The 132,472-nt window shown below is 41.7% G+C and overlaps 1 protein-coding gene across 1 annotated transcript; it reads right to left on the bottom strand.

The window, feature by feature from the left end:
- Positions 1-38,981: 38,981 nt before the first annotated feature.
- Positions 38,982-109,254, bottom strand: LOC126204129 (odorant receptor Or2-like). The gene is made up of 5 exons (XM_049938542.1): positions 108,452-109,254; positions 85,479-85,578; positions 60,485-60,586; positions 57,339-57,494; positions 38,982-39,047 (listed from the first exon to the last, which is right to left on the bottom strand). Exons 1-5 carry the CDS (start codon positions 109,252-109,254, stop codon positions 38,982-38,984), a joined length of 1,227 nt encoding a protein of 408 aa, XP_049794499.1.
- Positions 109,255-132,472: the final 23,218 nt, after the last annotated feature.

The raw sequence follows: 132,472 nt of genomic DNA, 5'->3' as shown, positions 1-132,472 counted from the left end.
GCACATATAATCATCTTACATCATCAGTTCCACGTACCATGTCTAGATACTGCAATTTCTAGGAGAAATAAAACATTCAACTACTTTCGGAAACCTGCAGGCTTCAATACGAACGAAAAGAGAAAATGTGGTAGAGCAATAATATTTATTTAGCTTAGAAGATCATATTATTTTCCAATATTTCCCCTCTCAGTTGAATCTATTTCTCCAACTTTTCTTGTGAGCACATTTCATCCCTCAAGTATGAATACGAAAGATCTACGAGATACTCATCTACGACTATCATAACATCGTGACAAGGTTCAAAGGATTTTTCAATTACAATTTTTTTAGATGCGGAGATAAATAAGTAATTAATCTACATCCAAATTTACTTGGAAACTCTGCAAATCACACTTAAGTGCCTGGCGGAGGGTTCACCGAACCACCTTCACAATAATTCTCCATTGTTCCGCTCGCGAACAGCGCGCGAAAGAAACAAACAACTATATCTTTCCGTGCGCGCTGTCATTTCCCTTGTTTTATTATGATGATAGTTTCTTCCTATGTAGGTAGGTGTCAACAAAATATTTTCACATTTGGAGGTGAAAGTTGGTGATTGAAAATTCGTGAGAAGATCCCGCCGCAATGAGAAATGCCTTTGTTTAAATGAAGTCCGCCCTACTTCCAGTATCATATCCGTGACTCCCCCCTACTTCTCGATAATGCAAAACGTGCTGCTATCCTATGAACTTTCTCAATGTACTCCCTTAATCCTATCTATTACGGATCGCATGCCGTGCAGCAGCACTCCAAAAGAGGACGGACAGGCGTAGTTAGACAGTCCCTTTAGTAGATCTGTTGCATCTTCTAAGCGTTCTGCCAATAAAAAACAGTCTTTGGTTCGCCTTCCCCATAACATTTTCTATGAGTGCCAATTTACGCACCATTTAGACATCTTTTCTAAGTCTATTTGCAATTTGTTTTAATCTCATGACGACTTTACTGAACGATAAACGACAGCATCACCTAGAAACCACCTAAGATGACTGCTCAGATGGTTTCCTAAATCGTTTAGATGGAGAAGGAACAGCTGAGGGCCTATAACACTAGGCCAGAAATAACTTCTGTTCTTCTCGATGACTTCACGTCAGCTGCTACGAACTGCCATCTCTCTTACAGGAAACGACGAATCTAGTCGCATAACTGACACGATATTCCACAAGCACGCAATCTAATTACAAGGTGAGGTACATTGTCAAAACCCTTTTGGAAATCTAGAAACACGGAAAAAATTGAAATTCCTTGTCAATATCACCGAAAACTTTGTTTGAGTAAAGACCTAGTTGTGTTTCATACGAACAATGTTTTCTAAATCCTTGTTGACTATGTGTCAATAGACCGTACTCATCGAGGTAATTCGTAATGTTCGAACACATAATATCTTCCAAAATCCTGGTGCATATCGACGGTAATGAGATGGATCTGTAATTTAGTGTATTACTCCTACTGCCTTTCTTGAATATTGGTGTGACCTGTGCAACTTCCCAGTCTTTGGGTACGGATCTTTCGTCGGGCGATTGGCGTATGAGATGGTTAAGTATGGAACTATTGCATCAGCACACTCTGAAAGACAGCTAATTGGTGTTCAGTGTCGGAAAACTTCCATTAATTGGTTTAAATTTCCTCGCTACCCCGAGGATATTTACTTTAAGTTACTCATGTTGGCAGCTGTTCTTGATTCGAAATGCGGAATATCACCGTCGTCTTCTTTGGTGAAGAGATTTCGGGAGGCGGTGTTAATAACTCTGCTTAATATCTTAAAATACCCCGCTTTTCATTTTGAAATGCCCTTTTTTGTACAGATGAATCATTTTATTTGTTTTTAGAAGTTAGTCCAGAAGCCGTGTAAATAGTTTGCTGGTTGTGGTTTACCCTTTCCAAGGAAATCATAAAAAGGAATCCATTTTGTTACTTTCGACATCACTGCCTATTACCGCCCACTCTGCTTAATGATTGATTTCTATTATTATATTGTGCACCCAGGCCTCATCCACAGCAACAAATCGCTGAATAAAACATGCCACAGTTTCGGAGAAATTAGTTTCTTCGTTTGTCCGCATTTAACAAAATATTGCTCACAGAGCTTTCTCATGGTCAGTTCTTAATGTAAAATGTGCCGTACCTCTCTTCTGGTATCCTGTACCGTCAACTATATCATACAACTTTAATCGTTCAGCATGCAGAAGCACAGTTTTAACGTTCTTTATGTTTTCACCTGTAGTTGCAGTTTTGGACATCCTTGCTGCTACATTTTAAATACATCATCCACGTTAGAATTGAGTCATGCATTAATTATTAGAATAAAGGACCGTACTTTTGTAAACTTTCACGAGTTTCACATTAATTGACGTTCACGATAAAGACTTTAAAAGAAAGGATTTTCGATTAATCACTCATATCAAAACCGCTTTAAAAAGCCATACAAATAAACCTGCTTCCTAGTTCAAGTTGGTACGTGACTTACATTATTTCACAACAACTACAAGAGAGAAACAGTAAAAAATTCGATATTTATCAACACCATCTATTCGTCAAGGGCACGAAATTACTTTCCAGCTCTCCTAACAGCCTACATCTCTGTTAGTTAGAAAGTGCCCGCAGCATAAACGTTCTATTTCTTTCGTTTGTTAACTTACTGGATCCTACTGATCTTTCGAAACTAACTGATGTTGCCAATAGCAAATCCCGCTAGCGAGTACTCGTAGATGTTTTCTTGCAGATTTTGTAGATAGCAGTGTACGGATGGGGCTTAATCAAACGATATTGCGTATGTGTTTCATTTATAGGTTCTGCCACATATTTTCTGCTATGTATTACATGTCGTCAGCCATGTGCACTGTTGCGACATGTTTGAGTGGATCTTTCATATTGACAATTTTCGCTTTAATAGTATTGTTGTCATGAGAAGCCTAGCATTGTGAAAGACGGTTGAAATGTGCCGCTACCGTTTTTGTGTTTCCAAGCTGCTCTGTAGATCAGTCACTAGTTCATCTCAGTTCTTTAAAGGCATTTTGAATAGAACTAAAAATAATGTTTTTCTCATTTCGCGAATTTTTATCCTACATTGTAATTTAAGTTTCCTTAGCTTACTTCTAACCAGTTTGCAATATGGTAAGGAAGTAAGAGAAAATAAAATTGCTGTATCTATTACGGCTAGCGATGTTTTCAAAAGCATCTGCTGACTAGTGGATGTAGTGTCTCAATTAAATGATGTTTAAAAAGGATGCATTAAGATAAAGTTAACAGGTTAACACTGCTGTGTACTACAGTAGACGCCCGGGGCAGATAATTTAAATCTTTGCCATTTCATACAGTTTTTCTCTCTCAATTTGACCTCACAGAGTAAGACGAATTGAATTGGCTTTGTATCTTGAGACATTCACCTGGCAAGACACTAATTGCTGTTTTGTGCAATCACGTCAGAATTTTGTGTACAAAGATTTAAGGCAATAGTTCTGGTGAGCATTACAAAAAGCACCGATCATATTATTTTACTGTCCCTGATATTGACAGTTATTTATTTGTGAACAGTTACGTTACCGTGTAGTATTTTGACTGTGTACAATGAAGACATGCAAAGATAGGATACACCGAGAAAAGTTCTCATTCTAGTATTCTGTCCCTTGCTGAACTGATCGTAACCGTTCGTAACTGACTAACAATAACATTCATTTCTACAAATGTCACAATCAATTTTTCCTTTCACTTTGTCAAAAAAGGAGCTATGATATTCAGAAATAAGAGCCATGAAGAAAAACGTATCAAAATAGGAGTGAACGTATTTCTTGGAATTTCAACAGCCGAGGACTTCCTCACTGCGCCACTGAGTACAAGCAAATACGAATAAGACAACGAGCGACGAACAAGGAACCAGATTATCACAACGCTGCTGATTAGGAGTGACATCGTCAACATTTCGGGATTGCTGAAGTCGCTTCAGACGTACGTGTAGTAGTAGTAGTAGTAGCAGTAGTAGTAGTCGTAGCAGTGAAAGTACTAATAACACTAATAGTAGACTATGACTATTACTACTAGTGCTCTGCTCTACCCGTAGACTACTGTCTATGTAATAGTAGTTGTATTAGAAGTACTAGTAGTAGCCTCCTTCCAATACTACTGTTACTACTTCTCCTAGAATGCAAAGGTAGTAGTACTAGTGACTGTAGCAGTAGTAACAGTAGAGGACTACTTCTGTCTCTAGTTCTACTGCTTCTACACTACTGATACTCTACTCCGCACTTGCACTCTGTCGATGTCAACAAACATTAGCGCAGTGTTTGCTCATTTGGGATGTTCTATAGGACAAGTTACGTTACATTCATTATGATTTTCTTCTAAATAATCAATCATGTACTAGGTCGGATCGTGTGCACACACATTCGTTGACCCAACAATGTTGTTGTTGTGGTCTTCAGTCGTAAGACTGGTTTGCTGCAGTTCTCTGCACTACTCTACCACCTGCAGACCGCTTCCGGTCGATTCCTGGGTTCGGTACTGAGTGGGCGAGAGGTTACAGATCGTGACTGCTGTTGTGGCCCTGCTCCTCCCTCCCATGCCGAATATAACTCGCTGTCACTCTCACTAACAGTAGTAATAGCTCTTATGAAACGAATGTTACTCTTTTTAGGAAAATCTGCTGGTGGCTCTACAAAAACTACCTGTCCTTCTCTTCTTAGGTCTTCTAACACATCTTCTTGTTGTCGGTTCGTAAGCAAAGACTAGTTTGGAAGTCGTTTACAGTTCATTCTTTGTACGTGTTCGTTACAGGTGTTGCGGTAAGTAGTTATTCCACTTTCAACTCGCTGACATTTATTAGTTCTTGCCCCACCTTTTCGTTTTTTATGTAATCTGTCCTTGAGTAGCCCTTTGTTCTTCTTAGAAATTCATTTCTGCTCTTCGTTCTTCTCCCAGAATTCTTTTTGTAGGTACCTAGCATTCACTCCAATGCAAAGGTGCTGGAGGACCCAAAATGTCATAAAATTTTACTCTCCTTTCTTGTCTTATCTCATTTTTAAACACATCATGAATGGTACCACCTGTCTTTCCAAATCAAACCAATTTTAGATCTAGATTTTTATTACTGTTTATATCAGTTAGATAACCCAAGGAAGTGAAGGACGACATTTGCTCTAAAATCACATTATTACCGATGATTTTGGATCGGAGCAGGTCTTTTCCCAAGAACTTTAATCTTGTACTTGGAAATCTTAGCATTCCATTGCTTACTTACTGTGAGATGACAGAAGGGATTAGTCGATCGCATATTACCACAAACTCGATCGTCTGATTTTATGATAAGATAAAAATATATTTACTCTCTAGAGATTTCTTCTTGTTCCGTTGCGTCTTACTTAACAATGAAACGAAACACAGGAAGGAATACACTGTTTTGTATTACGTTAAGCTCGTTTTTAGATTGCACCGCCTTCGTATTACGCTTCCATCAAGACACAGAGAAAGATAACATCGTTGATTGGTTTAAGGATATAGTTTTACTCTCACTGCGCCATGATACGCAATGTATTCGTAAGGCACATAAATTACTAGATTACCTATTCCCGTTATAACCTGCTAAGTTTTTATCCTAGTGAAATATTATTTCCTAGTCTTTGTTAAACGTATGTGAAGTTATCAAGCACGTCAGTCTAACAGAGATTCTACACGACAAGTGTCGATATAACCGTCAATAACATAGTTGACTTACCATATTTACCCATTTCTTTATTTACGATATTTTCCTTCTTTTGCTTTTTGTTATGAACTTTCCAGTTTGTTTTATTTACCGAAGATTGATTACTTTAACATAAGCTGAATAGTCACAGTTATCTTGCTTCACATATCTCATCATCAAATTAGTTGTGGCGGTTTTTGTGTATCGTCAACATCGACAAGTGCAATGAATATGGATGATATGATATTCTATGGTATTCTGCGGTTTGAATTCACTCTATTTTTTTAGCAGTTGCCTTGATTTGTTTTTGTAAATGATACTGACAATATTATACACATGTATAATGCATTATTCAAACTACAACTTCTCCCGGATAATTATTTTGTTCAAATTGCACAAGAATTCCACCTGACGTAGTGTAATAATGTTGACTGTAAGCTGTGTTCATATCACTAAAATTACATATCGTACATCAGAGCTTTTATAATTTTTGTCTTCGATTGATTTAATTATTCTTAGCAAATTGATCATGAAACGGAACCAGAGAATACCACCCGCACACAACACTGACGTATGCTACCAAAAATATTTTTCTCCGTGATTCGTGCATAGTTTAATTTTGGCCACATACATCAGCAATGAGATCTTGTTCAACAATAAATAACATCAGCACTGTTCTTAGAAAATGCAGTCTGATTCGATTAATTTTTTTCTTTTATAAATAGAGTTCAGTGCCACCGGTGCACATTTATTTCTTACACATCGGGATATTGAAAGTTTGCAGTTTCAAGTAATTTAAATTTGCCGCTGTGATAAAAGTTAAGACGGCAGCCAACAGAAGATAGAGGATTTCTTTTTTAATTAAGATTTTCCTCTTCCCAATAAATCATTTAAATTGATGCTACCAATAAGAAAAATGATTAAATTGTTTTTCAAATTAGTTTAACACAAACCCGTGCTATTTTCAACTAGAAGTACAGACGAAGTTGCTATATAATCGCAACTAACAATGGCTGCGCTTCTTGCAGTTATGATAAAATAATTAATACAAAATTATAATTAAAACAGGAAGTTAATTTTCAATAATTAATCATAAATAGTTTTAACGTATTTGGCACTATTTGTTTTTGTCAGCAAATGAACATAAAAGTACAATAATTTTACATTAAATGTTTTTCATTTAACAGACCTCAAATCGATTCGCGTCTTGCGATGTACATCAGAAGAAGACGACCTAAAGGGTACAAAGCAAAAGAAAAGAATGACATAGATTAACAAAGAATGTGAGACAAATATTGTCTCTGTTTTACATAATTATTATCTTTTTAAGAAATAATTACATAATTGAATGAATATTATCCACACGTTCATATTCCATTAGTAATTATATATATATATATATATATATATATATATATATATATATATATATCGTGGATGTTATATAGTGACGCACTTTTACCACTCTTTGGAATGTGTTTTCCCTAGCAAAGATAATTTGAACCTTCGAATGCTAGATTATTTGCATAATATTTAACGGTAAACTGATCATGAACAAAACGTTACAGTTTCTTCACTACAAATTTGTTTTCTTATATTTGTTTTTTATATTTTATATTTTATATTTATATTTATATATATTTTTATATTTGTTTTTTTCTTTAAAGCTTGACGATCTGTTTTTCTTTATCTGATTTTGTTTTTCTCTCCTTATTTAAGTTAACTAGAGTTGAAATTAGAAATCGGGTCTTACTGTAATTTCAAACAATATAAAAAATCTTTATTCATGAAACGCAAACTATAAATAATAAATAACTTTAGAAAATAACTACGTCAAAGGTTTGCGACGCCCAGTGTTTCCCAGCAAGTACTACTGACAATCTCACCTATTCGAAAATACAGAGTTACTACCATAGTCAGTATTTTGTCTCTGAAAACATTGCAAGCAAAACTTAACTTCTTTAAGCGTTGGCTCCATTTTAATTGAATCCTTCTAAGATTTCATAAAAGTTTGGCCCCTGAACACAGAATCTGCTTGAAGCAAAAGTTGACGCCATCATCTTTGTGTTGATGGTGCCCATCTTGGGCTCACTACTTTTGTCCCTTTCCTACAGAGTTCAGAATCTTTTTCACTAATTTGTAAGTGTCCAGTCTTCTTACCACTATCAGATTTCATAAAGGCTGTTAAACAAATAAGTCTGTTGAGTCGACTCAGTGTACTTATGGATACTTTCAAGCACATCAGAAAAAAAGGGACAGAAACCACTCAGCTCATCACAGGACTCTGCGCAGGTCTATCATTTCTTTCTTACGAAACAGTATCGGAACTCTGCCCGACTACCAAAATCCTCCACCAAAATGGGTATTCACAACGATTACAAACACAAAATATCCGTGGTCATTGACTACTCACTTCAGATATTCACTGGCGTTAAACCGCTCTGGACAAGATGTACTATCGTCGCAATATAGTGAGTTACAAACACTCAGATAACTGTCTGTAGATTCATAGGCACTCATTTCACAAGAAATAGGGCCTAACTGAATCCTCTCGCCTATAGTGCCAAATGTCAGATCAACCTTTTTACTTACCCAAGGTGAAGTAATTCGCCAGATTCTCCAAAGAGCAGTTAGCCCTCCCGGCCAGTTAACTGAAGTTATGTGATATTACTTGCGACCTATTAAAAACAGTACTCTCCCTGAAGTCATGATAATTATATTCAGAAACATTAAACTGAACAAAAGACAAGCGCCATCACCCTTTCAACAGTATTTGTATTGTTCATGTACGCCTTCGCGAAGCTCGATAGTGGCCAGTTGTGTACTCATTGCTGGGCATCAGTTGCCAGACCGCCTTCTCCTCACACACATGTCCGCTATGAAGTAACACAAACACGCCAGGAACTTTCCGAGCAGATGTTTTCTGCACGGTTATGCCTATCACTATAGACCAACTGTTTCGCTTCCACGCGTCCACGCTTCACAAACTGACCTCCTGCCAAAGGAAAAAAAAGCGTTAATTTCTTGCTCGTGCGCGACATGTACTTGGAGGTGCTAACGAACCTAAAGACCTAACACTCTTTACCACTATAGTTATTAGTCTGTCAATGAAGTTAATGTTAAAGTAATGTAGTGCAGTACGCTGTCCTAAGCCACCAATAAACATATCTTCACTTATATACGTTACACACCATATGTGTCGCCTTCTATTTAGGCAATACCACTAATACAGATGTTAAGAAGTTTGGGTGATATTTGGCACCACCGTGGCATTCCTATATTTATTAAAATTTCGTTTGTTCCCAGAACAAAGTTTCCATTGGCCAGTCCTGAGTCGTACTTGGGTAACTCAATTGGTAGAAGACCTTGGTCGGTAGAACACTTGCCCACGAAAGGCAAATTTCCTGAGTTCCAGTCTCGGTCCGGCACACACTTTTAATCTGCGCAGAAGAATCATTTCTTTTCTTCTTATTTTACTAGTACCACATTTATTAAAATTTTTAATTCTTTGTATACTATTCTTACAGTCTTTTGTAATTTGCTGGGATATCCACCACTTTCAATTAGATTCCTTATATTGTTTCTGCTCATACACTGAAGCGCAAAAGAAACTGGTGTGGACATGCGTAATCAAATGCAGAGATATGTAAACATCCAGAATAGGGCGCTGTGGTCGGCAACGCCCATATAAGAGAACAAGTGTCTGGCGCAGTTGTTAGATCGGTCACTACTGCTACACTGGCAGGTTATCAAGATTTAAGTGAGTTTGAATATGGCGTTATACTCGGCGCAAGAGAGATAGGACATAGCATCTCCGAGGTAACGATGAAGTAAGGACTATCCCGTACGATCATTTCACGAGTGTACAGTGAATATCAGGAATCTGGTAAAACATCAAATCTCCGAGATCGCTGCGGCCGGAAAAAGATCGTGCAAGAACGGAATCAACGACGATTGAAGAAGCAAACTGGTGCTTTTCATTTATTATTATCGTTCAACGTGACAGAAGTGCACCCTTTCTGCAAGATGCTGCAGATTTCAGTGCTGGGCCATAAACAAGTGTCAGCATGCGGACCGTTCAACAAGGCATCATCGATATGGGCTTTCGGAGCCAAAGGCCCACTCATGTGCCGTTGATGAGTGCACGACACAAAGCTAGGGACGCCTCGCCTGGGCCCGTCAGCACCGACATTGGACAGTTGATGACTCAAAACATGTTGCCTGGTCGGGCGAGTCTCGTATCAAATTGTATCGAGTGGATAGACATGTGCTGATATGGGGACTACCTCACGAATCCAGGGACGCTGCATATGAGCAGGGGACTGTTCAAGCTAGTGGAAGCTCTGTAATGTTGTGGGGCGTGAGTAGTTGCAGTGATACGGGATCCTTGATACGTCTAGATTACGACACCCGCATCCATTCATATCCATTGTGCATTCCGACGGACATGGGCAATTCAAGCTGAACAATGTGACGCTCCACAGGTCCAGAATTGCTACAGATGGCTCCATGAACAGTCTTTTGAGTTTAAAAACTTCCGCTCGCCATAAAACTCCCCAGACCTGAACATTATTGAGCATATGTTGGATGCCTCGCACCGTGCTGTTCAGATCTCTATCACCTCGTACTCTTACGGATTTATGGATAGCCCTATAGGATTCATGGTGTCAGTTCCCTCCAGCACTACGATGCCACGTCGTGTTGTGCGCTTCTGCGTGCTCGTGGGGTCCTGCACGAGTTTAGGCAGATACTCTTGCCACAAATGTAAAAGGTGTTTTTAGATTATATTCTCGCCTTTTCACTATTACTTGTTATATAGTAAACACTCTGTTTGTAAATGATCTTCCTATTTTAAACTTTGCCCGTTCTTCACTAATGACAGTTCCGGAAATTATTTAAGTCTGTTTTTTATTATTGTTGTATATACCGTGGCGACAAAAGTCATCGGATGTCTAGTAATATCGCGTAGGACCTCCTTTTTCCCGGCATAGTACAGCAAATCGACGTGCCATGGTCTCAACATATTGCATATTGAGTCAAGCAGCGTCTACAGGCGTCCATAATCGTGAAAGTGTTGCCGGTGCAAGATTTTGTGCATGAATTGATCTGTCTATTATTTCCCATAAATGTGCAACGATAGTCATGCCAGATGATCTGGGTGACCAAATCGTTCGCTCGAATTGTCCAGAACGTTCTTCAACCCAATGCTGAACAACTGTGGTGCTCTGACTTGGCGCATTGCCGTCCATAAAAATTCCGTCGTTGTTTGGGAACAAGAATTCCATGACAGGTAGAAAGTGGTGTCCAATTAGCTGAAAATAACAATATCCAGTCAATGGTCGTTTCAGTTGAATCAGAGAACCCAGAAATAAAGAACATCAGAAACACAAATGAACTCATAACACAAATAAAAGACTCACACATTCCACAAAACAGCATCACTCATCTCTTTCGACACAAGGGACATGTACACCTTCATTCCCGCTACAGATGCATTAAAACTAACTGAAGAACAGTTATTGACCTGCAGAGAGAAGTAATGAAATAATCAAGACCCTGTAAGCAATTGCATTATAAAATTACGTTAAGTTTCAAATGGAATTTTACTTAGAAGCAGATGGGTTCCCAATGAGATCCTCAATATCAGGAACATTGGCAAACATATTCATCAACCACACAGAAAACACAATATTCGTTACATTCATCACAAAGAAGGGATACAAAATCGGTTACTGCCACAGTTACGTGGATGACATAATCTGTATGGTAGACGAACCAACAACAAAAATAGATAATCCTCATACAGACATAAATAATATACATAAAAATACTCAATTCACCATGGAAAAAAGAAAAACAAAAGCTAATACATTTCATGGCCATAACAAAAAAGAGAGACAGCAATTACCACACATTTAACATCTTCAGAAAGCGAACAGCCAGAGACACAGTTATACATGTCTCCTCCCGTGACCCGCTACATCAAAAATTAGCGGCTCTACAACACAAGTTACGCTGGATAAATAACCTCTCACTCAGCAAAGAAAATTATGAAAACTAATTACAAGCAATGCAACTCATTGCCGCAAACAATGGTTACAACACTCATGTAGTACAAAGGTCCAACAAAAAAATTCAAACACAACCAAAGAAAAATGAAAACAAGCAGAGAACACAAACACCAAAGAACCCTACAGACACTACAGAACACATGGAAACACAACATTTAAGAGACGACTAACAGAAATATTGATACACTTCAACAAACGAACACACAGGATAGCAAATATGTTAAAGAAACAGGGATTACACACTGTTTACAGAAAAAGAAACACGCTCCAGTCACATGTACAAGAAAAAAAGAAGAGAAACCAGATAAATACCAAATAGCATGTATATTACAATTAGAATGCCAAGAATGTAAATCAGTATGTCTGGGATGACAGGAGGGAAATTCAAAAGTAGGTCAAAGAACATTTAAAACGCTCGAAGTAAGAAAATAGCCATTCTGCCTTTTCTGATTACTTAATAAAACACGGACATGAACCATCCAACATGGAACAAGTACGAAAATCGTTATAGTGCACAAACACGATAAAGAAACTCATTACATAATAAGAAAACTTTCATATACAAAGAGCACTTGCACTGAAAAGGGAAGTAATCAATGACCAAATCAATATAAGCAATAAGTCACTGATCATGTTAGCCACTCAAACAATAAGAAACACAAATCTGAAACATAACCAGAGTAAAGAATTACTGGATCTTCCTCCCCCCCCCCTTTCTCTCTCTCTCTCTCTCTCTCTCTCTCTCCCTCTCCCTCTCCCTCTCGCTCTCTCTCTCTCTCTCTCTCTCACACACACACACACACACACTCACACACACATACACACACACTAATCCACTTTAAAGAAACTTCTCTGGCAACAAACGACACATTTACACATATCAAAGTAAACACACAAAATGAAAAACATCAAATCACATACACTCAGCACAAATAAAAGACGAAAGATAAACAATCAGCGATAGTTGCCAATACGACACACTGTAAACACACACTTGTGATTACAGAATTAAAAGTACGTGAGATGTGTTGTGATAAATGAGGTTGAGAAAGCACCAGAAAACGGCCAGCTGGATCATGAGAATCGAATGAAAACATCTCCAGGACCACACACATCGACTAACAACACTGGAAATCGTGACACGAAACGATAATTTAAAGTCACGATATTTGTGCTATAAAAGCTCTTCCTGATGAGAAAAACAAGGGAAAAACATGACGAAATATAACATAGTAACATATTATAACTGCTACATAGAACGTGTATTCTATACATAAAAAGACATTGTCTTGTACACCATTGGAGATGCTTAATAAGTAAAAGAAGCGAAACGCATACGCCAAAAACCTTTCATTTAATTGTATAGACTGGACATACCTCCACGAAATTCTATAGTATCTATAACTTTCCTGGTCATTTTTTTCCAAGAGGGAGATTACTTCAAATGTTTCCCATGATGGATGTGTTTTACTTTCCTGCCAATACACGTTAAATATGTGTAACCAATTCCATATATCATCCTCGTCATCTACTTTTATCATATGATCCAGCTGTTTTTCTGTTTTTAATTTCTCTCAGCGGTTTTTCAACCTCCTCCATTGTAATGTAGTCAACTTCATCAGGTTCACCGTCTTCTTCTGACTGATCATTTTTGTTCTCACTGCTGGCATTAAACTTCTTTGTTGTGATGAAACCCTCGATCATTCCCTTGCACATCTGTTTCTGCTTTGTCCTGTTCGCACTTGTTCATGTGCTGAAACCTTTTTTGCGAAAGCCGGCCGCGGTGGCCAGGCGGTTCTACGCGCTTCAGTCTGGAACCGCGCGACTGCTACGGTCGCAGGTTTGAATCCTGCCTCGGGCATGGATGTGTGTGATGTCCTTAGGTTAGTTAGGTTTAGGTAGTTCTAAGTTCTAGGGGAATGATGACCTCAGATGTTAAGTCCCACAGTGCTCAGAGCCATTTGAACCATTTTTTTGCGATAAAATTCTGCCTACCGTGAATTTTATTTTCAATTTGTCTTATAAATATTGAAAGGTGGCTACACTGAGCCACAGCGCCAGAGATCGCTAGAGAGCATTGTTCCGCCGCCTCCACTGGCGGTGATTATTGAGATGTCGTAGTGTGAGTGCTTGTCGAGGACTCGTAGTAGTCAGTTCGTGTTCAGATGTGCTAGTAGGGAGTGCTTGCTGAGATGTGATACTGAAAAGTTCTTGTTGAGATGTGGTAATAGCCAGTCGGTGTGGAGATATATTGTAATGATTAGAGTGATTTTGGTCAATATATGAAGGTAACGAAACTTGATTTATTTTTCATTATTTCCATGTTTTAAATAATGCGTCATTACAGGTTCAGTCAACAAAGCATCTGGCTTGTGTTCTTGTATTAGAGTGTAATTCTGGTTTTCTTGAGTAATTATGGTATTTTTATTTTCTTTAATTAATTCAGTATAAATGATATTTAAAATTTCTTGTGTTATTGAAGAAGAACCGTGCCAGATGCGTACGTTGAGTCATACTTCCACACACAGAACAATTACACTTGTGCTTTGGTTTCGTAGGTTTTATAGTTGCTGGGGACTTAATTAATTAATATATAATGAAAATAATTTTAATTTTTGCTTTAGTAGCTGTCTGTCCGATTACGAGTCTCGTAAACGGTTGGCCCTGACTAGTATTATTACGCTATCTGACTGCATAGAACAACAACAAAGAATGAAATGGAAATTTTCATTAACACAATTAATTAATTAAGTCCCCAGCAACTATAAAACCTACGAAACCAAAGCACAAGTGTAATTGTTCTGTGTGTGGAAGTATGACTCAACGTACGCATCTGGCACGGTTCTTCTTCAATAACACAAGAAATTTTAAATATCATTTATACTGAATTAATTAAAGAAAATAAAAATACCATAATTACTCAAGAAAACCAGAATTACACTCTAATACAAGAACACAAGCCAGATGCTTTGTTGACTGAACCTGTAATGACGCATTATTTAAAACATGGAAATAATGAAAAATAAATCAAGTTTCGTTACCTTCATATATTGACCAAAATCACTCTAATCATTACAATATATCTCCACACCGACTGGCTATTACCACATCTCAACAAGAACTTTTCAGTATCACATCTCAGCAAGCACTCCCTACTAGCACATCTGAACACGAACTGACTACTACGAGTCCTCGACAAGCACTCACACTACGACATCTCAATAATCACCGCCAGTGGAGGCGGCAGAACAATGCTCTCTAGCGATCTCTGGCGCTGTGGCTCAGTGTAGCCACCTTTCAATATTTCCCAAACTTGTTCAAGATAAATAGGGGGTATCTGTTGTATTGAATACAAAATTATGAGATTATACTGCAGTAACCACCCACAATTTGGTACTAGTTCATTTTACTGAAAATACACCGTTATAGGTTTCGAATAGGCGGATTCAATTAATTACGTCGATTTACAGGTCAGTTGCTGAGATATTACCGCCTGGAACATGCAGAACTTTTCACGGTAACTTACCTGTGAATCAAGGACGCCACTACGATAATTTTCAGGGGAGGGGGCGGGGGGAGGGAGGGCTAGACAAGGGCGCCCATACGATAGTCTGCACGGGAGCCGATCCCTGAGAGTAGACAGTATTTTTAACATCTATGAAGACGAATTGTGAATTATAAGTAACTATAAATCAATTCCAGTTTCAACTTAGTTTATAACCTACATAACACCGACTTTTAAATCATTTTCTTGGAAGAAAAACACCTCGGTTCTTTCCTTGAGAGCCAGTATGGGTACCCTTGCTGTTAATCATTATACCACAAGTTATGATAAAAACATGTAATCCGTCTGACGACGAATGCATAATTCGAATCCTGTATCTATGTTTTCTTTACTCAGGAGAAAGAACCAAATCAAACTGCGGCGGGTTGTGGACCACACGGAAAGTTCGTCCAATATAGACTTTCCCACAATGGCAGGAAATCTTGTAGACTCCAGGCTTCCTCAAACTTAAATCATCCTTCACTGAGCCCAACAGGGCTCTGGTATTAGCTGGCGGACGGAATACACTTTTAATATTAAATTTCTTTAAAATTCTACCTACTTTTGGACATATGCTCCTCGCTAAAGGTAGGAATGCCACCGGTTTGCTTGATCATCTGTTGTCATCCGCGAAGGGATGTGATTGTCAGTATAAAAAACTTCGACCTTGTGCTGTAGTCCCGCCGAGATTATACGGTTTGCCTAAAGTACACAAGGAAGGAGTACCTCTTCAGCCTGTTGTTAGCAATTTTGGCACTCCTACTTACAATTCAAGTATTTAGCGTCCATTCTTAGTCCCCATGCTGGAAAATGTGAACACCATATTGCCAGTTCTCTGGTTCTTATTCAGCGTTTGAAGTCTTTGTGTCTCAGTTCCACAGATTTGCTCGTTAGTTTTGATGTTGTGTCTCTATTTACCAGGGTTCCTCTTGAAGATTTTTTGCAGTTAATTGGTAAAAAATTGGCAAATATTTTGAACAAATTTACGGAGTGGCTATGGGGAGTCCATCATCCCCTATAGTCGCCAATTTGTTTATGGAAGAGTTTGAGGACAAGGCGCTGAAGACGGCGTTTTTAAAACCAACTTGCTCCTGGAGATATGTAAACGATACGTTTATCGCGTGGCCACATGGGAGGGATGCTCTAGATCGTTTCCTAGATCATTTTAATTGCCTGCACCCCAATATTAATTTCACAATGGAAGTTGAAAAGGATGGGAAACTTCCATCTTTAGATGTCTTGGTCTACAAGAGGGATGGTGGCACATTAGGACATAGTGTTTATCGTAAGGCCACGCATACGTACCGGAATCTTCACGCATGAAGTTGTCATCAGTCGTACCAATGCAACGGAGTCCTATGTACATTGGTAAAAAGAGCTTACGCCATCTCACATGCAGATGGTTTAACACAAGAACTGGATCATCTAAAAGCTGTATTCAAGCAGTAAGGTTATACTGACAATCAGTTCCAACGGAAGATACAAGCAAATCCGTGGCATTTCCACCTTTTTCTGGGAGCATTTCTTCAAAACCAAGTAGAATTTAAGGAAATTTAATATTAAAAGTGTATTCTGTCTGACAGCTAAGACCAGAGCCCTGTTGGGCTCAGTGAAGGACAATTTAGGTTTGAGAGAGCTCGGAGTCTGTAAGATTCTCTGCCGTTGCGGGAAAGTCTATATTGGACAAACGATTCGTACGGTCCAGGATCATTGCATGGAGCATCATCGTCATACGCGTCTATTTCAGCCAGAAATGTCTGCAGTGGCGGAACATTGTGTTACGGAATTACATAAAATGTTTTACGATGAGACGCTAGTGGTTGCCGCTGTGTCGCGGTGTTGGGACCGTGTAGTGAAAGAAGACATTGAAAAATGGCTATGTGACAATATTATAAACAGAGATAAGGGGTATCCTTTAAGTAAGAGTTTGAACCCTGTTCTGTTTGACATTAAGAAATAAAGGTCCTTGTCTCGGTCTTCAAAAACTGTCAGTAGTGTTTGATATCGATTTATCGTTTCAGAGAGCTTTCACCACCTGTGCGCTGTTGTGCCTGTCGCTAAAGGGCGGATACGTTCGCGCATGTGTGGTGGACCCACGGTCGATGTATAAAGGAGCCACCGCGGCGTGTTAGGTTTCAGCTCTAGCGAGATAGTGCGACGGCCTACTCAAATGAAGATGGCGGCCAGGTGGAGCGCCGAAATATTGTGTCCAAATGACGAGATGTTCTGGCTGGAAACCCGATATGAATACAAACAGCGTCAAAATATGACTTATTAATAGCAAAAGGTGGATAAATAAAAAAAAAGAAGGAAGATACTGATTCAGTTATAAGGTTGTTCTGTCATGCTGTTATACTGATGTCCGGAGATCAATACAGACTAACATAATAGAACTGATGTGCCATGAGATTTCATCATTGTAACCGAATGAAGCTGACATGTTGCTTGGTATTTCTGTCATCAAAAAAGTAGCCATATTTAGATTAGTTCTAGAACTGGAGTTAAGTAGTGGTCAATGAGCGCAGTGGAGACCTCGCTTACCTATAGATCTATGCTGGAAGTGTTAAGTAATCCATAACGATAATGTGTACCAGAAAATCTCGTGTATGGGTATGATACCTTCTTACCTGGTGAGGCATGTAACCCTGTCGTATATCTGAATCACACTCAAAGAAAACGGTATTCGGTTAGTGCCACGTCCAAGTGCCCAGAGTAGTAAATTAGTTCAACTGCATAGTCGTAATTACAGAGGCATGCAATTCATTAGATGGTAAAATTTGCATGCGCTAGGGCGCCAGTATTCCTTATAAATATTGGAGCGTGTACGAGTATGCACCAACATAAAAAATACACAGCAGTGGACAAGAAGCCTACTAGACGGTCTGCAGGAACAAGGAGTAGATGCAGGCTGCAAAACACTTCTGAGTAAAGTAAAGCAGTGAGAAAACTCTTAGTAGAAATGTATACCACCCCACATGCTCCGTGACGAAATTGAAACGCATATATCCGATAGACTGTCCAATCTTCATAGGGAAGCCATTCAAAATACGAAGAAAGCAAACAAAACGGATTGACAGCAACCAAGTAAAAACAAAGAAGAGAGATGGTAACATCAGTCGGTCATAACAGCAAACACATCGAGAGACCACAAATCCTTTTCAGAAGATTCACAGGAGTGAGCTTCCGTCGCTGTACTCACCTGGAGATGATTGTTCCGTAGCCAGGTGAAATATTATGACAGAAATCGACGTCATCGAGCAGCAATCTCGAAGCGTGATGCAAAATTTATTACGCTGGATCAATTTCATGATACTGTACTGCTTGCACGTAGTCTACAATAACATTCACGTAACCCACAGCTGTCATGGTGCCTTCGATTACTACCACAGGTCCTGTGGAGGTCAAGACGAATACCTCTACAGCGTGGTACTGCCCCACCAGCCCGTGTCTGGGGTGTGGTGGATGTTTCGAGCAGCCATTCGCCTGAATGAAGACCATTGACCTGGTGTAACAAGAAGAGTGATTCATCTGCCCAGACGACACGTTTTCGTTGATCCACGATCCAATCTCGATGACCGCGTGTCCTCTACAACGGTAATTTGCGAACAAGGCGGTCAGAATCTATGGAAGTGCTCTAATGTCGAAAACGTGCAGGCAGAGGCTTATGGTTAGTGAAGGCCAAAACTCTGTGAGCAGCGTGTTTGTATTGTAGTGTTTTTTACCGAAATACAAACGTAAATATGTGTGAAACTGAATACTCATGTTGTCGACGAATGCACAAACTGAAGCTGAAAGCCTGCTGTCATTTCCTGCAGGTAAATATGAAATGGCAGGGCAGCAGTCGAGAGGAGTGGTAAGGTGCTGGAACAAACAAACAATTAACTGCACAACAACAAAAATTTTATTTAACCAATTTCCAAAAAAAATTAAATATTTTGCTTTATTATTATATTTTTGGTATAAAAATTTTTGTAAAACTATTAAAAGTCTCTTTAATCAAAACATTAATTATATCAGCACATATGAGTGGCCTAAATCCATCAAAGGTAACTATATACAAATATTCCAAACAGGTAAGTCCCTTAAAGAAAATGTGCATTTACTCTAACAGCATCAAAGTCCTTAACCAAAACGTGAGTTACTGTAACAGCATAAAAGTATCGTTTATCAAAACGTGATGTTTGTCACATTGTAGAAAGACAAGATTTTACTTACACTAAATCGAAGATACCAAATAATGAAACCTGAATGACATCACTGTTAAGAAACAGGAATTGCCTAAAATGAGCCAAGAGAGACAATGTGGCTAAGCGTGATGTATGTCACAGATATTTACTTAAACAGGCAAAATATATAACATAGTGACAACGTGACCTACGTCACCCCAGGGTTTAAAGAAATACTGTCCCTTTCGTTAAAACCATCTGAAATTATGCATTAACTGGCCATGAAGTGTGGCGCGTTCAAGAAAGTAAGTCTCCTCTCCTTAATCTTATCTCAACCATTTATACCCAGTAAGGTGTGGAAAATATAACACAAACTGTGCCTCAGTGGGATAGAACGAGAAACCTGTCTGTGAGACTCGTAACGCCAGATGTTAAATAGAAGCAAAATATTAAAGCAGTCTGTCAGCAGTTTGGAATAAACACCATTCCACACAGAAGCAGTAATATTAAGGGCTTACTGTCAATTACTTCAGTAACATAATCGAATATCAGAACAGTCTTTGATTAAGGAATTGGTTTTAACTGAAGTGGTATAAGACCTACTGCTGGAATGATATTAATTACCCTAAAAACAAGATATTAAATCCTCAAGATAATGCTTCTCGAGGAGTTAAATTATTCACCTGCTCAGTTGGACCCGAGCCTCAACAAGCCTGTACACAAGCACCTTAATTGCAGTTATCAGTACCAGTGATTAGATAACACGTTGCACTACAAGGCAAAATCGCGGGGGCGATACACAAGTCTGAAGTGAACCAATGATCAACTGTCACTTTGGCTCTACTGGCCCTTGTGAAGATAGAACTGTTCATTTTAACGTAAGTAGAAGTACTCAGTATATTACAGTAATTAAATAAAAGAAAAAGCACAGAATACAGTCACCTTAGCACGAAGTACTGACATCAGTTGACACAGTACTGCGCTAATACAGTCGCTGCTGGCGTGTCTGATCATCAACAAACCTCATAAAAAACAACAGGTCCATAAATCTAGTACTGATATGCGACTCTTGCGCCTTAGGATCATATTAAACAAATGTCCCTTCTAACTTACAAAGACAATTCTGCTGGATCACAAAATATTTTAACTCTAAAAATGCCAGGTGCTATGCACGAGGTAAGATTTCACTCATATATGTTAATGAGCACAACACTGTCTGCCCCCCCCCCCCCCAGTACTCACTCATTAGCCCAATTTACTCCAACAGCCACAGCGGCGCTGCCTGCCACCTTCCCTGCCTACACTCTCACTCCCTTCAGAACTTCTCTGGCCTCAGCCGGGCACCAAAGATCTTCGAAGCCTGTAACCACGAGTATACCGATACCCAAGAAACAATGCACGGCACAAAATGATTTAGCTCAAATAATAGTTGTGGTTTAAATATGAACTATTCGTTTCGATTGCTTTCACTGAGTGGCTTCTACCTTGCATGTTTACAATATGTAGGTTCACGAAGGACACAAGGCAGAATTTGTGAATCAGGGGATCGTGACAAAAGGAACCGCACCAGTGAAATGCAGCACAATGTGTTCAGAGCCCTTCTGTGAAGCTCAGTTTGAGGGTACTTCACCGTCATGCATTAGCAACAAAGTCTTAAAGTATTTCGTATTACCTGTGCCAAATACTGCACGTTAGTTGCGCTACATCTTTCACGAATGATTGTAACGTCTCAGTATATGATATTTATTCGACAGAATTTGATGTTAACCTTGTTTTTTTTTCCCTTGCTGTTGGTAGCTGGTGACACAACCTTTCTCCATACATTGTATACTCAGCTAGAATTTTTACGTTTCAGATAATCGAAATTTGAAAGTCTGACTAGGCAACAAATTATTCATTTAAATTTAACAACATAATAATTGTTGCTGGAAGATTTTTCTTTACTTTTGCTACTGGTAACTGGTAACAGAAGGTGGTAATAATTTCTGCTCATAAAAACCTGGCATCTCATGTTAATTTTGTTATGTTCTGCATCAATTTGTGTTCTAATGTTCCAAACAGACATTTGCCGCAATTCATACACTGTTGTTTATATCAAGTGCCAGTGGTACAGTGTGTGTGTGAAGTAAACGTGCGGTACAGAAAGGGAGAAATCTGGCCTCTTCAACAGCCAAGCTGTCGCCCCAAGTAGCGAAATAGCCATCTGCATTGCGAGAAAGGTATTGCAGAAGAGGAACTACAGAGATGATGGAGAATATTTCGGCTCTTAACGCTGTATGTGGTGGAAATAAGGAATGTACCTGGTTCGCCTATGAAAACAAAATTCTGATGTGGAATTAGTCGTCTGATGAAACTAATATGTTATTTCCAAACCATTATCATGCGATCACACAACCGTAATTTAACGGCTCAACTACCGGTCTAGGGTGGTAGTTGTTCACTGTTATATTGGGCCCTGAAGAATTCTTTCAAAACGTAAAACCCTGCCCCAGGGGACTGTCAATGAATAAATTGCAATATACAAATAAACGTGAAATATAACCAATATGTGACAGGAACAGTCTGTTAGGACAAGGATGTACCCTGACAGTGCTATAATCTTCAGTGTCAGTTTTATTTTTCACAATGAAACAAGTTATACTAAAGAGTGTCCTTGTAGAACCTAATATTTTTATAGTGAAAAAATTGTAACTTGAAATAGTAGCGCATTTATAGCAAACAGAACATTCATAGGCAACGTTTCACTCGCTCCAGTCGCATTGTGCAACGCACCACAAGGTTAATTTTGAAGAAATTCCCAAAATTTAGTAATTCACTCAAGTCTACATGAATACCTTCTTTCCAAAATCAACATTATGTAAAGTATGTATTAACTCACAATAAATACACATTATGAAGTTGCGAACTATTGCACTGAAATTACTGTGTCGGTCTAGCTGCACCGTTCCCCGCTAACATTTTACCACACACATAGCATATGGGCCACTCAAGCTCTTACTATCTTATCCAACGAAGAACAGGGACCTAAAGATGCCGATAAAAGCTCTGCCTTCTCTAACTTCAGCTATCTCCAGTGACTGACCGTAGTCAAAAAGTTACTGCAGTTCTGCCCATCATTCCGAATATAATAACGTACAGATTTCGAATTTTCTAAATATGCACAACACACAGGTTGCGGCGCTTGAATCCAAACAAGTGAAACTTTATTAAAAGCAAATTTAAGAAATCAACATACAAATGAAACTGAAAATACTTCTACATATAAGTAGTCGTATCGTTCAAGAGTAACATTACTCGATGTAACCCCCTTCAGCCGCAATCACCACCTCCAATGTTGCCCTGAATAAGTCGCACGGACTCCAGCGCTGTCCTTATTCGCGAATGATACTTCGATAGCGGTGGGTAGAGATGAGACATTTGGGTGCTTCGTTTTCTTGGGACTCTTTCGACTACATTCCAAACATAGTAGTCGAGGGCGTTCAGATCCGGGCTATTGTGAACGTTATCTGAGAGCCATTATACTAAATGGCTCGTATGAGGTCCTCTTCTGCCATCCAACTCATCGTTCACTCGCTTACATCCAATACTGACACCAATTTTCTCAGCGATTGCCCCGGGTCCTCCGAAATCAACGCATTCTCGATGACTGCCGCTGTTCGTGATACACGTTTCCTCGTCTGGTTAGCTGAACCTTCCCCAGACTTCTCCGAAGCATTATACTTGGCCACAATATCGTAAACTGTTGATTTTGGGTAACCGAAGAATGGAACTGTTTCAGTGGGCGAACGTCCAGCGCGAAGACTTTCATTAATCGCGGGTATTCTGTTGTACTCCGCATTTGTCCGTAACATCTCGGCTATTTTGAGCTTCTGACTGTTTATTAGATGCCTATGGCTATCAAGAACGCCAATCACGACCTCCGGCGGAAACGGTATGGCGGGAAATTCAAATTTGTCCGGATTTAAGCACTGTGCTATGTACATGTTTGAACACTAGTAACTGAATACCGTTTCCTTTTAGTCGCGCATTCTCTAATACTAAAGCCGGCCGCTGTGGGCGAGCGGCTCTAGGCGCTTCAGTCGGGAACCGCGCTGCTGCTACGGTCGCAGGTTCGAATCCTGCCTCGGGCCTGGTTGTGTGTGAGTTACTGCCTGCCATCCGTGTGGAGCACGTATTGGTCTCACCGCGGACTTCTAGTACTCAGCCACACACAATTAATATCATCAAAGTGTACGGGCCCGAAGATGGCGTTGACGCAACGTCGAAACTAGTAGCCAAATAAATATGAAATCTTAAGTGCAGCTAGAGCAGTTTCATTTTAAAAAAATACCAAAATATGTTTTAATAAAAATACAGAAACTGAATTTTCATGTTTCGGCTTATACTTTGTGCAATTTTCCTCCATTCGCCTTCAAAATTAAGCCATTTGTCATACTTTCTTCAGCCCATGTGGCCGCCTGGTTATTTAACCATGTCACGACAGCAACCTTCAGGCCTTCATCATTTGCGAAGCGTTTACCAGCAAGGTGCTCCTTGATTTCTGGAGAGGGTCCGACGGTTCCATGTCTGGGCTGTAGGGAGGATGCTCGAAGATGACCCACCGTAACTTCTCATGCAAAAATGACTGTCTGCCAGTCAGTATAGGGACGAGCACGATAGTGCAACAGAACAATTCCACGCGAAAGCTGACATTCTTGGCGGTTCCGGATGACCTGACGAAGACGTTCAACGGTAGCAAACTATGCATGAATACTGACTGCTATGTTGCGTGGCATGAAACCAACGAATAGTATCTCTTCACTGACACGGAATAGAAAACCATCAATTTTTGTGTTGATACAGTTTGTTTGAAATTGCATGATTTCCTTGGCGACTGAGAATGACGCCATTTCATAGACTGTCCCTTCATGTGGACGTGTTTTGAGAAAACCACGTTTCATCTTCTGTAATTTGGTCAATGAACGTCGCACCATACCTTTCGTAACGCTCCAAGAATGCTAATGAAGCATTCCTTTCGTGAGCATGTGTGGTAGCCAACGTTCAGAGATTATGTGGTGCAGTAAGTGCTGAATAAGTCCGCCCAGTTGGCCGTGCGGTCTAACGCACAGCTTTCCGGGCGGGAAGGAGCGCCTGGTCCCTGGCACGAATCCGCCCGGCGGATTTGTGTCGAGGTCCGGCGAACCGGCCAGTCTAAGGACGGTTTTTAGGCGGTTTTCCATCTGCCTCGGCGAATGCGGGCTGGTTCCCCTTATTCCGTCTCGGTTACACCATGTCGGCGATTCCTGCGCAAACAAGTTCTCCACGTACGCGTACACCACCATTACTCTACCACGCAAACATAGGGGTTACACTCGTCTGGTGTGAGACGTTCCCTGGGGGAGGGGGGGGGGGGCACCGGGGGCCGAACCGCGCAGTAACCCAGGGTTCGGTGTGGGGCGGCGAAGGGGTGAAATGGACTGCGGTAGTCGTCGCGGGGTTGTGGACCACTGCGGCTACGGCGGGGACGGAGTCTCTCCGTCGTTTCCAGGTCCCCGGTTAACATACAATACAATACATACAAGTGCTGAATAACAGTTTCGTGCGCAATTAAATGACACACTTACTGACATTGTTCATGCACTTCTGTAACCGTGGAACGTCGATTCTATCGCATGACGCGATCCACCTTTTTATTCAACACGTCTGTGCACATAGAGGATCGCTCTGATCTCTCTTCGTCACGAACATTCGTTTCTCTTTCTTAAGCATTATGCACCACTTTCATCCAATAGCTGCATTCTTTAAACCATTGCCATAAATGGAAAAAAGTCTTCCCTGATGTCACAAGGTCCAACATTGTCCGTCTGAAGAAAACGATTAACACCTCGCACCTCAAAGTCGACAGGATTCGCAATTGGCATAGCCATGACAAGGTCCGAATTACAACCGCATGCAGAGACTGTCTGCATCACAGTGAACACCAGAAACGAATGAGCGTCTGCCACGAGACAGGTGCGTGGACCGTATGCGCAAACGTTCTTTCGTTTACAGCCCTCGTATTACAGCTAATAGTTCGCCTTCAGTTAAAGCGTCCGGCATTTTTTTTCCGCGATGTAGTTCACATTTAAGAAATCAAATTTTCCACCAACGAATCAAGTTGTCAGCTGTTTGTTTACGAGTAACCCTCCATGAAAATATGTCGTGTCTGTGTACATGCTTAGCTGCGACGGTCAGTTCAGTGGCCTTAAGCAGAGAGGCCGAGTTTCACTCTGGGTCTTAATGGAGAAAAACTCAACTGGTCTCCACGAGATTCAGGTGTGCGACCAGCTATCAGTCTGTTGTGGGTCCAGAGCAGAGGGCGCCTAAGAACTGACTGCAAGCGCAGGAACTCCAGGTAAGGGTCCTGAACATTTCACATGTCAGCCAACAACTGGCTCCACGCTAGATGGCACCATTGCAGCTCCTAGCAGCGTAGGGACTAGTCGCAATTACAATGAAATGAATACCCTTAGATGCTTACAGGCGTTGACATACGTCAACGGGCACAGATGGGAATGTGTGCCCCGACCGGGACTCGAACCCTAGATTTCCTGCTTACATGGCAGACGCTCTATCCATCTGAGCCACCGAGGGCAAAGAGGATAATGCGTCTGCAGGGATTTATCTCTGGCACGCCTCCAGCGAAACCTACATTCTCAACGTATTGTCCCGCACTACATTCGCAGTGCTCCCGCCCATTATACTCATTACTCGCGCCGCGTTGCAGATTCCCGTAAGAGTTCGGGCACTGTTTGTGCATTCGCACAGAAGAAGAAGATGGTCAAGTGGCCGGTGAGCCTTAACTATATAAATACGAAGATGGTATCTGTTCTTTCGGACATAAAGAATAGATACTATCTTAGTATATAACTAGTCGCCACCCAGAGCTCTGCAGTTAATAGAAGAAATGTATACTTTTAGTTGAAGCTGTATGACCCCTATCAGGTCGACATGGGCTTGGAGTGTTTGTCAGTGCTCGTTTGCTGATTGCGGACGATGACAGATACTGCATAGCTGGAGCAGGCGATGTTTGTGGCAGTTCGACCAGGCCGTTTTGTGACAGGAAACTGTTTTTGATTACATAAGCCATGGAAGTCGAGCAGCACCAGACCTGGACACGGTATAATGGAATCCACTGCTGCTGTGGCCTGTCCATCATAAGGTGAGTCGACAGTGTTCCAGCCCCGGCAGCAGGTGTTACGTGTATGGCAACCAACCTAGCTGTAATGTCAGGATGGAGAACTCTTTCATGTCAGCATGGCCCATTTACAGCTGCTCTGAAAGGAAATCGGCGACAACCTACTGCTCGTTTGATCACAGGCTATGGACACCAGTTTCGCAAATAGTGGTGTAAGAGTTGCACATAAACTTCAAAATAATCCCATAACCTGTTTCTAACAGATGGAGCACCCACGTAGATGCTATTCAAATACAGTTCAGTTAACATACAATACACTTCTTAACCCCATGTTTCACAGTTCCGCAGACTATTTACGAGGCCTGTTCAGAAAGTAAGCTCCGATTGATTGCCAAATTGAAATCACAGTGAACATCAGAAATGTTTTACTTGTAACAATTAGCTACACCTTTCAGCTACTTCTCTACGTAGTCGCCGTTCTGACTTAGACTTTTGTCATAGCGTTGTACCAACTTTTCAATAGCCTCATCATAGAAGGCAGCCGCCAGTGCTTTCCCCCAATTCTCCACGCTGGCCTACACCTCGTTGTCTGTGTCAAAATGTTGTCTTCAAAGACAGCGGTTCATGTGACCAGAGATGAAACTCAGGGGGAGACAATTGCGGACTGTATTGTGGGTAATCTCACATTTCCATTTGAAAATGGGGGCAGAAATCCATTCCAGTACGATTATGCCATAGGTGGTAAATCATTGGAAGCGGTAACGACCGTAAAATACTTAGGAGTTACTATCCGGAGCGATCTGAAGTGGAATGATCACATAAAACAAATAGTGGGAAAAGCAGGCGCCAGGTTGAGATTCATAGGAAGAATTCTAAGAAAATGTGACTCATCGACGAAAGAAGTAGCTTACAAAACGCTTGTTCGTCCGATTCTTGAGTATTGCTCATCAGTATGGGACCCTTACCAGGTTGGATTAATAGAAGAGATAGACATGATCCAGCGAAAAGCAGCGCGATTCGTCATGGGGACATTTAGTCAGCGCGAGAGCGTTACGGAGATGCTGAACAAGCTCCAGTGGCGGACACTTCAAGAAAGGCGTTACGCAATACGGAGAGGTTTATTATCGAAATTACGAGAGAGCACATTCCGGGAAGAGATGGGCAACATATTACTACCGCCCACATATATCTCGCGTAATGATCACAACGAAAAGATCCGAGAAATTAGAGCAAATACGGAGACTTACAAGCAGTCGTTCTTCCCACGCACAATTCGTGAATGGAACAGGGAAGGGGGGATCAGATAGTGGTACAATAAGTACCCTCCGCCACACACCGTAAGGTGGCTCGCGGAGTATGGATGTAGATGTAGAAAACGATGCAGGAGCATCTTCATTGCCCCTGTAGAATGCGGCTGAGAATTGTCTTGAAGAAGAAACAGCACGACAGTTATGTAATGTTAGCTGCATAGCTTCAGGCGAAATTTCTCACCAGGCCCTCGTACTTGGCGGCAGACACTATTTTCTAGACATCTTTACGCACTCACTGCGAGCTCAGAAATGAGAAGAGCGACGTGATGCTAACTGGGGTTATACTAGAGACACTACCCAACACATCTGTGCACAGCTTTATCGGATTTTCATAGTCGTTTCCATTTCGCGACCGATCGGAGCTTACTTTCTGATCGCCCCTCGTATAACAGTGAAATTATACATAACACTGGCACAATAAAGTCAGTCACATTTGTGACGTATCTTTACATTTTGGATATGCTACTGTCTATATGATTTTACAGAGTTAATGTACGAGTATTCCTTTTTAACAAGTTCAGCAGTAGCAACAGTGATAAACAATACCCATCAATGATTTATTAGTAGAAACTGTAGAATCCAATTTATGACTTCAACATTTTAGAACTCTTTGGTATAGAGAATTTCCTGAAGCATCCATTTTGTCAACATCATGTTCGATTTCTCATTGTGTGATGATGTGTCGTAAAAACTTGATGTGATTCTTTTCAGATTTTGTCTTCTCCAAATTAATTGTTCTTCCCAAAAGTCTGACCGCTTGCAGAATTTTATAAATGGTCACCAAATGTTGTTCCCTAACTTCCCTAAACCGACTAATATATCATCATTGTAGACAACGACCATCTTTCATCATACGTCTTGAAAAACGTTATTCGGAATGCACAAGACGGCATCCGCAGACACGTTCAGTCCATATGCTATTACTTTAAACTGATAACTTCTTCCGTTATACGAAAAAGTGATAAATTTCCTGCTCTATTCATGAACCCCACTTGCCAGGTAGTGCTTGTAGGCAGTTCGTGTGTTACTTGCCACTTTTAAAACGCTGTAACAACTCCTCTAAAGTTTCTGTCGGTCCCTTCATGGTAAAATAATTCTGTTGATTGCCTTTGCCCCTAACTCCAATTTGACAGATACATCTTGTTTATTAAGCACATATTTTGAGTTAAATAATCATCTGCTCTTTCAATAATATTATGTAACAGCATTCTGTCGTGTTATGACAAAGACTATGGGAAGCGTATGAGAACTTAAGGGGGTTCGTCTGGATTTGCAAATTCCGAGGTCAGGAAGATAAACTTCCACTGACGGCAAGTGGTTGCTTGGTATATTGCTAAATGCTGCCAAACGGACACCTACTAGTAGTGTGTATCTTGGGTCTAGTTAAGACTACTTGTATGAGACTCAATGACGTCAAGGGTCTATTTATTGTATTGAGACTACACTGATACACTGAAAACTATTTCTAAATCTGAGAAAAATCAAAGGGTTCACCGTTGTTACGACAGAAGTAAGTGTCTGATTCCTAGGTATGAGAACTAACAGAAATAGCAATGACTGGCAGTATCTTAAAATGTTAACATGTGAGAACAGAATTCCAAGTGAGAAAATAGACTAAACAGAAGCTTACCAAAGGCTAGCATGGAGCGACTTGGCGTCCAAACGTTCTGTCTGACCACCCCTTTGACGACGGGAATCCACTGTTTCTTAAGGATCCCGACGGTAGAGCGCTTCTCACACTCTGCAGTCACCCCACCAATCCTACTGTCACTTTGCAGTCAACGGCTAATCTGACGTGGAGCTTTGCTGTCTCCAGCCAATCACGTTCGAGTCCTCCCCCGTCTGCTACTCTGTATGCGGGATGTTCCTGGCCTTTACGTTAACAAACTCCTTGTCTCGTACGAACACTTTCAGTTGAAAGCTATACGTCGCTGCCCTTCCAAGTATGGCTAGGAACAATAGTGTTTTACGAGACTTCTGTTTCAGCAGTTTTACTCATTACCTATCTAACTGTACCCTTTGTGAATGCACTGGTGTTGTGGTCTTCCACAGCAAGGAACATGTTTGTTACTTGTGCTAAGAAGTGACTGCTTGTGTCTGCCATATAATGTGGTCCCTTACAACAATGTCTAGACGGTGTGTGGAGGTACAGATAGTTCCCGAACTGAAGCTCATACCCTGGGACAGCTGCCCATTGTGTCAGCAGTTCATAAGCTTCCTCCTTTACTATGCTCTTCGTGTAACCTAACACTACCATCTACGTCACGACATGCGTTATGTTTCTCGGTTCCTTCCTTGGAGTGCCGTCGCTGATTATGAACAGCCTCGAGCTTAACAAAGAGTAAATCAGTAAGTCATCAATACATGAGAAGTCATTGATTTCAAGCTCTACAGAGTCGCCCTTTCAGATCGTACAGGATAATTTTTGCTGTGGAACGCGTCACATTCCTTGCTTTCAGTTTAATTTTACACCCTCTAATTAATCTTCCCCTCTTAGAAAGTGTCATATTGTAATGAAAAAGTGCTTTAATTTTCATTTCGTATCTTCCCAGAAATCAGACATTTCCTGATTTTTTTTTTACGGATTTGGCAGAGAAAAGCTTTTTCATTTTTTTCCTTCTTTGTGGTCACTTCGTCAGTAACATTATCAATAACTTTAGGTGGGACACAGCTGTCTCCTTAGCCACATTAATATACAGTAAATTAACGCATGTAGCGCACATACCCTCCTTACTGACGTATCCTCTAAATGCATCTTTTATTTCCTCATTGCTCTTTTGAGTGCAACTTATAATCCGTCCTCTCTGAATTTACCCTGCATCACCCATTCTGTGCCAAAAGTATACCCAACAGATAGCGACTGAACTACCAAGAAACTCTGCTCGTATTCCTTGCCTTGGGTTTAAGCTTTAGCAGTACATGACTCTCAACCAGCTTTCCTCTACTTTCCAAAGACATGATAATACGTACACTACCCAAAGGAACAAAGTGGATCTGTGCATTCTCACTTCACTGAAGATACACTTTATTCGATGGTACGCAGCCATGGTTACCGATGTCCAGTAACCCCTCAATATTAATCCTACAAACATAAATGCCGATAATGAGCATCAACATATCTTCAGTATTCACCACCTGCTGTCGCATAAAGTCACCTCTTACGCCTTGACAAATATCAAACTGACTATTATTCATTGTGAATGTTTACTTTTGATCTGAACGGCTTTGGAGCCCCATCGGAAACTTCATTTAATTTAACTGTGAAGGTCGTGCTGGCGTGCGTTGAACATTTCTTCTCTATGTACCAACCTGTCTTGAGTCCGGGCATCACTGTCCTGCCGATAAACCTCTTCATAACGATTAAAATCGTGCCTAGGCTGTTTGCAATCTATGTGTCTGTGCTGTTCGTCTTCCTCTCGATCAAAGCGATTTGGTGACCCGTAACTATGGGAAGCGTATCTTCATGTGGTGAAAAATGTGCCTCGCAATTGATTCCGTCAAAATTTTTTCGTCACATTTTCTCCTTTCTTGATCAATATTCAACATACGAACTAATGTGACATATATTTCTATTTCAAGGTGCAAAGACAAAACCATTTGTTTTCGCACCTCAAAAGATAACCTTTGAATGAAAATTTCAGTTAATTGATAATATTTTATTGGATCATACAAATATGCGTTTCTATACGACAGTTTTTGCAAATGTTCTCGCAAGATACCCTCATTCCATGTGTAATTTTTTGGTGGCAAGTATGACTAATATTTTTCGGAAAAGCTGTTTAAAATTCTTTAAAAGTTTCACCTTCCCACAAGTGAGCTTCATTTTTGACGTAGCTAACACATGTGTCAATTTTATGACTTTCTGGACGTATGTTAGGGAAAGCATTTCAAAACTGTCTTCTAAGAATCACTGGCTCTAAACGATGAACAGATTTGAATTTCTGAAGTCTTTTCAAATTTAATTTTGTCAACCAGAGTAAGTCCACGTGTGGTAATCGTAAGTCCGATACTCTGTTCATTGAATACTGTATTAAATTCATTCTTCAAAATTAAGTGATCAAATTTTTCTCTGTTGTCGACCCAATTGCTCACCAATTCGCTAATTTAATTACATTTTACATAATTGTTAAGGGTTTCATGGCTACTTGTTGACAAACTGGCTGTTGGTTTATTTGATGATTTATCTGACGTTTCGCCAGCACGTCTGTCTGTTATTGTCGAAGCTTCACACTCCACTGGTGGAATTTTGTTTCAAGAACCAGATTCTGAAACAGTTTAAAAATCATCAGAGTGCAACCGATAATAGATGATGATGACGTTTGGTTTGTGGGGCGCTCAACTGCGCGGTCATCAGCGCCCGTACATATTCCCAGTCTGTACACAGTCCAATCTAATCACTTTTATGAATGATGAGGACAACACAAACACCCAGTCCCCGGGCAGAGAAAATTTCCAACCCGGCTGGGAATCTAACCCAGGACCCCGTGATCCAGAGGTAGTAATGCTAACCACTAGGCCACGAGCTGTGGACCCGACAATAGAGGTCGTAGTTCCTGGTGAAAAAGTTAATTGTTTACTTGATAGTGGTTCAGATGTATGTGCAGTGTCAAAGAATTTTGTAGATGATATTCCAATCGGAAAGAAATAGTCATAATGCCAGTCTCAAGATTAAACATTGCAGTAGCCACAGGTAAAAGTAAGAAAGAAGTAACTCATGAGGTCATGTTAACTGTAAAGATTCATGGTGAACAATTGTACCAGAATTTTCTAATAATTTTCGCGTTAACTATGAAGATATTGGTTGGGTCAGATTTTCTGCAAAAAAATAAAAAGCGAATGTCGATTTTGGAATAACGAGGCTGTCATTATCGTAGATGGAAAGTGCTGCATAGTGCCCTTTACAGGAAGAAGGGCTTCCGGCAGGTGAGAAATGTGATGTACCTATACGTTGCTGCAAAAAGAAAAAGAGGATATCGTAGGTTACGACGAATATGGAGAAAGGAAGGAAATACGTCCCGATGAAACAGAAAACATGAGGATCAGAGGTGAAGAAAAAAATGGAGGAATTACCGGATTTGACAGAAATCCAGAAAAATGAGGTAAAATGGGTTTTAAATAAACACAGAACGTATTTTCGGACCAGCCAGGACTAGTCAAAGATTACGAATGTTATCTAACGGTAAAAGATGATGCACAATTAAAAAAAAACCGTTTGTGATTGCGGAGTTGCATAAAGAGCGGTAAACAAAATGACCAGCAAATGATTAAATGGAACATAATGCAAAAGGGCATTTGTGTATTTAATACTCCGTTAATTGTGGCCCGCAAGAAAGACGGATCGATTAGGCTCGTGTTGGATGTAAGGGCTTTGAACAAAATAATCTTGTCAGAAAGTTACAGGCCTGAAAATACAGAAGATTTTCTACAGAAATTTAAAGGCGTGGAATTTGTCACCTCTATGGGTGTTACTTGTGGTTACTGAGATCTTCCGTTAGCAAAAGAACCACGGAAGTACATAGCTTTCGTATTTGAGGGACGCTGTCATCAGTACAAAGTATTTCCTTTGGGTTTGACTACCAGTGTTTATGCTTTCGTCAGGCGATGTCCCAAGTATTAGGTTACAAATTGTTGAAGCAAATAACTGTGTATGTCGACGAGGTGTTAACAGCAACTCCCATTTAGTAAGAACATTGCATGTTACTGGACAGAGTTGGAGACGTCAAAAGAAGGGCGGAATGAAGTTGAAATTAGGTAAGACCCAGCTTGTGAAGAAAGAAATAAAATTCTTGGGATGTATTGTCGGAGGAGAGCGGATAATGCCAAGTAATGACAAGGTAAAAGGTGTTAAAGAATTGGCAGCGCCTACAAATTGGAAAGACTTGAAAGGAATGTTCGGATTATATTGGTTTTATCGAAAATTCGTGTGAGGATAGTTATTCAGTGCGCCTTGTTTAAGAGATTTATTGAAAAAACATGCACCGTATAGGTGGGCAGAAGAGTGCCAGAGGGTCTTTGAAGAAATTAAGGTAGCTTTGATAAACAGTACAATTTTGAATCATCCTGATTTCTCCAAACGTTTCTGCCAAGCATCAGATTCATGTAAATATGGTCTCGGGTGGAATTGTTTCAAATTAAAAACGAAGGAGAAGAGCAAATCTACAAAACAATAGCATTTCTTAGAATATATTGGCAACAGGCTGAGAATAACTATGGTATATCCGAATTAGAACCCCTCGCGGTTTTATTTGGGATACAGAAATTTCAACATTACCTACTAGGCCATAAAAAAATAGTCACACACAGTGTCTACTGTGCTTTGACCTTCTTGCAAACTTGTAAGTTAAAGCACCCAAGACTAACAAGGTGGGTGTTGTATTTACAGCAGTTTGATAACGAAATTAAATATATTGAGAGCTCTGAGAATGTGCTAGATGATGCATTGTCGTGCAGTCTAGAGGAATCCAATAGAAAATAGAACGAAGACGAGATCCAGAAGAAGTCAACATTTATAATATAAATGCCCACTCTGAAGAGAAGAGACCACTGAAAAGAATTTGTAAAGACATTAGGAGAGAGTAAAATCAAGAAGATAAGATGAAATTAGTTAAGAAGCATATTAGGCCATCCAAATATTCCAAAATTAGCGTCATATTATAGATTACATCATGGTGTACTGTTCAGACGAAGGAAGCTGGTTAGGTACGATGGGTGACTTTGCTTTACAGAGCCACATACGGATTTATTAATAGCCTATATGCATCGACAATATGGCCATCACGCTGCCAGAAAATGCATTCAGAAATTGAGTGAAAGTGTAATTTTTAACAACATGTGGAGAAGAGTTCAAAAGCATTTAGAGTTCTGTAATAGATGGCAAAAGAATAGAGCTAACAACAGAATAGTACAGGGGCAGATGTTTTCAGTAGAACCTAAGAAAAGACTAGATTTAGTGGCAGTCTACGTGTTTGGCCTGTTGCCTGCTTCAAGAAGGGTTGTGAGTCTGTATTTGTACCAGTCGATGGATTCACAAAGTATGTCCGATTTTACCCCATTGAAAAGGCAAATTACAGAGTAACAGTTAGTATGCTCGAAAAGGACTATTTTGTGACCACAGGTGTACCAAAGACAATACTGTCAAATAATGAGTAACAGTTTGTATCTAAGAGGTTTGAAGAGTGTCTGAGAAATAGAAATACTGAACATATAAAGATTTGTACGTAATACCCACAAAGCAATATGTGTGAACGAATAATGAAAGAACTGAATCGACTTTGGAGGACATATTGTCATAAGAAACACTCAGCTTGGGCCAATTATCTTGGATATTTTGAAGAAGTGATTAATCATTTAAAGCTTGAAGCTACTGAGTTTGGGCCTGTACAACTGATGTGTGCGATAAGGCCTAATAATTTATTATTCGAGGTAGTAGAATTCCCTAAACTAACAGGTTGGCTATATGCGAAAAAAGAAAGTAGTAAGGGCAAATATTAGGAGGATGGCCTTGGAAAGAAAGGGAAGACACGATGCTAAGGCCCCTCCCGCAAGTTTTCAGATTGGAGACTTGCTACACGTTAAAACTAAGGAAAAGTGAAACAAAAACTAAAAAACTGTTCGCAGAAACCAAGAAATTCATAGACGAATATGTGGGTCTCTTCAGAATAGTGGTCTAGAATCATGCGAATGCCTATACGATAGAGTATTATAACCCTACAAACTCTTAGGACTACCCAACATTATTGACCTAAATAAGTATGTACAGAAAGAGGATGGGGGCGGTAGTAACTAACTGGCCTCAGCGGACGCGCATGTTTGCGATGTCAGCTGTTTGACCAATATTAGGCATCCTGAGTTGTTGGCAATGTTAGTGCGTTTTTGTTTTCGTTTTGTGAATCCATCTATTCTTCATTCAGAACTTTTGCTATTGTCTGTTTTTTCCTCAATATCTTGTGTGTATAGTTTACACTGGGTTTTGTAGGAGACTGACATATTGTATAATGGATGAGGAATGAGTATGGGGAGAATATGTAAATATTTGGTACAATAAGATAATGTAAAATGTAAGTGTGATGAAATGTACCTGTACCTGTATATGTAAGAGCTCCACAACAGAGGCATTACTGTTATGATTAACAAAATACAAAGTCAAGAAATTTTGTACAGAATTGAAGGCGAACAAGTTTCTTGTGTGACAATAGCCAACTGAGGCACTTATTGTAATTTTCAATTCATGATGTTCTATATATATTATGTAAAGCTTATGAAACAGCGGGTGTTAGCATTTATATATATAGATTTTCTTAAAGTTATAAAATATGTGTACTAGTATTTGAGAACAAAGTTGGAAAAATTTCTGAACAGAAGCCAAGAACCTGCATAGAAAAGATATTATGTTTTTCAGTAGTAACTCGCTTGAGTGAATTGGAGTCTGAAGTGCCTTTTAAAAACCGCTTTTTTAGAATTTGAGTTGGGTAAGAATAGGGACAATTAGAGTACCATTTACTTTTGATCAGTAAAGTTCACTGCTAACTGAAAAAAGTTTTCTCTGAAGAAGAATGTATGTCAAATTATACTTTAGTAAAGTAATATTATTACTGGATATATCAAGTCAGGGAAATCCTGAAAATTCACTTTGTGAATGACTAGAAACAAATTGTGTACATAAGTGGAAAAAATATCAATAATATTCATCTTTGCAGGAATCAAAGTAATGATTGTTTCGCTTAGAAGTATTGTGTTTTGCAGGCAAGCTCATTGTGGAAACTGGGTACGAGACTCACTTATACCCGAAAGAATAGTGGACGTTGATGTTTGTGTAGTACCCATGTGTGGAACTGATGTAAGAATAAATGTGAAAAACAGTCCCTGTGGTATTTCATTAGAAAGTTGGTGCTGGAAATGTATAATTTTTTTAGACACTAAGCACTGTAACAAAAAAAAATTAAAGATAGGAAACTGCTCCCTCTTCACACTATTGGCAAAGAGGACAAGGACGCCAACAATAGCGATTTTTGTGAGAAGTTTCTGAAAAAGTGTACTTAATTAAAAGAGAGGCGACCTCCACACCACCCATACATAGTGAAGATTACGTAATGTTCTAAAAGTCTTCTCATGGTTACAGTGAAGTAAGTTTATTTCATTACTAAAATTTCGTTTTTCTATGATATGGAATTTTGTAGGAAAAACTTTTTTTGTAACAAGTGTTGCAATAATTTTATTGTATTGCTATCAAGTCCAAGCCATAAAAATGTGATTAGACTTAAATGTTTCATAAATTTTCATTTTTCCAATAAGCTTTTTGGCAATAAAAATTATATAAGGAAGCCGTGGATAATTACTTTTGGTTTGTTTAGTCAAAATTACGTCTAGTTATAATTCTGCCGTTATATGAACCTCAAATGCACTTGAAAATAGTTTTCGGCTCATATGGAGTGTGTAACGTAGCAAATTGTTATCATCCTCACAAATCAACTTAAAAATTTCAACATTTTGGCAGCAGACCACAGTGTATTTCCATTATTCATTACCAGAGACATGCGAAAATTGTGTTAAAGAGCAAAATACAAAAATATCTCCATGTATATGTCTGTTCCCTGATTTTAATATTTTGTAACAAGCATACATGTATCCTGTCATGCATGTATCCTGCTACACAGGAACTAAGGACGTTACTGAATACAGTAGGACTGAAGTACCCATAGATGCAAACGAAGAAAAGTCTGCATTAAACAGACGACAAAGGGTCAGCTTAACATTTATGCAAATATGTATTTGCTGTTTCATAGACTCATACTGATATCATTTGTATTTTGAAAGATACTAGCTACTTTGACCAGAACAGTATCCCAAATTATTCACAGCAATCTATGTAGTCACTGCCTTTCTTTTCTGATCATTCATCGATATTTGACAATATTGAACAGATACAATGCTCTTAGAGCTTTCGTTTCTGAAAATTATTACATATCTACAAAGACCTGAAAACAATTTTTCCAGGAAATATCAGTTCCACAGCAACATTTTATTTACATATTTTATATCTGTATATTCGCTCATAGTTTCAGCTTACAGAGCCAGACTCAATCAATCTCAATATGGCACATTTTTCATGAGTTTTCCATTATCATAGGAAAATAATTTTAAATGTGGGTTCAAAGCAAATTAAGTATTTTCTAGAAATAACAGTTCCATGGTTACACTTTATTTTTTATTTTGTATATGTTGAAGGAAACAAAAATAAATAAAAATGTAAAGTTTAATTGTGGAACTATTATTTACAGGCAAATACTTTATTTTCTACAGAGAAGCAGCACTGACATGATTGAGTACAAAGTCTGTGATCAGCACAGCACTTAAACCTCGACTCAACAATAAAATTTAAGTGTAACATTGAGAGCATTTTATTGAAAATAACAAAATAAAGCTAGTGAAATCATCAATATGCTACTCAGTTTGAAATATACTGATTCACATGATGCTGTCTAAGTCCGAACATGTTAGAAAGTAATGCTAACAGAGCCAGTACTAAAAAGGTAAGAAATATAAAAGATACTCAGAAGAAGGAACTTGAGTTTTTCTCCAGGCTGCAAAATACACATTCGTTTCTGATGTACAATAACCTCATAAAATATCAGTATTGATTTCTAAATGCATTTAATTCTCCATCTTAAACCTATGGAAACATGTAAGTACAAAATTATTTGAAAATTAACCTTTAATGTATCATAACTAACGTTTATCATCAAAAAAAGTTTAGCGTATGTATCTGTAGTATCACAGCAGTTTGATACTTCAGAATACATTATGAACACTACATATACAGACCAATTCTTTTGTTACATTATACTAGCTAAAATTATTTTGTGTTTATCTTACATTACATACAGGTTTTCCACATTTATTAATTACAGTAATGTAAGCGTATTATTGTGTCACTGCATTTTTTGTAAATACCCTGTATCAAAAAACCGGTCCATAATACTTGTAACAGTGCTAATAAACTTCATATTAATGCCTGATACTCTTCAGTTTTCAGAGCGGTTGTTTATTTGACCCAGTAGCGCATAATATGTGTAGGAGGCATTCACCAGCTGCAAGGAAAGAGGCAAGAAATGAGAAAATTTTCAAAGATAATCAATAACAATCTTAAAATGATTCTCATATAGTTAACGTGCTTTATATACATACATCATTAATTTCACAAAATCAGAGAACACAAGGAAACTACTGTTATTACTACACAATATATACAGGGTGTTACAAAAAGGTACAGCCAAACTTTCAGGAAACATTCCTCACACACAAAGAAAGAAAATATGTTATGTGGACATGTGTCCGGAAACGCTTACTTTCCATGTTAGAGATCATTTTATTACTTCTCTTCAAATCACATTAATCATGGAATGGAAACACACAGCAACAGAACGTACCAGCGTGACTTCAAACACTTTGTTACAGGAAATGTTCAAAATGTCCTCCGTTAGCGAGGATACATGCATCCACTCTACGTCGCATGGAATCCCTGATGCTCTGATGCAGCCCTGGAGAATGGCGTGTTGTATCACAGCCGTCCACAATACGAGCACAAAGAGTCTCTACATTTGGTACCGGGTTTTCGTAGACAAGAGCTTTCAAATGCCCCCATATATGAAAGAGGGTTGTGGTCAGGAGAGCGTGTAAGGCCATGGAATTGATCCGCCTGTACCAATCCATCGGTCACCGAATCTGTTGTTGAGAAGCGTACGAACGCTTCGACTGAAATGTGCAGGAGCTCAATCGTGCATGAACCACATGTTGTGTCGTACTTGTAAAGGCACATGTTCTAGCAGCACAGGTAGAGTATCCCGTATGAAATCATGATAACGTGCCCCATTGATCGTAGGTGGAAGAAGATGGGGGGCCAATCAAGATATCACCAACAATGCCTGCCCAAACGTTCACAGAAAATCTGTGTTGATGACGTGATTGCACAATTGGGTGCGAATTCTCGTCAGCCCACACATGTTGATTGTGAAAATTTACAATTTGATCACGTTGGAATGAAGCCTCATCTGTATAGTGCCTGCACACGCTGTACATGGTACGGAAACAACTGTTTCTCAAGTAGCACTCTCCGTACAGCGACGTTCCACGTTACCTTGTACAGTAGCAACTTCTCTGACGCTGGCAGTAGGGTTATCGTCAACTGCACGAAGAATTGCCTCGTCCATTGCAGGTGTCCTCGTCGTTCTAGGTCTTCCCCAGTCGCGAGTCTTAGGCTGGAATGTTCCGTGCTCCCTAAGACGCCGATCAATTGCTTCGAACGTCTTCCAGTCGGGACGCCTTCGTTCTGGAAATCTGTCTCGATACAAACGTACCGCGCCACGGCTATTGCCCAGTGCTAATCCATACATCAAATGGGCATTTGCCAACTCCGCATTTGTAAACATTGCACTGACTGCAAAACCACGTTCGTGATGAACATTAACCTTTTGATGCTACGTACTGATGTGCTTGATGCTAGTACTGTAGAGCAATGAGTCGCATGTCAACACAAGCATCGAAGTCAACATTACCTTCCTTCAATTGGGCCAACTGGCGGTGAATCGAGGAAGTACAGTACATACTGACGAAACTAAAATGAGCTCTAACATTGAAATTAAGCGTTTCCGGACACATGTCCACATAACATCTTTTCTTTATTTGTGTGTGAGGAATGTTTCCTGAAAGTTTGGCCGTACCTTTTTGTAACACCCTGTATAAATGAAGAGTTTGTAAAACGTGTACAAACTGTAGAAAACAATCGCACAGAGGATAAGGAGCAAAAAAAGGTCACTGGAAGTATGACCAGAAATGCTTTCCGAGGGTGGTTAATCCACTTGAAGGCGGAGATAAAAGATATTTGACAGTGTACACCAATCAACCAAAACATTATGATCACCTACATATTAATCGGAAAGCCGACCTTTGGCGTGGACAGCAGTAGTGACGCAACGTGACATGAAAGCAATGAGGCCTTGGTAGGTCCCTGGCAGGAATTGGCACCACACCAGCAAATACAAGTCACCTAATTCCTGTAAATTCTGGGGAGAGGGTGTATGAGCTCAGACACCAAGTTCAATCACATCACAGATTTGTTTGATTGGGGTCAAATATGGCAACCTGGGGGGGGGGGGGGGGAGAGCACATCAATTGGAATTCGCCACTACGTTCCTCGAACCACTCCATCACACTCCAGGCCTTGTGACATGAGGCATTATCTTCCTGAAAAATACCACTGCCATCAGGAAACATGGTCACCATGCCAGCCAGCTTGTCTCTATACTGCAGTGCAAGTGTTAAACAGCTGTTTCCTGGAAGACGACGGATTAGAGTCCTCCCATCGGTATGATGAAGAAAGTATCGGTATTCATCAGGCCATGCAACGCTCGGCCACTGCGCCAATATCCAGTGCCAATGGCCATGTGCCCGTTAAAGTCTTAGTTGTCGATGTTGTGCTGTTAGCATTAGCACATGCGTGGGTCGTCAGCTGCAGAGGCCCATCATTAGGAGTGTTTGGAGCACTGTGTGTTGAGACCCACTTTTACTCTGCGTAACATTAAAGTCTCATGTTAGTTACGCCACACTTAGCTGTCTTTCCTGTTACATCTGACATCTGCAATGAGGGGTGACTGCCCAACACCTGAACTCTGGACATGGTTTCATCTTGCATTTGCGCATATTGAAGACACTCACCACAGTACTCCTTGAACTGTCAACAAGTCGTGAAGTCTCAGAAATGATCGTGCCAAGCCTCCAGTCCATCTTAATCTGCCATCGATCAAACTCAGATAGATCATGTTCCTTTCCCATTCTACACACGGACAGCACACTCACTGGTACTACATTCACCATGCCTGTGTATCTGACTAGCAGTCATTTCCTGCCAGATGACACTGTTATTGACCAGATTTGTTTATGTCGGTAGTAGCTCGGTGGTCATAATATTCTGGCTTATCAGTGCAGATTTCAATGAGGACACACCAGGCAAGTGGTAATTTACTGTCCATACTAGTATTTTAGCTCCCATTGGGTCCATCGGTACTGACGTACAACCAATGGTATCACAGGACGCATTGTGAAGGACAGTGGAGTCAGTATACTGTTCGTCCAGCTGTTGTCAGTTTTCGTGACCTGGAGCCGCTGCTCTTCGGTCAAATAGCTCCGTAAGTGACATCATGAGGTCAAGTGCATATCATTTGAGACCTCCAACTAACGAAAACTCCCTGCAAGTACTGGGACTCGAGCCTGTGTCCTTCACATGTCAGTCCACCACGCTGACCACGCAGCTAAGAGGACGGTAATGTCCATGACAGACGTGCAATCATTCATAAATACTAGGGGGCATCTGCTTCAGTGCTGCTGTGGACTCGCTCTTGGTCGACTCATGGTGTGTAGTGCAGTGCTGGGAGATGATAGCTTCATATGCTAACTGGAAGGAGGCAAATAGAAATGGGCAAATGGCAGCTAGACTGTACCTCAAAAAGTATCCTTGCCGACAGCAGCCACACTATACTCTCCTATCGTTAGTGTTCCATCATTTTTGTGAGACAGGCTAGTCTACAAGAAAGGGTAGCCATAAAAGGCTGATGTTGCAGTATATCTACTGGCCTTGGAGGAATAGGTGTTGAACAGTGTAGTATATGGTCCCAATCTCAGCAAAAGGCAGGTGGTTCATGAGTGTGGGCTACTTTCTCCAGGACAGCTGCTACTATCCATATCAATTACAACCTACAGACTTGCCTCTACAGCAACTATTTTATCGCTGGACTGTTGTGATATCTGTCATCCGTCCTGTTTACAGGAGAGGCTACCTCCACAAGGCATCGTAACATCACTCTTCATAACACCCCCTGTGGGCTGGAGAGAATTACTGTGGTATCGTGGTAGCAATTCATCATCATCATTTCCATCCAAAACTGTGTATGGGGGTTATAGAAAACTGCCTGGCATACCCAGACTTCCTTCCACAACGTCTCACAGCAAGGCATATCTGTACTTTGTGAAGTTGACCCTCCCTCCTCTGTTGGTTGATGTGACATAGTTGGTGAGAACGGTAAAGTAGCTACAGTATGATGGTACTACAGCTCAGTCTGCATTTCTGTGCAGGAAGCTCTCAACCACATCTATCCCAGCCAATGGATTAGATGAGCTGGCCCACTTGCATGGTCCATCTGGTCACCAGGCCTTTTCTTTTAGATATGTACTTGTTGAGTCACTTCAGAGAAGTCGTGTACGCAGAGGCCATTCCGGATGTGCAGACACTGGAAGCAGGGAATCATGCTGCCAATGTCGCCTTTCAATTACACATTGCAATATTTGAACATGTGTATTAGTCACTTCATCCATAGAAGTCTTTGGAGGCCACATGGAATACTTTTCTAAGAGTTGTATCATCGCTGTATGTCACAACATACAGCGATGATACAACTCTTAGACATACAAGGATGATAACTGTCATATTGCAAGGGCAGCAGTGGCAGATTGTACAGCAACCACAACACAGATAAGAGTGCTTGTGAGCCCAGACGTGTCAATACGAACTGCTTGCAAACATTTTATTACCAGTGGGACTATGGACACACACTCCTCTAACCTTTCTTTCACACACGCCACAGGATCGATGTGCACGGCTCGACTTGTGCCTTCAGATGATCACTTGGACGGTTGAATTGTGCACTGTGGCGTTCAGTGATGGAAGCAGATTCTGTCTGCGTGCAACTGGTCGTCATCTGCCAATATGATGTACACTTGGCGAGTGCAGTCTCATAGCATGCGTGCATTTATGCAAAAAACACTGGCCCCACACTAGACCTTGTGATCTGGGATGTGATAAGCTACAACTCTTGTACGCCTTTGGTCTTTCAGGAGCGGATGCTAACCAGTGCTCGGTACATGCACAAAGTTGTTAGAGACGTTCTTTTGCCATTTTTGCAACAGAAAACTGATGTGTTGTTGCAGCAGGATAACGCTCGCCCACACACTGCCTGTGAAACTCAACATGCTCTGCAAGACGTTCAAAAATGTACCTGGCCAGCAGAATCTCCAGACTTGTCTCCAGTTGAGCACATGTGGGGTATAATGGGATCAGAAAATACTCATGCGACTTGTCAATCAACTACTGTTGCAGAAGTACATGAATAGGTCGAGGAGGCGCAGTCATTTCATGTATTTCATACGCACTGTGGCAACTATAAATCTTGAGAGGACTCGAAACCTCTAAAAGGATATACTAATTTTTAAAATTTTTCGACTATATATAAAATTTATGAAAATCATTGTTAGAGTTTAAGAAATTCTTGTGATCATTAATAAGATTACCATACAAGTATTAAAAAATCGCTTACAGAACATTAACCCTGATCTGCGGTGCAGTTTGTAATATATCAGTGGTATTTTGATGTATATGGAACTCATGTTTTGCACTTGCTGTATAATAAGCAGTACTACATGCATGCTTTTGCGCCCATGAATGTTTATCATCACTATGATAATGAATAACGGCTGAAGAAATAACTAAAGTTTGTACCAAAGCTGCGATTGGAACTAAAGTCTCCTGCTCACAAGGCCCAATGATATGAATTAACAAAGGAAACATTAAGACGGGTTGAGGCATGACTTGGTGTTTGTGTTAGGGAGGGAGATTTAGTAGGGGAATCTACACAGCTGTGTTGCTGTGTTAGGCGCTGTGTCAGAGCAGTGCGGTGATTAGCATATCTGTCTGACGAGAACGAGACCTGGGTTCAAATTCCAGCAATTATACTAATTTTAATTCGTTTTTTTGCCTATATTCTTTACCATAGATAAAGTTGAGCCATAATGTGTCCCCAGAACATAGAATTTAATATGATTAGCTTATCATAGCATTGTAAATGTTTTAACTTATCAGTCAGCATCTGTACTAATATATTCTAAAAAACCCGTGGATGGAAAACTGGTTCATGTAGCGTCCATATCTGGATATCATACATACAAGAAAATATTATGGATCAACTATCCATTGTGACCATAAACGAAATGACAACACAAAACAATTATAGAATATGCAGACGCCAGATTGACATTCATAGGAAGAATCTTAAGGAAATTTAATTCATCGACGAAATAAATCGTTTACAAGGCGCTTGCCTCATAGATTCTTCTATATTGTCCGTCACTCTGGAAACATTAGGAGGTAGGAGTTCGAGAAAATTCAGCGTAGAGTGGTGCGTTTCGTAACGGTGCCAGAGCGTCACAGAGATTGCCAACAACCTCTAGTTACGTACCCTCCAAGAGATTCGTTGCGCATCACAGAGTGTTTTACTACTGAAATTTCGAGAGAGTGCGTTCTGGGAAAATTCGGACAGCATATTACTTCCTTCACACATACATCTCGTAAAGCGACCCCAATGAAAAAATTCGTGTAACTGACGTTAAAACAGATGCTTATCGACAATCATACTTCCCACGGGTCGTTCGTGAATGGAACAGGGTAGGCGAGATTAATTAGCGCTACCAGATGTACCGTCAGACACATACCGTGAGATGGATTGCGGAGTGTGGATGTGGATGAAGATGTAATGGGCACTTCACTCCTATACATGTTGTCTTGAAAATATTCGACGGTGCCATCTGGCGGCATAATCACCTTCTAAAATGTTGTTTTTTCACACGAAATTGTTTGTACTCGCAAATCAAATACCGCATTGTTTGGTAAACTGCAGATGTAGCTATAAATATTGTGAATTTTTACATAAGTAATGCATAGTGAACTTGAGTTGCATGGTAGACAATTTTCTGTTAACCTTATATTATGCAGACTGATTGTTTACATGAGTACAATCTTTATTGATCTATAGATTTCGTTTTATAAATGCAGCACACATGTTGAAAAGACTCTGACAGAATAGTGGGAAACCAGCTGCCTCAAATCTCATTCTGCCTTACTCGCCAAAAATTTAGGCATGCGAACATATTAGCACTTTTTGTAGTGAAACAGATTAGCAGAGAGACAGTGACAGTAGAAAAGACAGGAGAGAGTGCCAGTGGGAGAGAAAGAGAGAGGGGACAGTGATGGTGGGAGAGAGGGAGTGGCAATGAAAGAGAAAGACAGGTGGATGAAGATGATAGCAGTGAGAGCTAAAGAGAGAGGAGATAGCGACGATCAGTGACAGACAGTGGCAGTAAAAACAATAAGGGATGGACGGAATTAGTAGCAATGGGAGAAAAACAGAGAGGAAATTGTGGAAAGGAGAAAGGGTGATGATCGTAAACCCTACATAGGCTTCAGTGTTCGGGTGTTAGAGGTCCCCTCAATACCAGTGATATTTAAAACCGGAAAGTTTGCTCTCTTTTCCCCATCCCCAATTATCATGTGTTAACGCTTCCTCTTCTAGGAGTCAGAACGTTGAGCAAATCAATCTCAAGGATATATGTGGAGACGAGCTTCAAAATACGTATTATTCATGTGGTTCATGAATGTCACCGGATCTGTTGTGCAATGAAAATACATGCGATGCGTCTCACTGTCATTTTAGTGCAAGCCCTCCGATTTTATGCCACTTTAGTGTCTCAGGATTCAAAGTCAGCGTTTATTTTATTTGAAAGACTTCTGACCTCACGAGGCTGAATGAACTCCGTTTTAGAAATTTCCAACAACTTCCACTGATCTCGAGTGTAGGACCTTGGTCATAACATTCGTGTGTCACAGTTCCCAGTCTGTTGTTTTATAATGTTTAGCTATTTGAACATTGTTCCTTTTTAGGAGCTAATATATGCATAAACCATAGAGTTTCGACATGTGGGTATGCATCCTTTGTAACGAGAGCTTCTGGTGCGTTGAGATGGACAATCGATAGCGGGAAGTTGAAGTTTACCCGGCTGGCGTGACGGTAGGTGTGTAGCTTCTCATGTTTTATGAGTGGTTAGTTTCGGAGAAAATATAGTATCTGCCTGTGTCAATTGGACCAATACGATCAGCAGGTTGACAAGGACTAACGATAAATAGTCGGTGATCTGTGAAATTAAAAAAAAAGGGAAAAAAACAAAGATTCGTGAGTGCTTTAGACAAAAACTGCTCACTTGCAGTAGAAACAAAGCGTCAATGACATTAATATGAATAGCACGTAGACAGCAGCAATAAATCATGTAATACAGATTCCAAAACTTTCAGATTGTAGTTTTCCATGTAGTATTATTGTAAATTTAAAGTGACGGAACATGGTTATAGTTTTTACTGAACATACGGTGACATACCGAAATCTTAAGTTGACCTTCAGTGACTAAGAACTGAAGTATTGAGCGTTCACAACTAGTGAGCTGTGTTTTGTTTTTCAGATTTAAGTTTTTTACATCCTGATTATTTTTCCACAGCCTTTTTCTTCTCGTAATCTAATGAACTTGTAGGTGCATGAAGACGTTTTATTTATCAGTAATGGGGCAAAAAGTCGTTGAGTAACCAAATTTACTGCCACAGAAAAATAATTTCATATATCTTGGTTTCTAAGTTTTCTTGGTTTTCAGGTGTTTCAAAAAGAATATGTGGTCAGCTAGTTAACTTAATTTTTTCGTTTTGTTTCTAGTAGGATTTACTTCTCTTATGGTTAACAGTTTTAAAAGGTGAAGACTTACTAAATTTGAGCTGTTAAGAGTAAGCAAAGACTCAAGTATCCTGATTCCATTTAGTCCAATGTCGTATTAAATCGTTAAAAAAATTGACCCCTTAAATTGTATCAAGTGCGTGACGGAATTTTATATCTTGATTTCAACACAACAGTAACGTGATCAGAATATTTCAGAACTTCAGTAATCAACTGATAAGCTGGGAGTGTTATTGCCAATGATGCAACGTGATACGAAGGATGTGGACATGGGGGCAAAGGAAAATCGATTACGTTCCGTGAAATAAACATTTATTAGTTTGTAAACTATCCTTCAAAGACTACTCTGCGTCCGTACAGGTCTCGGAAAGCTGAACGGTACCGACCGCCGCATCATCCTCAGCCGACAGGCGCCACTGAATACCGATGTGGAGGGACGGGTGGTCAGCAGACCGCTCTTCCGGCCGTTGTCAGTTTCCGTGATCAGAGCCGCTGCATCTCAGTCAAGCAGCTCGCCCAATGCCTTACAAGCGCTGAGGCTCCCCCCTCCCCCTCCCGTTTCTCCCCCCCCCTTGCCAACAGCGCTCAGCAGGCGTGGTCTGTCACTCATCTAAGTGCTAGTCAAGCCTGACAGCGCTTAACAACGGTGACGTGATGGCAGCCTGTGTTACTACTGTGCCAAAGCCGTTGGCACTCATAAACAGAGGGACGCAAACAGCCAATGGCAACCTCTGGTCTCAAACCAGGCTTTGAAGAAAGATTCAAGTAAGTAAAGCAGTCTCTGCAAAGAGACAATTAGACAAAAGTAACTTGATCAATCAGTTACAAGAGCTTTCCAAGTACTCGCACATCCACACATTATAGAAAATATCCTTGGTGGGGACTAGGAATGGAGGATAACATAGTTTGTTGATGTGAAATACAGAAAAATGAAATCAGTAAACGATGATTCCCTGCACAATCCTTCTCCGAGCTATTATTTACTCGTATACAACATAAATCTCCTAGACAAATTGAATGCGAACTGAGTACTCCTGACCACAGTTACATGAAAGGGTCCGATACCGGACCATTTCAGATGCAGGTAACAAAATTACAAGTACAATGAGTGTAGGTCTCTTTTAGCACAAAATATACTATTGAAAATTAAGTCAACGAGCGGTTTTCTTTAGAGTATGATACATGTACACGAAATATTATCTCATCATCTTCTAGTATTACAAATCGATTACAGCACAAAACATCAGCCTCCGCAAATGTGCCATCAGCTCGTCAGAACCTATGAGCACTATATGCTACGTAATGTGTAAAGATATACTAAAGTCTTGTTTACGGGCATTCGCAAACAATCAAGGCAATGAGAATGGTCTGTGCATGAAGTGGCCCTTCTAGGTATGTTGACAGATGGAATAGTGTCAGCAAGACTCGCTGATGCATTAACGATAGGACACACAGTCCTGCCTATTGAACATATCAGAATGCAGGTTTACTTATAATTCCATTACACAGGTTTTGAAAAGTGTGTTGGGGGATAAGGAAGGTTGTGAAACTTATGATGGTGAGAGAACATTTCGTATCAATATTACTGTGACGAATCAACGAGAAGCTATCACTAAAACGATTCTTGTGAAACTGTGTATAGGTTTCATACAAGTAAAAATAATATTTGATACTCTTGTGTTGATCCCGTGTTAGACAGCACTTATAGTGGAGTGCAAGTAAGAAGGCGGCTGCGTCACGCAGTCTGCGCATAGAGGACTTTGCGACCTCGCCAATGTGCTGCCTGTCTCTGCCCGACCACACGTCCCTTCGGTTTCCTTCACTGGTGCATCTACATCTACATCTACATGGATATTCTGCAAATTACATTTATGTGTCTGGAAGAGGGTTCACCGAACCAACTTCACAATTCTCTGTTATTCTAATTTCATATAGCGCGCGGAAAGAACGAACAACTATATGTTTCCGTTCAAGCTCTGATTTCCCTTATTTTATCGTGATGATCCTTTCTCCCTGCGTAGGTCGGTGTCAACAAAATATTTTGGCATTTGGAGGAGGAAGATGGTGAATGGAATTTCGTGAGAAGACTCCGTCGCAACGAAAAACGCCTTTCTTCTAATGATGTCCAGCCCAAATCCTGTATCATTTCAGTGACTCTCTCTTCCATATTTCGCGATAGTACAAAACGTGCTGCACCTCTCTGAACTTCTACAGGTCGGCGATCCGATGGTGTTCACTACAGGCCTTAAAGGCGTATTCCTTACGTACCTATTCTTATGTACCTTTGACAGACCGCAGACCGTATGTGGTCTGTGTGCCTGGCGGAGGAGGTTCTTAATAACACCCTCTTCTAGCGACGACCGGTTGTAGAAGCTCAGAGGTCTTCCTAACTACTCTGGTTGTTGGATGCCAAGGCAGGTTCTGGTACGTATCTTCCTCCAGCATCCGTCGGATTTTCGCGCCATAGTCGGCTCGTTACATTGGGACCACAGCTTGCGCTTGTCAACTGACAGGACGATGGTATGAAGATCGTTGCGGAGAGCATGGAGACCATCGCGCTCAGCTCTAGACGTGTTTGTTGCTGGCAACTTGGACTGTCAAGGAATACTGTTAGTTCCTCTAAGAATTTCCTCTGCCATATCACAGCTAAACTTATGAACTGCTTGTTCAGCACCTTTAATACGTCAGCGAACGGGATACTTCGTGGCGAAGGAGCATGTTCCCACTAAAGTGCAGAGATGGCAGCCGATAAAAGTTTCTTGCTGTCATGTTGATCACGGCACGAGCCGCAGTTTTTCCTTCTACCCCATTTGTTGGGTGAAAGACGACTGGATTTCCCTTACTGCTTGCCGGGGTGTCCGAGCGGTTCTGGGCACTACAGTCTGGAACCGCGCGACCGCTACGGTCGCAGGTTCGACTCCTGCCTCGGGCTTGGATGTGTGTGATGTCCTTAGGTTAGTTAGGTTTAAGTAGTTCTAAGTTCTAGGGGACTGATGACCTCAGAAGTTAAGTCCCATAGTGCTCAGAACCATTTGAACCATTTGAACCTTACTGCTTCTAATTGCCTCTCCGCCTTGATGATGTTACTTGTTCCACCATTTCTTGGTCGATCTAGTCCCAATCTCAGTGCAAAAGTGACCACTTCGTCAGCAGCTGAACGGCCAAAAGGTCACGGCCGTCTGCGTCCACCTGTTTTCGGGTGACATGTATCGCGTCCTCCATCAGGGCAAACCTGATACGGCTAAATACCACTCTCGTTGTTGTAGTGTCCATGTGACTTTTAATAACGGCAAATCGTGGCATCGTCACAGCAACGTAATAGGAAAGCTAGCGAACTTAATAAATTGGCCTTCTTCAGACGCAACTTTCCCAGCTGTTCGTTGCTGTGCCACATCTGCTCCCTGTGGAGGTACGCTATGTACGAATGCATTCTCCAGTGACAGAATTCGTTAATAGTGTATTCTCGGGTTTCAAGCCGCGTCAAGTGATTAACTGCCCACGAGCTTTCGACAGAGGTACCCTCTTTCATCGCCAAGTGGGTGACAGTCGTGTAGACGCCACTGCCGTGCTTACATAGCCGCACCGTCGCCACTGACGGTGCTCAGTCACACACCATATACTGCATAGAATGTTTTGGTGGCGCAGTGTATTGCAGCTGAGCACGGCCGGGTATCCTGAGGAACGGGACTCGAACCTGTGGCGGCGGTCGCCTTGTATGGACTCTGCCACAGCCACAGATAGCTACGAATTTTCGACCACTACCATCGGTTACCATTGGCTCAGCTGCTGGTTGTATTGTTACAGCTGTTAATGGGAAATGCTGTTTGATAATTTTGCTGTGCTGCTATTCAAATGAGTTAAGCCAATGGGTAAATTACGGTTTCCTCCAGCTTTAATTTACACAGTTACGCAATCTAAAATGAAATTCCGAGTAATTAGGTGAGGATTTTACTTGTGACATTCGATTTTTAATACAATTCTCAAGCCGTCTGACAATCTCAAACCGTTGTGTGAGAAGTCATAATGGTCTACTTTACGATTATCAAGCAAAATTACACAAAAAGTCTCTGGAAAGAGCCGAAGGAAACATCACTGACACGGATTTGGATTCTTCTCAGCGTTAAGAACCAAACAAGAAGGGAACATTACGAAAGCAATGAACAGGATATTAAGTATACATTATGTATAGATCACACGGTCAAAAACAAACGAGGGTGTAGAATTGCACAGCGCCCACTATTACAGCTAAGTTTCTGTGTTAAGGAACATAATTTTCAGTTTCTTCTCTTCTGAATCCTTAAATGATTTCATTACTGCTTGGCGTCAAATAATTTGGTAACGGCGTTTAGTTTTTCTTCCATCCTGACCAAAATACTACTGCATTCTCGTGATAGTCGGGAAATTCTATTTGCATGTAGCTCGACAGCATGCAGCCACAGTATATTTCGAGTTGGAAAGTGTTTGATATTTAACTGTTTCCTGACATTTGAGGAAAGGCAAGTTTTCAAGGAACAAAGGAATAAATGACATTTAGCTGCTACTGGGCATTGATCTACATCAATGGGGAGAGTTGACGACTTGCGCCAGATCGGGATTCGAACCCGGCTCACCTACCCATTATGCAGATGCTATAACGGCTAATCCATCCGGAGACACAGTGGTCATCGCAACTACACAGATTGCGCTAGCACGACTCCGTTCAGAGTCAAATTCTAAACTTATTCACACACTACAAACAAAGTTCTTCCCCTGTCCATTACCCTCATTACTCGCGGCGTTTCGCCGATTCCTGTAAGAGTTCGAGTGTGGTATGCATCGGCACTGAAGGGATCATTGGCCAACTTCCCTTTAATTTACATATACAACTAGGTAGAATTTCAGTTACTTTTTATTCCACAGAGATAAGTTTTCGTTGAAAATTATCAAAGTAAATGTTTCATGCGTTTGAACTTTGGGTACATTGTAATTGCAATGCAACATTATATATCTCAGTATTTCACATACCTTACGCTGCGTGAGTGGAAAGTGGTATTACTAACTTTGCTCAAATAAAATGGCTCTGAGCACTATGGGACTTAACAGCTATGGTCATCAGTCCCCTAGAACTTAGAACTACTTAAACCTAACTAACCTAAGGACAGCACACAACACCCAGCCATCACGAGGCAGAGAAAATCCCTGACCCCGCCGGGAATCGAACCCGGGAACCCGGGTGTGGGAAGCGAGAACGCTACCGCACGACCACGAGATGCGGGCTACTAACTTTGCTATGCCTGCTTTCAAATTATACAGGGCGTTACAAAAAGGTACGGCCAAACTTTCAGGAAACATTCCTCACACACAAAGAAAGAAAATATGTTATGTAGACATGTGTCCGGAAACGCTTACTTTCCATGTTAGAGCTCATTTTATTGCTTCTCTTCAAATCACATTAATCATGGAATGGAAACACACAGCAACAGAACGTACCAGCGCGACTTCAAACACTGTGTTACAGGAAATGTTCAAAATGTCCTCCGTTAGCGAGGATACATGCAACCACCCTACGTCGCATGGAATCCCTGATGCGCTGATGCAGCCCTGGAGAATGGCGTATTGTATCACAGCCGTTCACAATACGAAAACGAAGAGTTTCTACATTTAGTACCGGGGTTGCGTAGACAAGAGCTTTCAAATGCCCACATTAATGGAAGTCAAGAGGGCTGAGGACAGGAGAGCGTGGAGGCCATGGAATTGGTCCGCCTCTACCAATCCATCGGTCACCGAATCTGTTGTTGAGAAGTGTACGAACACTTCTACTGAAATGTGCAGGAGCTCCATCGTGCATGAACCACATGTTGTGTCGTACTTGTAAAGGCACATGTTCTAGCAGCACAGGTAGAGTATCCCGTATGAAATCATGATAACGTGCTCCATTGAGCGTAGGTGAAAGAACATGGGGCAGAATCAAGACATCACCAACAATGCCTGCCCAAACGTTCACAGAAAATCTGTGTTGATGACGTGATTGCACAATTGCGTGCAGATTCTCGTCAGCCCACACATGTTGATTGTGAAAATTTACAATTTGATCACGTAGGAAAGAAGCCTCATCCGTAAAAAGAACATTTACACCGTAATGAGGATTGACACATTGTTGGATGAACCATTCGCAGAAGTATACCCGTGGACACCAATCAGCTGCTGATAGTGCCTGCACACGCTGTACATGGTACGGAAACAACTGGTTCTCAAGTAGCACTCTCCGTACAGTGACGTTCCACGTTACCTTGTACAGTAGCAACTTCTCTGACGCTGACATTAGGGTTATCGTCAACTGCACGAAGAATCGCCTCGTCCATTGCAGGTGTCCTCGTCGTTCTAGGTCTTCCCCATTCGCGAGTCATGGGCTGGAATGTTCCGTGCTCCCTAAGACGCCGATCAATTGCTTCGAACGTCTTCCTGTCGGGACACCTTCGTTCTGGAAATCTGTCTCGATACAAACGTACCGCGCCACGGCTATTGCCCCGTGCTAATCCATACATCAAATGGGCATCTGCCAACTCCGCATCTGTAAACATTGCAGCCGGCCGGAGTGGCCGTGCGATTCTAGGCGCTACAGTCTGGAGCCGAGCGACCGCTCCGGTCGCAGGTTCGAATCCTGCCTCGGGCATGGATGTGTGTGGTGTCCTTAGGTTAGTTAGGTTTAATTAGTTCTAAGTTCTAGGCGACTGATGACCTCAGACATTAAGTCGCATAGTGCTCAGAGCAATTTGAACCATTTTTTGTAAACATTGCACTGACTGCAAAACCACGTTCGTGATGAACACTAACCTGTTGATGCTATGTACTGATGTGCTTGATGCTAGTACTGTAGAGCAATGAGTCGCATGTCAACGCAAGCACCGAAGTCAACATTACCTTCCTGCAATTGGGCTAACTGGCGGTGAATCGAGGAAGTACAGTTGGTTCAAATGGCTCTGAGCACTATGGGACTCAACATCTATGGTTATCAGTCCCCTAGAACTTAGAACTACTTAAACCTAACTAACCTAAGGACATTACACAAAACCCAGTCATCACGAGGCAGAGAAAATTCCTGAGCCCGCCGGGAATCGAACCCGGGAACCCGGGTGTGGGAAGCGAGAACGCTACCGCACGACCACGAGCTGCGGACAGGAAGTACAGTACATACTGACGAAACTAAAATGAGCTCTAACATGGAAATTAAGCGTTTCCGGACACATGTCCACATAACATCTTTTATTTATTTGTGTGTGAGGAATGTTTCCTGAAAGTCTGGCCGTACCTTTTTGTAATACCCTGTATAATGGACAGCCTTACTAAGTAGGAAAGCTTAAAAAATGGGGAAGTCTAGATTATTTAATTAAATGCCAGAAATATGCACCCAGCAGTTGTGAAACTCTTAGTGTTGAATGAATCTAATTTTTTCGAAACTGTGATGTACATGCACATCATATTTACCGATTTCCGTTCCATTTGGATGACTCTTCGCAGTATGCTGTTTCTTTTTTTTTTATTAGTTTTAGAGTGTATGTGTGTATTGGACCGTTTATCACCAAAAGAAGTGTCTGCCAGCTGCTGAACGTTGATGACTCTGGCTCTTCATATCCAATGTTAGGTAATGGATGCTGCAGTTCAAACGCGTTTGTGCTCTAGAAGAAGATAAACATCGAACTCCTCCCGAAACTAGAACTATGCATCGGTAAATTGTACAGCATTTTATTGTGTGCAAAGTGATTGAAGGTTGAAAATTTTGAGGCTGTTGGCATATAGTAGTTAAGTGTAAGATACATTTTACGTGTAGAACTGGCCGTGATAGTTACCACATTTTTGTATATGCGGGAAAATATTTGTTGGGTCATTGTAATAGGAATCCAGCTGAACTTATTAATTGATTTCTTGTTGTGGATTAGACATTGATCCACCACTTCACGCAAAATACTCAGTGTCAAATGGTAACCTTGTCCAATCCAGCTGCCGTTGAGGCATCGACCATTCTTTTCAAATTTGCAAAATGGCTTTTTTATATTAGCGAATTTACGCAAGATAAAATATTATCTGGATAATACTATGATCATTTTCTAGTACAGCGGGATGAAAAATAAAATCACAGAAACAAACTTGACAGGAAAAAGAAGTACGTTTTTTTAGCAAGAATGTACACCTTTTCACTATATATATTACGGTGTGCACCACGAATTCGTGTTAGTTATACTGTGTTGTACTGTGACCGTGCTGATCGAGCAATACTCCCGTACAGTTCTTGAACCGTAATACACCACGAAAGAGTTATTTACTCAGTCTACTCAAATCACTAGACTGGAGTTCTTGTTGACAAATTACTTGATGCCCAGACTTGGTTATACACAGTATGATACAGAAAGCGCTATCGTTAAGAGATCTGTCCAGAGGCTTCAGATAAGAGACTGCCTATAATTAACAGCAGCGTCTGGTATTCTCTTCTTCTCGGTTGTTCATTTTGTGTTCATGAAATCCGTCTGGCGTATTCCTTGTATCTACGGCTGGCGATGAGGCCTCCCTGCTGCACCTGCTCTGAACCTTAACGTCTGTTGCTGCGCCCCAAAGGCGCCAGTAGCCCAACGAATACCTCAGACAGAAGTCGTTCAAAACCAAGACGAAAAAATGCCGTCTTAAGCATAGGTTTACAAAGCCGCATCTTACCTAACATTATCACATCCGGCATCAAGAGAGCAGAAGTTTCAGCATTGGTAACAGCCACATATATTTTAAAGTGTATGTGTTTTCAAAATGTCTGTGCATTTTCAGTACGTATACAATAGCGAAACTGAGTTTTTTAAATAGGACTTACGGGTTATCAACCATATTTCTTAGGTTTCTCAACCTCGCCGTAATACAATCAGTTACTTACAAATCTAAACAAATTTATGTCTGGGTAACTTTTCTATCCACCGAATATGTTATGAAGACCGCAGTCGTGCATTTTACATACATTTTACAATAGCACATCGACGATAAAACATATCTACTGAAATAAAATGACCGCCAAAATCCATTCATCTAAAAAGGAATAATGTTGAAAAATAAATGGTTTCGAAATAAAGACGTAGTCACTCACCAGTAAGCTGAAACATTTTTACTTTGTCCTCGTATCCAGTCATGGAAATGGAAAGACACACACACACACACACACACACACACACACACACACACACACACACACACTCACACACACACAACCGAAAACTGTAGTAAATATTATCGGTATGTCGAGAGTAAAACAATGATGAAATTTATTTTTAAATTGCCAGTAAGTTATATTTCCAATTCTTTGATAAGGGTTCCAAAATTATGAAGAGAAGTCAATTTTCCTTTATTTGGCTAGATTAATAGACAACTCTCTAAATGTTTTATGCAAACTACATAAGTACAAAATGTAGCAGCTCTATTCTGAAACTGATTTAAGTGCGAACAATGCATTGCCATACTCAAATATACAGATATTGTTAATGCAGTGCTATTGAGTATCAGAACGTACTGTTAACTACCAAGTGAATGTCAGGATATGTATGGTGCATTTGTGTACAGATACAGACAGAATTTGGACATTACTTGCAATATCCAGAGTTATTGGGTTATACCGATAACTTGAAATTGGCAATTAGACAGAAGTCTGCCAATTGTATGACATGTATAGACTTTTGGCCAATAATAATAACCAAATAAACGGAAACTCATGGAGGTAAACTCAGTTGTTACAAGAGGCAGTTGTGCAAGGGAGCGGATGCGTGTATAGGTACTGACCGAAAGAAAGGATCCCCTGTTGATCGGGTAGATGTATCCCGCTGTGAGAATGAGCGGTTTCTGGGCGCGGCAGATGAGGATCCTTAGGGCACGCTTGAAGCGAGCACTCGCGTCCACCCAAGAACAGCAGTACGCTGCAGTCGAGACCGCCTCCGCCTGTCGACATCGGAAAACTGAAAATTTTATGTTCCACGCTAGTTACACTGTTAGGAAAAGTTTCTTTCATCGTGCGATAGACGGCGCCCAGCAGTGAACTTTATCAACTCTGGAGACACGGAGTGTACTTCTCTTCAGGTTAAATAGCCATATCTTGAGTGAGTCTTGTTTAGGAAAGCTCACTATTCGTCTGTGTGTAGGAGAGAGCCGAGTATGTTGGCCTTAGAGATTCTTTGGGTATAAGGTGCTCGCATGGTGCGGGAAATGATTAAACTGATTCTCCCTTGAGGGCCCAGTCACCCCATGAAGTCTAACTTGTTTGCTGTACCTCTCATCAAAGCTATAACTTCTTTTTTTTATTTTAGTTATCCGGATCGAAGGTAAACGGTTACTTTGTGTATTTACTGTGGAGAGGGAAACTGACTTACGTCGTTTTAATGAAGTTGTCTGGAAAGTGTGATATCTGGATTCCAGAATCCTGCTTTAGATATTGAAATATGTAATTGCAGTTGCAGGGTATGTAGCTTTTATGTCATGCGTCAGTGCTGGAAAGTAGCCACCTCGGTGGTGGCTTCTGGCCACTTTGTGTATAGGAGAAACGTAACAGCAGCTGCGGAAAGAAGAGCGATACTTACAGTCACTACTTATAACAGTGACCTAGAAGCAACAAATAAAGGAAGAGGAGATAAGGAAAGTAAGAATATGAAGAAACTCAAACCAGTCTTAAAAAGAAGTATGCGAAGAGCAGGGAACCAAACCCCAGCAAGGGCTCGTCATGACGACAACGATGCAGACAGTAAGTGCAAGTACTGAAAAGAAAAATTTTGAAATCCGGGGCCAGAAGAGCAGTGAATTTTGTAGCCAGTTCTGTTCCCACTGTACCTACGAACTCTGTACAGGAGTTGAAGAAAATTTAACATTTAATTGTGTAAATCTAAATAATTTAATTCGAATCATGTTTTATAACGAAATATATTTACTTTCTTGTTTTAACAGGTTTTCAATGCCTATTTTTGAATTTAAATCTGCACGCTCTTGTCGGGCTATCTTGCCACTTTATGAAAATGGAATTGTTTGAAGTACTTAATTTGGCCCTGATATAATTAAATTGTTCGATATTAAACTTCAGTAACAGCAGAATGTTATAACTCATTTTTATGCGTTTCCGAGTGTGGCTGCTGAACATAAAAAGTAGGAATATCTTTGTCTGGCAACTTTTTCCAGCTCTCCCCTACTTGAACAGAAGATTTGTTCTAAAGATTGTGCTTTGAGAAAGCATAAATTCTCTTTTTCTCTCGACACTCATACACGTTTCGCTTCCCTCACACAATTGTCAGACGATTTCTCTTCATTTTGCCATCAAACATACACTAAGTGATCAAAAGTATCTGGACACCCCCAAAAACAAACGTTTTTCATATTAGGTGCATTGTGCTGCCATCTACTGTCAGGTACTCCGTATCAGCGACTTCAGTAGTCTTTAGACATCGTGAGAGAGCAGAATGGGGCACTCTGCGGAACTCACGGACTGCGATTGTTGTCAGGTGATTGGGTGTCACTTGTGTCATACATCTGTACGCGAAATTTCCACACTGCTAAACGTCGTTAGGTCCACCGCTCCCGATGTGATAGTAAAGTGAAACGTGAAGGGTCACATACAGCACAAAAGCGTACAGGCCGACCTCGTCTGTTGATTGACAGAGACCGCCGATAGTTGAAGAGGGTCGTAATGCTTAATAGGCAGACATCTATTCAGACCATCGCACAGGAATTCCAAACTGCAAGTACTATGACAGTTAGCCGGCAGGTGAGAAAACGTGGCTTTCATGGTCGAGCGGCTGCTCATAAGCCACACATCACGTCTGTAAATGCCACACGACACCTCGCTTAGTGTAAGAATCGTAAACGTTGGATGATTGAACGCTGGAAAAATGTTGTGCAGCGATCCGATGGCAGGGTGTGGGTGTGGTGAATGCCCGGTGAACGTCATCTGCCATCGTGTACAGTGCCAACAGTAAAATTCGGTGGCGGTGGTGTTACGGTGTGGTCGTGTTTCTCGTGGAGGGGGCTTGCACCCCTTGTTGTTTTGCGTGACACTATCACAGCAGGTGCCTACGTTGATGTCTTAAGCACGTTTTTGCTTCTCACTGTTGACGAGTAATTCGGGGATGGCGATTGCATCTTTCAACACGATAGAGCACCTATTCATAAAGCACGGCATGTGGCGGAGTGATTACGCGACAATAACTTCCTGTAATGGACTGGCCTGCACACAGTCCTGCTATAGAATGCTATAGAACACGTTTGGGATGTTTTGGAACGCCGACTTCGTGCCAGGCCTCACAGACCGACATTGATACCTGTCTTCATTGCAGCACTCCGTGAAGTATGGCCAACCATTCCCCGAGAAACCTTCCAGTACCTGACTGAATGTATTATTGCGAGAGTGGAAGCTGCCATCAAGGCTAACGGCGGGCCAACACCATACTGAATTCTAGCATGACCGGTAGAGGGCGCCACGAATTTGTAAGTCATTTTCAGCCAGGTGTACGGATAATTTTGATCACATGTGGTAAGAAAATACTGATGATAACTTGTATGTATACTTATCCATTTTATCCTTTTGTTGAATGTTTACAAAAAGAAAATCATTTGTTTAGCTTGTTGGCTTGTGGAAACGCTTCCTGACAATGCGTGACGTAATTGTAGCTCCAAACTCTCTGTATGATTTTATTGACCCAAATATACCTGTGAGAAATGCAGTAGTATTTATTCAGGCCATACGATTACTATTGTGTTATAAATGTAGATATTTAACCCAGGGATACGTGAGCGGGGTCCCAGTAAATAAAACTACTTATGCATCAGCCTAATCGCATCTCTCATACTATGCCTTTCTTAGCAGTATGTTTCTTGGGCTAGTAGGTGAGTTACGAAATTACTACATTTTGGCATTTGTGAAATTTATCAATAAAATGCGTAATACTCACCTGTTCTGTTACATGGTGAGCAGCCCAACAATAGAGATACACCTGGCCTCCGGGAATGGGGAGAAACGCGACACATTTAATAACTGCAGTGACATCAGTGCTCTGTGAAAAGAAATCACGAGAATTTCGAATCAGAAAAAAAAATCCATAGTTTTGCCAGCTACTAGACCCAGATGCGGTTCAGTCAAAAACGTGACTCCGTGGTAAGAGTACTTACACACGAAAGAGTCCAAGATGTTGGAGAAAGCGATCTCGAGGTGCCAACAGTTAGCATGGGAATTCTTTTAGGGCTATTAAAGCAGAAACTTTCAGCATACACAAGATCCCAAGTAAGGTGAATACCATTAACATAACGTGTTTGTAGCACTATATCAAAAAGAAATCTTCTGAAAGTGGCAATAAGAAGGGAAGTTATCGGCCATAACTTTTATTTTCTAGGAACAAGCGATTGTTTTTATTTTTTGAAAGTTTAACGAGATACAGTTCTGTAAACTTCAATGACTTTTCGTAACTCCTGAAAGGAAGAAAGGAAAATTTCACCTTTGAATGTCTGGAGAAAATAGAAAATATTATCGTTGAAATAACTTAGTGATGTGCACTAAGTGAATGGCAGTGGTGGTAGCAGAAAAGTTCAACTTCCGTACGCCATGCGTATTGAGAGACGAGGTAACAAAATGCTGCGCTTAATTTCTCTGGTCCATTTATTACAGTAACTTCACAAAATTAATATTGTGTTAGTACGTAACTATAGGCATTCTAATGCACAGTTCAGTTTTCCACTCCCTGTCAGTGCTGCAGTCACGAACATTCAGTACCGTGTTGGCAGGAAATTCTAAAATCAGAGATGGAGGACGGTGGGAAACATAAAATTTGTTGTTTGGGGATGGATGGAAATTGAAAAATTAAAGGTGGCAGACGGTGGGAAATTTTTGCCTCCTAATATTTTATGTGACAACTAAGAAAAGCTTTTTAAATAAAACAGACGTTATTAACATTCTACACCTTCATCCTACATGTCAACATATTTGCAGTCGTCCGCCCCGAATTCAACTGTGTAACATGGCGGCATGTAATGTAACTATGTCGGTGCGTGAGATACAGTGGGCTATAATGGAGTTTAGAATTCGAAGCGTTTGTCCACACATGGTGCACTCCCTTCTACGGTCTAACAATGCCAGAACACACATGAGCGCTACAACATCTGCAACAAATGGTTCAAATTGCTCTGAGCACTATGGGACTTAACGTCTGAGGTCATCAGTCCCCTAGAACTTAGAACTACTTAAACCTAACTAACCTAAGGACGTCACACACATCCATGCCCGAGGCAGGATTCAAACCTGCGACCGTAACGGTCCGGCGGTTCCAGACTGAAGCGCCTAGAACCGCTCGGCCACACCGGCCGGCCAACATCTGCAACAATCCGACGCCATGGGTTCGCTGTCATCGATCATACTCCATACACTCCCTACGTGGTCCCATCCAATTGTCATCTGTTTGCAAACATTAAAGAACATTTTCTAGGATTTCATTTTGATAGTAGAGAAGTAGTGCAAACAGAGGTGAGTTTTTGGCACCGCCGACGAAACCAAACGTTCAAAAATATGTGTATGCTCTGAATTTTTTAATGTGCCCCAAAAAATCTGTACTTTAGGATACTTTTGATCATGTTAAAAAATACTGGCCGGTACACCCTTCATTAAAGTTGGGATAAATACTTTTGAACATATAGAAATGGTTCAAATGGCTCTGAGCACTATGGGACTCAACTGCTGAGGTCATTAGTCCCCTAGAACTTAGAACTAGTTAAACCTAACTAACCTAAGGACATCACACACATCCATGCCCGAGGCTGGATTCGAACCTGCGACCGTAGCGGTCTCGCGGTTCCAGACTGCAGCGCCAGAACCGCGCGGCCACTTCGGCCGGCGAACATATAGAAAATCGGAGCATTCAGATAGTTTTGAGCTTAGAAAAAAATACTGCAAGGTACAACGTTTGTGTACGTTTTTGGATAAATACTTTTGTAATTGGCTCAAATAATAAATTTTGAGTATCCAGATACTTTTAACTTCTGAAGTTTAGGTGGCGAAGATTGCATATCTTTTCTGTGTGTATGTGTTCCTACGATTTTTTTTCGACAAATAGCAATTTGAGAAATTCGTGTAATAAATTCGATACTTTTGCAACACCCTGAAGGAAGCATCCGAATCAAGTGATATTTACACCCTGAGTTTTGCAGCGATGAGATATGCAACTGATTAGAATTTCAGCGCAGACGCACTACACGCGCGCCTGTGGCGCCACCTCATAGCGCCATTTAAGGCTTGGCGATTTCGACGAGTGTACGTTCGGCACGTGTGTTTACCTTGTGGTTGTTTCACAAGACGATCAGTTATGCCTCGTAGACAACAGCGAACATCTTTTGATCAAGTATCCGAGTTCGACAGAGGAAGAATAGTGGCTTACCGAGATTGTGGATTATCATACAGAGAAATCGCTAGTCGTGTTGGACGAAACCAAACAACTGTAATGCGGATATGTGACCGTTGGATGCAGGAGGGTACGACGGACCGACGTGGTCGATCGCATTCACCTCGGTGCACCACTGCACGTGCTGATAGGCAAATTGTGCGCATGGCAGTGACGGATCGCTCAGTGACATCCCGAACCATAGCACAGCACATTGCGTCTGTAACGCATCATCCAGTGTCTGCGCGTACCATTCGACGCCGTTTACAGCAGAGTGGTCTGTCCGCAAGACGTCCATTGCTTCGTCTACCATTGACGCAGAACCACAGACGTCTCCGTCGCCAATGGTGTGATGACAGACGGATGTGGACGGCAGAATGGAATGACGTTGTCTTTACTGACGAGGCACGCTTCTGTCTGCAGCACCACGATGGTCGGATTCGAGTGTGGAGACACCGTGGAGAGAGGATGCTGGACAGCTGCATTATGCACCGCCACACTGGTCTTGTACCGGGTATTATGGTATGGGGCGGTATTGGATATTACTCTAGCACGCCTCTGGTACGCATTGCCGGTACTTTAAATAGCCGGCGCTACATATCCGAGGTGCTGGAGCCAGTTGTCCTTCCTTACCTTCAGGGCTCGGCCACAGCCATATTTCAACAGGATAATGCGCGACCACACGTGGCACGCATTGTCCAAAGGTTCTTCGTCAATAACCAGATTGAATTGCTTCCCTGGCCGGCTCGCTCTCCGGATCTTTCGCCGATAGAAAACATGTGGTCCATGGTTGCTCAACGAGTGACCCAGATTACATCCCCAGCTGCCACACCAGATGATCTTTGGCAACGTGTGGAAGCTGCTTGGGCTGCTGTACCCCAGGAACACATCAAACGTCTCTTTGACTCAATGCCGAGACGTGTGGCAGCGGTGATCTCCAACAATGGCGGCTACTCTGGCTACTGATTCTGGCAGGAACCACATGTCACAGACGTCTGTAAACGTAATCATTTGATACTTGGTCAACATGTTATCAACAAAATAAATCTTGTTGTGCTACCTCTTGTCGTTCTTGGTGTTGCATTTACGGTGGCCAGCAGTGTATATATACTACTGGCCATTAAAATTGCTACACCACGAAGATGTGCTACAGACGCGAAATTTAACCGACAGGAAGAAGATGCTGTTATTTCCAAATACACTCCTGGACATTGAAATAAGAACACCGTGAATTCATTGTCCCAGGAAGGGGAAACTTTATTGACACATTCCTGGGGTCAGATACATCACATGATCACACTGACAGAACCACAGGCACATAGACACAGGCAACAGAGCATGCACAATGTCGGCACTAGTACAGTGTATATGTAGTCCTGTGGAACGGCTTGCCATGCCATTTCCACCTGGCGCCTCAGTTGGACCAGCGTTCGTGCTGGACGTGCAGACCGCGTGAGACGACGCTTCATCCAGTCCCAAACATGCTCAATGGGGGACAGATCCGGAGATCTTGCTGGCCAGGGTAGTTGACTTACACCTTCTAGAGCACGTTGGGTGGCACGGGATACATGCGGACGTGCATTGTCCTGTTGGAACAGCAAGTTCCCTTGCCGGTCTAGGAATGGTAGAACGATGGGTTCGATGACGGTTTGGATGTACCGTGCACTATTCAGTGTCCCCTCGACGATCACCAGTGGTGTACGGCCAGTGCAGGAGATCGCTCCCCACACCATGATGCCGGGTGTTGGCCCTGTGTGCCTCGGTCGTATGCAGTCCTGATTGTGGCGCTCACCTGCACGGCGCCAAACACGCATACGACCATCATTGGCACCAAGGCAGAAGCGACTCTCATCGCTGAAGACGACACGTCTCCATTCGTCCCTCCATTCACGCCTGTCGCGACACCACTGGAGGCGGGCTGCACGATGTTGGGGCGTGAGCGGAAGACGGCCTAACGGTGTGCGGGACCGTAGCCCAGCTTCATGGAGACGGTTGCGAATGGTCCTCGCCGATACCCCAGGAGCAACAGTGTCCCTAATTTGCTGGGAAGTGGCGGTGCGGTCCCCTACGGCACTGCGTAGGATCCTACGGTCTTGGCGTGCATCCGTGCGTCGCTGCGGTCCGGTCCCAGGTCGACGGGCACGTGCACCTTCCGCCGACCACTGGCGACAACATCGATGTACTCTGGAGACCTCACGCCCCACGTGTTGAGCAATTCGGTGGTACGTCCACCCGGCCTCCCGCATGCCCACTATATGCCCTCGCTCAAAGTCCGTCAACTGCACATACGGTTCACGTCCACGCTGTCGCGGCATGCTACCAGTGTTAAAGACTGCGATGGAGCTCCGTATGCCACGGCAAACTGGCTGACACTGACGGCGGCGGTGCACAAATGCTGCGCAGCTAGCGCCATTCGACGGCCAACACCGCGGTTCCTGGTGTGTCCGCTGTGCCGTGCGTGTGATCATTGCTTGTACAGCCCTCTCGCAGTGTCCGGAGCAAGTATGGTGGGTCTGACACACCGGTGTCAATGTGTTCTTTTTTCCATTTCCAGGAGTGTATTAGCTTTTCAGGCCATTCACACAAGGTGGTCTAGCGGTTCTGGCGCTGCAGTCCGGAACCGCGGGACTGCTACGGTCGCAGGTTCGAATCCTGCCTGGGGGATGGGTGTGTGTGATGTCCTTAGGTTAGTTAGGTTTAAGTAGTTCTAAGTTCTACGGGACTTATGACCTGAGATGTTGAGTCCCATAGTGCTCAGAGCCATTTGAAAACACAAGGTTGGCGCCGGTGGCGACACCTACAACGTGCTGACATGAGGAAAGTTTCCAACCGATTTGTCATACACAAACAGCAGTTGACTGGCGTTGCCTGGTGAAACGTTGTTGTGATGCTTCGTGTAAGGAGGAGAAATGCGTACCATCACGTTTCCAACTTGGATAAAGGTCGGATTGTCGCCTATCGCAATTGCCGTTTATCGTATCGCGACATTGCTGCAGGCGTTGGTCGAGATCCAATGACTGTTAGCAGAATATGGAATCGGTCGGTTCAGGAGGGTAATACGGAACGCTGTGCTGGATCCCAACGGCCTCGTATCACAAGCAGTCGAGATGACAGGCATCTTATCCGCATGGCTGTAACGGATCGTGCAGCCACATCTCGATCCCTGAATCAACAGATGAGGACGTTTGAAAGACAACAACCATCTGCACGAACAGTTCGACGACGTTTGCAGCAGCATGGACTATCAGCTCGGAGACCACGGCTGCAGTTACCCTTGACGCTGCATCACAAACAGGAGCGCCTGCGATGGTGTACTCATCGACGAACCTGGGTGCATTAATGGCAAAACGTCATTATTTCAGATGAATCCAGGTTCTGTTTATAGGATCATGACGGTCGCATCCGTGTTTGGCGACATCACGGTGAACTCACATTGGAAGCGTGTATTCATATCGCCATACTGGCGTATCACCCTGCGTGATGGTATGGGGTGCCATTGGTTACACGTCTCAGGTAACCTCTTGTTCGCAATGACGACACTTTGAACAGTGGACGTTACATTTCAGATGCACGACCACATGTTGCAGGTCCTGATCGGGCCTCTCTGGATACAGAAAATGTTCGACTGCTGCCAAGGCCAGCACATTCTCCAGGTCTCTCACCAACTGAAAACGTCTGGTCAATGGGGCCGAGCAACTGGCTCGTCAAAATACGCCAGTCACTACTCTTGATTAACTGTAGTATCGTGTTGAAGCTGCATGGGCAGCTGTACCTGTACACGCCATCCAAGCTCTTTTTGACTCAATGCCCAGGCGTTACAAGGCCGTTATTACGGCCAGAGGAGGTTGTTCTGGGAACTGATTTCTCAGGATCTATGCACCCAAATGGCGTGAAAATGTAATCACATGTCAGTTCTAGTATAATGTATTTGTCCAATCAATATCCGTTTATCATCTGCATTTATTCTTGGTGTAGCAATTTTAATGGCCAGTAGTGCCGTCTGGCACTTTTTAAATATTTTGCTATCCACCACTTTTAATTGGTAACGGTCCTGGAGTTTGCCTTCTTGGATTTCTGATTTTCCCACGAGCGACATTTCGATGAAGTCACATGACGGCCGCTCTGAACAGCGATTTAAACTCTGTTCTCTGCAATGCCCATAGCCATACTCCTTTTTTGTAATTAAAAGAATTGTTTGAAAGAAGTACACCACTCCATTAAAAATCAGATTTATTTTCGGCATAGCAAAATATCCGTCCCACACTATCAATAGTCGAAAACTTGAGTTCATACACTCAGAGGTCTTTTCATATCTCGTATGTGAAGAGAATTCTAAAGGGAACTTTACCTAACATTTTGAATAAAAATAGCTTGCGTTGCACTATTGATTTCAGCCTCCATCACGTCAGCCTTTAGGCTCCTGAAGTAATGATAATCTTAAGGGGGGTAGGACGTCGAGCGGCCTGACTTGGAGCAAGACAGGCACCACAGGACATTTTAATTCCCATTGTCTGTACCTTTACAAATAAATTCGTAAAACTTTGTCAGCAGGACCAGCAGTGATTCAGGATTGACACTCATAGTAGTGGAAGTTCAAAAACATAACAAAATAATTTTTTTACATGTGAAATTTCATAGTTTTTTTCAATTACTACTGGCTGCATTTGTTGCTATAGGTACACATTTCTTCGTAAGTAAGAGAGATTCTTCGATGAATTTTGCACAGCACACTTACAGGTACATGAAGCTCTAGAATTTATTTAATTTATGGAAAAATGAATGAGCTGTTGCATTTTAAACTTCATGTTTAGAAAAAAAGACTCAACTCTTATAGTTAATTACCTCAATTTGTACCACAGTTTTTAATACATTTGGAAAATTCTAGAGTTTCATACACCTGTAAGTATGGTTTGTATGCTGTGCAAAATTCATCGAACAATCTCCCTTATTTATGAAGAAAAGTGTACCTATAGCAACAAATGCAGCCAATAGTAAGCGAAAAAGTGCTGAAATTTCACAAGCAAAAAAAAAAAAAATAATATACACTCCTGGAAATTGAAATAAGAACACCGTGAATTCATTGTCCCAGGAAGGGGAAACTTTATTGACACATTCCTGGGGTCAGATACATCACATGATCACACTGACAGAACCACAGGCACATAGACACAGGCAACAGAGCATGCACAATGTCGGCACTACTACAGTGTATATCCACCTTTTGCAACAATGCAGGCTGCTATTCTCCAATGGAGACGATCGTAGAGATGCTGGATGTAGTCCTGTGGAACGGCTTGCCATGCCATTTCCACCTGGCGCCTCAGTTGGACCAGCGTTCGTGCTGGACGTGCAGACCGCGTGAGACGACGCTTCATCCAGTCCCAAACATGCTCAATGGGGGACAGATCCGGAGATCTTGCTGGCCAAGGTAGTTGACTTACACCTTCTAGAGCACGTTGGGTGGCACGGGATACATGCGGACGTGCATTGTCCTGTTGGAACAGCAAGTTCCCTTGCTGGTCTAGGAATGGTAGAACGATGGGTTCGATGACGGTTTGGATGTACCGTGCACTATTCAGTGTCCCCTCGACGATCACCAGTGGTGTACGGCCAGTGTAGGAGATCGCTCCCCACACCATGATGCCGGGTGTTGGCCCTGTGTGCCTCGGTCGCATGCAGTCCTGATTGTGGCGCTCACCTGCACGGCGCCAAACACGCATACGACCATCATTGGCACCAAGGCAGAAGCGACTCTCATCGCTGAAGACGACACGTCTCCATTCGTCCCTCCATTCACGCCTGTCGCGACACCACTGGAGGCGGGCTGCACGATGTTGGGGCGTGAGCGGAAGACGGCCTAACGGTGTGCGGGACCGTAGCCCAGCTTCATGGAGACGGTTGCGAATGGTCCTCGCCGATACCCCAGGAGCAACAGTGTCCCTAATTTGCTGGGAAGTGGCGGTGCGGTCCCCTACGGCACTGCGTAGGATCCTACGGTCTTGGCGTGCATCCGTGCGTCGCTGTGGTCCGGTCCCAGGTCGACGGGCACGTTCACCTTCCGCCGACCACTGGCGACAACATCGATGTACTGTGGAGACCTCACGCCCCACGTGTTGAGCAATTCGGCGGTACGTCCAACCGGCCTCCCGCATGCCCACTATACGCCCTCGCTCAAAGTCCGTCAGCTGCACATACGGTTCACGTCCACGCTGTCGCGGCATGCTACCAGTGTTAAAGACTGCGATGGAGCTCCGTATGCCACGGCAAACTGGCTGACACTGACGGCGACGGTGCACAAATACTGCGCAGCTAGCGCCATTCGACGGCCAACACCGTGGTTCCTGGTGTGTCCGCTGTGCCGTGCGTGTGATCATTGCTTGTACCACCCTCTCGCAGTGTCCGGAGCAAGTATGGTGGGTCTGACACACCGGTGTCAATGTGTTCTTTTTTCCATTTCCAGGAGTGTATATATATATATATATATATATATATATATATATATATATATATATATATATATTCTGTTATGTGTTTGAACTTCCACTGTTATGAGTGTGAATCCTGAATCCTTCCTGGTCACGCTGACAAAGTTTTACGAATTTATTTGTAAAAGTATAGACAGTGGGTATTAAAATGTCCTGTGGTGCCTGTCTTGCTACAAGTCGGGGCCCCTTGACGTCCTACCCCCCTTAAACGGATTTGTAAGCCCATATTAACTGCATAATGGTGTTCACAGGTATTAAAATGTGGAGTCCTGGAGTAACAAACTGAAAATTCTGATCTGTAGTACACGTGCTGAATTACGTAACAGACCAGCTCTCGTTAAGGTCACATTTAGTGTGCGGCCATTTACATGAGAGAGCATACTGATAGACACCTTTAGTTGCCATTCAGCAGGATATAACTTTCACACTATGATTTTCATTTCTTGAATCACATGAAATAAATACTCAGATGATATGGCTCTGTGACAAACAGGACCCTGTGCGAATGGTTATGGTGATGGTTTGATAAGCGAAGTTTTAAAACACGCCTGGTATGACAGCAGTAGTTTTTTCATTAATTACACTTGGTAACCATAACTGTCATTAACATTTTGATCATAAGTTTGGGGTTGTTAGACAATTCTAGAATTTTAAGGCTACAAATGTATCTGCTATGTTTATCATGTAGATAATAATAACTGTTACCTATCTTTTGCAACTTGATTTTTTCCAGATATGTTTCACGTAATCAGATTAGGAGGGATAAAATAGATAACTGTTCAATTCCAAAAAAGCTGTTATTAGGTACAGAGTGTTTCCTGGCAGAAATTTTAGCTTATCTCAGTTTCTGAACAATATGCAATTGCAAGCTAGGGATTTGCGTCCTATTCTTTTTGTGTGCACATCTCTTTTATCTCTTAAAGATCCATTATAAGATTTTGTGAAACACGCTCGTAAAAACAATACACAATTTTAATTGCAAAACGTGGATAATATTTGGTTTTGAGTACATACTAAAAAGTGAAGCTTCCAACAGGATTGGTCGTATTCTACGTCAACACGGAGTAAAATGTGTTTTTCATACACCATCTAAGATTAGGGGTGAGTTAGAGTCTGTATGTCGTTTACGTAAGATGGGGATATGCCGTATCCCATGCAGTTGTGGCATGTCATTCGTGGGTTGGATGATCAGGATTATAAAGAGCGATTTATGGAGCACACGTGTCACACACGTTTACCACAATTGAGCAGATCTGTTATTGCAAAATACCACTTTTGTTTTATTTTATTTATCTATAATATGTCACATGAAAGCAGCACATGTATAGACATAAGTACAACACCAGACAAAAACACAAGTGTGCAACACAAATAACACAATATAAAGGACATAAATAGTGTCACAAAAGAACCAACCACACTTATGACGTTTAGCCTATAAGACTAGTTGCTGACTACACATCCATATAGAGATCTTATATCCACTTTGTGGCATGAGGTGTGACTTCTACAAAGAGCTCAGGCAATCCGTAATGTTTCCTTATAGGTCATATTTTATTACATGATGCAGAGCCTGCTTAGTCCCTCCACAATCACAAGTTGGGTTGCCCACAAATCCCCATTTAAGAAGCATGGCTTTGAACCTTGTGCGGCCACCTTGGACACGGCTGAATGTAGTCCATTCTTTTTTTAGGAAGTTGAACCCATGCAGTGATTTTGAGGGATCGGTTGTAATTTGGTGTTTGCTAACTGAATTCTCCCAGTCGTTTATCTACGTACGCAGCAGGATGAAGGTTTTCTATCCCTTACACTGCTGTCGTTCCATGTTGGCTTCCGTCATGTGTAGCATTTATTTGATAAGTTCTTTGCTGCCTATTGAATAGATAATTATTTTACATGCCCTGTCTGCCGTATTCTTTAACGGTTATTGTTTATCGTCTTAGCTTTGAAGGAGCTATGTTACTTACGATGGAGAGCACTGGCGGTTTTACTCAAGGTTTCGTGGAGCTGCACGTCCACCTTGTCAGTTGGTGACTTCCTTGCCAGACTGGGGCACAGCATTACGTAGTGGTGAAGACTATTGAAGTTACTGCTGTTCACAGTGTAGAGGCATCTGCTTCCCAAGAACAGAAAACCAGTTTTCTAGGAATATTATCCGTCTTTAGTTTCAGACCAACATTTTTAAGATATTTTTAAGAGGTCAAGGACTTATCCAGCGTAACACGCTGGAAGTTGTATTTCACCTTCTTCTGGTTAAGTGACATCTTCAGCTGTTTATTGGCGCCTTATTGTTGAGGTCACATGGATTTTGATGCAAACGCCACAATCTGTAGTATCTGTTAAGGGTTTCTTGCTCGTCACCCAGACTCCTTGCCCCTTTCTCAACACATTCAATATGGGCCACTATGGTCAGATAATCAGCGTATCCGAATTTTTTCTCACTTTTTAAGGTATACCCCTAATGTGTAGGTAGAATAATAATTCAAGAACTGAACCTTGGAGTGGTCCAATATTGATACTGAGTGAAACCCATTCCATTATCCACTTTAAAATTGCAGTTAAAGACATCTTCTGTAGGGATCGTAAGTTGAAGACGTAGAATCACTTTCTTCAGTTTTAGAAACCGTCCTTAGAACCAAACAGTACTGTAGGTGGCTGTTAGTTCTGCGAATGGCAATAATGTTTTCTGACGTCTTTGATGTTCTTGCGACGTTAATAAAATAAATAACCCGCTTCTATGTACAAACTCAAAGCGAATGTCTGCTTGGAACGATGGCGTCACGTTATCTATAGCCTTGTAGACGTGTTTGTATATGAATCGTTCCAGAAATTTGATGCTCAGTACTGCTATTTGGTGGTAACTCCATAGATCGTTGGGAGTATTATCACTATGACGCGTAGATAAACAGTAAGATGGTGCACCCTGGGCGATGTTATTCGGGAAAGGTGAAGAGTTTACAGCAGCAGTGACAACACTGTATGTGCGACACATCATTGGCAATTACTATTGGTTTCTCCGTCTTAAAAAAAAAAAAAAATGGTTCAAATGGCTCTGAGGACTATGCGACTTAACTTCTGAGGTCATCAGTCGCCTATAACTTAGAACTAATTAAACCTAACTAACCTAAGGAGATCACACACATCCATTCCCGAGGCAGGATTCGAACCTGCGACCGTAGCGGTCGCTCGGGTCCAGACTGTAGCGCCTAGAACCGCACGGCCACTCCGGCCGGCTCTCCGTCTTAAGCTCACTGCAATTAATGAAACAGGTGAAGCTTAGAAGGCCACATCTCAACCCACACAGAACTGTCTAACACATAAAGCTTCATAACATCTGAAGATCAAATAATGTTATCCGTAAATGTGTTAATGTACAGGCCGAAACGAGTTCCGCCAGTACACAGAAAACGAAACAAGTAGATCAAAAGAATCTAATACAGTCTGTTTACGTCAGAAGGCAATTCCTAAACGGCGAAATATTTAAAGCACATCTAAATCTTGCGAAAGTTCTGAAAAAAAACATTGTTTTCTCCGAGTTTACAAGCAAGATTGAAAATCGTACATGTACAGTGATACAAGAAATGAAAAAACGCACAGAAGAAAGATTTCAAATTTAAGAGCTAAACAAACACCTAACATCGCCGCAAACTGCATAAAGGCTAACGAAAAACATTACTTTTATCCGTGGATGGTAAATCTCACTGACACTATGTTGCATACAAAAGAAATCAAACTGCAATAAAAACGTCTGAAACATAACGTCAGTAAGTTGGTTGGTTGTTTTGGGGAAGGAGACCAGACAGCGTGGTCATCGGTCTCATCGGATTAGGGAAGGATGGGGAGGGAAGCCGGCCGTGCCCTTTCAGAGGAACCATCGCGGTATTTGCCTGGAGCGATTTAGGGAAATCACGGAAAACCGAAATCAGGATGGCTGGACGCGGGATTGAACCGTCGTCCTCCCGAATGCGAGTCCAGTGTCTACGTCAGTAAGTAAATAGACGAAAATACATTAAAAATCTCATAATTGTGTGAGAAAGCATTCTCTTACAGGAAAATACAAACGAAATAATTGAGGTAAACATTGGTCTCACGAGAGGATTAGTAAGTAGTGAACTGAAAAACTTAATAACACTAGTGAAAGAAAACATGGGAAACAAAAACAGTACAGACTCCATAGCACTAGTGAAACTTAAAAAAAAAGGCTATAGGAACGCAACATGACTATCACAAGAGCGGATGAAGAAAACATTGTGGTTCTCACGGATAAACATCAAACATCACAGCACCCGAAATCTCATAAGCAGCCATCACTGAGACACATCCTCCATAGACTAAACACAGTACCATTAAACACAGCCAACTACCAAAAAGTAATGAATACCGTAGTACAAGTAACCAACAACGAAGCATACGAAGAAAACTAAATAAAAAAAAAGCTGAGCAATAAAACTAGGAAACAGAAAAGAGCAAACATCTACCTGTCACCAACAGATGGACAGTATCTCATACAAGCAAATACACAAAACACGACAGGGACAATTCGAAGTGAGAAAGAAACAGGAAAAGAGATGCTACACAATGAAATACAACCACAAATACACGCATATGATATCCAATATTTTCAAGAAACAAGGCATAAAAATAGCCCTCCACATCAACAACTTAATTGAGAAGTGCTTTCCAAAAACCATAGGAAAAGCTGATCTCTACCAGAAATCAGGAATATACCCACTGGAATCTAACACATGTGATGGAAGATACATAGATTTAACCAGGAGAACATTTGACACCAAATACAAAGAATAAAAGTATAGAATGAATCACTCAACTATAGCAGAACACTTACACCAACAGCCCGCATCTCGTGGTCGTGCGGTAGCGTTCTCGCTTCCCACGCCCGGGTTCCCGGTTTCGATTCCCGGCGGGGTCAGGGATTTTCTCTGCCTCGTGATGGCTGGGTGTTGTGTGCTGTCCTTAGGTTAGTTAGGTTTAAGTAGTTCTAAGTTCTAGGGGACTTATGACCACAGCAGTTGAGTCCCATAGTGCTCAGAGCCATTTGATCCATTTGAACTTACACCAACACCAACAGAAGATCACCATCAGAGACGCAGACATGCGCTTCATAAGGATAAATAACAACAAAACATACCTTCACACTTTACAAGAAAGCTACGACTTTGAGAAACAGCACATACAACACATACAGGATCACACCAACCTGTCTAACCACACCTCCGTCAAATTAATTGACCACTTAAGGAAATATTAAATTTATAAATATGACCACAGATCCCATTCACGACAACTACATCTTCCCTGTTTCCTTCCTATAAGCACTTTCCCCCGAAAATTAAAAAAAATAACTCCCAACCTCCCCTCCACCACTTAAACTGTGCTGAACGTATAAGTCATCTTCACTAATTTGCATCAGGTCACACACCTCCATCCATACTCACAAACACACACACGCACACACAGACACACACACATTCTCCCTCTAGTCTCCCCACAGTCTAATCTTTCTGTCGCTTTCTTTCTTTCTCTTCCCTTACACACGGTCATATATGAATTATGTATTATTAAAAAATGTATATGACAAGTTGGAAACGCTCACAACCTACAAGAAAAACTGACAAATATAAACACCGTAAGACTGCACATATAACTGCAGTTCTACTTGCAAAAGTGATATTAAGTGGAAACAACGTCAGTGCAGCATAACAGAAAAAGCAAAAAGGCAAAAAAGAAAAAGAAAAAAGGAAAAAAAACTTCCAAGTGTACATGTAGAATAAAGTTTCTTTCGATTTCAACGTCCGCCACAAAAAAGGAAAAAGGCAGTTGTTTGCAGCACATGTCACCAAGAGGCAGAAACACTGTAAGAAAAATGAGCAAGAGTTTTATAAAGAAATCCCTTTCGTTTGCTCACCCACTGGTAAACAATATTGGCTAACTACAACTTATGACGTCGGTCATCGTTGGTTGCGCAGTGATAGTCATCTTTGGGTGTGCAGTGGCGTTAGATGCTTCTACCGTATGTATTGCCTTTATGCATACGCTGTATTATGGTTCTTAGTAGCCACCTACTGAGGGTTTAAATTTTCTTGCATGAGGCTCTCTCATTGTACTTCCGCACTGAAAATGAGGAGATGTTCACCTGTCGAATTACTGGCGATTGTTGAAGACTTCACCTGGCTGCATTCACCTAAGTTGTTTGAGGCCGAGGGGTATACATTCTAGCTTTAAGATTCTAGAAGCTGATTGTCGGCACCTGACTCATGGAACATTCCACTTCCCAGGTTACGTAAGAGCTGGGATTTAACAAAATGGTTCAAATGACTCTGAGCACTATGGGACTTAACATCTATGGTCATCAGTCCCCTAGAACTTAGAACTACTTAAACCTAACTAACCTATGGACATCACACAACACCCAGTCATCACGAGGCAGAGAAAATCCAAGACCCCGCCGGGAATCGAACCCGGAACCCGGGCGCGGGAAGCGAGAACGCTACGCACGACCACGAGCTGCGGACTGGGATCTAGCCTGCCACCCTACCTATGGTGTGAAGTGCCACAAGTACCTCGAATTGGGGAAAACTGACGCTGCATGAGTTAACTGCCGTGTGAAGTAACGTATTGGTGACGAGAAGGCACCGTCAACAGCTAACAAGTGTGTCAGTGGATAGACGAACCACAGCTCACAAATTATTCACGAGTCCAATGATGGACAACACCAAGGAGGACATAACAATTCAGTGATACATCTTTGCTGTGTGGGGCAGAACTCACTGCTCTACATGTCAATGAGCAACGAGTTACAGGGGTAATACACTGGACTCGTATTCGAGAGGAGAGCGGATCAAACACTGCCCAGAGATTCAGGTTTCGCACTTTTTTCACTAAATCACTAAAGGCGAATGCTGGGATGGTTCCTTGGCAAAGGGTCGGTCGATATTCTTCCCCATCCTTCCCAAAACAGAGTTTGTGCTGTGTCTGTAACCATCTTGTCATGCACGGGATGTCGAACAATAATCTTCCCTCCTTCACGATGGGCATGTGTACTTCTGTGCGCCACACCTAACGTGGCCCAGAGGTTTATATGACTGCAGGAACAGAGATATTGAAGGACGATGCACGGAAAAACTTTAGTTTCGAGTGGTGAGTCAGAATAGATGTTGATACACACTTTGAGCGTAGTACTACTCCATCAAAAATCACGCAGTGTGTTTCATCTCACATGCTGAATGTGGACCGTTCAAGAAGGTGATGGATGTGTGCTCGTGTGAAGGATGGTCACATGTAATAGAAACTGGGTCCCGGATACGTGTACCGTCGTCTCATCCCGGCGCATTCTGCTTTAACATACCGCAGAAATGTGTTGGTCTATTTGTTCACCTACAACAATACACAGTCAACCTGTACCTTCAATAAGAGTATCCATCACTCCATGCGCTCTGGAATTATACCAGAAGAGTTTGTAGAAAACTCCATAAACTTACAAGTGATTATTTGATCGTCCATGCCACTTCACTTCAATCATAGAAAGCGCATCAGAAACTGCACTGAGAGAGATGTGTTTGTTTTAGACCTAGCTCCGACTATTTCTCTATATGTCCCCACATGGGTGGTGTTGGGCTTTTAGTGGATACAATATCATCGCTCTTCTGACAAACCAATTTAAAAATTCCAAACTTACTAAAATATTGCAAGTGGCATTAAAAAGTGAGTGTTTTAACGAAGATGAAAGACGAATGACGCTGAATTGGTGAAGGATAAAAGGGTTATTTTTTTACTATAGGATGTATTTATATGGAGGAAAATAACAACTGATGTGTTTATCCAGCTGCGGTATTACGGGATTTGAAGGTTCTTGGGCCTTTTATGTGGGAGGATGTTTGTTTCAGGGAACTGGGAGTCTGATGTGGGACAGCAGCCATAAAAAGCTTAACAACCAATGAAATTCAGTTTAAGAGAAGCCTAAAGGATTTATTGGTGACCAACTCCTTCTACTCCATTGATGAATTTCTTAGTAAAACCAACTGATTTGTATATAAGTAAAACATAACTTCTGCACAATTTCAGTGCAGTAATGTGTTCATTGAAAATTTGTGTGTGTGTGTCTGTGTGTGTAAGTATAATCTAACTTCTGCACCATTTCAGTGCAGTAATGTGTTCATTGTAAATAAGTATTACAGTAGTTGTATTACATGTTTATTACCTTATAAATAATTAAAAAACTTTTTTATTTTAAATTCAGTGCACTAGTATCTGTAAAATGACTCTTAGTGTTCATTAAAAAATGACGATCATTCCACTTGGGACCTGTGGAATGGTAGATTAGCTTATTTGTTTTAGTTGTAAATATTTGTCATGTATTGTTGTTTTTCTGACATGTTCCACATCCTGGAGGACCTCCTCACTACGGATCAATTGGAATGAAGTAAATCTAATCTAAACAGATTCCGAACCAAGCCTTAGGATGTCGTTGATGGTGAGGACAGGAGCCCTGGCAACGGAAGGAAAGGCGGGTTCTCAGAAAATAGAAATGAGTGATAACACGATAACACAAGTCATGAACTCTCAGGCAAATCAGGACAAACTAATTGAAACAGTGGATCCCGGAATCCTTCAACTCCCACAAAAAGAGGAAAAAAAAACAAAACAAAAAGAACTCTGATAGGAGAGTTTGAGTAGGTCCAGAATATATCTCCACTATCCCAACTCTACGAAGAAGAATAAGAAGCACAGCAACGTCTTTTGCTGTTGAGGTAACAGGTAGTACTTACAAGAGGAACCTCACTGAAAAAGAATCTGATAAAAGCAAAAGTAGGCCTGACCAAACTAAAACTGATAAAATCAAAAGTGGCTATACCAAACGTGCTAATACGTCTTCAAACTGATACTGCAAGAACTGTGAAGTTTATCAGGACCAAAAAATGATTAAGTTCTCAAACGAGTATCGATCCATACCAGTTGTGCGATAATAAATGTAAAGAATAGCCGGCCAGTGTGGCCGAGCGGTTCTAGGCGCTTCAGTCTGGAACCGCGCGACCGCTACGGTCTCAGGTTCGAATCCTGCCTCGGGCATGGATGTGTGCGATTTCCTTAGATTAGTTAGGTTTAAGTAGTTCTAGGTTCTAGAGGACTGATGACCTCAGATGTTAAGTCTCATAGTGCTCAGAAGCATTTGAACCATTTTTCTTGTAAAGAATTAATTTATTGTGTAGTTGGACACCGGAACGAGTATCTAAAACTGTTTAGTGTAAGTACAAAAGTAGACTAATATTTTAAGTAACGAAAAAGTATTAACGGCTCAGATTAGTTTGCTAATGTCTTCGAAATTAAAATACATATTGGTCATACTCACGCAATTTCTTTCCTTCTTGCTATATTAAAAAAAAATTAGTCGTACACCTTATAATACCAATGACACTGTTTAGAAGACCTGCTTGTAAATTGTACCACTTTGTCCCTCTCATCTTAGACTGCGGTGGCACATGTTATGGGATAACGATAAGCACTTATAACAATGGGGGTGTTATTGCGTGCAGAATGTATAAAAGAGGGGTGCACTGATGGAGCTGCCATCTGCACTCCGATGATTCATATGAAAAGGTTTCCGACGTAATTATGATCGCACGAAGGAAATTAACAGGCTTTGAACGCATATGGTAGATGGAGCTAGACGCATGGGGTATTCCATTTCGGAAATCGTTTGGGACTTCAGTATGCCGTGGTCCACAGTGTCAAGAGTGAGCTGAGAATACCAAATTTCTGGCATTCCCTCTCACCAAGGACAACGCAGGGGCCGACACCTTCACTTAACGACCGTGATTTGCGGCGTTTGCGTAGAGTTGTCAGTGCTAACAGGCAAGCAACACTGCGTGAAATAAACGCGCCCGAAATCAATGTGAGACGTACGGCGAACGTATCCATTAGGACAATGCGTCGAAATTTTGGATTCATGGGCTATGGCAGCAGACGACAGTCGCGAGTGCCTTTGCCAACAGCAAGGCATCGCCTACAATGCCTCTCCTGGGCTCGTGACCATATGGATTGTACGCTAGACGACCGAAAAGCCAAGTCCTGGTCAGATGAGTCCCGATTTCAGTTGGTTCGAGTGTGGCGCGGATCCCACGAAGCCACAGACCCAAGTTATCAACAACGCTGGTTCAAAAATGGCTCTGAGCATTATGGGACCCTAGAACTTGTTGTTGTTGTTGTGGTCTTCAGTCCTGAGACTGGTTTGATGCAACTCTCCGTGCTACTCTATCCTGTGCAAGCTTCTTCATCTCCCAGTACCTACTACAACCTACATCCTTCTGAATCTGCTTAGTATATTCATCTCTTGGTCTCCCTCTACGATTTTTACCCTCCACGCTGCCCTCCAATGCTAAATTTGTGATCCCTTGATGCCTCAGAACATGTCCTACCAACCGGTCCCTTCTTCTCGTCAAGTTGTGCCACAAACACCTCTTCTCCCCAATTCTATTCAATACCTCCTCATTAGTTATGTGATCTACCCATCTAATCTTCAGCATTCTTCTGTAGCACCACATTTCGAAAGCTTCTATTCTCCTCCTGTCTGAACTATTTATCGTCCATGTTTCACTTCCATACATGGCTACACTCCATACAAATACTTTCAGAAACGACTTCCTGACACTTAAATCTATACTCGATGTTAACAAATTTTTCTTCTTCAGAAACGATTTCCTTGCAATTGCCAGTCTACATTTGATATCCTCTCTACTTCGACCATCATCAGTTATTTTACTCCCTAAATAGCAAAACTCCTTTACTACTTTAAGTGCCTCATTTCCTAATCTAATTCCCTCAGCATCACCCGATTTAATTTGACTACATTCCATTATCCTCGTTTTGCTTTTGTTGATGTTCATCTTATATCCTCCTTTCAAGACACTGTCCATTCCGTTCAACTGCTCTTCCAAGTCCTTTGCTGTCTCTGACCGAATTACAACCTCAAAGTTTTTACTTCTTCTCCATGAATTTTAATACCTACTCCGAATATTTCTTTTGTTTCCTTTACTGCTTGCTCAATATACAGATTGAATAACATCGGGGAGAGGCTACAACCCTGTCTCACTCCTTTCCCAACCACTGCTTCCCTTTCATGCCCCTGGACTCTTATAACTGCCATCTGATTTCTGTACAAATAGCCTTTCGCTCCTTGTATTTTACCCCTGCCACCTTCAGAATTTGAAAGAGAGTATTCCAGTTAACGTTGTCAAAAGCTTTCTCTAAGTCTACAAATGCTAGAAACGTAGGTTTGCCTTTTCTTAATCTTTCTTCTAAGATAAGTCGTAAGGTTAGTATTGCCTCACGTGTTCCAGTATTTCTACGGAATCCAAACTGATCTTCCCCGAGGTCCGCTTCTACCAGTTTTTCCATTCGTCTGTAAAGAATTCGCGTTAGTATTTTGCAGCTGTGACTTATTGAACTGATAGTTCGGTAATTTTCACATCTGTCAACACCTGCTTTCTTTGGGATTGGAATTATTATATTCTTCTTGAAGTCTGAGGGTATTTCGCCTGTCTCATACATCTTGCTCACCAGATGGTAGAGTTTTGTCATGACTGGCTCTCCCAAGGCCATCAGTAGTTCTAATGGAATGTTGTCTACTCCCGGGGCCTTGTTTCGACTCAGATCTTTCAGTGCTCTGTCAAACTCTTCACGCAGTATCTTATCTCCCATTTCGTCTGCATCTACATTCTCTTCCATTTCCATAATATTGTCCTCAAGTACATTGCCCTTGTATAAACCCTCTATATACTCCTTCCACCTTTCTGCCTTCCCTTCCTTGCTTAGAACTGGGTTGCCATCTGAGCTCTTGATATTCATACAAGTGGTTCTCTTCTCTCCAAAGGTCTCTTTAATTTTCCTGTAGGCAGTATCTATCTTACCCCTAGTGAGACAAGCCTCTACATCCTTACATTTGTCCTCTAGCCATCCCTGCTGAGCTATTTTGCACTTCCTGTCGATCTCATTTTTGAGACGTTTGTATTCCTTTCTGCCTGCTTCATTTACTGCACTTTTATACTTTCTCCTTTCATCAATTAAATTCAATATTTCTTCTGTCACCCAAGGATTTTTATTAGCCCTTGTCTTTTTACCTACTTGATCCTCTGCTGCCTTCACTACTTCATCCCTCAGAGCTACCCATTCTTCTTCTACTGCATTTCTTTCCCCCATTCCTGTCAATTGTTCCCTTATGCTCTCCCTGAAACTCCCTACAACCTCTGGTTCTTTCAGTTTATCCAGGTCCCATCTCCTTAAATTCCCACGTATTTGCAGTTTCTTCAGTTTCAATCTGCAGTTCATAACCAATAGATTGTGGTCAGAATCCACATCTGCCCCTGGAAATGTCTTACAATTTAAAACCTGGTTCCTAAATCTCTGCCTTACCATTATATAATCTATCTGATACCTTTTAGTATCTCCAGGATTCTTCCAGGTATACAACCTTCTTTTATGATTCTTGAACCAAGTGTTAGCTATGATTAAGTTATGCTCTGCGCAAAATTCTACAAGGCGGCTTCCTCTTTCATTTCTTCCCCCCAATCCATATTCACCTACTATGTTTCCTTCTCTCCCTTTTCCTACTGACGAATTCCAGTCACCCATGACTATTAAATTTTCGTCTCCCTTCACTACCTGAATAATTTCTTTTATCTCGTCATACATTTCATCTATTTCTTCATCATCTGAAGAGCTAGTTGGCATATAAAGTTGTACTACTGTAGTGGGCGTGGGCTTCGTGTCCAACTTGGCCACAATAATGCGTTCACTATGCTGTTCGTAGTAGCTAACCCGGACTCCTATTTTTTTATTCATTATTAAACCTACTCCTGTATTACCCCTATTTGATTTTGTATTTATAACCCTGTAATCACCAGACCAAAAGTCTTGTTCCTCCTGCCACCGAACTTCACTAATTCCCACTATATCTAACTTTAACCTATCCATTTCCCTTTTTAAATTTTCTAACCTACCTGCCCGATTAAGGGATCTGACATTCCACGCTCCGATCCGTAGAACGCCAGTTTTCTTTCTCCTGATAACGACGTCCTCCTGAGTAGTCCCCTCCCGGAGATCCGACTGGGGGACTATTTTACCTCCGGAATATTTTACCCAAGAGGACGCCATCATCATTTAATCATACAGTAAAGCTGCATGTCCTCTACTTAAACCTAACTAACCTAAGGACATCAAATACATCCATGCCCGAGGCAGGATTCGAACCTGCGACCGTAGCAGTTGCGCGGTTCCTGTCTGAGCGCCTAGAACCACTAGACCACCGCGGCCGGCTAACAACGCTGGTGGTGGCTCTATAATGGTATGGGCTGTGTTCACATAGATAGACTGGGTCCTCTGGTCTAACTGAACCGATCATTGTCTGAAAATAGTTATGTTCGGCTGCTTGGATTTCCAATTACAGCTATTCAATGAGTTCATATACCAAAACAACGATTGATCTTTTATGGATGAAAAGGTACCATGTTACTCGACCACAACTCTACGCGATTAGATTGAAGAAAGCTCTGGACAATTCGGGTGAATGATTCGTTCACCCGGATCGCCCAACATGAATCCAATCGAACATTTATGGGACATAAATGAGAGGTCAGTCCGTACACAAAATTTTGCACCGGCAACAGTTTCTTGTTTACGGACAGCTAAAGAGGCAACATGTTTCAATACTTTTGCCAGGAACTTATTGAGTCCATGTCAGCCTGACCTGTTGCACTAAGCCGAGCAGAAGGAGGTCCGAAGCGATACGGGAGGCATCCGATGACTTTTGTCACCTCAGTATACTGTGTTGCATCTTTCAAATCGTAGAAAATTTATTTACGAAACTTTGGACTTAAGTGTTTGGCATAATGAGCTGCACATTAATAGTATTACATTTAGATAACGTTTATTAAATTTCATTAAAATCAGAAAACATTTGAAAGTGGGACAATTTAAGAAGCTTTGCCCTACCTCAAAGGCGGTGGCTACGGCAATGTGTAGTAGGCATGAGCATTACCTCAGGTCTCCTATTAACGCTCCTACTACACACTGACAATGCCATCGCCTAAGACGTACACTACTGGCCATTAAAATTGCTACACAACGAAGGTGACGTGCTACAGACGCGAAATTTAACCGACGGGAAGAAGATGCTTTGATATGCAAATGATTAGCTTTTCAGAACAGTCACACAAGGTGGGCGCCGGTGGCGACGCCTACAACGTGCTGACATGAGGAAAGTTTCCAACCGATTTCACATACACAAACAGCAGTAGACTGGCGTTGCCTGGTGAAACGTTGTTGTGATGCTTCGTGTAAGGAGGAGAAATGCGTACCATCACGTTTCCGACTTGGATAAAGGTCGGATTGTAACCTATCACGATTGCGGTTTATCGTATCGTGACATTGCTGCTTCCGTTGGTCGAGATCCAATGACTATTAGCAGAATATGGAATCGGTGGGTTCAGGAGGGTAATACGGCACGCCGAGCTGGGTCCCAACGGCCTCGTATCACTAGCAGTCGAGATGACAGACATCTTATCCACATGGCTGTAACGGATCGTGCAGTCACGTCTCGATCCCTGAGTCAGCAGATGGGGACGTTTGCAAAACAACAACCATCTGCACGTACAGTTCGACGACGTTTGTAGCAGCATGGACTATCTTCTCGGAAACCATGGCTGCGATTACCCTTGACGCTGCATCACACACAGGAGCGCCTGCGATGGTGTACTCAACGACGAACTGGGTGCATTAATGGCAAAAATTGGCACAAATTGCAAAACGCCATTTTTTCGGAAGACTCCAGGTCTGTTTACAGCATCATGATGGTCGCATCCGTGTTTGGCGACATCGCGGTGAACGCACATTGGAAGCGTGTATCGTCATCGCCATACTGGCGTATCACCCGGAGTGATGGTATGGGAGGCCATTGGTTACACGTCTCGGCCACCTCTTGTTCTCAATGACGGCACTTTGAACAGTGGACGTTACATTTAAGATGTGTTACGAACCGTTGCTCTACCCTTCATTCGAACCCTGTGAAACCCTTCATTTCAGCAGGATAATGCACGACCACATGTTGCAGGTCCTGTACGGGCCTTTCTGGATACTGAAAATGGTCGACTGCTGCCCTGGCCAGCACATTCTACAGATCTCTCACCAACTGAAAACGTCTGGTCAATGGGGGCCGATCAACTGGCTCGTCACAATACGCCAGTCACTACTCTAGATGAACTGTGGTATCGTGTTGACGCTGCGTGGGCAACTATACCTGTAAACGCCATCCAAGCTCTGTCTGACTCAATGCCGAGGCGTATCAAGGCCGTTATTACGGTCAGAGGTTGTTGTTCTGGGTACTGATTTCTCAGGATCTATGCACCGAAATTGCGTGAAAACCTAATCACATGTCAGTTCTAGTATAATATATCTGTCCAATGAATACTCGTTTATCATCTGCATTTCTTCTTCGTGTAGCAATTTTAATGGCCAGTAGTGTATATTGGGCTATAGGAACTGACGTAAGCGTCGAAACACGCTCAGTCAATTAACAATATACGGAGATGGTTCAAATGGTTCAAATGGCTGTGAGCACTATGGGACTTAACTTCTGAGGTCATCAGTCCCCTAGAACTTAGAACTACCTAAACCTAACTAACCTAAGGACCTCACACACATCCATGCGCGAGGCAGGATTCGAACCTGCGACCGCAGCGGTCGCTCGGTTCCAGACTATAGCGCCTAGAACCGCTCGACCACTCCGGCTGGCAATATACGTAGATACCTCTGTAAATTGTACGCGTGTGTGGTGTGATGGGTTGGGCTGTCGTAGGTCAGAGTGACTCTCCAAGGATCACGGCGTCCCTTGGAGCACGTCGCACAACGTGCCACAGCCGTCATCAGGGTAAAGGGGGCGCTACTTGCTACAAATAACCCTGGGTCAGTTGCTCATGAATGTAGCTTTATATATAATATACAAATATCAAGTTCATGAAAAGCCTTACGTATGTTGCCTGGAACAACGACAGACAGGCGACGAGGACGCTGGAGACAAACTGCGTCATTACCATTGGGCTCATGGTAACATTTAAGTGCCTGACGAACCTGCAACATGAGAACAGTGAAACAGTGAGCTGCAATGGTAGCATCGTCATCAGATACAGACCATGTGGAACACTTGAACTTTTAAGCACGGAGACACTCTTAACCTGTCCGAAATAATGAGTTTCACAGTTTTAATAAGTCTAAAAAGCTATGTCAGTTCATCCAGAATAGACGTGCAAGCTTCAAATTAACTTTCATGAGCACTTTACCTAACAAATAACTTTCTTGCCACTATCAGTTAAAGCCACTTGAAGAGCACAACCCAAACATCAACCGTCGATACAGGGCGGGTTACGTACAAACATCCGCGAACACCGATATTTTCTGGCACTTACAATTAAGTTATGGGTACCCCTGGATGTCGCTAGCTGTTGTTGCAGCCCTTTCTGCGCATGATCAAACAAATTCTGCGTCTTATTATTAGCGCAGAGCCGTTTTATAAGGTGATGTGTGAAATGGTGCTTACAACTGTAGACTAACGTTTAAATAATGTAGACATATCGTTAAGAATTGTGAAGCACTCACTGCTATAGACTAAAAATTTACTGGGTGTGAAGAATCTATAGTTACATTTCTGAAGAATTTGTGAGTGGTATTGCCACATTTGATTAACGGTTATCTCCCAACTTAAGTCAGAAAGTAAAATTACTATATTAGACGAAATATAAAGTGGTTGGGTGTTAGATGAATTAAGGTGGTTGTTACAGATACAAAGAATAAGATCGCTGGTTTTAGTGAATTGTACATTGCAGAGCAGTGTAATGTTAAAAATGAATGAAAGCGTAAAACAACACTTTCACTCAAATGTTTAAAACATACAAACGGGACTTCGGGGACCACGTCTCCACCCACACATCCACAGAAAATAAAGCCAATGGTCGGTGACGGTAGTTCATTGCTGCCTATGTTATTTCTTTTTCTTCAAGAATCAAGTGGAAACTTCGGCACAAAATTTTACCTTCTACGCTTTTCTTCCATTTAGTAATAGCAAACGTCTTCTTTTTCCACGTTCTGGGATAAGTTATAAAACTTCTGAGTCGTTATCAGCTGTATTTCGATTTCACATTGATAAATATATACAAGTACTTCAGAAAGTAAACCATTCCGTAGACCGAAAATATTTTGCGTGAGTCGAATGCATTTTAGGGAACATTAACAGAGAAACTTTATTATGGACTGATTATTGCAGATTTAGGTCTGCCACTGTGACAGTATTCTTAAGTGTCAATCACTAGCACACTGTGGTGTTCCTCCCCCGCATTGAAAATCTGATTAAATAAGCGGAGGTGTCTTCAGAACATACCAATATTAGGAAGACCTCACCCCTAGCTGTGACTCAGTTTTCCGTAAAATCGTCTGAGTCTCTGTGCTACTTCCAGAATAGTCAGTTACCATACTTATGTTTATGATGCACAAAAAATGCAAATCTGGAGCATTGCATCAATATTTCTCGTTTTTCCAGTAGTTATAAGAAATAAGATAAGTGTAAACATGATGGAAATTTTGTATTTATGTCCATATTAATGAACCGGCCCAACTTCGGACGGGTAGCAGTATGTACGGCCATACGACTTGACTGGCGTAGAGTACTTTGCTTGCGGGTAGGGTTGCCATCCCTAGCTGGGACATAGTCGGGACCCTCTGAGGTGGGGGTGTAGAAACGATGTAAAATCTATATTTGATGTGATTACTTTTTATTTAGAACACAAATACATGGAACTTATTACGGCAGAAATAGTTGATACACCACATCTTTCGAACTAATTCGCATTTTCCAGCAAGTCTTTTTTCCTTTTTACGTATTTATGAAACTTCATGAAAGTCAGCTCGTAGTTAAAATGGCATTGTAAGACTGATTCCACAGTCACTGGCAGCTAATGATTTCTTTCATCAGTCTACTGGGCCGACGTCAGCGAAAATAGTCATTCTACATTGCCGTTGTGTGCGGAAATAGAAAACAAATACTAGCATATTTTGGCAGTCTGCGTTTGCGATCAGTATTTGCGGTTTCCTTAAGAATGTAAATCCACCTTTCCTCCACGGAAAGTTTAGACTACCACTCTTCCAAGTAACGCTTGCTTTGTAAATAGCTCTTCAGATACATGTACGTTCCTGAAAACAGTTGTTGCCGGTGTAACACTATATTACCTATAATGACCTTATCTAACTTCTTTGTCTGTTTTTACTTAATGTGACTTTTTTGATGTTGCAACCATACAAATGTTTCATTCACGTAATTTACGTAATTTTAATTAATCTACGGATGTAATTTCAAAAGTAGTATAATTTAAGAGAGTGAAAATGTTAAATTCTTACTTGTAATACTGGTTCATGCATAAGAAAAGTGAGTCTGTATCACGTAAAAGTTGGAGGTCAGTCCCTCCGCAACAGAAGTGGCTAGGCGGGAATAGTAGAAGTGGATCTGGCGGTCGAGCTGCAAGACTCGGTGGCTAGCAGGTAAACGTGGGCGCATCTTGTGGAGTGAAACAGGCGAGAATAATCGCAGGATCATGTAATGCAGCATCGAATATGACGTAATTTGGTTTATTATTCATGACATACTTTGACTGGCTCTGTGTAACTAAAGTCCGAGGCTAAGTAGAGAAGTTTCAGAGCTAGTTACACAGGAAGAGCCATGGATACTTTTGCCTCCTTTTTTGAATAGCACAGGAGATTTCCATCACCTTCATCTCAAATTAACATTTGAGTTCAAAAATGGTTTAAATGACTCTGAACACTGTGGGACAACATCTGAGGTCATCAGTCTCCTAGAACTTAGAACTACTTAAACCTAACCAACCTAAGGACATCACACACACATCCATGCCCGAGGCAGGATTCGAACCTGCGACCGTAGCGGTCGCGCGGTTCCAGACTGAAGCGCCTAGAACATTTGAGTACTGTGAAACTGCATGGACCAGTTATGCGGTTTCTTTTTCAGTAATAAGTTTGTGTTCTGTAAACTTTGTGTTGAGCATCCGTATTTCATTCTTTACCTAGGCAGGGTCATGTCCAAATTGCTACTGTACTAAAAACGTCATTTCAGTAAACTTTCGCTACAGTTAATAAACTTAGTGGAGTAACAAATTTCGTAATTATTCAGCGAGCATAAGGTTTGAACTACTCCACGCATTTTTCATAAAAGGATAGTTAAAAGTTTGATCAATGTACCACTACAAACAGAAGATATAAAGCATTCAGTTTAAAGATTCTTCTTATTGAGCTAATGACGTTCATAGTTTCATGTGTTAAGTAGTTAACAGTGTTTCTAATATTGTGTTGTGACTAAAATTTTCAGCTTCGATCCGTATCTACTGACGAACTAGTCTCTGGATGCCCATGCTAATAGTTGGGCCAGATTTAAGCTTCATAGTACAACAGCAGTACTCAAGAAGCGAATGTTTCATTTTTATAGCTTGTCTGTACCACAGCAAGCAAACAATTGCTAATATTCTGACTATAAGAGATTGCGGTATTACATATCCCATCTAAGTCGAATACTATAAAGAAGTGAGTGCTGCTTCAGAATACAAAGGAAAATCTATACAAAAAATACACTTACTTGGTAACTATTTCAACGGCAGTAATTTCTAACAATTAAACTGATAAATAACCTTGTCCAAGTTATTAATGCCCTTCCATTTACCTATAATGATAATTAGCTTCCAACTTTAAAGTACAGATAGTAAGTGTTACTGAGAGCGGTTTATTGCCTAAACGTATCAATATTCCTCCTGTGTAATTCATGCCAAACCACTGGCACAATTCTTACGAATCTGCGCTATTGACTTGTATCTTATCAGCAAAACAGAATTTCAGTATCGAGTAAAAGTGAGTCCCAGTAGTTAACTTTCTTCATGGACCATGCTAGTACTTGGCACAATTTTGCCGAATTAGGATGGCAACCGTTCCCTTTTACGTAATTACAGTTAGTTGATTACTAATAGGGCATTGCTTCGATTTCTGTTTGTTCTGATATTGGTTCATTCCTGTAGAAATCTTTCGAGAAACAAAAACAGTCCGACACCTCCCCATTACGAGCAATCTCGGTTAAATAAATACCCTTTCAGCCGATAGTCTTGTACCTGAAATCTTCACATCACTTTTAGTCAGCTGAATATTAGCGTTTTCTATCATCACCCAATCTGTGGTTTCAGATAGCGTCATCCAACCAAATACCTGATGTTTATTAACAAGAGTAGCCCAGTTCTCTAAGTAATCAAATGTTGTGGTACAGAAATCCATTGCCCCTTCTTCAAATTTAGAAATCAAATTAATTATGTCTTGGTTAGGATTCTCATTCTTTAATGTGTTCAAATCCACCTTCGTCTGCACACCAATAAAACTGGCTGTCTTCCTTTCACTCAGACATCTCTGAGTCTCGATTAATATATTTCTTATTACAATTATTGAGACTTTATTCTTCTACACGCTTTTCACATATCTTTCAAACAGAGCCAAGTTTGACTGAAGAAACATGAAGTAAATTTCAATGATCGGACTACTGAAAAATCTAAAATTAATTTAGGTCGCCCGTTTTCGGGGTCAAAAAGTTGTTTTAATCGAATCCAAAGCTTAAGAATTCTCTCAGCTGCAGGCATTGGCAACAGCCATCTTGTTTTTGAGTGAGAGAGAAGAGCCTGATGATTGACATAAACGTATAAGCACAGATCTTTCACCTTCTCTGTCCTTACCATGTATATGGAAAAATAATTAAATATGTTCATGTCGATTAAGACCCTAGCAATGCTTGATACCATATTATCGAGAACATGGGCAGGGCATTCAATTAGTTCTAAATTTTTTTCTAGTTCTTCTTCAGTTTGGTGAAACACATTCTGCTGGCCGCGTCGATGAAGCCCTCCGAAGTTGGTAATGGTACTGTCTTCACAAAAAGAGATTAATTCTTCCAATGTAATTTGCAGTTGTGGTTCTTCAACTTCTCCCAGCGTATTTCTTGCTCGAACAGTCCACGGGTGTACTGCCGGTCCATAGTGTCCAACGGGCACAATATTTGGGCTACCAGACATGTCGCAATCGTCACGTGCGCTTCCTCCTCGAAATACTCCATATAGAAATTCGCGACCACAGGCGAAAGTGGGCTCCTCATTGCGACTCATTCTGTTTGCTCAAAGTATTCTCCATTAAACAGAAAATACGTGGATGTCAGAAGGTGCCTGAGCTCATTGCACAGAAATTTGACGAGAAGACGAACGATCTTTTCAGGCACGTTCTGACCTCCACGTATTTTCTGTTTATTCGAGAATACTATGAGCAAACAGAAGGAATCGCAATGGGGAGCCCACTTTCGCCTGTGGTCGCGAATTTCTATATGAAGCTTTGGCGTCATCCAAATGGAAACCTACTTGTTTTCTACGTTATGTTGATGACACGTTCGTGATATGGCCCCATGGAAGGGACAAGCTCCTAGACTTCCTTACACACCTGAACTCCATACAACCGAACATCAAATTCACTATGGAGACCGAAGCAGAAGGAAGTTTACCATTCCTGGACGTCATGGCACCCTGGGCCATGGGGTATACAGGAAAAAAAACGCACACCGACCTGTATTTGCTATTGCTACCACCACCCTTCGAAGAGGAATAGGGTACTAAAAACACTGGTGCACAGGGCGCGCACCATCTCGGACGCAGTGAGTCTGTCCCATGAGCTGGAACACCTCAAGACTGTATTTAGGAAATGCGGGTACTCGGAATGTCAGATCAGACGCGCTCTCCGCCCCACCTCTACAGTAGAGCGTGTGGAGATGGACTAAATCACGGAGGAAGAGATAGCCACCGCCTATATACCGTATACTGACGCACTATCGGGGAAAATAGGACGAATATTGAGGAAACATCGAGTAGGAACTGTCTTTTGCCCACCCAATAAAACACGAGCATTATTGGGAAGTGCCAAAGACGATCTCGGTTTGCTGAAGGCCGGCGTATACCAGATTCCCTGTGAGTGTAGGAAGACTTACATTGGACAGACAGTGTGCACCATCGAAGATCGTTGCCGAGAACATCAGAGGCACACTCGACATATGAACCCCAACAAGTCGGCAGTCGCAGAGCACTGTTTGTCCGAAAATCACGAAATGGACTACCAACATACCTGGGTATTGGCACAGACATCTAAATACTGGGACAGCGTCGTTAGAGAGGCTATCGAAATTCGTACCAGGGACGGACTCATCAACAGAGATTGCGGCTATAACCTCAGCAAAGCATGGGAACCAGCACTGAGTCTAATTAAAAAGAGGCTCAGCTAAGAAAACGAACGAGCGACCAGGCGGACGAGGCAGTTACACCAACGCCACCACAGACGCCGACGCCAGCCTCTCAGCGACCGCCGACGCGCGGCCGAGGGCGCGGACCGCGGAGAGAACACCTCGCAGGGGAAGGGGATTTAGGACGACCGCCCGCCCTCAGGAGCTCAGTTCGTCAGCGCACCTGACGATGGCTACATGTCTGATCGCCGAAATATTGTGCCCGTTGGACACTATGGACCGGCAGTACACCCGTGGACTGTTCGAGTAATTTGCAGTTGTCTTAAAGTACCTAGACAAACTTTACAGTTTTCTCCGATGTTTCGTTATTTATCGAATCAAACTTCAACAGCTTTTGTTGCATTCCATCAATTTCAGTACAGTATTGAACAGCTAAAGAAAACACGTTTTCAGCCTTGAGGTTTCATGTGTCTGTGCCTTTGCCGTAAAATGAAATTTCTTGCAAAATTGTTTTATGCATTCGGACACGGAGTGTGGTGCGAGAATATTTTTAACAATCATTGTCGCTTTGGTTCTGGCTGCAGACTGTTTTGTGGCGACTTTGGATTCAGGATACATTGTGGCATTCAGTTTTACGGTACAGTGAAGAAAACCGAAGAACTGATGCTGCTTGACAAATTTATAAGCGGTTGTTAGTTCTGCATCAGCAACTAGCAATTCTTTCTGGATATCTTTTTTAACCATGATTGTAGATACAGGATTTGATGTCGATGCTACCGCTAGTAGTTTTTTATAATTCTTCGTAGAAATGTGATGTCTCACATCTGCCTTATCTCCTTGAATTAGTGAGAAGAAACAGTACAAATTTCACACTACACTTCCTGACCCGTACGTCTTTTCTTGACTAAAGACGACTCTTTTCTGTAATCATCCGAAACGTCACATTTTTTAACCTTTGGCATTTTCGTAACTTATGATAAATTTATTGGACGGTAAATAGTCAACAATAACACCTTAGTCATCGAAGTACGTGTTACTATACACTCCACGCCCTATATACCTGAAGTAAACACTTTCGACTTTACTAACTTGGACTCGTTGTTGGCATCACGTGTAGAAAGAACAGTCATCAGATGGCTCGTCAAACCAGGACCGCCCGATTCTTCCGCATCGCGCTGCTTAAATAGTCCCAGCCGCGTAATACTGGAGAAGTATGGTATTTTCTCGAATGATGGCTCTAGATCAAGAAGGTTCTTGCATCATCGATACAGGATATGCAACATATACCTGTGATACCACCTTATCAACTTAAATCTGTTGACATGAATAAAGCTAACTGAGGCTGCAATTAGATGGATTCCAGTACTTGAACAAAGGTCGAAACGATATTTGCAAAATCGGGACAAAATTGGATCTTGTATGGACCTTGGGACAAGAAGGCGCAAAACGGTGATGGTCCCGATATATTGGGATGGATGGCAACCGCACTGTGGGCAACAAATGAAATTCAGAATTAGTAAGTGAATATCATCACTTTTATATAACTCAATCGATGTAAACATCGCACGACAAATAAGTCGAAGAGTCACGAGTGTTAAATGTTCCATATACACTGAAGAGCCAAAGAAACTGGTACACCAACGTAATGCAATGTAGGACCCCTGCGAGCACGCAAAAGGCAACACGCAACACGACGTGACATGGACTCGACTAATGTCTGAAGTAGTTCTGGGCGGAAGTAACACCATGAATCCCGCAGGGATGTCCATAAATCAGTAAGAATATGACGGGGTGAAGGTATCTTCTGAACAGCACGTTGCAAGGCATCGCAGATATGTTCAGTAATGTTCATGTTTGAGAATTTGGCGGCCAACGGTAGTGTATAAACTCAGAAGGGTGTGCCTGGTGCCATCCTGTAGCAATTCTGGGTATGTGGGTACGACACTGTCCTGCTGCAATTGCCCAAGTCCCTCGGAATGCACAATGGACATAAATGGACGCAGGTGATCAGACAGCATGCTTACGTACATATCACCCATCAGAGTCGTATCTAGACGCATCAGAGGTCCCATATAACTCCAACTGCACAAGCCTCACACCGTTACGGGTCCTCTACTAGCTTGAACAGTCCCCTGTTGACATGCAGGGTCCATGGATTCATGAGGTTGTCTCCATATCCGTAAACGTCCATTCACTTCATGCAATGTGAAACGAGACTCGTCCGACCAGGCAGCATGTCTGCAGTCATCAACAGTCCAATGTCGGTGTTGAAGGGTCCAAGCGAAGCGTAAAGCATAGTTTCGTGCAGTCACCAAGTGTACACAAGTGGGTCTTGGGCTCCAGAAGCACATATAGATGATGTTCCGTTGAATGGTTCGATCGCTGACACTTTTTGATAGCCGAGCATTGAAACCTGCAGCAATTTGGGTAAGGGTTGCACTTCTGTCACGTTGAACGGTTATCTTCAATCTTCAATTACCTTCTTGCAGGATATGTTTCCTGCCTCAGCGATGTCGGAGATTTGATGTTTTACTTGATTCCTGATATTCACGGTACACTCGTGACATGCTCGTACGGGAAAATCCCCACTTCATCACTACCTCGGAGATGCCATGTCCCATCCCTCGTGCGCCGACGATAACACCACGTTAAAACTCAGTTGAACATTATAACCTGTCACTGTAGCAGCAGTAACCGATCTGGCAACTGCGCCAGACACTTGTCTTATACAGGTGTTGCCGACCGCAGCGCCGTGATCTACCTGTTTACATATCTCTGTATTTGAATAAGCATGTCTATACCAGATTCTTTGGCGCTTCAGTGTAGAACTGGCATTTGGGGTAACATCTCATGGTATTCACGGAACCACATCATAGTGTAAGAAATAGATTTACGACCAATGTAAATATTATTTGCGAAACGTGTATTGGTGTGATTGTATGTGTATGCGTGTATGTATGTGTATGTGTGTGAGTGATTCAGTATGTACTGGCGATGGCTGAGGTGGCACAAATTAAATAATAAAAAGCCGTGCGTAATATACATGTTTAGGTCGTTTTACAGAACACCTCTTATGAAGCATAGTGCCCACTCTGATGCATTGTTGAGAACCATTGCCGCAATTCTTTGTCGTTGGCTCTTTATGGCAAATACCCGCACCGTGCTACGCAAAGAATCTTGTCCACATGTAGGTTTGATTAAAAAAAAGGAGGAAGCTGAAAGCTGAGTCATAAAACCCCTGTCCATAACACTATGGTACACTCGTTGCCCACTCATCTTTCCTTGACCCTTTCCCCCCTCCCCCAGCAACACATTATACAAGATTTAAATTCAGTCACTACATCTTCATTTATCTTACACTGTATAAAAATACACTGTAAAATAATTAAATTGGATAACACATTTATAATGAAAAACACAGAGAGAGAATAAAATAGATCAAAGAGTAATTAGTGGAAATGTCGGCTGATGTGTTGGCAGAAGAGCCAACACCGTGTTGCTAGAGGAGGCCGAAATGCACGCGTTTAAGCTCACGCAGACTGGCGTGAGGTCTGGAACAAGGTAAAGTAATTATAGTAGCCAAAAATAGTACATAGCTTCTGGAATACTTAACTTTAATCCATGATTGGAGAACATCGCACTTGTTGATACATTAATAACAATCTCAATATAAACTGGTAATGGCGCCTTGCTAGGTCGCAGCAAATGACGTAGCTGAAAGCTATGCTAACTATCGTCTCGGCAAATGAGAGCGTATTTGTCATTGATCCATCTCTGGCAAAGTCTGCTGTACAACTGGGGCGAGTGCTAGGAAGTCTCTCTAGACCTGCCGTGTGGCGGCGCTCGGTCTGCAATCACTGACAGTGGCGACACGCGGGTCCGACGTATACTAGCGGACCGCGGCCGATTTAAAGGCTACCACCTAGCAAGTGTGGTGTCTGGCGGTGACACCACATCGGCAACATGAGAATACGTGATACACACTTAGAAGTATACGAATAAACAGTGAAAAATGGTGTACGAAATTGTGCTGTATTAAAGTTAAAAAATGCATAGTTTCGCTAAGAAGCGTAAAATTAGACCTCAGTTGTCAGTACCCAACGAAGAAAGGAAGCAAAAATTTGCTAGCAGACGGCAGTACCTAATGTAGGCGAAAAACGAAGTAGAAATTACCGCTTGTAAAGACCAAATATTTATTAATGAACTGATTTAGAGCTAGAAAATAAATCAAATTGCATGTACCGCTAATAACAGACGACTGATGATGCTATACTTCAGTAAAGCGAAGCGCGTCTGGTGGGAAAAGCAACGCATTTTCTTGTAGTTGTAAAGACGGAACGAAAATACCCTCAGAAAGGGTATTTGTATATTGAGGAGTTTAACTGTCATGTTTTTGAAGTGAAATGTCATTGCCTCATCCAAAGTACACAGCAAATAAAGAATTAAAATTCCACAATGGAATCTGGACATCAGCGGCAACAACTTTATAAGACTTGACATGAGTGTATACCTACGAGCTCTAGGCTTTTGGGGTTGTGTAAAAGGCTAAATGCAGTTCACTGTAGTGCTCCATGTTGGACAAAATGTGGATTACCTGACGCATACATTACGTGATCAAAGGTATGTAGGCGCCTATTAGTGGACATAGGTGTGTGTTTGCGTTCGTCTATGTCGTCTTGGTCACAGCTCACGACGTTTTCAATGTGTTGTTTGAATGTCTTTGGAGGAATGACAGCCGTTTCTTCTTGAAAAGGCCAAACCAGAAAAGATAGTGATGTTCGATGCTGGAGACTGAAGGCTACTTTCAATCTCATTCCTAAGATGTTACATTGGGTTCAGGTCGGCCATTTCACTTCAGGATTGCTGTTGTCCTCAGACCATTATCTCACTGATGCTACTTTGTGACGGGTACATGGTCATTCTGATAGAAACAGTCAGCATCTCTTAACTGTTTCTCGACTATGCGCAGTACACTATGCTGTAAAACCTGTTCATATCCTCGCATTTAGCGTTTTCTTATGTCCAATAAGGGGACGTTACATTAACCTTGAAAAATAGTCCATTCCATTACACCATCTCTTTCACGCTTCACTATTAGCGTTGCACATCGTGGCAAGTAGCGTTCTCCAGGCTTTCGATAAATCCAAACTACTCCATGGGATTGCCACAGGGTACAATGTGGTTCATTACTCCCAACCATCCGTGTCGAGTCATTCACTGCCCAGTGGCATCGCTCTTTACTTCAGATAAAGTGTTGTTTAGCATTGACTACAGACGTGTGTGTATTCTGGGGAGCCGCTCGACCATTCTATCCCATTTCTTTCCTCTTATGTACAGTCATTGTGCTAGATGGATTGCTCGTACCACTTGGAAATCATGAGTGATTTATTCTATCACTTTATTGCGATTTTTTAAAAGCACACAGTAATGCTAGATTGCCCCTTACTAATGAAGGTGATCATGCATCGTTGGTGAGTGCGATCTTAAAACAATAAAATCTGCTGAATCTTGATTTAACTGTGGTCGTTACTTTTCACTTCCACTTCACAGTCACATCACCAGCAATCGTTTGGGAAACCTTACAGGGACTGAAATGTTTATAATGGACTGGTTAATCAGATGATATAGAATGACTCCTGCATGTCCGAAGTCGCTGAACTCTCCTGACCAACCCATTCGGCTGTTACTCCTTCTCTACTGATAACACAATACTCGGCACATCCTTTTATACTTTTGGGCCCACTTCGTCCACCTGTTGTGACATCTAATGTTAGATTCTATATTATATAGCGGCCATGATACTTTCGATCTCATAGTGTATCAACACCACTTCAGGTGTGAAGCTTGGTGCAGGAGCTCTCTAAATAGACCAAAGAGGAATTCTTTAAAGGAAGTGAATATGGAGGTAACGAATTTGTGAATCAGGACAGACCTTGAATAAGCTAAGATCAATAAGAACACAATATTATCAGTGAACAGATCAGTAATATCACCAATGAAATAATTGATGATATCATCTTTGTGAGTGGGAAGTCATGCTACCTCTCTTCTTTCCCTATAGCTGACTAATCGCACTGGACTATTCAAAATAAAACAACCAATGAAAATCCGATGATGATATAAATAGGAGAATTGTACTAATGGGAAATTGAAAACCTGTCCCTATCCACTGCCTTCAGCCAATCATAGCACAACATTAAAATGCAACAATCAATGAAAAATTCAAGATGATGCCACTACTCCACAGTGTCATTGGGAAATTAAAAACCCTCCTCTCTCCTCTCATCTTTCTCCTACAAATCAGAGTGGAGTATAAAAATGAACCAACCAGTGAAACAATATCCAAGTTGATAGATGCTTTATGCCCCACACCTTGTCCTCTTTCCAGTCAGTTATAATGCAGTGTTAAAATGATGCCTCAGCTATGCAGTAAATAGTTCGTAACCTCAATTATAAAATCAAACATTTGCATTTTTTCCTTGAAAGATATTCCCTATTGTTGTTTCCTGAAATAGTCATAATAGAGTTAATCTATCTATGAATATTAAAAGTTACTGGACTCTTATAATATACTTTATTAGTGAAAATCACAAAAATTATTTACAATCATTGATAACTAGTTTTGGCCAAAACAGCGAGCCATCTTCACATAAAATATAAAAACGATCACAATGTTCTCATAGCAACCTAGACACAGTAACATTCGTCTCATTCAATCTGAAGAAGGCTAGTTGGTTTGCCACAACTTGTTATCAATGATTATATATATTTTTTTGATCCTGACACTAAACTGAGAATGCAATAACTTATCATATTCATTGCTTCTAAAAGATGTTTTCCTACCTCTGTATTTAATCACTGAAATATTGTTATTTTAGTGAATGATAATGGTGGAAGACATGATATTGCCTGTGAAAGTGAAAGATGGCTGGCATAGTATTTAAATATTTCCAACGTAAAGGATTAGTTACATAAAGCTACGCACACACGAACTTTACAGTGTACCATCTCTTTCTTCTCTCCTCGTCACATCTCATTCTCCTCCCCTTCAGAGTCTAGTATTTTAAACAAAGAAAATAAAAGAGCAAATTAAAACTGGGTTCCATCGAGGCTGTGCTCATAAGTATCTGAACAATATGGTTTATTTTTTAAAAGATCTCCCTTTCACATCGTCCAATCAGAGCCTACTATTTTTACAATCATCACAATGAAAAAGTTAATTATGTGTAGCTCCATCTTCTAAAATACCTGAAATACTTATCAACACTACATAAAAGTATCTGAATTACGTAATAAATTATGAACAATGTTTGCTTTCCTGTCTGTAAAGAAACTTTTATGGACTGACACACCTGTCACATGGGTAATTTTCATTAAGAAACAACTGAAAACAAATATTCGCTTGTAAGATTTAATAAAGGAATTAGTAATATCTAATCAATAATGCATTATTGTCAAGCATGAGTTTACTTTAAATACTATCTTACAAAACCTGAAAACTCGAAATGAAATCATCTGCTGAATTATGTTACCAGTTTCTTATTGCCCTAAACAGGTGGCTCCACTTGTAAGAGCCTTTGAGATTGGGTCTAAATGATTACTTTCCACATCTATGATGCTTACCAAATATCGCAATACTCCAAAATGTTTTCAAGATACATCAACAATGAAAAAATTGCAATGTTTATGTCAATGATCACAATGTCAACATAAGGCATCATAATGTTATTTCCACATATATCTATAAATTTAGTATTTATGAAACATATTGTGAACTATTAAATATGTGTTAATGGAGTAGAGAGTGAAGATAATGCAACACTACGGAAATATAATTTTAAAAATATTATTGCAACTGATTGAGGCCTGACTGAGTTTAAGTACAAAAAGCAGTACTACAAAATTAGAATTATATTAATTAATTTACTTCATCTATGACTTTTGTTGGAGGCCACAAATGTCTGCAGAAATGTGTCAGCAATACAAGATAATGTTTCGATTTCAGCTGTGTCTAAATATGAGAAGTATATTCAGTCTGAAGAGGGTACTTACGTCAAAAAATGTTTTTCATCACCAGCTTAGAAGGGAAGATAATGCATCACTAGAAAAAGTACAGTAGAAGGCAAAAGTTACTACTGACTGAACAAACTCCTGCATTCAGAACTGTGGCTTGTGTAAACTGTAATCAAGTAATCGAATATCTAATAAAACTACAACAACTTGGACATTACAATTTCTGGAGATCAAGAAGAAAGAAGGTGTTTTCTTGTAATATATCACTTAAATTGTAAAACGATATGCTTTGTTTATAAACACTCGTGTGCGACCCAAGACAGCAACAGAGAGATGTGACATCTCCAAAGACGGTTTCCCAGGGGACTTCTAGAGAATAAATATAATTATTTATTGTGTAGTATGTAGGATTTTGCACACCTTGTAAGCAAACTGAATATCTCTTCATCTAAACTGTCTGTACTATGTATTAAAATGCATGTAGCTTGCATATCGGCGATACTGATAACAATTATTAGGTTCAGCAGCATTCGTTTTCGCTACTAGTTCGGTAGGTGTACCACACTGTCAAGCTATATGGACGTTCAAACGAAATATTTCTGAAGTGTCTCTGTAAGCTATTAAGATACATACAACAGGGAAGATTATTGTGATGTGCCAGGATCTCTAGGAAAATTCGAACAAAAATAAAGTTTTACTGTAAGTAGCATTTAGCACACTTTGCAAGCTCAGTGGTTATCCAAATTAAATATTTCGCACATAAATAGTCTGTGTTGCTTATTACAGTACACACAGTTCACTTCTTGGTAGTACTTAAATGAAGAACAGATTAGCAGATGACAGTAGATCGATGGCACTAAATTTATCTAAATAGGTAATAGTTGGTTACATATGAGCTCTGCTGATGTCCTAGCTTACAGCTTTAAATGCACCACATCCAAAAATCAGCGTAAGCTCGGCACATGCTGCAAGCAAAATAAGTATTTCCACTCCTAATTTGTCTGTATACAACTCACTTACACACATCTAACATTAAAGTGAGCTGGAACTCTGCAGCCTAAAGTGCACCACACTGAGAACATCACAAAAACGTTCACATGGTTCCGTCATCATCCCAATCTAGGTAGGATATATTGCTCTCATATGAAAAGGACCAGTATCACACTTTATTTTTTACGACCTCTTGTGATAATCGACTCTTCTCGAAGTTCCTCTTCAACAGATAGTACTTCATTACCATTGAATTACTGCCCACCACTTCTGAAGTTAGCAAGAATACTAATCCCTCTACCAGGTTGATATCTGCTGACAATTTGTTGGAGACCATTTTCCAATCGTGAACGCAAACCTCTTCTTCTTCTTCTTCTTCATTGAAAGCATTATCATCATCGTTGTCATCATCATCATCACCATCTTCTCTTTCTTCTATTTACTCTTCATATTCCTCATCATAATCACCATCTTCTGCTCCAGCTCCTATTTTCATGAATAAGTTGTTTCTAATGTATTCATTTGTATTCTTTCGGAGAAGTAGTCCCAATCTCTGAGAAGTGGGTCTGTTGCAAGTTAAAGTACAGTTCATTCCTCTTGAACCACATGTATCTCTCCTGTGACAAAGCCTGATGAGTCTTTTTTTCACCCAACATTAGCGACAGCTTGAATTTCATCTGAAACTGAGAACAATGTCTCATTAATACCTGTATAAAGCAATGATAGGAAACTATATATTATTGTTTTACACTTTTATTCATTGATTTTGATGGGGAGCTGAAGTGCATCTTCTCGTCTTCTGACAATTCCTGGCAGGATTAGTTGTAAACAACACTAGGCACAACTGGATTAAAGTTTGAAATTGAGAATAATACTCGTATATCTTCACTAAGTCATGGTAAGAGGCGCAATGAATATTGTATTTCGTATATTGATTCGCTACATTACTTGTGGATGACCGAAAATTAAAAAAAATATTCACTCAATTACTTTACACAAAATTAGCAAAATCCAGCCATGTGTCGCTGTGCATCATTCCAGTTAAATGGGACAAAATGATGGTGGTGGTGGTTAGTGTTTAACGTCCCGTCGACAACGGGGTCTTAAGAGACGGAGCGCAAGCTCGGGTTAGGGAAGGATTGGGAAGGAAATTGGCCGTGCCCTTTCAAAGGAACCATCCCGGCATTTGCCTGAAACGATTTAGGGAAATCACGGAAAACCTAAATCAGGATGGCTGGAGACGGGATTGAACGGTCGTCCTCCCGAATCCGAGTCCAGTGTGCTAACCACTGCGCCACCTCGTTCGGTGGACAAAATGAAATGAGAAAACATGCATATGGCTAATACCACAGTGCTAGCTTGTGTACTAGCATATTAGCAACAGAGATGGTTTTTATTTTAATGTGTACTAATTACCTGCCTGTAAGTGGCTTTTTCCTACAATGAAGCGCCAAAGGAACTGCTATAGGCATGTCTATTGAAATACAGAGATATGTAAACAGGCAGAATACGGCGCTCCTGCCGGCAACGTCTATATAAGACGAAAACTGTCTGACGGAGTAGTTAGATCGCTTATTATTGTTACAATGGCAAATCACCATGATTTAGGTGAGTTTGAACGTGGTGCGCACGAGTGATGGGACACAGTATGTCCAAGGTTGCGAAGAAGTGGGGATTTCCTGATACAATCATTTCACGAATGTACCATGAATATCCGGAATCAGGTGAAACATCAAATCTCCGACATTGCTGCGGCTGGAGAAAGATCTTGCGAGAACGAGACTAATGACGACTGAAGAGAATCGTTCAACGAGACAGTAGTGCAACCCTTCCGAAAACTGCTGCAGATTTCAATGCTGCGCCATCAACAATTGTCAACGTACGAAAAATTCAAAGAAACTTCATCGACATGGGCTTTCGGAGCCGAAAGCTCACTCGTGTGCCCTTGATAACTGCAGGAGGCAAAGCTTTACGCCTCGCCTGGGCCCATCAACACCGACACTGGACTGTTCATAACTGGAAACATGTTGTTTGATCGAGCAAGTCTCCTTTCAAATTGTATCGAGTGGATGGACATGTATGGGTGTGGAGACAACATCATGAATACGTGGACCCTGAATGTCAGAAGGGGAATGTTCAAGTTGGTGGAGGGTGCGTAATGGTGTGGGGCATGTGCAGTTGTAATGATGCGGGACCCATCGTGACACGTACGTAAGCATCCTGTCTGATCACCTGCATCCATACATGTCCATTGCGCATTCCGACGGACTTGGGCAATTCCAGGAGGACCATGCGATAACCCACGCGTCCTTCATTGCTGCACAGTGGCTCCAGGATCACTCTTCTGAGTTTAAAGACTTCCGCTGTCCACCAAAGTCCCAGACATGAACATTATTGAGCATATCTGGAAAGCCTTGCAACGTGCTGTTCAGAAGGAAAATCCACACCCTATTAATCTTACGAATTTATGGACCGCCTGGCAGGATTCATGGTGTCAGTTCCCTCCAGCACTACTTCAGACATTAGTCGAGCCCATTCCACATCGTGTTTCTGCAGTTCTGAATGCTCGCGAGGGCCCTACGCGATATTAGGCAAGTGTACCAACTTCTTTGGCTCTTCAATGTACCAATAACAAGTAGGATACCAGGTTCTGACTGGAGAGTGGAGAGGGCAGAGGAGGGGCCCAAAGCAAACCTGTACCGACTTTGTAGATTTCTTTTAATGCTCACAACGTTGCGCATTTTTAGAATTTCTTGCCAGTAACTTCTTTCATTTGTAAATCTCCCATAAGTGCCATCCCGCATTATTAACTTTCCCAAATCCTAGGAAATCCGCCCTCTTGGACTTTGACGTCGGAAAGTGTTTGGATCTTTCAGCGCTAGTAATTTGGTGAATGCTAGAGAACCAACAAAGCTAATCCTCAGTCTTGAGAGGTGATTCACAGAAACCATATAAATTAAGCTTAATTCTTGCTGATTTAAGGATTAGCCTCGCGAAGTATTTCTGAGAATTATCCCAGCGTAAGAACTGAAACACTGACTTGTATAGAAAGCAGAAGAAGAACTTACATGAAGTAAAGACATAGAAGATTTTAGTATTATTTCGAAAGACTTTTACAACCCTAGTGCTGCTGCAGACGTCACTTTGTGATATACCTCGAGTTTGTCCTCCACTCTGTATCGGATCTCGTACCACGAGCAGGCTGAGATGGAGCTTAATTCTCCATACTCTGCATCATGCCTTGGAGACAGGTATCGAGTGATGCAGTGATAGTGGTTAAGGAACTATACAGGGACTGGAGTGGAGTAAATCATAGATCCGTATTCAGTCATCCAGATTTAGGTTTTCCATATTTATCCTAAATCATTTAGATTGAGCCGTCCAGCTTGCTTTTATCACACTCTTTTGCGATGGTTTGGCTGCGTATTCTATTTCTTGGATGACTCGATTGTTGTCTCCAAATTTTCTTGTCAGATGTCTCGTGAAGCGAGTGCGAGGCAATCTGGGTTCGTGCAAGCTGCTGTGGGTTCTCTTCGAGAAGAGCGCCGTGGGTTGTGTGGTTGCCCTCCGCGAGGTATGGAAGTGACGCGGTGTGCGGTGTGGGACCACAGGTGCCGGGGCAGCAGGCTGTAGTGCGTCAAAGGCGACTGCTACTTGTGTAGTACGGCGGTCTGCGTTGCCACTGCTACAGCCACGTGTGCCTCGAAGGGCTCATTATTATCCTGAAGGCTCTGTGTTATTTTGGAATTCTGTTTAGTGGTCTCTTACGGAGTCTGCATGAACTGCTGAGATTCTGGCAGACTATTGCAGAGATCCTAGTCAGTTGTTCTTACTCTGGTATCCTGTCGGCACCGTAATAATTCTAGATGATCTAGAGAGCTAAGCTCTGTGCCGGTGATTTCCTTCTACAGAGTCCTCCAGAATGTGGTGAGAAGTTTTGTACTGCGTTTCCGGGTCCTGGTTGCATCTTAGAGCCGAGCTATGTTTAGTCTGACGTCAAAGTTTGAGCAGTGTCGCGACCTCAAGACGGTCGTGTTTTGTTACCGTTCATATCAATTGTTACTGCCCGTAACAAGTGTATAAGTGCTATCCCTTGTGTTTTAGTTATGTTGTTTGTTTGTTGTAAGAAATCTATGTTCTACCCAAATGTTGTTCTTTGTTAATGCATTACAAAAGCCACCTTGATGACTGATATTTTGTTTAAAGCACATGGAGCAACCAATTGACGGTGAGGCATGTACCTGAGTGTTGTTATTGGAAACCAGGCTCTGAAGTTAAGTAATCTGGCCTTTATTTTGTCGTATTGTAAGCTAGACAGTGTTGTAATTTGTCAGGCGGCAAATGATAATTTTTTTCTTTCAGTTAGTTACAAAGAATCGTTATGTGCTTATAAGCTTTCACTACCGTTTTTTTTTTTTTTTGGAACTATCACTGTTTCTGATGAGATGCATCAGTTCCTATAAGTAGATACTACTTGAAAAGACTGTGTGCCTATGATTTAGCCGGCCAAGGCCCATAGTGCTCAGAGCCATTTTAACCGTCTTGAACCTACGATTTACGTCATTTGGCATTTGTGCATTTAATTTTTATAATTGAAACGGTTCACTAGCTGAAGTCATGTAATTATTGTTGTTCCTTTCAATGTCTGTTCACTGCAATTAACTTGGGTGTAACACCTTCACAAATTGTAATAATTTGTATGATAATTGCAAGTTCATTCTTTTGCAATTGAGTTACGTCTAGTCACGAAAGCGCAGCTAAATGTTTTAACTCAGGCTTTAACTTATAGATGGAACCTAAACTCTACGAAACTGATGACTGTTTTGAAACCTTCTTTTCCTGATCTGTAGGTCATTTGTAAAATTTCTAGTTTATTGTGGATCACTATCACATTGTGTTAGACTGTTACTTTTTGTAGCACGATATCATAAAAGTTTTGTTCACTCTGTGGCAGTTACAACAAGGTTCTTCGGTTTTAATATCGGAATTTGAATTTCTGCGTAATACATTATTCACCGCAAAATGCGTAAGGTAATTTTTGCCCAGCACCTTATCACTTCCTTCCCACCCATCCCATTACATAAAGTAAATCCTGCGGTTGTTCAGTTTAAAAAATAACACGCCTAATCTCCTTCTCCGTCAGCTTCACCGGAGATTGCGTTTGTGTTTCTGAGGCACAAATATGTCAATTGATAAGCAAAGACTTCGTGTGCAACAGTAAGTACCCAGGGTTGGAACAAAAAATGTACAGGACACTGAGAGAAGGACCATTTCGTGTAAAGGCCTGTTAATGACGAAGCCACTGGAGTCAGAGCACAAGACTGGTTCGGGAAAAGAAGAGAAGGGAGGGAGGCATGTATTTCTCAAAGATTTCCTCCCAGTATTCGGCTTAAGCGGTTTAGGGAAACCAGAACAACTTAAATCTGAATGTCCGAACAGCAATAAGAATCGACGTCCTCTCTAATGCGAGTCCAGTGACACATCTCTGCGCCACCTTAATTAGTAACTGAGAAAACCCACATAAATAGATAAACAGATGAATAAGCCTCAGATAGTACGGCTCTCAGGTGAATGATTACCTACAAGACGAATCATTTGTCGTACAGAATTATTGTCCACTTGTCTTAAGTTCTTGTAGCGTGTGCTAACACAGTGGTCTAGTCAATGAACTCAGTGGTTTACCACGTAAATGCTCATAACCTTTGTTGCAAATTATCGACTACGTGATCCGAAACAAAATATTTGAGACTTATGCTGCAAATGTATGTACTTGCTCAGTTAGTGGGTGTGGCCTGCAACGTAGGGCACATTTGAATTCACAAAATTTTTCATTCGTTTCTGAAAACGTTTCAGTACTCAGTTTCCCGTGAGGCTGTACCGTAGCTCCCCCAACTTTCTCTTTCGATGAGAAACGGGAACACTTATGTAGTAACCTCTTGGCCACTGCCGCTGCGTTGATCGAGCGTATTGAAAGAGTTCAAATTCAGACTGCAGTTGCGTACTAACATGGCGCGAAAAACAAATTCACAGCGATGCGAGGAGTCTCTTCCCTCAGGCTCCGCATACGGAGTGAAGTTTGTTGTATGATGAAGAGGTCACCTACGCATAAGACAAATGCCGGCGAAACATTATTATGTGGCCTTTCTTGTCTGCACTTCCGATGTAGGTTAATTACGTGCCGCTGTGTGCCACACAAAAAGCTGTTACGTTGGCTGCAAAACTGCGGTGGCTGATTGGGAAATCAGGATTCCAGAAGCTTCTGATTTTATTACTTTTTTTGTTCGTCAACATATTTCTGGGTCTTCTAATTAAATTCATTTGTTTCAATGGTTTATGCACGTGATAACCTCCAAGTTTCTGAGTAATACGAATTACACCCCACACTTCAAAATCTAGTCCCTCCTCCCTCTTTCGCACGAGCTAGCTTTTCTGTAGCATGAGGTGGGCCGAGGGGAGGGCGTGTGGAGACAGCTGTTTTGCTAAAAATAAAATGTTAAACATAACAGTATGGTATAATAACGTCGTGTGACGATCACCTCCCGTCGGGTAAACCGTTCACCTGATGCAAGTTTTTCAATTTGACGCAACTTCGGCGACTTGCGCGTCGTTGGGGATGAAATGATCATGGTTAGGACAACACAACACCCAGTCCCTGACAGGGGAAAATCTCCGACCCAGCCGAGAATCGAACCCGGGCTCTTTGGATTGATATTCTGGCGCGCTGACCACCCGGCTACCGGAGGCGGACAACGGTATGGTTAGATGTTGGGTTCGAACAGACAGACCACCACCGCTGTTGGATGGGTATGTGGGAAAGAACAGGCCACTGAGATCGAAGGAAGCAGTGTCTACAATTTGCTCGAAGTGATGTGGAAAATGTGAATGCGTAAATAACAACGGCATGACTGGGATCTGAGCTTTTCGCTTTACGAATAGATGTCCAGTGTCTGCAGTCCAGGTGCTTCGGGCTTGCTCCATTTCCACTACGACCACACCAAAGGAAATGAGTAAATCATTCAGATAATCACGTTGTTTACCCAGAACAATTAGTGATCAACGATGTTTTGTCTTAGTAACGATAGATACATAACTTCTACGGGGCCATTTTATAGACTGTTTATTGCGTACAGCTCTATTCCTGCTCAGAATTTTCTGATATCATCGCGAGACTTGCGTAGAATGTACGTATGAGACGCTGCATTTAAATTCATATTCGAAGATTATTCGAATCCTTGCACAATATGTAGAATGGAGGTTCAACGAAGCTGTGGCAGACACATACTCTGTGAGTTTCAAAAATCTTTTTGTGCACAGACACGAACATAATTACTACTTACTGTATATTGCTCTTGGTTTGAAAGCGCTCATATGAAGCAGGTCGTGAAAGATTAACGTGATCTCTCCATCTTTTTAAAAATCGACTGGTTTGTAATCGAAGCTGAATTTTAAGATTACCTACTACCAAAACTCTCTTTTTCCTGCCATTACAGTCAGCTTTCTGTTGTTGTTGATTCTAAACAGAGTGGCTGTTTCCACTTTATATAGTTTCTAGCACAGACAGACATAGCACACAATATTGAAACTACGAAAGCGTCCACATCATGCGTGGGACGAATACATTTGAGTGTAACGTACCTGAGTATTTCCTGATGACTTTCGATGCAAAGGCACAGGTCGCTGTACATTTTGTCGTGAACGACGGGAGATGCGCTCTGCATTCGGCGAACTTCACCTGCTCCACTCTCGTCCACCCTCAGCTTCCTGATCCTCAGGGCGAGTACCTCTAGCTGCGAAGCTACCAGTATCATGATGGTCGCGAACAGGCAGTCCACGCCGATGCTGACATCGGCCATCCACGTGGCCGTCACGCACTGGACGACGTACGACAGCTGGTAGTAGCTGGTTGTGTTGTCCCAGGGATGCTGCGCGAAGGGCAGGCGCCGCTCACCGGGGTGAGCGATTAGTGGTATTGGGAACCACAGGAGGCATTGTGAAGCTAAGAAGAGCAGCAGGCCCAACGTGAGGCGAGTCGCTCTCCTGCGGGACCTCTGGACGATATTCTCCAGCGCAGGATCTCTGGAGTACTGCTCCCTCTGGGCCAACATCAGCGAATCGACGTAACGAGCCATATTGTTGTACCGCTGTCGGTCTCGTGTGAAGAAGACCAACTTGAAAGTGCCGCTGCACATGGTAAAGGTATTGGTTAGCACCAACGTTGTGGCCTCGAAATCTCCCCAGCTGAAGGAGACAGCCAGCGAAGCTTCCACGAAGTTCCAGACGCCCAGCGCGAAAACGAAGACGACGTACAGATCAAAAAGACGGGAATTACTCAACGGCCACACTCCGAAGAGCCATAGGTGACGTATGTTGAGCTTGAGGACCGATCGTCCGCTGGAGGGCCAGGAGAGTGGCCCACCCGCTGGTCGTCCACTGCCCATTGAATTAACCGTATGATCTGCTACCACTACCTCTTGTATTTGCCTGGGGTCGGTACCAGCCTTGTAGTGAATGAGCAGCGACTGAACTGCTTCCTTCCCAACGCTAGACGGAGGAGTGGGGAGTGTTAAATACTGTTGAAAACTTCAGATCACTCATCGTCCTAATCCAGTCGAATTGAAAGTAGCCTGTGTATACATATTCATGGCAGGTGGGTCCCAGAAATTACTGAGTTAGAGATGAGATTTAAATTATCCAGCAGCACAATAGCATCTATATCTGAATTATTTAATTTCTTCGACTTTTACCCTCTTCTCAGTTGCATAATGCAAACCGACGTAGTACGACAGTATCAATAAGTAATAGGAGTTCCAAGGTATCAGTTACTGCATTTATAAAGCTATAAATCGACATATTTAAAAACTGCATGTCCCTCATTCGGTTAGACTTATCTCCGTCTGTTTTATGTTACGAGATGGAAGGCAAAAAGCTGCTGAATTAATGTACATCTCCACAAAAACGAAAAGTAAAAAAATAAAATACTTAACAATTTTGTTCAAAAGGGAATACAGAACATATGCGAAGGAATTGCTGCTATGTGACAATATGTATGTGTACACGGCAGTACGCACTGTCCGTGATGATGAGAAAGCATGATTACTGATTACTTCGTTGCAAGCACACACTTACACCTCCTGAGAAAGCCATAACCGAAACTGCTCTAGTACCTGGCTGTTCTGAAGAACTGAGTATCGTCATTGCGCAAGAGCAACTCTAGAAGTTTGATTAACACTACGTTTACGTTCATTCTTCGTAGGGGCTTTAAATTTCACAACAAAGTAAACTTATGATGAGGAAAGTTGTATGCGAAACAGAGATAAATTTGTCGTTTATAATTTTCATGATTACCAATCAAAGTCACTGAACGTTTAGCGTTTTTTGTACATCGTTGTTCCCAGAATATAATTAATGTCTAATACATCCAGCAACAAGTTCCAGTGGCATCGTTCTCTAAGAAGCGTTTGCAGTAATAGGAACACAGAATCATGTTACATCATAAGTTTCACATCCCACGTCCAGATGCTACAATTTCCAAGAGAAATGAGACATTCAGATAATTCTGGAAACCTGCAGTCTTCAGTACGAAGAAAAGAAAAAATTAGGCGGCGTGGAAGAGCGATAATAATTATTTCGTGTAGAAGAACAAATTATTTTTCAGCATGATCTACTCTCAGGCGAATGTACTTGTCCAATGTTATTCTTGTGAGGAGATTCCATCCCTCAAATATGCCTATGGAAGACGACATACTCATCGACGGCTGTCGTAACTACGTCACAAGATAGAAAACATTTCTCAGTCACAGTTTCCTTAGATGGGAAAAGAAATAAGTAACTACTATCTTCAAATACCTCGGTTTTCATTTGGTATTGTACTTTTCTAATGAGATAAATTATTTAATTTTTTTTGAACTTAGTATACAAAACATGCATAGTTTTTGCTGCTTGTGGTTTCCTTTTCCAAGGAAATAATGGAAAGGAATACAGTTTGTTTGTAGCGACGTCACTGCCTGACTACTGTTTTACCGTTTGGTTTCTATCATCCACGGCAGCAAACCTGTGAATAAAAAAGATGCATTGTTTTTAAACAGCTCAGAATGTTTCGAAGAAATTAGTTTTCACATTTACTCATTCTCTGCATTAAACAAACTGTTGCTCTCAAAGCTTCCTCACTACTAATTATTCGAGTAAAATATAACGTTATCTGTGTTTTGGTATCCTGTGCCATCACCTATATCACAATCTTTGATCGTCCATCACGTGGAAGCACAATTCGAACTTCCTTTATGTTTTCGCCTGCGGCTGCAGTTTTAAACGTCCTTGCTATGAACACCTAAAAGTAAGTGGTCGAACTGCTAAATTAAAATTCAGTCATCCATTAATTGTTAAGATGATGGACCATATCTATTGTAAACTTTCACCAGTTTCACATGAATTTACGTTGGCGCTAAACCACTAAAAAAGCGGTTTCCGACTAATCAAACACATCAGCATCGCTTTCAAGTGCCATACAAATAAAATTACTTCTTAGTTAAGGTTGGTACCTGACTTACGTTCTTCCACAACAGCTACAAAAGAGAAATAGTAAAAAATTTATGTTCATGAACTCTATTTTTCAAATGCTCTTTACTTTCCAGCTCTCATAACATCTTTCGTCTGTGGCAGAAACCCGTTCAATATTCCCGCCGCACTTCATTTCTACATTAGCTAGGACGTGCTCAGAACATGAATATTCGTTCTCTTGCTAACTTGGATCGTATAGCTTTTTCGAGCAGACTGATATTGCTAATAGCAAATCCCGTTATCGCGTTATCGTGTAGATGTTTCCTTGCAGATAGCAGTGTACGGATGAAGTGTAGCCACTGGGATTAATGAAGCACTGTTGCGTATATGTTTAGTTTACAGGTGCAGTCATATACATTTTCTTTAAGAATTTCGTCGGCTATGTGCACTGTTGCGATGCATTTGAGTGGAGTTTTCATATTCACAATTTTCGGTCGTCATGAGTTGTTGTCATGAGAGGCCTTGGGTTTTGAAAGACTATTGAAAGTCCCGGTGCTGTACGACCAATGTAGGAATGGACTCGGCGTGAAATGTTAAAAAAAAATCATTGTTATCATGTGCAGGACATTTTTAAATCCAGTCTTTTCTTTTCTGTAACACGAATACCTGTATTTACAAAAATTCACAGCGACTCCTTTCATTGATAGCATTCGCTCCTTATACAGACTTTTGTCCATCAGTATAACATCTCTCAGCCATTGACGAATTTGGTCAAGAAGTACGTTTACGAGTTTTTATGTTTCCATGCAAGGTGTCAGTTTTTTCAAAGACTTTTTGCTTAGAACTGAAAATAACGTATCATTATTTCTACTACCGTGTTTATATCTTACCCATAAGCTACGTGGTAAGGAGGCAACAGAAAGTAAATTGCTCCATCTATTACGGCCAGCAATCGTTTTCCAAAAGTCTGCTGATTGGCGGATTTAGCATCGCAATTACATGATTCTGAAAATACGTTAAATTAACATAAAGTATATTATGATGTATGTGCTTCACCAGAGACCCAGAGGGGGTAGGTAATTTAAATCTTTGTCATCACATATAGTTTTGCTCTCTGATTTCAGTCTCTTAGAGGAAGACTAATTGAATGGACGTTCTATCATCAGACATTCTCCTAGCAGGACACGAATTACTGTATTGTGCAATCAGGTCAACATTTTGCGTACAAAGAATGAAGACAATTATTCTGGTGTGCATTGATCATATTATTTTATTTTCCCTGGTACTGATAACTATTTATTTATGGGGAGACACGTTACAGTGTAGCATTTTTCCTGTGTTGAGTGAAGGCAAGAAAAGACAATATACATCGAGAAAAATCCTATTCCAGTGTTCTATCTCTTTCTAAACTCATCGTAACCGTGATAATAGACTTACAATAACATTCATTTCCATAAATGTCACAATTAATTTTCCTTTTACTTTGTCAAACAAAGTCACGATAGCAGTTTAATTGCTATTCAGGAAATAGTTTCATACAGAAAAACTTGGAAAATTAGAGCGAGCATATTTCTTGGAATTTGAACAGTCGAGGACTTCCCCATTGCCCACTGACAAGGGGAGGCCGCCAATTGTGAAATTCAGATTCGATTCATACTGCGCATAATAAAAGCTCATGGCCAGAGGTGTAATGTGGCAAAGCACCAAGATGCACTTCTCAGCCGCTGTCGAGAAAATCGACAGTTAAAAGAAATCGTTGCGGTGAAATACTCTCTACGATTGGTACTTTTCTACAGCGTCGTGGCGCAGCGGTAAGCGCTCGGGTTCGTAATCCGATGGTCACCGGATCGAATCTCGCGCCATGCATTTTTTTATTAGTTTTTATATAAACTATTAATGAATTTCTTATGCATGTTGGTGAAGTCGGATCGCTCTCCAATTGTACCGCCTCCATTTTTCCGTTTGTTCAACAGAGTGTACCAAAGTTCTCCCGTCCGCACTGATTTTCGACGATGTTATAAGTTGCGCTAGGGACCGCATCTACCTTCTTTCAGAGTTAGCAGGCAACTACGCTGTTATGCGGCTGCTCGTTTCGGCCCATTCAACATCTGTCCTTCAAGTGTAACGAGCGAGTAACGGAGTTTATATTTCATACCTGACACAGCAAATTTGTGTTCGTGGGGTCTCTGTTCTAATTCGAACGTTTGACTTACGCTATACGTATTCGTTTCGGAATATCGTTTCTACATCTTCCGTTAACTATACGTGGTTAACATTATGAAGACAATTAATAACATTTGTGAAATACAACTTTGTTTGCGGAAAACATAATGATGTTCGAAGTCGCCCTTTCAACAACTTATTATATGCATAATTGTTGCAACTGATTGCCGGGATATATATATATATATATATATATATATATATATATATATATATATATATATATATATATATATATGTGTGTGTGTGTGTGTGTGTGTGTGTTTGTGTGTGTGTAAATACATTTGAATTACAAAAAACAAATACTAAAAAAAAAAAGTTGCATGGGGTGACATTCGATCCGGCGACCTTCGGATTACGAACCCGAGCGCTTATCGCTGCACCACAACGCTGTAGGAAATTACTAATCGTAGAGAGTATTTCGCCGCAACGGTTTCTTTTAACTGTCGATTTTCTCGACAACGGCTGAGAAGTGCATCTTGGTGCTTTGCCACATTACACCTCTGGCCATGAGCTTTTATTATGCGCAGTCTGAATCGAATCTGAATTTCACAATTGGCGGCCTCCCCTTGTGAGTGCAAGCAAATACAAGTAAGACAACGAAGACCAACAGTACCCCAGATTATCACAAATGCTACTAATTAGGAGTTACGTCGTCAACAGTTGTGCTTTTGCTAAAATCGCTTCAGACTTACGTGTAGTAGCAGTAGTAGCCTCCTTGTACTACTGATAGTACTACTTCTACTACAATGGAGTAGTAGCAGTACTGGTGGTTGTAGCAGCAATAACAGTAGACGACTACTTTTGTTCTACTGCTTCTACACTACTAATATTTTACTCAGCAGTTGACTTTGTCGATGCCAACAAACAATAGCGCACTGTTTGCTCATTTTGGATGTTCTATCAGATAAGTTGTTAAGCTACATTCAATATCATTTTCTTGTAAACGATCAATCATTTATTACGTCGAATCGTCTGCACACACATTCATTGACCCAACGGCAATGTTGCCGTGATCTTCAGTCATAAGACTGGTTTACTGCAGCTTTATATGTCGCTCTACCACCTGCAGTCCGCCTCAGGGTCGATTTCTGCGTTCGGTACTGAGTAGGGAGAGAGGCTACAGATTTTAACTTGTGTTGTGACGCTGCTCCTCCTTTCCACCCCGAATATAACTTGCTGTCACCCTCACCAAAAGTAGTAACAGCTCTTATGGAAATGAATGTCATTCCTTTTAGGAAAGTCTACTGGTGGCTATACTCAAAATAGTAATCTAATCTTTGCTGTAGTTTTATTCTTCTTCGTCTTATACATCTCATGGATTGGACCATGAGACTGTTCCGTCTACACAGATCGCCTGTCCTTCTCTTCTTAGATCATCCAGCATATCTTCTTGATGCTAGTTCGTAAGTTAAAACTAGTTTAGGAGGTAGTCTATAGTTCATTCTTTGTAAGTGTTCGTTCCAGGTGTTGTATATAGTTGCACCACTTTCAACTAAAGCTACACTCCGCCCTAACAGGCCATGAGTTCCCAAAGGGACCGACCTGCCGCCATGTCATATTTAGCCCTCAGGCGTCACTGGATGTGGAAATGGAGGGGCATGTGGTCATCACTCCGCTCTCCCGGCCGTATGTCAGTTTACGAGACTGGAGACGCTACTTTTCAGTCAAGTAGCTCCTCAATTTGCCTCAGAAGGGCTGAGTGCACCCCGCTTGCCAACAGCGATCGACTATACAACAGTTCAAGCAGATCTCATTAATAGCTTTTATTACAATAAAGTAGATTGACAATACTTCAATAAAATCCTTCAGGGTATCAGACCGCATCGTCATAATTTTTTTTGAAGAGATGCAGAGACACGAGTGTTGTGCCGTATTCTTTGCGATTGACGTCTCTCATAAAAACGAACAAGGCGAGGAATATCTGTGTTAAAGCCAGTAAAGCATTGCTACGGGAAAGGATCCGCCACATCCGCATAAGTCTCGATGCTCACAACAGGAATTTGTGTGATCTGCACCTATTTCTGGCCGGAAAACTTCAGATGGAAGACTGGGATAAAGTCGACAGGTTAACCTTTCAGCAAGCATCAAGGACCAGCAATAGTATTACTAACCGCCAGATGAGAAAGTACGACAAACTACAACAGAAAGCCACGGACGAAATATTGACGCTGGACAGGCGACGGACAGTGGTCAACCTCTCCAGCCACACCTTGAGCGAAGCAACCACAGCAATTCTGGCCAAGGGGATGAATTTCGCAGTCGCACCTAAGCGAGTTCCAGAAGAAGATATCATAGAATCCGTAGAGGCTTCGGTACGTCATCTGCCACAGGCCGAGGCGGAGAAGATCCGGCAGGAAACGGTCAGAGTTCTGAATAAAGCAAAGCCACCGAAGCAAAACATCAACGCTGAGGAATACCATGCCATCAAGGAACTCAGGGACAACCCCCACTTAGTAGTGGTACAAGCAGATAAGGGCAACGCCACTGTAGTCTTGGACACAACTGATTACAACAAACGAATGGAAGATATTCTCGCAGAACCTATCTACAAGAAAATTCAGGGAGATCCGACGGCCAAGGTAATCAAAACGACGCAGGCATTACTCAAGCACTCTAGAATCAACTTTGAGAAGGCCAGAAGATTCATCCCGCAAGTGACACAGGCACCAAGGATATATGGTGTACCGAAGGTACACAAAACCGACTTCCCCTTAAGGCCCATAGTAAACAGTATAAATTCGCCGACCTACTACCTAGCGGAAGAACTGGCACCTAGGCTCCGACACCTAGTGCATCAAACCGAGTCGTACGTTAAGGATTACACTCACTTCGTGTCTCTCCTAAAGGAAATGCGTGTTACGGACCAAGATCTGATGGTTAGTTTCGACGTCAAATCCCTATTCACGAATGTCCCAGTGTCAGATACTGTGAACATCCTAGAAGAACGCGTGGCACCTGATATATGTGAGCTTGTGCGCCACTGTCTGACGACCACCTATTTCAAGTGGAGAGGTCAATTTTATGAACAAACTGATGGTGTAGCTATGGGCTCACCCCTATCGCCTATCGCAGCAGAAATTTTCATGGAGGCATTTGAGGAAACAGCCCTCCAGTCCGCACCATTACGTCCAAATTGTTGGCTTCGCTATGTCGATGATACTTTCGTCATCTGGCCCCACGGAGAAGAGGAGTTACAGAACTTCCACAAGCACCTTAACCAACAGCATAGGAAAATTCAGTTTACAATGGAAACAGAGAAGAATGGGGTGCTGCCTTTTCTCGACGTGGAAGTTTATCGAAAACCTGATGGTAAACTTGGCCACAAAGTGTACAGGAAACCAACCAATACGGACAGGTACCTTCACGCCTCCTCCCACCATCACCCCACGCAGAAGAAGTTCGCCCTGCACACGCTAACGAAGAGAGCGTACAGGATAAGCGACGAAGAACATCTGAAGACAGAACTTGAACGCCTCAGGTCCATCTTCGGACCTAATGGCTATGGGAAGCAGATGATAGCACCATGTCGACAAGGGAGAAGACTAATAGGGAAGAGGAGAAGGAGGCACAGAGCATTGCTGTGTTACCATATGTACAAGGGGTCACCGAACGTATTGGCAAAATTCTACGAAAAGCCGACATCAAACCAATTTTCCGAAGCAGAAACAAAATATCAGACATGCTCGGTTCTACCAAGGATGCAGTTGACAAACTACACACAGCTGGCGTGTATGAAATTGGTTGTGCGAGTGGATTAGTCTACATAGGTGAGACGGGACGTCCGATTAGCACAAGGCTCTCGGAACATGAAAGATATATCCGCCTGAAACAACACACTAAGTCAGCAGTGGCGGAACACCGAGACGAGTGCGGGAAACCAATATTTTTTCAAGAAGCCCGCGTCCTGGCGAAACAGCCTCTCATTTTCAAAAGAAAGATTAGAGAGGCGATAGAAATAGCCAAAAGACCCGCCAACATGAATAGAGAGGACGGGTACAAGCTTCCGAGGTCTTGGCTGCCTGCAATAGCAGGGCTACGGAGCGGCGGTAGAGCCGTGGCGGCCCATGCAGACACGCGGAGAGCCGCAGTAGTGGTCGCGAGCACACAAAGCAATGGCACGCCGCAGCCGGTTTCTGGACAGCATGGAAACAGTGTGACGTCACAGCCATCACCTGTTCGCTATTCGTCCGTCTCCTCCAATGGGGTGGATTAATATAAAGACCAATAGAAAACAGCTATTTCAGCCAATGACAGATAATAAAGGAAACACCAATAAAGCATACCTTTCACCCTTCCTCCTCCTCCTTTTACAGCCAATCAAGTAACGACACGGTTTTCTCGTGCAGCTATTTAAGGAACCAAGTGTGTTCATTTAGCAGTTAACGTAAGGCCCTGATGAAGGCTAGCTGCAACGCTGGCCGAAACGTTGGCGCATTTTAAATTATGACGATGCGGTCTGATACCCTGAAGAATTTTATTGAAGAAGACAACGGCCGCGGAAGCCTACGCTTACATAGATTGACAATACTTAACTTGGGTATACAATGGCGTAGCAAGCGTTGGGAAACATCCAAATAATCAACGGCATTTCTCTATATTACAATGTCCGTCGTTTAGGGAGTTCGACCACGGCGGGGGAGGCAGGACTTTGGGCGCATCGCTGGACCGGAAGCTGTGCGTACAAGGGACGTCAAGTTTCCAGTCGTACTCCGCCATCTGACCTTCACTCTGGCGGAAACGTCCTCCGGAAAACAACGAAAAGGGTACGCGACCCATTCCTGATGCCATGAACCAGATGAAAGCGGTGACTGCTGCGGTGTGGGCGGGTCCAGCTCCATCGATAGGACGGGAGGAGGAGGAGGAGGAGGAGGCGAAGGCTCCATGTGGTCCTTCCGCGGTGTCGTGAGGACCCTCTGGCGGCTGCTGTGGCCGCGGCGCTGTCCTCTGGATCTGTGAGTCTGGTGGAAGAGACACTGAAAGATCATCGTGCACTAGACAGAGGTGAAGCTGGTCTTGATGGCGGCACTGCAGACCATCTGGACCTCAAATAAGATGCATGTAAGCGCCAAGTCAACGGACGATCTCGCCTCGCACCCACCGTCTGCTGCCGCTAAAATCCTTCTAGAAGAGATTGTCATGCGGCGCGAAGCGATAGTTGCGGCCTTCCTTCGGCGCCGGATGATGAGGAGGTTGGAGCAGGTGCAGCAGTGTCCGATGGCGGCGGCCGTGAAACAATTCCGCCAACGATGTTCCATCTTGGTGGTGCGAACGACAGGAAGCGAGCAACAGTTGCAATGCTTGATCCCTGGTGTGTGCGGAGCGAAGTTTGTCCATCTGTTGCTTGAATGTTCTGACAAAACGTTCCGCTTCGCCATTTGACTGTGTATGGAACGGTGCACTAGTTTGATATGTATGCCATTGCGTTCACAGAATTTTTCAGATTCATTTGACGTGAACTGAGGGCAGTTGTCTGACACTATTACATCATTTATACCTTCTAGGCAAAAAATGGAGGACAACACCTGAACTGTGCTACGTGGCGTTGTCGAGTTAATTCGCACAGCGAAAGGAAATTTGCTATACGAGTCAACCACAACCAACTAACGAGTTTTCCGCACGTGCGTGACACTGTGAAGGCATTTGCTCTATTCGGGTGTCCATACCCTGTCAAGTACAGTGTTGACGCGCTGTTTCGTACGAACAGTCCCCCAGTGTCCTTGGTGAAGTAACTGCAATATTTCTCTTTGCAAAGCTTTAGGGATCAACACAAGTGACTGTCCACAGTCATTTTGAATAAGAATTACACCTTTCTATACAACGAGGCTATGCCGAAGGGCAAAATATTAGTGCACTAAAGAGTTCTTTACGCTATTCAATGAGTGAGGCCAAGATGTGCGAATGCATTTTAGGAAAATGTTAAAATCTGAATCAACTTCCTTGGTAATCTTCCTATAGTTCATCGGAAAAGACAAAAGAAATTCAGAATCCTGAGAATCGATGTTATAATAAGATGCGCCGGCCAGGGTGGCCGAGCGGTTCTAGGCGCTACAGTCAGGAACCGCACGACTGCTACGGTCGCAGGTTCGAATCCTGCCTCGGTCATGGATGTGTGTGCTGTCCTTAGGTTAGTTAGGTTTAAGTAGTTCTAAGTTCTAGGGGACTGATGACCTCAGAAGTTAAGTTCCATAGTGCTCAGAGCCATTTGAACCATTTTATAATAAGATGCAGCAGAAGCGTCAAAGTCTGTATCAGGGCCAATCGGAAGACGTGAAAGTGCGTCCATATTACCATATTGAGCTGTCGGACGATACACAATCTCGTACTGGTATTGAGGCAACATTAGAATCCATCTTTGCAATTTTTGGGCAGTTCGTACAGGAACCAGTCTCAGTTGTTACGATGATCAATTTCAGCAATTTTACCAGTTGTTCCATAATTTCAACCCCAGCCAATAACACAGCAGAATGCTTCCCAATTTCTGTATGATCGCTAAGTCACCCCTCCACTACTACTTTTCGCGTACCATACAGTCCATTCAGTCATATACATCGAAGTATACTGGCGTTTCCGTAATTTTAACGCCAGCCAGTAACAAAGCAGAATACTTTCCAATTTCTGAATCATTGCAAAATCATCCGTCCACTACTTTGCAAGTACAATATACTAGAATGAGATTTTCACTCTGCAGCAGAGTGTGCGCTGATATGAAACTTCCTGGCAGATTAAAACTGTGTGCCCGACCGAGACTCGCCGGCCGCTGGTGGCCGAGCGGTTCTGGCACTACAGTCTGGAACCGCGCGACCGCTACGGTCGCAGGTTCGAATCCTGCCTCGGGCATGGATGTGTGTATTGTCCTTAGGTTAGTTCGGTTTAAGTAGTTCTAAGTCCTAGGGGACTTATGACCTCAGCAGTTGAGTCCCATAGTGCTCAGAGCCATTTGAACCATTTTTGACCGAGACTCGAACTCGGGACCTTTGCCTTTCGCGGGCAAGTGCTCTAGGGTGGGAGACGAGATACTGGCAGAAGTGAAGCTGTGAGGACCGGGCGTGAGTCGTGCTTCGGTAGCTCAGATGGTAGAGTACTTGCCCGCGAAAGGCAAAGGTCCCGAGTTCGAGTCTCGGTCGGGCACACAATTTTAATCTGCCAGGAAGTTTCATATCAGCGCACACTCCGCTGCAGAGTGAAAATCTCATTCTGGAAACATCCCCCAGGCTGTGGCTAAGCCATGTCTCCGCAGTATCCTTTCTTTCAGGAGTGCTAGTTCTGCATGGTTCGCAGGAGAGCTTCTGTAAAGTTTGGAAGATGGGAGACGAGATACTGGCAGAAGTGAAGCTGTGAGGACCGGGCGTGAGTCGTGCTTCGGTAGCTCAGATGGTAAAGCACTTGCCCGCGAAAGGCAAAGGTCCCGAGTTCGAGTCTCGGTCGGGCACACAGTTTTAATCTGCCAGGAAGTTTCATACAATATACTAGATTGCGAATACACACAAAAGTGTACCAGACAGTATCCTATACCGATGCAGTACGTCGGAAACCACATGTCTTTAACAGCATAGCATTTTTAGGTGCAGAACCATGTAACCATAGGAGTGTGTATTTATGCTCTACGATAATTTCCGTGATTCCGGTACCTTCCTGGTACTTAATCCAGACAATGGAATAGGGCTTCATAATTGATAGAACTATGGATTTACGTAAAATGTTTCAAACTACTTCTGTTTGGAGCACCATCAGGTATAAACTACACATTTCTTCTTAACCGTTTGTTATATCGCTGCAACAATTGTAACGGTACCACCAACCACCATAAACAGCAATCAGGCTAACGTTATACTTCTGTGAAGAATTTTTGTTAGTTGTGACCGTGAAATAACCTAATGGAAAGAGAACAATCAGATTGAGATTCGTTTCCAAAACACTCCAGCAGAGTATCACTAACAGTAACCAGGTGGGTCAGGAACAGACGTACTCCCAGCACAAAACAAGTTTTAACATTACATATTAGAATCGGTAGCCAGCCTAATTAGGCAACATGATAAAGCAGAAGGCAGTGCTAAGGATAACCTAACCTTTCTTGACACACACACACACACACACACACACACACACAAACACACACACACTAGGCTCTTCCCTTGTATCTGTTCACACTACAACACTGTAACCTAACCTTGCAGATAAATATGCTACGAACTAGTAAGTCAGATGAACAAATGGCCAGTGATATGGGAAACAGTAACATATGCCTCTCAACAACACGTATCTTAAGTGAACTAGTTGCAACAGTTTATAAAAGCAATTACCGACAAACATGAAACTAGTAGCAATACTGAACAGGAAAAAGCTTGAAATGATTCTGAATTTAAATCAGGGGGTCTGCTAATGATCATGCTCTGCTACTTCATTGCTTCGTACAGGGACTCTATGCCTGTGCATTAACCAACTAGCGTTAGAATAGATAACACAGTAAATAGTTCTTTCTTAAACTTGTTTTGAAGCAACTAAACAGAATGCAAATCTAACAACAGTGACTCTGAAGGAGTATTTGCATTGCTTCATTAACTAATTAGCCTAGTTGATGAGGAACCTCAACTTTTATGGTTTGAAGAACCGTGCTCATTAGCCAGAAGTACGCCACTATGTATGAGAAATGGTAAGTATTCGTATCATTAATTATTAGTTAAGTAAAGCGTAACAAACCATAACTCTTCAATTAACAAGTGTGCTTTCATAAGCAGTCTTTTGACTACTCAAATTTATAATTGGCCTTGCAAATAACAACACAATATTATATTCAATTTCAACACTTTCTCATAATGAATTAGGACACTCGGGATTAAATTCACTAGGATAGGATTCCTGTCCAGGTTTCTGATTTCGGATAATCACAGGTGTAAGATAGAGTCTTTAGCAACACCACAATAATTGTTACAAAATCAACCAAGTTTCAGAAATACCTGGTCCGTTAAAAAATTTAGTGGAAGGCTGGTGGCACTGGTGGCGCGATTTTCAGTGGCTATCAACCTGGCGGCGATGCAATCATAGCAATACCGTTGGCCTCGCCCTGTCACATATCCTCTTGGTGTTGGTATTATAATTATAGAGCCGAAAACCATACTAAGATAATGATATCACCACATGCAGCATCCGAGGCCCATAAATATTTCCCTTAATCTCTTCTGGTCTCAAAACTCCAGGAATATGAGCCACTACGATCCGCTGATGCTAGCTAGGCGTTAACCACAGCACTGCTCAGCCCAGACTCCTTACCCGCCAAAAAGGACGAGTTGTCACTTGCGCGCCAACCACAACTTTTCCACTCCGCCAGGCTACCTCCCTAGCTGTGGGGCTTCCCAAATCTTTTACATTTAATCCCACATTCCCTAATTGTGGACCAAGTCATTGGTAGTACATTAAACAGCAATCATTTCAATAGGTATTTAAATTCACAAGCATCATTTTAAAAAATCGTTCAAAATTTCACATAACTGAAACATGTTTACATAGTCAAAGAATTTCCATGATAGATACAACTGCATGCACAAGCAATACTACAAACTGACACAGAAATATCGATACAGATACAAAATAGGTGTTACATACTCTCGTGTCTGCTATACACCAACAAGTGATGCTATCCTCCTCGACATGCACACATCTGGGTAATTGTTGTGCATTTTAGTGGATGCTGCAGGTAAGATTGGTGTCGCAAGAGAGACTGGTCAAAGACAATGTGGGAGGGATCTGTCAATCTCCGACTTCATCATAGGAATGCGAGAGTACTCTGTGACGGCCATCCACACAGGGAAAGATGGCCAGTCGTACTTCTTAATTCTTCACTTTGATGGATGCTCTGGAAATATGTAGATAACATAATTGCATCGGTATAGGACGCTTTCTGGTACACTTTTGTGTGTGTTCCCAATCTAGTATGTTGTATTTGAAAGGTAGTGGATAGGTGATTTAGGAATGATTTAGAATCTGGAAAGTATTTTGACTCGTTATTTTCTGGTGTTGAAATTACGAAACCGCTGGTATACTTCGATGTATACGACTGAATGGACATACTGCACAGTCATCTATCTACATTTGCGATCTAGTATATGGTACTCGAAAAGTAGTAGTGCAGGGGTGATTTAGCGATGACACAGAAATTGGGAAGCATTCTGCTGTGTTATGGCTGGTGCAGAAATTACGGAACAACTGGTAAATTTGATGAAACGATCATCCTAACAACTGAAGTGTATATTGCAGTATACAGTCCCATATCAATTGTGTCTTTCACATCCCATCCATACGATGGTAAGCTGTTGATAACCACATGATGACTAACTGACTTCACTTGGTTGAGATGGAGAGATACTTGGTGGAAATATGGATATCTGCTGCTTCTCACTGTGGAACATGGGGTTAAAAGTAGAGATCACTGCCTTCAGACAGTTGTTCAGAAGTGTTCCTCAATGCTGCAGACTTCTCCTATTGCCATATGCTGCAATCCCCTTCACATGTCTGTGTTTCTTCACCCAGCATCACTTTTTATTTCTACTACCTCAGTATCCTTCTGTCAATGGTCAGCACTGGAACAATAATCATTTACATGGTTGCAAAATGACGAAACGGAACACTGAGACATCTGCCACCCTGTCACTATGGAAGATACGATTAACTATATAGGTTGTCATCTTGAGGTAGTTATTTGAAACGCTGTCCAATACCGCAAACTCTTAGTTTCTATTTGTAGTAAAGTCTTACACACTTTTATCAGTGAGAAACATCATCTCTTTGTTTCATTTATAGCAACCTGTGAGTTGTGGGAGGTGCTTAGTTTACATCATGTGACATTCAGTCATAGTAGAGAAGCAAAGTGTATGGCGGTATACAAAACTGTAGTCATACACTGCTTGGATATGTTAAAGGCAAAAAGGCAATGTATCAACCTGTTTATGAAGGACCAATACAGGAACCCTGTCTTGTAATTCTTAATCTGTTGGATATGGTCTTCCTCCAGTGCAGTCGACAAAATTTTGTGCAGACTTTGCAAACAACTTCGACCATTGGCCTACAGCTCCACTGGAGTGATAGGTATATACGTAATATGCTCGATGTCAACTTGCAGACGGTATTTGTTTTTTGATACAGCAGAAGAAAATCTTATAGGAGGTTCTATTAGAAGGAGTGGTATAACTGGTTAAAGTTTGGATTCATCCAGTTCTGTCAAAACTACACAGATTTTGCTCCTAAAACTAACAGAAATCTCATGGAATCATTACTGTTTTTATTATTATCATCACGATTGTGTGTCTAAAAATATTACTGAAAGTCCTATGTTATTTCATAGTTCATAATCTCTAATTATAAAGTAGACATCGCTTGAATTATAGGTTGTTGTGGAACCTGAAAATGATAGTGTTTCTCCCGACATGTAAGTAAATTGTGTGTGATCAGGCTGTGATGAAGCAATTGCTTACAACACTTGAGTGCAAGAATCTGCTGCTTTCGATGTATCAGAAGAGAAAGACACGAAAATTTTTATGGGATATTCTATTACAAGACAGGATCTCACGATTTGTTTCATGAACGCCAGTGTGACGCACCTTTGCTTTGGTAAAACAGTATTTGCCATAATGTGTAGAAGAGCATTATCCTCTGGAATTATAACGTGTTGTTGTCGAATGTAATATGATTTTGCCAACATGTGAGTAAATGGCGTGAAAGATTGTATTTTCTAATGCTATTTCAAGTATCTGAAATGCTTGTAACACATACGTGCATGACAGATGATTTACAGACACTGATTTGAATACGAGAGACACTCTCAGATCGTGTAATTTGTCCAGAAAGCTGAAAGAAATTGCTTAACATATTTTTTTTTCTTTGGAGTTATCTTTTTATTTACTCCGATGATGGATTCAATGGAGTGAGAACATTCTGCAGTGATTGGTAATTTTTGCAGCAAAATAGTGAAAGTTTTTTTCCAATCTTACACATGGTGGACATGTATAAGGCTTCTATACCCCAACATCTGAATTTTGGTCATCTGTAATCGGTGGTGGTACACTTCGTTAGATGTCACAAAATAATGAGATGCGAATTGTATCCTGCAGTCGAACATGAATACTACACCGATTTTGCTTATAAAACTGAAAGAAAATGGTCTGTGCCTATTTTAGTGGAAAGAGGACATTTATTATCGTCACGATTGTGTTTTGTATTTCAATAGCTGCTCGATTGTAGGAGGTGTGATGGCGTTAAATATAATTGTTACAATGATGTTCCCAGATGGGTACTTCTGGGGGTATGTGGTGATGGTCCAGTGTGTGGGCTTCTGTGTGGTTCCACTAGGCATCTGTGAACCGACCAAGGTGCAGGATGTTTGGTGGCCTGGCCTAATTTATCTCATGTTGTTTAGTTGGGATTAAATTCTTTTGTGATGGACAATGTCGCCTCAAGGCGCTTGGAGCAATTGACCATTTTTAAAGGTCTGTGTCCCAACCATAAGTGGAGGGGAAGTAGGGAGGATGGGGAAAGGATGAGGGGAGGAAAGAGGACAACTAATTTCTGCTGTCTGAGATTGTACTTCGAGAAGAATGCATGGTCAACTGCTGCCCATCTGCAATCTTTTGGGATTACAATTATCCCCACAACATACGTTGCATTATGACCTGTAGATTGTTGTTGTTGCTGTGGTCTTCAGTCCTGAGACTGGTTTGATGTAGCTCTCCATGCTACTCTATCCTGTGCGAGCTTCTTCATCTCCCAGTACCTACTGCAACCTACATCCTTCTGAATCTGCTTAGTGTATTCATCTCTTGGTCTCCCTCTACGATTTTTACCCTCCACGCTGCCCTCCAATACTAAACTGGTGATCCCTAGATGCCTCAGAACATGTCCTACCAACCGATCCCTACTTCTAGTCAAGTTGTGCCACAAACTTCTCTTCTCCCCAATCCTATTCAATATTTCCTCATTAGTTATGTGATCTACCCATCTAATCTTCAGCATTATTCTGTAGCACCACATTTCGAAAGTTTCTATTCTCTTATTGTCCAAACTATTTATCGTCCATATTTCACTTCCATACATGGCTATACTCCATACAAATACTTTCAGAAACGACTTCCTGACACTTAAACCTATTCTCGATGTTAACAAATTTCTCTTATTCAGAAATGCTTTCCTTGCCATTGCCAGTCTACATTTTATATCCTCTCTACTTCGACCATCATCAGTTATTTTGCTTCCCAAATAGCAAAACTCCTTTACTACTTTAAGTCTCTCATTTTCTAATCTAATTCCCTGAGCATCACCCGACTTAATTCGACTACATTCCATTATCCTTGTTCTGCTTGTAGATTATGAGTGCGATATTTTTCACGACAATTACGATGTGTAAGTAGAGCAGTGATGCATCTTCCATCAGTTGCTGTAGAGTGTATTGGTTTCACTTACCTGGGCTGCAGGGTGATTGTCGAGCAGGCATTTGACATCAAACAGCAATAGATACAGTCCTGAGCTGTATGCTTACAGACAATACACTTGTTAAATTCCTCACCAGCATCTCATCAGTTGAACTCAAGTCCCACCAAAAAATTTAATACAGTGCCTCTCACTCTATCCTTTACTCCCAGCCAGCTTGCCAGTTAAGGGTTGATTTTGAGTACATCTGCCACTAGTTTCGAGTTGTATGATGAAGTTTTTCCCATCAAGTTAACACCAGTTGTATGGCATCGTCAGTTTTTGAGATGTACTGTGATTTTAAGCACTCCTTGTGTAGCACTATTCATATAGTTGCGTTATTAGGACAGATCTTTATGATTAATTACGTAATTACGACTGATGTTTACTTCAGTTTCCCACAAAGAGAAATACACTAACATTACATTTCTCTACCGCATCTGGACAGTTTCCGTGTGTTGGTGACTGCACTTGGGATTTCTGACCAGATGGACCAGGGTTTTTGTCCCAAAAAGGGCACCATCATCTCCAATTTCCCTCCAATTCCAGGATGGGGGGCAGGATGAGACTTCATCATAGCTATGGGATAAAAATATTCCTGCCGAAATTCGAAATTACCGCCAGAATGTTAAATTTTCGTCAATAGGGTAGACAGGTGACGGTGAGGGTTGGGATGAGAGGGAGGCGGAGACAGTGGTGCAGGCAACAACGTAAGGACAACACTTGATGCAACCTGGGTTGTTGGTGGGGGTAATTAATTTATCAATTTAATTAATTTACATATCAGTTTGATATCAATTTCAAATCAAAGTTGTCCTCACACTGACATTACCCTACTACTGATGCGAACATCAAAACGAGACAATGAAATTAGAGCAAGAATCGCCATGATCAAAGCAGCATTCAGCAACAAGAGATCTCTGCTGAATAGCAAGGTGAGTTTGTACTAAGGAAAAAACTAGCTAGGTGTAACATCTGGACATTGCACTCTACACAGCATAGAAGTGGGCCGCAAGAAAAATGGAGAAAAATACCTGGAAAGTTTAGCATTGTGGTGATGGTGAAGAACAGAGAAGATCATGTAGACAAACGACCATCTACTGAGGAGACTAGAGGAGAAGAAAATTACTCTGAATGCACTTCTTCAGAGGAAGGCCAGCTGGATAGGGCTCATAATTAGACACCTGGAACTCATACATCACGTCATCGAAAGGAAGATCAAAGAAACTACAGGACGAGGAAAAAGATGAATTTACCTGAATGACACGAAAGATGAAAGGAGATATAGCAGACTAAAGGAAGAAGATGGAGAAAGAGAACATTTCCATCAGAAATTCTCTGTAGGAAGTCATGAACTGGCCACTAGAAAGAATACTACACAATAGTAATTACCTATTTCCTCTAGGAATCCAACATGTTTGTATCCAAGTAAAATATTTTCCAGTCTTTGTTGATGATATATGAAGTTTTTTTAGTAACACAGTCCAACAAAGATTTTACATGATATAAATTGTTATAATATTGTTGACTTATCATATGAAACTGTGTTCTTTACGATTTTTTTTATTTCTTTTGCTGCTTGTATTTAATGTTTCTTTTCAGTTGCTTTTACTTATCGAACTATGATGACTTTAACAAAAGCTAAATATTCATAGATATCTTGCTTCACAGCTCTCAGTATCAGATTGTTGATGCAGTGTTACTACCCTTATCAATTCTTTAAAATCTTTGGAATGCGATTGTCTTAGAACGATTTTTTATCAAACTCTATTTGAATCTTTGAATTCTATCCTTTCTAAATAACATTTTACCATGAACTGAGTGTGAATATAACTTTGCTTTTCCTTCACAGCATATCATTTTTCTTATATTTCTTTTTTTCTTTAAGTAAGAATTTTTCTTTGTCTGTATTTATTATTCATTCATCATTTAACTGAGAATAACATTAGAAGTTATGTCTCCTTTGGATTTTAACCAACACAAACAATGTTTATTTGTGAGAAGCAAACTACTACATACGCTGAAGGTGTGCAAGGGCCAGTGCTCTCCGCCAGATAACATTAACAAACTAACTTCTTTGAAACCAAAGATATATTGTCAGTAGTGCGGCAGTGGAGCTGTGACCCCAATTTTGATATCAAATTGATATCAAATTAATTTAGCAAATTTATTAAATTTCTCCCCCAACTCTGTGATGATATCATGGGTTTTCCTCAACAGGTGCATGTGTTTATAAAAAGAAAATTATGAGTTCAAATGGTGACAGCTTTTAAATTTCATAGCAAAGTATTCAAATTTTTCGAGACTGTCATACATTTTCGTAATAAGTTATGAGCTCTATTTATTAGTGTTGTGACATTCATTCTCGAAATTCTGGCACCCCTAGAGTGTCAGCTGGAAGCTGAGAAGCAGCCATGTAGGTACATTTCCAAATTTGGTGTGATAATGACATGTTCAGGAAACATAGCTTGAAGTATTCAAATCATAACAAGTACTTATCACATTTCCACTGTTATTCTAGCGTTAAAGTGGCAGCTGGATGCTGAAAGTCGAAGCCGAAGAGATTATGCTACCATCATGTAATAACATCTTCAAGTTCTGCGTGTGAGTGATAGTTTACTTGTTCAAAAAACAGTTCTTAATGTTTTCAAATCGCAACAACTGTTTCTAAAAGTTTTGATCCTACTGTTGCAACATTAGAGCGGCATCTGACCGAACATGAGGAGTTCCTGGACGTCAAAAGGCAGTGGCAGCAAGAACATTTGTAACATAATGCTGTTAGACAATTCTTTTTTCATCGTATACGGTTGTATGAGACATATATTCTTGATTGTTGTAGATGTTATTAGGGATCAAGAATCTAACAGGGGTATGTGTCGAGGGTGATGCCATGACTTCCATCTGGTATGAATTTTTTCTTCGTTGTTATGTATAATCAGTATCTCGTTGTAGGCTGTTTCAGTACTGGTTTCTCCTTGTTGTTTCTTATAATAACTTTTTGTAGAAGCCTTCAGTAAGATGGATAGATGATTCCACTGCAGTTATGGCGAGGGTGAAAAGCCTGAGTGGGCCAAGGAATTAATTTCTGAGGAAGAGGCACAAAGGCGTTGTGACTTGGCCCGTTTGGATGAGGAGGACATACCTGAGTGGGTGGGAGAAATACCTGAAAGCCCAACTGAACTCCTCAGTCCATGGACCCAGAGTGGAGAACGGGATTATAACGCAACCATTGCCGTCACAGCATATAGTTTTTATTCTGGAATGATGATGACTCAATTATTGTTATTTTTTTACACAGTATATTAAAAATATCGAGTGTTGCACTTTTTTTTCATTGCTCATCTTTTACAGAGTTGTCACCAACACCACCACAACAGCTCGCTGTGGCATGACTTTCTACTGCTTTGGTTGTGGGGGCATGGGTTAAACGCGTACCGAAGCAGTGTGCACCGCCATTAATGGCACCACTCGTGGCCATGAGAGAGTTGGAAGCAGCTACAGCCGCTGCAGTGCTGGGCCCCACACCATCACATATCCTCTGGCGACTGTGGGTGGTTCAGTGAAACCTGGCGGTGGTGAAGGCTCCAGCGTGCAGCAGCATCAACGAGCACCCCTTCCACTCTCCAGAGCCAGGATGGTCTCACAGGACCTCACTGCTGACGCGTCCTCCTATTCTGGCTCTGGCTCCGACTGTTTGCCCTCGCTGACAGTGAAAGGTATGTGTGGCTCAGCACATACCCCTTACCCCAGTAGGCGCCTCCTCCCCAACACATTCACCCACCATGTAGACACAGTTTTTGGCTTAACCTAGACATAGTTTTATTGATAGTATTAATGAAACTATGGCTTGCAGTAGTGCTCTCTACGCGCTGATAAGTAGGACATCAGTTTAGCGGCGTCATGACATAAAACTCAGCAGTTGCTTTTAAGAGCATACACTACGTGATCAAAACTATTCGGACACCGCCATAAGCATATGTTTGTCATATTACGTGCGTTGTGCTGACACCTACTGCCAGGTACTCCATATCAGCGACCTCAGTAGTCATTATACATCGTGAGAGAGCAGAATGGGGCGCTCCGTGGAACTCACGGAATTCGAATGTTATTAGGTGATTGGGTGTCAATTGTGTCATATGGCTGTTCGCGAGATTTCCACACTCCCAAACATCCTAGAACCACTGTTTCCGATGTGATAGTGAAGTGGAAACGTGAAGGAACACATAAAGCACAAAAGCTTACAGCCCGACCTCGTCTACTGACTGACAGAGGCCTCCGACAGTTGTAATGTGTAATAGCCAGACATCTATCCAGACCATCACACACGAATTCCAGATCCACTGCAAGTACTATGACAGTTGGGCGGGTGGTGAGAAAACTTGGATTTCATTATGGAGGAGCTGTTCATAAGCCACACATCACGCCAGTAAGTGCCAAACGACGCCTCACTTGGTGTAAGGAGCGTAAACAAAGGACTATTGAACAGTGTAAAAACGTTGTGTGGAGTGACGAATCACGGTACACAATGTGGCGATCCGATGGCAGGGTGTGGGTTTGGCGAATGCCCCATGAACGTCATCTGCCAGCGTGTTTAGTGCCAACAGTAAAATTCGGTGGCGGTGGTGTTATGGTGTAGTCGTGTTTTTCATGGTTGGTGCTTGCACCCATTGTTATTTTGCGTGGCACTATCACAGCACAGGCGTACATTGATGTTTTAAGCACCTTGTTGCTTCCCGCTGTTAAAGAGCAATCCAGGGATGGCCATTGCATCTTTCAACACGATCGAACACCTGTTCATAATGGACGGCCTTTGGCGAAGTGGTTACACCACAATGACATCCCTGTAATGGACTGGCCTGCGCAGAGTCCGGATCTTTGATCTGTAGAACGTCTTTGGGATGGTGTGGAACGCCGACTTCGTGCCAAGCCTCACCGACCGACATCGATACCTCTCCTCAGTGCAGCACCCCGTGAAGGATGGTCTGCCGTTTCCCAAGAAACCTTCCAGCACCTGACTGAATGTATGCCTGCGAGAGTGGAAGCTGTCAGCAAGGCTAACGGTGGGCCAACACCATACTGAATTCCAAAATTACCGATGGAGGGCGCCACGAACTTCTAAATCATTTTCAGCCATGTATTCGGATACTTTTGGTCACATAGTCTATCTCTTTCACTAGAATTGAAAATCCAAGCAGGAGGTATCGAGACCCAGTTAGGATTGTAGAAGCATGTCTCCCAGTGATGGAGGCGGAACTCCTCAAAGCCTTAGGTGATCCGAGATCTACTAAATGAAATGCAGTACTCTGCTGCGAGTTGATTCAGCCTCCCAAACTGCAGGCTAAGCATGTACTACATCTGGGGCGGTAATGGCATTATATCTCGAGTCACACCAATCGCCGAGAAGTATTGTGAATCCACCATGAGTGCTATACTGGCCCAGATTTGCTCTATGGAAGTAAGAGTGTCACTGACATCCATATT

The sequence above is a fragment of the Schistocerca nitens genome, chromosome 9 (genome assembly GCF_023898315.1).
Source record: "Schistocerca nitens isolate TAMUIC-IGC-003100 chromosome 9, iqSchNite1.1, whole genome shotgun sequence".
Lineage (NCBI taxonomy): Eukaryota > Metazoa > Arthropoda > Insecta > Orthoptera > Acrididae > Schistocerca > Schistocerca nitens.
Note: the sequence above shows the minus strand (reverse complement) of the source record. Positions and strands in the feature narration are given on the sequence as shown.

Coding starts and splice junctions, on each gene's coding strand:
- LOC126204129 (XM_049938542.1), bottom strand. CDS start 109,254: ATGGGCAGTGGACGACCAGCGGGTGGGCCACTCTCCTGGCCCTCCAGC. Junction 85,579..108,451: donor AGTCATCAGGAAATACTCAG/GTACGTTACACT, acceptor CTCATGTTGCAG/GTTCGTCAGGCACTTAAATG. Junction 39,048..57,338: donor ACAGGGGATCCTTTCTTTCG/GTCAGTACCTAT, acceptor CTTTCCTTGCAG/CTGGTGAATGCCTCCTACAC.